The sequence below is a fragment of the Balaenoptera borealis genome (genome assembly GCF_965194805.1).
Source record: "Balaenoptera borealis genome assembly, chromosome: 17".
Lineage (NCBI taxonomy): Eukaryota > Metazoa > Chordata > Mammalia > Artiodactyla > Balaenopteridae > Balaenoptera > Balaenoptera borealis.
This window is the reverse complement of record NC_138876.1, coordinates 80563589-80675289: the sequence shown is the minus strand read 5'-3', so window position 1 is coordinate 80675289 and position 111701 is coordinate 80563589. Positions and strand designations below refer to the sequence as shown.

At 42.5% G+C, this 111701-nt stretch overlaps 1 protein-coding gene and 2 long non-coding RNA genes across 4 annotated transcripts; 2 read left to right on the top strand and 1 right to left on the bottom strand.

Moving 5' to 3' along the window:
• The first annotated feature begins 20680 nt into the window (after positions 1 to 20680).
• LOC309614527 lies at positions 20681 to 30588 on the top strand. Its single transcript, XR_014236240.1, has 2 exons — positions 20681 to 20799; positions 25750 to 30588. It is a non-coding gene; the product is annotated as an uncharacterized lncRNA (long non-coding RNA).
• Positions 30589 to 38579: 7991 nt separating this feature from the next.
• On the bottom strand, positions 38580 to 60599 carry OPRK1 (opioid receptor kappa 1). The gene is made up of 4 exons (XM_082363021.1): positions 60483 to 60599; positions 59861 to 60163; positions 44705 to 45057; positions 38580 to 39985 (listed from the first exon to the last, which is right to left on the bottom strand). Exons 2-4 carry the CDS (start codon positions 60115 to 60117, stop codon positions 39453 to 39455), a joined length of 1143 nt encoding a protein of 380 aa, XP_082219147.1. The 5' UTR covers positions 60118 to 60163; positions 60483 to 60599; the 3' UTR covers positions 38580 to 39452.
• Positions 60600 to 60847: 248 nt separating this feature from the next.
• Positions 60848 to 94869, top strand: LOC309614526. 2 transcript variants are annotated; one of them, XR_014236239.1, is made up of 4 exons: positions 60848 to 60927; positions 61570 to 61794; positions 71896 to 73216; positions 92497 to 94869. It is a non-coding gene; the product is annotated as an uncharacterized lncRNA (long non-coding RNA). The 2 variants fall into 2 exon arrangements; XR_014236238.1 differs by lacking the exon at positions 71896 to 73216.
• The last annotated feature ends 16832 nt before the right edge of the window (positions 94870 to 111701 follow it).

Below are 111701 nucleotides of genomic sequence, written 5' to 3'. Positions count from 1 at the left end.
GTCAGAAAGAGAAAAACAAATACCGTATATTAACACATATATATGGAATCTAGAACGACGGTACAGACTAACGGGTTTGCAAGGCAGAAGTAGAGACACAGACGTAGAGAACAAAAGTATTAACACCAAGGGGGGAAAGTGAGGCGGGGGGATTTTGAGCATCTTTTCATGTGCTTGTTGGCCATTTGTATATCTTCATTGGAGAAACGCCCAATGAACATTAAAATCTTTGCCTATTTTTAATAGGGTTGCTTGTCTTTTTGGTTGTTGAGTTGCAAAAGTTTCTTATATATTCTGGATCCTAGACCCTTATCAGTTATATGCTTTGCAAATATTTTCTCTTGCAAATATTTTGGTAAACTTTCTTCTTTTGTGATCCCCAGAATATAAATTCCCTTGAATATCTCCTCCAAGAGGGCTCCTCTGATTCTCCGCAGTGATCTCTATATGCATTATTTCATATGCACTTCTGTGCCCACCAGATTTATTTGCTGGCTCATTGGGTGAGGGAGTAAAAAACCTAGCTTGTGAACAATTCTGGTTAATTATGTATCAATCCTCATAGCCCCATGTGGTTTCCCATTTCATATTCTCCCTCAGAATAATGAATGGGAGGGCAGAGCTTTATTTACACCTATGAGTCACTATATTTTTTAATGGTCCATAAGGAAGAGATCTATTGTCCTCTCTGAACATCAGGAATGGCAAATGACTATCTAGCTATGCAGCCTAACCAGAGCTGCAATAGAGTTTGGTTGATCTAGTTAGCACTGGTGTCAACTCTAACTGCTAGAATGAAATTTTATATCAGGGCCATGAGAAATGCCCATTTCTTGAGGCACAAATCAGTTATGTGGTGCTGGTTAATTGTTGTTTTAAAGTGTTTTATTTTGTGTGTTTGGTTTATAGTTTTCGCTTAAAGAATGAACAAGGGCACTCTGACGTCCACAAAGTTCCACATGGCTTCGATCCCTTAAAGCTATTTTTCCCAACTGGTAAATCCAGGAAATACAGCTTAAACGGTTTAGAATTTTTCCGTGATGAAGCGAGCATTGGAATGAAAATCGCGAGGTCACTTTGAGTCTGGACTCTGCCACTAACTAGTTTTTTGTGCAAGTTGTTTGCGCCCTGTGTGTCAGCATCAGTGTGAAGAGGGGGCGGGGTACTCACTGATTGCCATAAGCTGCTCTACTCTCCAGACTCTGTGATTCTATGGCATGCACCCGATTATATGGTCTGTTTTAGTACTTACTTTCCGATTTTTTTTGGTAGTGTAGATTTTGAGAGTCTTTGGTGGTAGACTGAAATGTTCTCAAAGCATGGATCCCATCTCTTTCTTGTACTTTATCGTTTAGTAAAGCACAATGCAGTTCTGGGCACAGAGTTGTGGCTCATAAGTATCTGTTGACTAAATGGGTTTGGAGAACTTAAACTATCAAAAAAAGCTAAGTGTCATTAGCACCCGAGAGTTACGTGGTTGTAGAAGTGACTTCCTTTAAGAAATCTATAGAGGGGCCGTCTAACCCCTGTGAGGTGTCCCACTGCCACCGGGAATCCAGATTGAGATTTTCATGAGCTCAGCGATTTCTCTCAAGCCTCAAACTCCCTCCATCTCTCTTCTTATGTACAAGGATATATTCTCTTTCTTACAGTCATGAGAATCTCAATTTAAATGTGCCTTTTTTGGTATACTGATCTTGGCCTAATTAAAATTAGAAGAAAATTGGGCTTCCCTGGTGGCACAGTGGTTAAGAATCCACCTGCCATCGCAGGGTCACGGGTTCGAGCCCTGGGCCGGGAAGATCCCACATGCCGCGGAGCAACTAAGCCCGTGTGCCACAACTACTGAGCCTGCGCTCTAGAGCCCGCGAGCCACAACTACTGAGCCCGCATGCTGCAACTACTGAAGCCCACGTGCCTAGAGCCCGTGCTCCACAACAAGAGAAGCCACTGCAATGAGAAGTCCACGTACTGCAACAAAAAGCAGTCCCCACTCGCTGCAACTAGAGAAAGCCCACGCACAGCAACGAAGACCCAACACAGCCAAAAATAAAATAAATAAATTTTAATAAGAAGAATGATAAAAATAATTTTAAAATAAAATTAGAAGAAAACTAAGTTGGAAAGACAAATTTTATTTATTTTACTTTATTTTTTATTTTTTTGGCTGTGCTGCTGTTGCTGAAATATCAGCTTCCCTGGGCACTGAGGCCGAACAGAAATACGGAGACAGGGATTTTGGAGGAAGAGAGAGATGGCTTTATTCTTCTGCCAGGCAGCAGGGAAGACACAGCCGGCTAGTGCCTCAAGAACTGGGCCCACCCCCTCCTTGGGAATCAGAGAAGATTTTATATGTGGGGCCAGCAGTCCAGGGTATATGATAAAGATCAAAGCAGTGATCCAAAGCCTTGCATTCCTCCTTTCCTTTGTGTTATTTCAAAACAGTCAGAGGTGGCGCCAGGCCGCCCGGTAATTGGGGTCCAGCAGTCTGGTAATTGTGTCCTTTGCCTCTGGTTTATCCTCCCGTGACCTTGTTTCTGAAATGCAAAAACTATAGGGGGTGATTTGTTACGAGGGGCGTATAGAAAGTAAGTGCTGGGGACATAATAAGGCTAAGGAGTGAGAGGCACAGGATGTAACTCACACAGAGTTAGGGGTGATAGGTGCCGAATGTAAATTACATAGTGTCAGGGAGTGAGGTTAGCTTTGTAAAGTACAAATCTAGTTACTACAAATTAGTGACAAAGTAAAACAAGGAGTGATTAACTCTTTCAGGCCAGGTTATGTTTCTTCTCTAGCCTGTTCACTGTTTCCTTTGTTTTCCTTGTTCTCAGGGGAGGGAAAACTTCATTTTTATTTTTGCTGCAACACCGCACAGCTTGCAGGATCTTAGTTCCCCAACCAGGGATTGAACCCGGGCCTCAGCAGTGAAAGCACCGAGTCCTTACCACTGGGCCGCCAGGGAACAGCTGAGAAATTTTTTTAAAGATAAATCTGGTGAATGGCAGAGCAAAAGTAGAGGGTTTTTCTAAATTTGGCTTTGGGGAAGAAGGAGGTAAAATTTGAATTGTGTTCTCCATGCATTAGAGAGGAAGGAGGGACTGAGAGTTTCTGGGGGTTTATGTCCAAGTCCTCTGGCACAAATGGGTCAAAGATGGAGCCGGGGAGGAATGTACTGGGAGGGGGCAGAGGAGAGGTTTATCCCCCTGGGACTCGGTGGTGTTTGTTAAATAAAAAGGACCCAAAGTTCCAGCCTTCTCACTCAAGTTATTGTGCATCCTTGGACTCACAGGGAGATTTGGAAAGTGGAAGTCGACAGCTGAGTCGTGATGCTTTAACGCACTCGATTGACAGTCAAGGACGTTCTTACCGTTCCTGTTGTCTGCCTCCAGGTGACCCTCTGGGGACCAGTGATCCTTCAAATTTCTAATTAACAAGAGAAGGTCAGTGGAAATTAACTACACTGCATCCATCATTATTGTTTTCAAAGGTGCAAAATGCTGTTGATGTCCTTTTTGTCCCGTGTGTTGCATTTATCGCTTTGCCTCATTTCTTACATCCACTTGAGGCTTATTTTTCCCCAAACCACTAATTCTCCTCCTATAGTGGTGATTTTTATGTTAAGTTTTCAGGAGTATAGATCTTACAGTTACCAAGGGAATGCAGTGTCCTTGTGGCTTATAAATGCCTATTATTATTACTATAATGATCATTATTTTCTCTTTGGCCGCTCAGCGCACCATGTGGGGTCTTAGTTCCCTGACCAGGGATGGAAATCTGCAGTGGAAGTGCAGAGCCTTAACCACTGGACCTCCAGGGAAATCCCTTATAAATGCCTATTATTTCTGAAGTAAGTAGCCTAAACTCTGAGTGTCAGTTGCTTTCCTCCTGACGGCTGAAGGTAAGTGGAATACTTCTACAAGCTTTCTTGTCCTTGAAACATAATCTTCTGCCCACACCCAGGAGGAATCTGGGCTAGTTCCTGGTGGGCTCTTGACTTCCCACAGTTCTGGAACTTGTAAGCAGCTCAGTGACTTGTGGAAATCCTCAACTGAATCTGGTCTTCTTTGTTTACTCTAAAACTGGAATGCCAGATACAAAATGCTGATTTCACCGAAGGGAAGAGACTAAGGAACTCAGACTAATGGCGCATGCACACCGTAAATTCCATGGTGCAACTACCACGAGAAGCACATAAATATTTGTACTGATGTGGCCTCCCTCCTCACAACCATCCGATGGGACGTCACCATTTAGAACTGAGGACAGGAGAATTGCTGGCCTGAGATACTTTAAAATGTTCAGGCTCTTGGCGTGTGCAATATCACAGTAGAGATGTTTTATCAGGCAACACTGGATGTGAGTCATAGATAATTAAGTGGACTGAGCCACCTTGGCTTATGGGTGGGCAGATAATTTGAATTGGAAAATTTAGTTCTCCCTGAATTTGCTACTGATTAGCAGGAAAATCAATCTGAATTTCAAGATCAGACACAACTGATACACCTAGAATCTCTTAGTTGTCCATTAAATACACAAATGGATAAACACATATTATACATTGTGGCTGTCATGAAATCATCAAATGTTAATTAAGACAGGAAGTGCCTTAGGGATATTCTGGTTAAGTTCCCTCGTTGCTGGCAGGAGTGTGACTTACCTGAGGTCATCTACTAGGTGATGGAGAAGGAGGATGAGAGCCTGTGTCTTATTACGGCACACCTCTGCCTTTTAAGTGACCAGGAAAAATTAACGGCAGAAACATTATAAAAAGGGGAGAATTTGTTTCATCTTTTTGTTATTTTATCTGTATAATGCAAATAATGGATATCTCAATTTTGTAATATGTTTTTGTTTTTAAGTGGCATTTCTGTTTCGCACTTTTAAAATCATATAATTATGACATGCCAACAATAGGTTCCACTCAGACGGTAGCCTAGCAGGCGATTTAGAGCAGGGGACAATGATGGACGCAAAGGCGACTTCCGGCAGCCACGTGGTACAGCGAGGGTCTGGTTCCAGTTTTGCCTTTCCCACGCCTGGGGGCGAGCAGAGCACGCGTGAGCCTCCGGGCCCACGCTCTGGTCAGTGTCACCACTTGCGGAGGTCTGTTGTACAGATAGGTGGCTCTTTGCTGTACAGAGGCTGAGCGTGGTTTCTAGACCATCCTGGGGTCCCGGCACTCCCACACCAGTGCCTCTGGATCGCAGCCGACAAGCACTCTCCACGCTGCCCGTGGCTGGCGGGGGCTTCGCTGAGCTGCTTCCCCATCTCCTTCTGGACGCTTAGAATAAGGACATGGTCTGAGGGCCACTCATAGGACCCTCCTTCCTGAAAAAACCACTGGACCAAAAGGTGCTAACTTTCTAATCAACTCCCATTTTTGAAATGATCTTTCTAAATGGAAAAGCATTACAGGCAAGTACTCAACCAAAGCTCCAAAACATTGGTTTCCTGAGTTGGGAGAGACATGTGATAATAGGATTAAACTCGAGAACAATCTAATGCACATTTCTGAGCATATTCACACTTGCTGGAAAGAGTGCTTGATAGGGACTTAAAGTAATAGAGGAAATGGTAATTATAAGACTATGGCACTGAGGAGCCATAGACCAGGAAAGAATTTTATGAGCTGAATGCTGCTGTAGAATTGATCCAGACGTTGACTATACTAAGGTACTTATACTTTGCATAAAAACAGTCTTATACATCTATGTTTAATATTGTTTAATCAAGTAGTTGTTAATAAACCGAAAATGCTAAGAGGGTTATAGAGAACAAAGAATACACTTTTTCACCTAGTATTATTCCACGGCAATTAGAAATAAACGTCCCATTTTATAATGAATTTTATTTCATAGCAAATAGGTCCTTTTAGACTTTGACCATTAGCACATTTTTTCATTTCTCAATATTTAGAAAAGTCTTGAAAGGCTTCTGTTTTAATTACATTATTTATCGTCTCTCTATTCCAGAGTAAAATTCACAGATTGTCCCAAGTTAAATCCTTGATTCTAATTGATTGTTAAAGATTGAAAGCCCTATAATACAAACCATATATTTATAACTAACTATTCAATACAATAATAAGTAGGATACTGTTGATGTTAGCAACAAAAACCATTAATTAACTAAAAATGCTCAATAATTTAATGGGGACTTTGTTTTTGTTTTGTTTAATTTTATTTATTTATTTTTTATACAGCAGATTCTTATTAGCTATCTATTTGATACATATTAGTGTATATATGTCAATCCCAATCTCCCAATTCATCCCATTTTTTAAGTTTTAAAAAATTTAATTTTACCCATGAAAAATTAAATGCTATAGAACTTGCCTTCTGTCCACAAACAACTAGAAAACCATTCAAAAAATATCAAATAAGTGCTTCCGGACTTCGGACAAGAGGCTGCACAGAACGGAGAAAAGGGCAGCAAGCAAGGCAAGGCTGAGATGCTCCCGATTCCTGCCTGGGGGCAGCTCTCAGGCCTCCGTGCCTGGGGAGGAAACCCAGGCAGAGCCAGAGGTCTTAGCATTGAGGAGAAAGAGACCAGAGCTGAAAGAGGCTGAGGCAGCTAGACTTTGAGGGGAACAGCCTGGGGTGGGGGGAGGCTCTGAAAGCTGCAGACGGGCCCCCCCGAGTCTTTGGCAAGTATCGCAGGAACCACCCAATACTGACAGTCGGAGAGCACGCGGAGCTCACGCTGGACTGGATGTAGTTCATGTTCACACCAGCTGCAGGGAATAAACTTTGTAAAACATGGGCACTGATCAGAATGCTCGGGTGTTCCCTTAGTCGATGAGTTAGCTCACGCTGCGTAACAAATACCGGAGATCCGGCGGCCTCAACAACAGAAATGAATATTCTCACAACTCCGCAGACTGGGAGTCCGAGATCAAGACTCGACAAGGCCTGGCTTCTGGCGAGAGCTCTCTTCCTGGCTCACAGATGGTCACCTTCTTGCTGTGGCCTCACATGGCCTTTCCATAGCCTGGAACGACTTTCTCCCGTGCAGTGACCAGGGGCTCAGCCGCTCCCCAGACAGGTAGAAGGGGAAAAGCGGGGGGAGCACAGAAAGAAGAATCTTCTGGGCCACCGTTAGAGTTTGCACACATTCCTTGAGGTCACAGTACAATACACAGAACGCAGTCACTGGACCATGTTTAACTGCAGAACTATTTGTGTGGCTTTTGGTGAGCAGCTAATGGTTTCCACTCCAGAGATCCCCCAATATCCATCACGCCTGCCACTGCACATATGTGAAACCCTCACCCTCCTCTGTAAGAGACAACTCAATTCCCATCCGACTACTGCACTCAGCTCAACTCTGGATCTCCGTGCCGTCTTCTTTGTTAGGTCCTGATGTAGTTTCCCATAGCCTGGCACTTATGAACTAAAAGGCAGGTTGTCTGTGCTCCACCTGCCATCCTGCATCCCATAATATATGATGGTAGAGCAAGGACAAGATAAGTGAAGCAAAAACTCTATGCAGTAAAAGGACAAATAGTATCACAGGGCAGTCCCAGGTTCACAGCAGTAACGGGATTCTCCTGGGTGGGTGTCAGGACACTCCTGTGCCCTGGCTGGGGTCTGCTCTCTGGGGTAAATTCTCTGGTCTAATGTGTCCCCTGGGTCCAGCCTCTGGGAAGTTCTTCCTTCTCCATCATCTTCCTTGGTCACGTCTGAAGTGGACATTCACTAAGAACAAGAGTTATGATACTAGAACTTGTTAAATCAAATATCCATGTTAAATGTTAAGGGTATCAATGATAGATACAGAAATATAGTTTATAACTCCCAAATCACAGGGGTAGGAGTAGGACTAGGAAAAATTTGATCAAGCCAATTAAAAGGAGTTAGTGCATGCTAAGTGGAAAACACAAACTAAAATGGTAGAAAAAAATCAGAATACATCTCTAAGTACACTAATGTAAAGAGATAAAACTAACTAAATAAAAGAGATTCTCATATTGGATAAATTGGAGAATCCAGCTATATACTTTTTACAAGAAAATCACACAAAACGTAATTACACAGAAAAGATGAAAGTAAAGGGATGGCAAATACTACATGTTCATTGTGACATCATTTGCAGTTGTTCAAAATTAGAAATAATATACATGCCCATCAAGAGGGAAATGGATAAACAAATATAGTCATTGCATTTGGTGTGAATGTGCTAGATTTACTCTTATCAACATGTATGAATCTTAAAAACATAATATTATGTGAATAAAACTTAGTAATGCAAGGATGCACAGTCTGACACCAATTATTTAGAAAAATGTAAGGTGTATACAATATGAATATATATAAATATAGTACAAAGGTTTAAAAACATACATAAAAAAGATACAAACTAACTTTAGGATAGTGGTAAACTATAGATAGGGAGAGGAAAGAGATATAGGGTTGGGATTTGATTATTTAGATATTATTTATATCTTAAAAATTGAAGTCAAATATGGTAAAATGTTAAGTCTGGGTGTGTATAATTTAATATATTATATTTCTATATATCTGAAAAGTAGACTACTAATAAAATAAATGTTTGGGCTCATGCCCAAACACTAAATCATCCAACATCATTATACCTTTCTCTCCTGCAAAACTTCCTAGTTAATATTTCCTTCATTCCAAGCTTCAATAAGTGCTTATTCCAGTTAGAAGTTAATAGATTCTTCCTTTTAATATGCACACTTAAATCCAAAACCCCCTTTGTGTTTCTGTTCTCTGTCCCAAGGGAGATGAGGAGAGTGGTGGGTCTAGGTAAGAGTGATGAATTTGAAGCACCTGCTCACTAGAATAGAAAAGCCCTGGGAGAATGCTAAAAAATAAGTTTAGGAACTTCCCTGGTGGCACAATGGTTAAGAATCTGCCTGCCAATGCAGGGCACACTGGTTCGAGCCCTGGTCTGGGAAGATCCCACATGCCGCAGAGCAACTAAGCCCATGCACCACAACTACTGAGCCTGAGCTCTAGAGCCTGTAAGCCACAACTACTGAGGCCACGTGCCACAACTACTGAGTCCACGTGCCTAAAGCCTGGGCTCCACAACAAAGAGAAGCCACTGCAATGAGAAGCCCACGCACCGCAAGGAAGAGTAGCCCCCCGCTCGCCACAACTGGATAAACCCCGCGTGCAGCAACGAAGACCCAACGCAGCCAAAAAAATAATTTAAAAAAATAAAAAATAAATTTAAAAACTGACCTGGTTGTTACAGGAATTCCAGTGTCTCCTTTCTCTGTCCTCTCCTTGCAAATAACAACCTACCAAGTTAAAACAAAAAAAGGTAAAATGTAATATTTTTTGATTCTAATCAGAAACACTCAAAAGTTATATATAAAATCAATGTAAAAATGTTATTAGGTTAGGGCTTCCCTGGTGGCACAGTGGTTAAGAATCCACCTGCCAATGCAGGGGACACGGGTTGGAGCCCTGGTCTGGGAAGATCCCACATGACGCGGAGCAACTAAGCCTGTGCGCCACAACTACCGAGCCTGCGCTCTAGAGCCTGCGAGCCACAACTACTGAGCCCACGTGCCACAACTACTGAAGCCCACGTGCCTAGAGCCCGTGCTCCACAACAAGAGAAGCCACTGCAATGAGAAGTCCACGTACTGCAACAAAAAGCAGTCCCCACTCGCTGCAACTAGAGAAAGCCCACGCACAGCAACGAAGACCCAACACAGCCAAAAATAAATAAACTTACAAAAAAAGATAAGTTTAATAGTTGGGGGCATAGAGAAGTAGGTTTAGAAGAGAAAGAATATTTCAGGGAAGAGGTAATTTTGTTATTATTTTTGTTGGTGTTGTTGTTAAGCAAAATTATTTGGGTGAATTGATGACTCATCTTGATGTAATAGATCAGAGCAAAACAAGACCTAAATATCCCCGATTTTCAGTGCTTGAATTTTGACCATTAGACTGTAATTCTTATAAGTATGGAACATTTTAGATATTTCTTAATGACTAAATGTTTAAAAGCAGTGAATTCATTGCTTTGCAGAATGAATTAGAGTTAAGATCATTATCTAAAAATGGTTTTTCCACAAAAGTGGAAATTTACAGCTTACTTTAAGAATTTATTGAAAAAGCTCTTTTTGAACAACGTCAGAGAAAAAATTTATTCTGTGTCCTTCTCCTTTTACTGTATGTAGCATTTAATAAATTAGTATTTGAACATTTCAATGCAAGATATATAATACGTTCACATGCATTATTCAGATCTTCTTTTCAGTTTATCAGTTTGTAAAATTGATATTTATACAGCATTTAAACATATTTTAGTTTGAAAGATCATCTTTCTGGAGTTGGCTCTCATCCCAACCAAGGTTGCTGTGAGGCTTTCTCTCAGATGGGTTAATAAATACAAGGGGAGGAAAAAAACTTTAAGACAGGGTAATTTCCGTGTCAGGACATGCTGGCTGGCATAGCATAAAACATTAAAATAAATATGAAAGCAGTAAAATATATTTAGATGTCAGGATTTTAGCAATAAATATTTTCAGAATAGCATAAGAAAACTACTGTTTTTCAATGCACACAAATCTGCTTGATAAATATACTGAAGGATTCAATTTTAAAATTCAAAGGAAAAATAATAAATTTTTAAAAATAATCAAGCCGAACAATGATCTTACGAACTTGAAACCTAGGGAAAAATTAATTCTTATATGATTAGAATGTGCGGGGGAAGAAAAGCTTTTTCCTTTTACCCTCCTAGGTTCTTCAGCCGGGGCCCTGCAAATCAGACTGACAAAAGACACATTAATCAGAGAGAAGCAAACAGAAGTTTATTAACATGTGCAGCGTGCATACGTACAGGTGAGTGATCAGTAACTCAAAAGGGTGGTTAGAACTTGAGCTTCTATCTATAGCATCTAACCAAAGACCTATAAATTTGTAGAGGAGGGACAAGACAAAGGAAAAGGTTTTAGGCTTCCAAGGGTGGCAAACTGTGGGTAGGTAAACATGGGGGAAATTACAGAGTAAAGTATGTTTGTGCAGGTGCATCTCTGTACCTAATCTGTCCTCAATTTGGCTATAAAAAAAAAAAAAAATCCCTGTAGAGGGGATTTATGGCAGTCCTGATTTCTCAGAGGTTTCTGCTTTTGGTCGAATAAGGGAAGCTCAAAAAAGGTATCTTTCTGCATCTATTGACTCTCAAATGTCTTCAGCTAAAAATAGTCCTTATGCCAAAGTGGTGTATTTTGGGGTGGCATATTTTGATTTCATAAAAATGCATTTAAATTACTTCGGACCCTAACATTGATCATAATACCTACCCTTAGCCTAACATTAATCCTAACTCTATGAAATGACATTTACCTATTATTATGCTTCCTTTCGTGTTTGCTTACTTTCCTATTTCTCCCCAGAGGTGAAGAAATGTGTCTATGTAGGGGGCATCTTAAAATTTTTATGAAAAATACTTATTCAACCAAAAGAGCTTAAGAATAGAAGTACTCTACAATAACGTGTGGCTTACAAAATCTTCTGGCGTTACATCCTCCAAATGCTGCAGCCACGCTTGTGGTCAAGTACACATTCATTGGAAGGAGTTTTGGTACTCTGGTATAAAGGGTAGACATTTGGGGGAATTGAGACTTTTAACAATGCTCCAAAAATGTTTCTTCTCCACGTGTTCCTCCCGCTGCCCCTCAGGCACCGGCATGTACTGCAAAATATGTCAGTGTAGCCCTGCCCTCAGTTTCAGTGGGGTTTCAGCAGGTAGAGAGGGTACTTCCCTGCAAGAGAGGCCCGGCGAGGCAGAGGACTTTTAGGAGGACTGCTCAAATTATGCCACAGTTGTCACCTTCCCACTTTGCCCTTGAATATTGTTTGCAGAATGAACACGTTCTTTTTTGGAACACAAAATTTACCTCTCAAGAGGTGATTTGACAAGTCCCAGACAGAAGTAATAGTTTTCTCTCTTGGTTATTTATCTGAGGATCGACATTTCAAAGCCCTGACCCACAGATTCTAGAATATTTTCAAGTAATGCTTTTACATGCGATCAATAGAAGTGCTTTTTCCTTGGAACTGAAGCTTCAGTGGCGCTTGGTAGTCTTTTATCATGAATTGCCGGTGATGGCTGTTGGTCTCTCACCAGGCACTCTGCCCAACTTGCCCGCCATCTACACAAGTAATTGTACTTTACTTGTGCTGGAAGCTGCCAGCTAAGTGAAGCCAGCTAGTTTCCCAAATAATTGGCCTAAAACATACTGCATTTTCACTCTGCATTGCATTTCATAGAAGTAAATCCCCCTTTCTGTGCACCACAAAAGACTTTTATTTTTGCCTCTATTATAGCATTGCTGTCATTCTATCTTAAATCATATCAAGCTGTTTTCAGACCTACCTCACCATTAGACTATTAATTCCTCAAATGTAGCTATGTTTCTTATTCATTATTATATTTCTGACACCTAGAATATGGTACCTGGTATATATCAAATGTTGTTGAAATATTGTAAATGAAGTAACTTTCACCTTATGGTAGGGTAGGATAATTTGAGGGGCTCGTGTGTGCACGTGGTGTTATAGGGAGATGTATTTAAAATTTCACGTGTTGTAAGAATAAAAGTAAAGGATGCCTCCAGATGAGAGAAAGGATTTGAGTGAGAGGAGCTGCCAGTGGCAAGCAAGGGAAAGACTTGTCTGCTTATTCCTTACTCTGGAAATGAACAAGTGCTGGAAACATTCCAGCAAGAGTATCTTAGTGGTGGCCCAGACAGAGCTGCTTTCAAAGCAGAAAGAAGGTTTTTCTCTGTTAGGTTCAGCTGAGCCTCCTTGAAGAGCTCTAGGTAGCAAGACCTCTGAGATCACTTCTACGCCCCCCTTTTAAGGGCAAGAGTCTACCTTGTAATAGGGACCTTGCTGAGCGCCCTCCGTAATTAGACACCGCTGGCCTTCGCAGCGGCTAAGTCAGCAGCGCAGGGCAGGGGTTAGGGTGAGGCTTCCTGCAGAGAACCGTAGAGACTGCTAGGAGGGAGAGGGGTTGCCAGGGCAACCTCAAAGCCAAGGAAGTTGGGGTTCTCTAGTGAGTTAAGTGCATGCACTTTGTTTGCAGTCAGATCTAGGTTGCATCTCATTCTACCACTCGGCAGATTTTGACCTGAAGCAAGTTAAGTAAGTCTTCCTTTCTTCATCCGGAAAGTGAGGATGATTCAAAGGATGGCACAAAGTCAGCACTACATACTTGATGTTATTATTTTTACGTTACTTTTATTACTGGAGTGGCGAGAGCTAGGCTAAAGAGAACAAAAAGTTTCCAGGACAGAAGAGCAAAACAGCCAGGAGCCCAGAGGGACAGCTAGTTTATCCACAACTAAAGATAAACCGATTCAGGAAGGGTCAAGGATTCCACTTGGTTTTAAGATGTTATTAGCTCAGACTCAAAGTTCGAATCAATTTAAACTGAAAGATAGTAGCTCAGCTCAGCCAGATAGTGTTGAGGAAAAGATAATAAGGGCTGTGTTCTCCACCTGCTCTGCCGTCCCAATTGCCTGTACTGTACAAACACGTCCATGTCTTTGCACTCATGGAATTTTATTCATTTTCCTTTGCTTACATTTTATTCATTTTCCTTGCTTTCCTTGCTTACATTTTATTCATTTCCTTTGCTTACATTTTATTCATTTTCCTTTGCTTACATTTGGAAAATGCTAATCTCATGGGAACAGAGGGTCTAGAGAAGCTTCATAACCCAGGGAGTAGACAGGGCCGAGCAGGAGTGAGCTCACAGGAGGGCAAGGTTGTTTTTCCCTCTCAGGCTCCTCTCCAAACCAGAAAGAAAGAACTGCTGAGGGACACGTGATCTGGGCTGCCTTGTGCACGTCCTGAGTGATAACAGACCCAGTCTTACTGAGTTAATATGAGTTGGCTTTTTAAATATCTTTTACCAACATATACTATTGTAAATAAATACCTGGTTGTGTCAGCTTTTAAACTTTTGTGGATAAGTGAAAATTTACTCTGTTAGAAGATATTTTCTTAGTCCCATACTGTAGATTTCATACACATTTAGCAGATGGAAAGGAGAAAAGTTTCAAAATGTTGGGTTGTATATATATATATATATATATATATATATATATATATTTTTTTTTTTTTTTTTTGGCTGCGTTGGGTCTTCGTTGCTGTGCGCGGGCTTTCTCTAGTTGCGGCGAGTGGGGGCTACTCTTCGTTGCGGTGCACGGGCTTCTCTTGTTGCAGAGCTCAGGCTCTAGTCAGGTGGGCTTCAGTAGTTGTGGCACATGGGCTCAGTAGTTGTGGCTCGCGGGCTCTAGAGCACAGGCTTCAGTAGTTGTGGCACACGGGCTCAGTAGTTGTGGCTCATGGGCTCTAGAGCGCAGGCTCAGTAGTTGTGGTGCACGGGCTTAGTTGCTCCGCGGCACGTGGGATCGAGCCCTGGGCTGGGAAGATGCCAGCCCACATGCCACGGAACAACTAAGCCCGTGTGCCACAGCTACTGAGCCTGCGCTCTAGAGCCTGCACGCCACAACTACTGAGCCCCCGTGCCACAACTACTGAAGCCTGCGTGCCTAGAGTCTGTGCTCCGCAACAACAGAAGCCACTGCAATGAGAAACCCATGCACCACAACGAAGAGTAGCCCTGGCTCGCTGCAACTAGAGAAAGCCTGCACGCAGCAACGAAGACCCAATGCAGCCAAAAAAAAAAAAAAAGGTATCCTTTTCATCTAAGCTATAGAATATATTGACATAAAGTTGTTCATAAGATTCCTTTATTATCTTTTTAGTGTTTACAGGATCTGAAGTCAGGTTTCTTCCTTCTACATATGGTAATTTGATTCTTTTCTCTTTCTTGTTGGCTAGAGGTTTACAATTTTATTGATCACTTCAGATAAACATTTTATCTTATTGATTTTCTTTTTTACTTTTCTATTTCACTTTTTATTTCCCCTCTTTTCTGCTTATTTTAATTTGCTCATTTTTTTCTAGTTTCTTAAGGCAATAGCGTAGGCAGAGGTTGGCAAATTACAGCTCATGCCTACTTTTATACAGCCTCTGAGCTAAGAATGGTTTTTATATTTTAAAGTGTTGTAAAAAACCAAAATACATTCAACAGAGACCGTATATGATCCACATAGCCCAAAATGTTTACTATCTGGTCATTTATTTTTAAAGTTTACCAATTCCTGGCTTAGATCATTGATGTGAGATTTTTTTGGCCTTTTTAAATATGAGCACTTAAAGCTAAAAAATTCCCTTAAATCACTGCTTTAGTAGCGTCCCACAACTTTGTTACATTAAGTTTTCTTCTTCATTCAGACAAAAGTGTTTTCTAATTCAACTTGTGTTTTCTTCTTTGCTCTCTGGATTATTAATTGTTGCTGAATTTCTAAATGTTTATAGATATCCCCTCTCCACTTTTTGATTATTGATTTCTATCTAGTTAAATCCTGCCATGGTCAGAAAACATGTTTTATACAGTTTTAATCCTTTTAAGCTCATTGAGAGGTAAAGATCTAGAATAAAGATTATCCTGGTAAATAGTCCATTTACACTTGAAAATAATTTGTATGCTGTTGTCTTTGGGGGTTTTATATATGTCAATTGTGGAGGTTCTTTTCTCAATACAGATATCTGGGTTTTCAGCACCTTTTGTTAAAAAATACTTGTTGAAGAATATGCTCTTTTTGCCCATTTAATAGACAGAGTGCCTTGGCTAAACTTCAATCGACCGAGTATCTGTGGGTTATATACTGAACTCTCTAATCGGTTCCATTAATCTATTTTTCTATCTTTACGCCAGACGCACATTCTTTACTGTAGCAGCCATTGATATCAGGTAGTGTATGTTCTTCAAGTTTGTACTGCTGAAAAAAATTTGAGTCTTCTAGATTATCTGCATTTTCATATTTATTTTAGAAAAACTTGTCTATTTCTCCAGAATACCTGCTTAGAATTTGTTTGGCATTACATTGAATCTGTAGATCAATTTTGGAGGGAAAAATGTCTTCACATTGAACCTTTCAATCCATGAATGTGATATAATTAGGCTTTCTACAATTTCTCTCAAAAATATTTTACGGTTTTCATTTTAAAAATAGCAGCTAATAGGAATTATGCATTGCTTATAAAAGCATGTATTTTGCCCTTCTGGCTGTATTAAAACGTCTTTTTTCAAACTTTCAAGATCAATTTTTTTCAAACTGTAGAAATGGTAAGAATCTCTTGAGCATTCACCTCTTGCAATATGAGAGTCTTTTAGCAAAGAAAATGTCCTACAATTTCCTTTGAATGTTGTTATCAAATTTGACAGTAGTATCTACTCCAGTGACTTCAGTGGGAATTCTTTAAAACAACTGGAAGTATATCATAATGTCATTATTGTGAATAGAGAGATGAATAAGTTAAGTAGAAATGAAGATGATTCTAAAACTGAACAATTTCTGAAGCTTCAAAGCATAAGAGTTGAGTTGATATAGTTTTGATTTTTCAGTACTCCACTCGTCCTCTTTATTTTCCTATTTGCAGACAATATGATTGCTGTAGAGGCGACATTATAAGAATCTCATCTTGTATACTTTTAATCTGAATGAAATTATGAAAAAGGTTATTGAAGAAGAGCCTAAAGAAAGCCAAACTACTAATAATCTAGAATCATCAGAGATGTAGTCTTGCTTGAGAGTGTGTTTGATGCGAACAGATTAATTTGTGACTATTCAATGTCACAGCACAGTTTCCTTTCTTCCGCATCCAAAGTGAGTGATGGGTTCTTCATTCAAATAGGTTTTTAAGACAAAAAGTAGCATATTTACTTGATCTGATTAATATCAAAATTGGAATTCCAGAAAGATACTTTCCCAAATGACTATATCAACTGAGATGTGAAGTCTAATAGTTAATGTTGTAAGTAAATGACTTTAGCTTTAGAAACCTAATTAAAGCAGGACATGGAGATGACCTTCTAAATTAAGGTCCAGAGAGCCACGGGCTCAGAGCTGCATTGTCCAGGGCCCACGCTTTGGTCCTCTGTGGCATTGGTCTCATGTTTTACAGTGCAGTGAGCAAGGTATTTCCTTTCCAAGTCTACACCACACTTAACCAGAATGTGCAGGTATGTTGGATGCTCTGTTAAGTAGCGTTTGCAGAGTCCTGGTCTCAGACCTGACAGCAGCAAGACAATGCCACCCTACTTAGGAAGTACCTCCTGCTGGTACAAGATACTTTCCTTCTTTGTCACCAACCTTGAACAGAGCAAGAAAAATGTGCTGTTACCTCAACTAGAAAATCCAAATGTAATTAGCAACTATGTTTTTCTCTACATTATTTAAACGTTCATTGGTATCAGTGAGTTTTTCAAATATGAGTTCCAGTACTGTTGGAACATTTCCCATAATAATTAGCAGCTCTAGCAAAAGAGTGACATAGACAGATGTTAGGAGTAATCCTACATCTATTATAACTGTGAGGAATAAAGAATCTAAGGAAATGATGTTACTGGAAGATTTGTAAGCAAATGGCTCAGGAAAGTTTTTATAACTAAACATTCATATCTGAAAATTGAGGCTTTTTTTTTTTAACCAAAAAAGATAACTTCTCATACGCAAAATGATTTGAAGGGAAATCCACTCCACTGAAAACTGGTGACATATTTATAGAAGTAATATATACTTCCTTTATAAATAGGTACAAATGTAAACTAACAAAGAGATCTTTTCCTTGTTTATCTGGCAATTTTGAAGTATTATTATTAACCTTGTAGAGTATCTGCATTTATTAATTATGGCTTAGTAAAGAGGAGATATTGAAATAATTGATGTAAATAGATGGCTTATTTAGAACTAATTTGATCATAAACTTTCAACTTGAACAGCCATCTCACCATGTTCTAAAGAAAACTGTATTTCAGTGGAGATATTTGCAAGTGCCTGTAATTTTTCAGGGTTACAGACTTTGGGACAATTATTTTTATCATCATCATATATAAATATTTAGTGTGCAGCATTCACTTTGTTTGGCCCAGGCAAATTTTAATGAAGCATTACTCCAATATAATATATAACTTTCTACAAATTATTTCAAGATAATGCAAGTTGTTATAAACGTTTTCCCATGAAAAGATTTCTAAGTAACTACAAAAACACTAATTTCTTTTTTGTTTTTTTGGGGGGCAGGGGCACGCCATGCAGCATGCGGGCTAAGTGTGGAGTCTTAGCCACGGGACTTGCAGGCAAGTCCCCTAAACCCTAGATTTTAAAAGACCCTCAAAATAAAAAGGAAGGGAGTTCTTATTGTGCAAAGAGCATTGGATTTGGAAACAGATGATCCAGGCTTAAATCCTGGCTTTTGGGTCAAGGTGCTTAGGAAGTTATTCCGCTCACTCTCTGTCTGCACTCTCGATTCTCTGTCTGCCTCCGAGGTGTAATGCTAAGAGCTGCGTGGTCTGGGCGCACCTCTGAGGGTCCCACAGGATGCTGTTCACGGTGGAAGCATGGCTGTGCCTTCCAGCCTTCCTTCCTGCATCACCCCTCCCACCTGGTGATGGTCTCTCTCCATGGTACCTCTGCTGGAGGGTTTTTTTCTGAACTTCAGCCTCGCCTACTGGCTTACTTTATTCCAGTCTGTTTTGAGGTTCAACCCTCTGAGCTTAATGTTATAGTTTCTATAGCTCTGTTCTCAAATTCAGTGATTTTATTCCTTCTGCAGCGTTGAATATGTTAACCTCGCCCAGTGATTATTTTATTTCAAATATTCCATATTTTATTTCTAGAAGTTTCATTTATACACACGTACACATATCCTCAGTACGTTGGTGTTTCACCATAAATCCTTGAGCACATCTGTAAGATGTATAATTGCAGTTTAGAAGTTCTTGCCGGATACTTCCATCATTTCTGACTAATTTTCTTACTGCTTATGGATCATAATTTGCTGATTCTTTGCATGCCTAGTATTTTTTTGATTGGATGCCAGATGTTGTGTATGTTACACGGTTAAATGTTCAGATTTTGTAATTTTGCTTTAAAAATGTTAGTTTTCTTTGGGGACATCAAGTAAGTTTCCTCTGGATTGTGTTGATACTTTGGGGGATTATTTTAAAGCTTTGTTAGGGCAGTCCTGCCGTATCCTTATCTCTAGAGCTATTTTAGCCCTTTTAATATCTACTGATTTCCCCGAGTTTTCAACAAGTTCTTTATACTCTGCTGGACAGAATTCAAATGACTGTGTGAGCTGTAGGAATTTTTCCGCTCATAGCTCATGGCACTTGCTCTTTGCGTGGATGTGTAGAGTTTCACTTTTCACGTTAGAGGATTAACTTTCTGCCAGAGGCTGAAGGGGCCATCACAGCGAGTTTCTGGACCTTGTCCGGTGGTTTTACCTGATCGTTCCAGGCACATCCATCTCCCGGAGCTCCATCTGTCTCCTCGAATCAGCCCAGTGACTGTGCTTCCTTGGGATTCCCCTCCTCATCCGTGGTCCAGACGTTTGCAGGAATCACCCATTGCAGGGCTCACCCCATTGGTCTCTCTCCTCTCAGGGGTCACAGTCCGGTGCTGCCTGCTTTCCCATGTCCTGAAATCATTGTTTCCCATATTTTGGCCAGGTTTCTAGTTATCTGTAGTGGAGAGAGAAATCTAGTCCCAGTCACTCTAGAAGAAGTTGAAGTTTAGGAATATTTGAAAGCCAGAATCAGCATTATTTCCTGATGGATGTAACGCACGAGAGAAAAAGAAGAGCAAGTATGTCACTTACAGTTGTATGCTGAGAAGCTAGAGGGATGCAGATATCCCCAACTGAGGGGAGTTTGTGGGAGAAGAAGGTTTGGGGGGGGGAAGTCTCATTTTGGATATGTTAATTATGACACATCTATACCTAGTCAAATGGAGATGTTGAGTAGGCAGTTAGATGTATATTCTCTGGGGTTCAGGTGAGAGGTCTGGGCTGAAGATATAATCAGGGGCTCCCGGTATATATGGTAGTAATGTACTCGACAGAACTCTGTGATCCCTGGGGGACCAGAGTAGAGAGAAAAGGGAGGAAGCCCAATGGAAGGGCCCAAGATGCTCCGTCATGGAAAAGGAATGTGGCCCTGGGGGCGCCCTGGCCGGAGGGGCGACCAGGTGTGGAGAAGATAGGTGGCCTGTGGTGGGCGCGTGGCCAGGTGGGGGCTGCAGCCAGGTGGCAGGGCTGCCAGGCCTTCACAGTGAAGGATTTGGGGGCTCCCCTCTCTCCTCCGTGTTGTTGGTGGTTTGGCGGGACGTGATGGCCGACAGTGTCAGTCTCTCTCCAGGACCTGCCAAGGGGACCAGAGGCTCCGTGTGGGGCGTGTGGACCATCTCAGCGCTGGATGCTTGGATCCAGGGACAAGGGGACGAGCAGCACTGAAGAAGGGCAAGCCGTGTCCTGGCGCGGTAGGCAGAGCGGGGTACGCGGAGCAGAGGCCGGCGGAGTACAAGGCTCACGTCGTCCCGGAACGTTCCAGAGCTGCCTGGGAGTGGCAGAGCAATCTGTTCAGCCTCCTCGTGCTTCATCGAGTGTCTGTTCCTGAGCTCCAGGCAGTGACCGCACGCGGTACTGGTGACCCATCGCTACGTGGAGACGTTTGGTCGCAGCTGGGACTCCTCCTTACATCAGTTTTCAGGGCTCATTGGAGGCTCCGCAGCTTAGCAAAGTCATCAGTGCCCTTTGCTTTCAGGACGCAGCCGACCTGGCATTTCAGGAATCCGGGAGGAGCTGCATTCCATCCTTGGTGTCAGCAAAAAATTGCTCACACGCTTTTCATCTGTTTGCTGCGGCCGCTTTGCTTCGCCCAGGGGACGTGGTAAGTGTCCTTCCCCCCACCTCGCTGGCCAGCTGCTGAGGCTTCTGCACGGGTCCCTCCCCACTCACTGCGCTGCTTCGAATGTCGCTGGCTCAATAAAGGAATCGAAGCGCGCCAGCGGTTGCCAGAAGTACAAGGACTGGCCTTGCCGGCTCGGGCTGGATCGCCCTTGGCTTTCCTCACTCGGTGCAGTCCTCATTCACCAGCCCTGTCTCCTCTCCTTTGCGCACACCAGCTGAATGGGCAGCAAAGAGCCGCGCCTCTTCTCCTGGTGGCCTCCTGACGTAGCAGACGCCTCCCCAGGCCGGCTGCCTGCAGACGGTCCTGAGGGTTCAGCCTCCTCAGAGGGGACCCCTTCGCCGCATCCGTCCCTGCGAGCTGAGGGCTGAGGGCAGGGGTGGGACTGGAAAGACCCCGGGGCCGCTCTTAGCCCCCATTCACCTCCCCACCCGGGAGGCGGGACCCACTCCCGCCAAGGGCCCTCTGCATATTCCCTCCTCTCTGAGGAGCTGGGAGTTTTGTCTCTGGTGCAGGTAAGGCAGAATCTTCCCGAAACCAGGATGTGGGGTTTCAACTCCGATGAGACTGCAAGGACCAGAGGTTTCCCTGCAGCTGCTCCCCAGCATTTGCCAGCCCCCCTTCCTGGACGGACTTGATGCTTTGTTTTTCTCCCTGTGCCGTTGACCTTCTCGCCTCCTCCTCCCACTGCCCTCCACCACCCTTGGATGGATGGATTTTGTAGTTCTAGCTGTCCTGTTGTGTAGGTGTGTCAGGTTTGTTGTTCTTCTGTGAAGCACATACACTGGATGTTGGGGGTGAAGGAGTATCTCCGTGGCTTCTGGTGACTCCCGGCACCGCCCCGTCCTGTGCTGACTCGTCTGCAAGGCCTCCACTATCTGGTATCTCGTAACTCAGGTTGGATTATAGTCTCTTTTGCCCCACTGGGCGGGGCGGGCGTGGGGACGAACCAAACAGCTCAAAGAGACGAGACAGGAAGAAAGAAAGACCTCACAGACAGGTTGTTGGCTTTTGAGGAGTGATTTTCTCTCTTCTCCTTGAAGGAGAAAAAGCTTTTCTCACTGGCACATTTAAAGTTCCCCATCTCAGGGGAGGTACCAGTTCTGGAAAAGAGTCACTGCAACACAGGATCCTAAGAAAACCTGAACTTTTCCAACTGGAGATGGGAAATTTATTGTTGGCCACTGCCAGGTCTGTCTGGTATTTCAAAGGAATATTGCGTGCTGCAAATAGGAGCTGGAAGTAAATTATTAAACCCCAAATCTCTGATTGTTAGGCGCTTTTGTCATTTTAAGAGACTAAACATGGGAGCGGAAGATGCAGAGCTCAAAACAATTGTACAATTTAAAATGTCACAGTTAAACGTGGGAGCTACTCTCCCTCCCCTGCCTCCACCAAGAAAGTGAGTCTGCCACTAATTAGTAATGTAACCCCTGGTAATTCACTTTATCTCTGTGTCTCAGATGCTTCATGCGTAAAACAAAGCAGGTGAACTGATAATATCTAAGATCTCTTTTAGCTTTGAAATTCTCTTCTACCTTTTCCACCTATACAGGCCATTGCAATCAGACAGAAAACTTAAATTTTAAGTTCCAAAGTCTTCCAATAACGTTCAATGCAGGGAATTTAAATAAAATAAGATACAGTAAAAACACATGTAAAACTGAATGGCTCTGAGATTTCAAGGTCGACTTCACTAATTGCTGGAAGAAAGTTACAGTGAAAAATAAAGAAGCAAAGATCAAGGCTAAAAAAGAAAAAAGAGTAGGTGGCAGAATATATAATTGTACAGAAGGTTTGAGAATATGCAGACTAAAGAACAAGTTTAATATGAAAATGTCCAAAGAAAGAGTCTGAAAGGGGTAATTGAAGGTCCAGAGTAAGCCAGAGAACCTCCAACTGAAGAAGCCGTAAATATACAGAACAGGAAGAAATGTGGGGCATATAAATCCGTTAAAATGCTTATTTAAACAAATGAAGGCTATAAAACTTGAGATAACTAAAAGAAGGAGTAAGGGAAATAATTAGCATTTACTGAATACCTATTACTTGTCAGGCGTGGGCCAGGCAGTTTATATCCTATGTAATTTATAAGTTCATTGGAGAATTAAAAGAAACGAGGACCACCATGAATAATGACTGTCTATTATGCACAGGCATTGAGCATCCAAAGTCATCTCGGGTGGTGGTCTGAACTCGGTAGGGTTTCAGCACAGCCTAGTCATCTGCATTTTGAACGCTCTCAGGTGACTTCCTTGCACAGCCAATCTGGAAGATCGCTGATCTCAGGCACACCCTTTGCCTTGGGAAGTTTACGTTCAGTTGGTGAAACGATGCATTGCTGTAACTGTGCACAAGACAGGGAAGGCTGTGGAGATGTGGGGAGACCCCTGGAAGAGCTAGAAAACAGAAAGGAGAGGAGAGACAAAAGCAGTCCCGGGGCTGGACCAGACCTGGCCTGCCCAGGAAACCAGGCTAGACAGTGTGGATTTTAATTAGGATAAGACTAGAGAGGAAGATAACGTCATAATAGACTGGTTTAACTACTGGTCAGGGTCATATCAGAATTGGAGCCAGAGGGTTTAAGGGTCTTCGGAGAGTCACCCTACAAGCAAGTTACAATAGGCCAATCGCTGCATCCAGGTGTGGTCCACGCGTCTACCAGGTGTGAGAGCAGGCGGCACGCAGGTATTGCAGCAGCTGGGCAGTGCAGGGCAGTTCTGAGGTGTGTGTCGGCGGGAGGAGAAGATATGCAAGTGACAATCAGGCCAGCCAACAGGTCCCGGTCGAGAGGGCGCGGTCCAGAACTCAGCGGCTCTCACAGTTTTTTGCGCCTACGTGGGCTCAGGGCCTCCTCGGAAGGGAAGGGCAGTGAGGTGGAGGGAAGCCGAGGTCTAGTAGCACACCCAGGGGTCCACACAGGACCCCAGGCCCCAGGCCACTCTTGGGTGACCTATCCTGATGGGAATCAAAATAATAGCATCGCCATAGCAGCACTATTTGCAATAGCCAAGACATGGAAGCAACCTACATGTCCATCGACAGATGAATGGATAAAGAAGATGGGGTCCATATATACAGTGGAATATTACTCAGCCATAAAAAGAAATGAAATAATGCCATCTGCAGCAACATGGATGGACCTAGAGATTATCATACTAAGCAAAGTAAGTCAGACAGAAAAAGACAACTATCATATGATATCACTTACATGTGGAATCTAAAATATGATACAAATGAACTTATTTACAAAAAGGAAACGGACTCACAGACATAGAAAACAAGCTTATGGTCACCAAAAGGGAAAGGGGGGCGGAGAGGGATAAATTAGGAGTTTGGAATTAACAGATACACACTACCATATATGAAATAGATAATCAACAAGGTCCTACTGTATAGCACAGAGAACTATACTCAATAACTCGTAATAAACTATGATGGAAAAGAATTTTTAAAAAATGATAGTGTCTACCTCATAGGGCTTTTTTTAGGACTCACAGGTAAGGTGTTTGTACCTATAATGAAGAAGTGCTCAGAGGGCTTAGAAGAGGCTCCGAAGGACTAACTTTGTTGTTGTTACCCTGAGCTGGAGATGAAGACTAGCCTGGCCGAGGATGGAGAATTATTTTTAAGGGAGGAGGGCAGGAGAGACGCAAGGTGAGACAGGAAACGAGACCTGGAACTGCAGGGAAGAAGGGAGAGAGGACTGCAGGTCACACAGCAGAGCACAGGCAAGTGGGTGCTGGGGACGGGCTGTGGAAGTTGCCCAGAGGGACCAAGGCCTCCAGCCGGGACAGCTGTGGAAACAAGGACACAAGGGGGAGGGGAGGGAGGGGGGAAGAGGAGTCAGAGATGCTGGGATTTGGAGCTAAAATGAGAGACGGGGTCAGCCCCCCAGGTTGAGCTTTGGGATCAAACAAGAAGAGTGGGAGAGAGGATGGGGTCATGGGGGAGCAGCGAGGGGGAAGGTCCGGGTGGGGAGGGGAGGGGAGAGACAGCAAGCGGGGGGCGCCCAGAGGGCTGGGGGGCCAGGGAAGGGACAAAGGGCAGCGCTATCCAGAGGCTAAGAAGGCGGCTGGAAGGGTTCCCACGCGGTAGGCGGGCGCCCAGGAGCTGATGGCGCCCCGCGCCCGGCGTGTGCGAAGGCAAGAGCCCCTGAGCTCTGAACTCTCCTCCTTGGTGAACAGAGGGTTGACAGGTGATGGATTTCTCAGGCCCTCTGCTCCTGTGAAAAGCCGTGCAGAATCAGAGAGGTAGGGCGGAAACCAGGCTGGGGAATTAAAGGCAATTTTAGAAGGAGACAGTGAGCGAAGAACACGGTGTTTTTCAGAATATTTAAGGTGAAAGGAATTTGTGTAACAGCGTCAAGGACTAGCAAAATCACAGAAAGGTGATCCCTAACCACAGGTAGTGGGAAAACAGAGCAGCCTAAGGCAACGGGCATGAGAGAGCAGAATTAGCAGAGGAAGACGATGGATGGACGATGGATGGACGAGGGGTCCTTTCCCTCAGGTGTCTCTGCGGGAAACGTTCTGCTTCTTAGAAACGGAGCTGAATCCACCAAAGCCAGAGAGGTCCGAGAGCCAGGACCCTGGGTGCCATGGAAACCAAGCAAGTCCTTTTTGGAGAGTATAAATATACATTTAAATATCTTGGGGATTTTGGTTAACTGCTTGTGATTTCCCATGGACTGGCCACAAAATTACACTCTCACGTCCATGTATTAACCTTGCACTTTACTCGTTCAGTTTGCTCCCACTCTGAGGGGCCTGGTGTGCAACTGTTCCCATATGCGAAGTGCACTTGAGTCTCCATATTCAGGGAGCTTAGGAAAAATGAAGTTTAACTGAGCAAAAAAAAAAAAAAAAAAAAAGCCTGGAACGGTTGTGGTGTGTTGGCAGTGATCAAAATTCACCGCTTCATTATTTTCAGGATCTACTTCACTGAAAAATTTCTCCAGGCAAAACTGAGCTTCGTCTAAGGGCCCAGCAATTTATGGAAGCACATTTAAAGGACAACGTTTAGAAAAATCTCTCCGCAGATAATCATTCAGATCATTTAGTGGGCTTGGGCCTTTCACAACAAACAGAAAATTTCTCCAAAGAAAGCTTTCTCAGGAAAAGATAATTGCTTTTTCATGGATGATGGTGGTACTAACAAAATGTTTTGTGTTCAAGAATGAAAACCTTGGACTTAACAAAAACCCTTTGGATTCTAGCCCAGAAAGTCTGACTGCATTTTGATGGAACATTTACCGAGCATATCTGACCCACAGAGCTGGCCAGACATAGCTCAATATCATAGAGTTTCTGAATTTGCTTCTTCCCTTAGGTCACACAGACTTCAGTTTAAGCTTAGTTTCCATCCAAAAGGCAATAGCTGGCCCTAGGCAGACTCCTTCTTTCACTATAAAACAAAGACAATAGGGAGTCTGAATTTTGGAACCCAGGAAAGTTTCTTGGCTGCGAACCAAGATCATTATTTCGTATGATAACCATTTTTGTACAGAGCTTGATCACTTACAAATCATTTCAATAGAAGTCATGTCTTCACCCCTTTTAAATCATCCAGAGAGGGAGTTATTACCCTCATTTTCTAGGTGAGAAAAACATGGCTAACATAAGGTTGTTCAATTAGCGAGTGATTCAGAATACAAGTGTACTGCTGCCACAGCGCCACGCGTTTTCCACGCCTCATAATTCATTCACTTGTCCATTCATTTATTCCACAGACGTTTGTGGAGTGCGAAAAAGGGGAATGCTAAAAGGCATGTCTTGACCACAACTATATGAGCTCCTTCCACATAAGGAGTTTGAATTTTCTTGGTCATAGCCCTCCAAAAGTGACCCCTCCCATCGCCAGCAAAATAAATGATAGCCTGTTAACAGTGGCAGGATAATTCCAGGGCTGGTTTACTAAGAAACAGAATGGAAATAAATACAGTCTATGCTATGTAATATTTTCTGGGTTTCTAAGGTGATTTAGGGTAGATGATGGAATCAAAAAGTCGCAGGGACTGAGAAATTTGTAGGGAAGAGAGCATGAAGGGAAAGGCAGGAGACGGGCTGGCAGAGAGAATCTAAAGCTCTGCGGTTTCACTGTGATTTTTTTTTCTGCCTGGATCTATGTCTGGTCAGGAAAAGAGTGAGCACCTTCTCTGAATCTATAAAATTGATAACTAATCTGAAGTTTAAAATGGAGACCATCACGGAAATATTCAGGACACGTGGTTGACATAGACTTGTGGTCGACTCTCCAGAGTTGAATTAAACATTGAACCCCTGGACTTCTTTTTGGACAGACCTTTAGAAGTTCTCCACGGTCTTTAGACTCATGGGAATTAATATAATGAAGACTGTGATTTTAATATGTTTAGAATTAAAACCATGCTAATGGTCTACAAGAACTGTGGGTTCTCAAAATTTTCGTGTGCATTCTCCATACTACAATGATTGTAATAAGAACCACTCCATTTTATTCTGTTCGTTTAATTATTAGACAAGTCTTTTTTAAGCACCTGCTAAGTGTAAGACACTTTGCCAGGTTTTATGGAGAAAATAAAGATGAAAATGACCTCAACTGTGGTTTGTGAACCCTGAAAATATAAATGTGACGTACTTGTGTAACACAGGACTTTTAATTGAAATTACTTGAGCATTTAGATTTCTGTAGCTGATATTTGATGTATTCCTTAGGGCAAAGTAAGGACATTTAATACTCAAGCCACAGTGTTTAACATCTCAGTTCAACAAACAGTTGTGGCCCGAATTCGATGGTTTCCATACTATGCTAGTCCTTGAGGATAGCAGGTAAGTAAATCCTCCCTTTGTCATTAAGCTCATTGAGACCCAGATCCCTGGCTGTTAACACCAACCAAATTCCAGACTTTTCTGTGGTCCTTTAGAAATGCAAGGACCTTCCACTGCGCCCCTCCCTCAGTGCTGATTCTGGACAGGTCTTGGTATCCAATATTTTTTGTGGCCAAACTTCAAAGTTTGTGAAGAGCCATTCTCTATTCCAAGTCCTTGCAGGTCCCTGCATTCAGGGCACAAATGAGCAACGTAGCGTGACTCTGCTTTATTTCCAGAGACTTCCGGTTTCTGGTCTGGCATGTGACGAGCTCAGAAGTGATCACTCCCCACCTCACAACAAGAAAAAGACGGAGGAAAACTGAGAACCAATGGCTTTTTGGGATCCATCAGAGAACTGAGGTCACAGGGCAGACTACCAGCCTGAAAGCTGAAGAGGGGGGAACAGGGAACCAGAGCCTGCTGGAGCCGAAGCTGCAGCTGGCGGGAACAATGGAAGGAGAAGTGACTAATTCCTGTGAGCTGAGTGTGGACCAGCTCGAGAGAAAACCAACACCCCTGTGGGCCCAGTCTTGGCGGGGGCGGGGGCACATTTGTGTGAGTTTTTTCCCCCAGGAACCCCACCAGGCTCTCAAGATGAAGATCAGGGAATAATCCATGCTTGCTTCAAGCCGGAGGAGGGGAAAGTAACCATTCTGAAATATACCCAGAACATCTGCTCTCATTAACAGAGGCCTGCCATCAGAGGAAACTATTTCACCAGAGCCTAACCAGCTTGGGTTTTACCAGAGTCTAGTCAACAACAGGGAAAGGAAACACCCAACTTCAGCGCCTCTAGTCTTCTTATCCCACCAAAGAGGGTGAAAAACAGCTGAAAGGCACCTGTGAAGGTCAGAGCCCAAGGACATGGGCTGATACTTCATGTAGGAATGTGGAATGGCTCTCCCTCCCCCAGTTTACCACTCTAGCAAAGACTCCTTTGTGATAACAGAGGATTACAGCTGAAAAGAACTGCACGGCTCAGACTCTATTTTAGGCTCTCCAAGAAAACCCTGAAGACAGCAGGGGAGACAAAACTAGGATAGGTCGGTCACAGGAGGAAATGTTGGTCTCTGATGCCTACAGCTGAGCAGGTAGTAAACACAGCCTAACTCCCAGCCAGATCAACATCAAGCCTCACCCTGAAAGCACATTCACCTTAGCTCTTCTCACCCAGTACATCATGTGTGGCTTTCAACAACAACAGCAAAATCCAAGGCTAAAAAGCAAAAAACACAGACCAGATAGGAAACCAAGTACCCGAACCAGACTCAGATAGGCCAGAGGTTTTGGAATTGTCCGACCAGGAATTTAAAATAACTATGAATGATATGCTAAGCGGACAGAAAAACAGAAGAGTGGACAAAAAGCAAGAATAGATGGGTAGTGTAAGCAGAGAGATGGAGACTCTAAGAAAAAAATCAAAAGGAAATGCTAGAAACAGAAGCACTATAATGGAAATGAAGAATGTCCTTAGTGGGTGGACACAGCGAAGGGGTAAACAATCAGTGAACTTTAAGGCACACCAAAAGACACTTCCCAAACCACGAAGAAAAGAGAAAAAACAATGGGGGAAAAACCATAACTGAATATGCAAGAACAGTGAAGGGATTCTTATTTTTTTAAATAGACTTTATTTTTTAGGACACATTTAGATTTACAGTAAAATTGAGAAGATAGTACACACCATACCTCCTGTCATCAAGTTTGCAATCTAGCACTAAAAGATCACACATATACATTGTGTATATATGAAAGTTTTTGGTAACTACCAGAAGGGTATGTGTGCACAATGTTATTGAGAGAAAGAAGTCACTTCTGGACAGAGGCCACCTGGATGTCTCATTCTTAATAGGCAACAGTTTAAAGATACCTCATTATATAGAGAGTAGTAGATCTTAATTGTTCTCACCACAAAAAAAAGTGATAATTATGGAATATGATGGAGGTGTTAGCTAACACCACAGTGGCAATAATATCGCAATATATGTGTATCAAGTCAACACTTGCACACCTTAAAGTTATACGTTGTTATATGTCATTACATCTCAATAAAATTGCAAAAAAATGAAGACCCTATGTTGAAAAGAAACCTAATGAAATTTGTAATTTTCCAGAAGTCCCTCAGTTTGATTGTCTAGTCTTGTTCCTAATTAAATTCTAATTAAAGGGTGCTGTCTACAAGTTAAATGTTTTGAGATCTATTATGTAGAATTAGTTTGCTAGGGCAGCCATAACAAAGTACCACGGATTGAGTGGCTTAAACAACAGAAATTTATTTTCTCACAATTTTGCAGGCTAGAAGTCCGAGATCAGGTGTCACCAGAGTTGGCTGTCTCCTTGGCTTGCAGATCGCCACCTTCTCCCTGTGTCCTCACTTGGTCTTTCCTCTGTGTGTGTCTGTGTCCTAATCTCTTTTTATAAGGATACCAGTTCCATTGGATTAAGACCCACCCTAATGACTTCATTTTAACTCGAGTACCTCTTTAAAGGCCTTATCTCCAAATACAGTCATATCCTGAAGTTCTGGGGGCTAGGACTTCACCATATGAACTTTTGGGGGGGACACAGTTTAGCTCATAATATGTGCGTTAATATCTTACTCTCAATTTTCAAATTAACATTTATCACGGGGCTTCCCTGGTGGCGCAGTGGTTGAGAATCTGCCTGCCAATGCAGGGGACATGGGTTCGAGCCCTGGTCTGGGAAGATCCCACATGCCGCGGAGCGACTAGGCCCGTGCTCCACAACTACTGAGCCTGTGCGTCTGGAGCCTGTGCTCCGCAACGGGAGAGGCCGCAACAGTGAGAGGCCCGCGCACCGCGATGAAGAGTGGCCCCCGCTTGCCACAACTAGAGAAAGCCCTCGCGCAGAAACGAAGACCCAACACAGCCAAAAATAAATAAATAAATAATTTAAAAAATGAATATCTGCCTATTAAAAAAAAAAAGAATCACTCATCTATAGTTTCTTAAAAAAAAAAAAAATTTATCACAAATTCAGTATAGGCCATACACAGGAATGAAGGAGAAAAGCTTTATAAAAAAAAAGTAACTCTCAGGAGATAATTTTTCTTTTTAAGAAAGCACTCAGAAGGGCCCAGCAGGACAACCACCATTTCTCCCAATCAAGGCCATAACACCATTTCCTGCTGCACCATTTTCAGCTAAGCTTTGGAGTGACAAACATACCTGTTATCATGAGGACTAATGCCTCAAGGAGAAACCCTTTCATGACGACCCTTCTTTCTCCCCACTGCCCTTCAAAACCCCCCTACCCCCAACCAACTTGGTCACAGTAAATCCGACAGGAATGAAGTTAGAGGCAAGGATTAGGCTTACTCGAAGAATAAAATATTTGTGACTTTTGTTCACACCTTCTTGTTTACAATGGAAATTAAGAGCTTTGGAAGGTAAGACAAGGATACACAGCTAGTTAACATCAGAGCCCAGGGTTCCAAGTTCCTAATTTAAGATCACTGCATACTGTTCAGGATTCTGTAGCTTATATGTAGAAAATGGAAACATTTACACATCTGTTCCAGATACTTAGTTGATCTTACCATATACAAAGCACTGTGCTAGCCTCTGAGGACATACAAATTACCTGTAAGATTCTGCAGCTGGATTCAGAGAGCTTGTAGCTGTTTGGAGGTGGCTGATGGGAAGGGGATTGGGACATGTTCCCAAATGTTTCTAAAAGAGGACAGTTTAAGATCAGCATCATATGAATGGATAAAGAAGATGTGGCACATGTATACAATGGATTATTACTCAGCCATAAAAAGGAAACGAAATTGAGTTATTTGTAGTGAGGGGGATGGACCTAGAGTCTGTCATACAGAGTGAAGTAAGTCAGAAAGAGAAAAACAAAGGACCTTGAGAGGGTCATCTTATCACAGTTTGTTCATGTAAGCAGAACTCAAAAATGAAAACAGGCTACGGAAAAAAAAATATTTTAGTTTACAAAAAAAGAAGTCAGCACTAAAAAAAAAAATCAATTCAGTATTTATTGGTGCATGATTCCTCAAATTATCTCAGAATACAAATACTCTTAATTTTCAGTCAAATGGAAACATGCTCCGGCTGGCATGTGTCACAGTTTTGTGTGCAGTTACAGGAAGAATGGCAGAGCCCTCTTCTCTGGATACTGATGGAAAACACATCATTTTATGAATTTTTCCCCCCACTGTCCCTGTATCATAATCTCTTCTCCATAGCAATGTAATACCTGGCTCCATCCTCCTTGAAATGATGTCTCATTTAGACCTGATAATTGCAGGATAAACGTAAGTATAAATAGCCACCATATGACAAAGTGTCATCTTTATGGAAGATATAAAAAGTTGTAAGACACAGAAGGTATGGCAGGTGCAAGAAAGCATTAATTTAGTCGGCAGTGATAAGCAACTGTACACCATGTTCTGTATTAGCAGTGCCATTTTTAGTGTTATTCCAACATCTGCAAATATTAATTTTTTTCCTAACAAATGTCACTTTGTATTATTTATAAAATAATGTCAGTGTTAGAACTCTTCAAAAGTATTAATTGTTCTGTGGCTTATGTGCTAAATTTTACTTACTAATTTTAAGAATACCCTATTCTATTTTATTAATCCAAAATTTGTAAACTTGAATACTAATTGCTATTAACACTCAGGAATATAAATATTTTTAGTGTGGGTTTTCTTCTTGGTTAACCATAAATCCGGAACCCAGCTCTCAGAACAGAAGGAGAGAAGTGAGGTAGTTTGTCGGAGTGCCATGTCCCTGGATCCTGTGGTATATACTATACCCCTGGACTATACTGCTGCTCTCCACCTGCAGATACCTTTTACAGGTACATTCCTTTCAAAGCTGCTTTCTCCATTTTTCTCTTCCCACCAGTTTCTTCCCCTTTCTTCCTGTAGAGCCCTTAAGGAAAGGGCGAAAGTTTGACCAGATGGATACACTGGTGGATAGCTGTTGTATTTCTCTTCCCAGGGTCCATTTCCTGTCTCTGGTAATAGATTCCTCCTTCTAATGGAAATCCACTCTCTGAGGTTCAAGGCAAACTACCCTTCCCCAGCTCCTCCCTGCTAGTACACACATGGGGCTGGATGGGGGGCACGTAAACGAGGTCTGGCCAGCTGGAGTATTGCATCCCCCGGTAACAGTGATTGATGCAGGGATGGGGCAGTTGGAATCCCTTCCTCGGATGTGTGGGTGCTGGAAAAGAGAGGGTCCCTCTGTTCCTTGGGTATCATGAGCGATAAGGACCATGTGAGCCTGGAGATGCCAGTACCACAGAGAGAGATTTCCCGAAAATGAAGGCAACACGGAAGAACAAAGATATGAGGAGCAAAACAAAGCCCTGACGTCATCATTTGAGCGTTGAATCCATTCATGTCTATCATCTGAGACACTCAGCATCCCTGAGCTACATGGCAAACAAAGCCCCCTGTGCCTTATGCACCAGCTGCGGTGGTCCCTTCAGGTTAGAAAGTAACAAGGTCAGTCCTTTCCTGTTCCCAGTACAAGCCCTCACTTACAGGAGGGATCAACCAATGAGGATAAGGCAGTTCATTTCTCAGGAATGAATACCTTCTAAGTTTGGAGAAGGAAACAAAGCCCTTGGACTGGGCCTCTCGTGATGCTGGAAGACAAAGCCCTGTTTTCATCATGCTGGAATACTCAGACCCCTTCCCAGGACATAGTTGTGTCCACGTTTTATTTTGCAACGACTGATGGGAAGGAGGTGACAGTAGATGTGAGTCGTGTCCTCACTACCTGCTAGATACCATGTGTCCAGATTTGTCACGTGGTGATGTGATGCAGCCCACGGGGATCTCAGAGTTGTACGACTTTAGAATTGGAAGAAACCATAGAAATAATGGAATACGATGTGTTTGCAGTGAAGCTAACGGAGAATAATAATTATTATATTAACTAACACTTGTTGAGTATTGACTGTAGTATTGTATGAGCCCAATAATTCCAGGTGGTAGATATTCTTTTTGTCAATGTCTTACAGAGGATGCTGCAGTGCAGAAAAGATAATATCTTGCCCAAGACCACACAAATCTCACCTGGAGCTGGGATTTAAAGCCAGGCAATCCAATTCCCAAGTCTGTACTAGTTTTTATCCTCCCACTTGCGTCTGTTGCAACTTACCAACCTCCTGTGAACTCTGACCCTAAAAGAGCCCATCGTTTTGCATGTAATAATCACATTTTTTCCCACCTCTGCCACTTACTAACATGTGACATTGGTAAATTTTCGTGACATCTCTGTTTCACACAACTAACTCATAGGCTTGTTGAGAGTATTAACTCAGGACCTGTAAAGCACTTAGTATAGCAAAAAATGTAAGGTTTTATAATGATTAATACTATATATTGCCATAGAAGCATTGTTCTTTTTAAATCAAAAATTAACTGATATTTTCCTTTAGTAACTCTCAGGCTTTTTTTTTTTTGACACGAAGCTTGTAGGATCTTAGCTCCCTGACCAGGGATGAAACCCCGGCAGTGAAAGCGCCACTGACCACTGGACCGCCAGGGAATTCCCCATCTCTCAGGCTTAAACTGCATATTTTTAGCCTGAATTTCAGGTTGAGGTGCGTTATGACATAGAAATATCAAGTTTTATTGGTAATTTCAAGAATACAGGAAATCTACAACTCTGATAGAGAGAGAGCTGAGACTTCAGTGTGCTTCCCTGGTCCTTCTTTTTACATCAGACGTGGACTCTCTTCCCCTAAATAATATTATTATTTAGATCACCTCAAACAGCATGGAAAGTGTATAAATTATGAAACATATCCATTTTATACCCCACCCCAAACCATAAACCTATAGATTATAGGTTTATTCCAAGTAATCCTCTAGCCAGGGACATCCTGCTAAGGGCATTCTGTAGATAAGGTCTCTTCCACGGAGGAAAAATCATTAGTTAGCAGAGGTCCAGAGGTCCCACTGAGAAGAAGGACATTAGGCAGTCACCTGGCTTCATTCTCCCCACCCCCTCCGCATGGGCAGTGAATTGATTGCAGACCAGCTATTTCAACTCTGTACTCTCCAGTTCCACTAAAGATATTAAAAGCAACTACGTTAGACCCTGTAGTTTGGTCTGTGTTTTATATACATCTTTATAGCATACCTCATAATTATCAACGTCTCATCCTCTGGTATAATCCCAAGACTATATTGTTCCTAAATTATTTGATTTCCAACATATTGGCTTCCTTGACTACTTGAAACTCAAGTCACATATTATTTAGTAGTTGCCATGTTAGTTATCTCCAATTATTGGAATATTGTTATTTTAAATTTTCTAATAGTTTTAAGTGTAGCATAAAGACATGGATAGAGCAATTTTAAAAATACATCTAGGTTGACAGATAGATAGACTTTTCAGAATAGGCTACATTCCACTAATTTGTGCCTCCAGTGCAATACATCATGATTAATTCTTTAGCTGCTTGTTTTTCTTACACTGTAAGCCTCAAAAGTGTATCTGTTTTGTTTACCTGTCTATCCAGAATCTAATATGACTCCTGGCATAAATCTGAATGAACATCCTTTCAAGCACCAGTTATTGAAAAAAATTATATAATTATAATGTTCATTTGTTATTGTTATCACTAGTTTCCACAAACGTGGACACTGCCTGCTAAAATGTGTTTTGCTGTAAATTAATTACTGAGAGGAAAAGATGTCATAATGCCTACAACTTGCTGCATATTGAGTTTTCCCTACAGTCAAGTATATTAGCAATTTCCTTTAAAAATAAATTTCTAATCACGTTCAGCACATTCCAACATTTTTACAACCACATATATAGCATCCAGCCCAAGGAAAGGACCTTGTTTCAAATGAAAAACTATTTGCTTCCTTAGACTTTTTCCAATTCAATTTGGAAGGATCCACCAAAAATGGAACCTTAAAACATACTTGAGCTCCAATCACTAATGAAAAATTGAGTTAGCAATTAAAGATAAATAGTAGTAAGAAATTTGCAGTTTTAAATGAGAATAGGACTTGCTAGTGTGTTCTCCCCAATTAGTAAAAGGAGTTCCCCTTTTCACTTCCCTTTCCTAAATTTTTGTTTTTATTTACAAAAAATCTTTCTTTTGTCAAGATACTGATTTTTAAATTGTTCTATGTGTGTTCAAATACCCTGAGGTTTAGAAACAATTCATGTCAGTGATGTGGTTGTATTTTATTGGGAGCAGGGCGGAAGGCTGCTTGTGTTTCCAGAAGAGTTTGATTTTTTCATGTTTTTATTGGTGGGACAGTTTGATTTTGAATTTTGCATATTTTTAATAGTGAAAAAGTGGCTTTTCATAGGGAAGGCAGTATGTACCATTGATTCTGGGATCTTGGTAGCATTACTCTGGAAACAAGTGCATTTTCCTAAGTGATTGATAGGTTTGGGAATTTAAATCATACACGGTCTAGATTCCTACATGTTCCGTTCCTTTCCATTAATCATCTACAACATTGTCGTGGATGGAAAATTAAAGCAACAGTTTATATTTTTGAGAAACAGTGAGCATCATTCTTGCCGAAGCACGGCATCACCGAAGCCATTAAAGAATAAATGACTGATTGAGCACAGTAATGGACTGATGTGATTTTAGGTACAGTTTTTATTTTGTTGCAAGGCACACAATCATATATACAATGCATAATTATCACCTTCTAAGTACAAGATACAAAGAATATACATTAAAGTAAAGACTATATGGATATGCTTCTGTTTCAGAGAAGAAAACTGCCTTAGGGCAAGCAGGTTCATGCCCTTTTGGGAAGAGATTTTCATATTTATGCTGAATCTTCCAGGCAGCTCTTGCTTAGAAAATAAATCTCACTGAGTGGACATATAATCTTGTCACAGTTTTCTCCTTAAAAAGCTCTAATTTAAAGCCAGCCAATGTATTCCTTTTATTCCAGTTATTCTTCTTATGTCCCAGTACTAGATGAAACACCTATAAATTGCCTGATAACAGGTATACAGATTTAAGAACTTTATTTCTCAGTAATGCATCATAGAATGAAACCATTTTCTTAAGACTTGTGTGAATTTTTCTTGATTTTTTTCAAAACTATCTTTCCAAACTATGCTTCCTTTTTAGTATTAAGCCTGGAGTTTCGACTTAAACTCTGCATAGGGGATGCATCCACATTCATAAGGGTAATACAAGACGCTAACGGTGGTTCTACTCTTCTTCCAGTCGGAATTATGGTGTTTCATCCTCATTGCCGCCTCCTGCACAGTTTTATTTCTCTGCATTTTTCTGACCCCTCACTAGGTCCTGTCTTCCAGTTCTTGCCAGGGAGGGGAGAAGGGGCTCATGGAGGAAGCTGAATTCAAGGTTAGATACGTGCAGTTCTGGTCCCAAAGAGACACAGTGGACAGTACACTCCTTGCCGTGATTGGAGAACAGGAACATGACGAGATGGGACACAGACACACACTCTCACACACTGTGCATGCACACAGTATCCACACGCACGCACACACACAATGCACACGCACACATACACTCAACTCTCACACGCACGCATACACACTTTTGACAAAGAAATATATTCGTGTAAGAGATATTTTTCCTAACATACATGATTCACTTTAACATCCTTTAAAGTACTGCCCTAAAATGACCCTAAAATGCCATAGCCATCCTCTCCTCTTCTGGTCTGGGGACTCTGGTGCTTCCAACAATGGAGAAGCTTGGAGCACCATGGCCTCACGGGCACTGAGAGCTGCTTCTCTCTCTCCTGGGGCTGCAAACTTAGACACGAAGAGATGCAGGACGCTCAGGCTAACCTTTAGACTGCAGTAATGGCAAGATGCTATGAGGGCATGTGGAGTGTGAATTTAAAGAGATTGTCATATTTCCCACATCAGCAGGGTTTGTTCCTGGAACCCTCCATTTAAATACCCCTCCCGTATGATGGCCAAAATTTTTAACCATGGGGTGAACGTCAACCAGTATTTAAGCCATTCCTATGTACTTTTAGTTATAAGAATACAAGGACACCTAAGAAAATCAATGAAATGTAAGAAATGCTCAAAAGAGCACTTCATTTTCATCAGGGAAAGCCTTGCCCCACTGCCTTCACTCAGCTGTGCTAGGTGCCATGAAAATCTGCAAAGTAGACAGACATTGTCACAGTAAAATTCTGAAACCACGTACAAACTCTTCCATGCAAGGTATGTTTCCAAAAGGAGAGAGTACACACACAAGAGAGAATCAGTGAACAGAACTTACCGATGTAGTGATGTCGGTAGCTATATAGTCTATACATTTGATTTTCCTATAAATTCCACAGGATGCTGCCCTAATAACATACAGGCTTAAAGAAGAGATGGGTGTTATTTCTAAATTAGCCCTTTCTTCTGCCCAGGCAAATTGCAGAAAAAGCCATTACCTTGAAACCATACGTTTCAGGGGAAAGAAAGAGGAATTTATATGTCATCTGGAAGTTTTAGCAAAATTACCCTAAATGTGCTGCCCGTTGGCATTATCCTCAGCAGGTGTGCTCCTCATGCAACATGGTGCCAGGTATGCCCAAGCACCGCGAGCGACATGATGTCCTCATTCAGCCCACAATTAGGATCCATTTTACTTGTCGCTGAAAGCCACAAAATAGTACCTCAAGATTTACATGAGCAAGACGTCCTCCTTCCATGAATACAGAGAATCTGGTAACAGCGATATATTCATAAAGAGATGCTGCTTATAAGCTAGATTCTGCCAAGGCTACAACCTGGGAGCGAGTTAAATATTTCCTGATTCATTAACACATGAGTTCTGGGCTCAGAACACCCATTACAGGGCTAACGGGCGCTCAGGGAGTCATGGCGCCGTGACTGATTCCCAGACAGAAGCTTCTGCAGCAGCAAAATATCTCGGCATCAACCCTGAACGACTTGGGATCTCATCAGCGTGCCCTCGGGAAACCACTTGGCGGGGAGGCAAGCCCATTCCTTATTTGTACGTACACTATTATTTACAGATGAAACTATATGTATAGTTGGTGGTATTTAAACCACTTTGTGTCTCTTGACATCAGGACATGCTTTATCATGAGGTTATTTATCTGAATAGCATGCTACAAACAAACAAACCATAGTTTTCAAGAGGTCAGACGACAACCACCTTTTGCAGGTTTAAATGACTTTGTAAACATCAGGACAATTTTCTACTACACGTGAACAGCAGGCACCCCGGGTGTGGGTGTCTTAAGCCGAACTCCTCACCACGCAGCCGCAGGAGATACGTGTCCACACGGCGTTAAGCGAGCTGGGCACGGGCCCTGGACACGGTTTTCCTTCTTAATGAGGTTGCTGCAGTCAGTGTTGTGTCTGGATTGGGTGCCCGCCAAGCTCTGAAACCACTTTATTTTTCTTTTCTTTTTTCCTAAACAGAACTTTTGACACCACGTTGCATAGGAAGGTCACAGCAGATGGGTCCTGAACTAAATCTAGGCAACCAGAAGGAAAAGGCTCGTTTCTCTGTCCCTCAAAGGAACTGGGAGTCAGCCTCGCTTCCCCTCCCTGGACAGGGGCTGCATCTGCTCGCTCAGACCTCCTGCGCTCTGTCCCCACAGCCTTGACGTCTCCACTGACCTGGGTCGCTAATGCAGCCTGCATCTCACCACCTCGGACCATGAGATTTCTAAAAGTTTGTTACAACTGCTGCCCTTCCATCTCAGACTGCAGTAGAAATCTGAGTTAAACCTAGATCGTTGAACTCCTCTCTACCTGGAGAACTACAGGAAGACATCTCCACGACTAGTCATACTGGTTTATTTACCCCGTCAGCATCCCTCAGGTGAGCGGGATCCTGAACGGTATTTCTGACTCTGTCAGTGTTCTGGCGCTCCATCCTCATCTTAATTGGAAAGCAGAAGTCCCTGAAACAGCGCTTGAAGTTTTCATCGAGAAAGGCATAGAGAATGGGGTTCAGGCTGCTGTTGGTGTAGCCTAAGGCGATACAGAAGTAATAGCTGGAGAGCGCCGCCGTGCTGTAGGAGCTGCTCCCCAGAGCCTCCACAAGGATGAAAATGTGGATGGGGGTCCAGCAGATGACGAAGACCGCCACCACCACCAGGACAAGCCTGGTGATGCGACGGAGGTTGCGGTCTTTCTCTCGGGAGCCGGAAAGAAGCCGGACGCTTTTTAAGCGCAGGATCATGAGGGTGTAGCAGACGATGATGATGAGGACGGGGATCACAAAGGCAAAGACGAAGACACAGATCTTCATGAAGAGGTCCCACCAGGAGTAGTCGTCGTCTGGGAACTGCAAGGAGCACTCGACGACATCCATGTCTGGAGGAGGTGACAAAGCAAAACCACAAAAGCAACAACAATCGTTAGCGCCGTGGCTGCCAAGGGTTTTAAATATGTGAGTTTTAATGCCTTCGGTTGCAAAGGTCCAATTATGGTGATACGCTATTACCTGAAGCAGATCACCAGTTAGGAATGAATGCCATGCATATTAACCATGCTATCTTTGCACATAGAACAAATAAGCCAGAGGGTCACCATTCACTGCTAACAAACACCATGCTACAGAATAAATACGATTAGCCAGCGATACGAATTATCTCGTTGTGGAATGGTTTGACGCAGATGATTTTGACACGGATGATTTTCAGAAGAGCTAACTGTTCATTTATAGCATGAGTACTTATTTGCATTTCCATACATTAACAATTCTCCCAGATCAAAGGCTCTGACAATAAAAGCTAGTATCTATTTGTAATAGATGATTAAATATTTCAAATCTAGCCATTCAATTTAACAAAAGCCAACTTGTCCAAAAAACATTAAGTGGTTTACAAGAAATCACTATGTGGGTCGATAAAAATTTAAACAAAATTTGTCTAAATATGACCCAGCTGTTGTGATTTAATGGAACCGATGGTGGTCATTGTGACTGAGAGCATTGTTGAAACATGAGTAAACTTTTGAAGAAGAAAGAGAAGGAGGAGGACGAAAAGGAGGAGAAGAGAATAGAAGAGGGGGGGAGGGAAAGGAGGAAGAGAATCACCGTCATCGTCATCATCAAGGAAATTCATAAATCAGACACATTTTTTACTTTTGCCAACATTGACTATGTAACAGGTAAAACGACTATGTTTATAGGATTACTTAGAAAATGGCTTTATTTGCTCTGCTTCTCTTTGCTGGACAGTATTCTCTTTGGAGTGACCATAATATTAGAAAGAGCAGAGACCCAGGATGAGAACATTTTATAATACAGAACTTCCACTGGGGACCCGCTCACCACTCCCAGGCTCCCTTTTCCCCAAGCATCAGCCACTGAGCACAGAGCAGGCTAAATTCTCTTTGTCCTGATTCTTCTTTACAGGTAAAGGAATCAGGAACAATACTAAGTTATAATTTTTAGAATGAAAATATTTTCTTCTGACACTGGAAAATCCGCTTCAAAAATAGTATAAGAATATTTTTCAAATAGTGAAACAGCTCTATTAGTAGTGTTTTCTAAAACATCTTCATGTGCCCTTAATCATATACCCCTTAGTAAAACAAAATCTTAGAATTTCGATTAGACATACTTTAAAACACAAAGAGTATAATCATTTTGGCCAATTAATAGAGATGACTATCTTAGAGTCATTTCCTATCAACTAAATACCATATCAAACCTTTCAATAGTAAATGAAAGCTCCCAGAATAACTTGTAATTTTTGATTCCCTAAAAAAGCCATTGTCCAAAGTACCATTACTAGGAAGATTCCAAGAAACAAACAAGCATCTCTCTTATTTTTTGCTTTAGTGTTTATGGAAATAAGACCACTAGACAGAAACCAGACAGAAGCTCTTCTGTAATAATGTGTTGCCTTTCCTAACGTTTTTCTCTCCATCCAGAATGTAAACTACCTTAGGGTAGGTACCCAATCCACCTTGAATAATATTCAGTCCCTGCCACATAGGGAGGCAGGAATATATGGTGTTTGAGGAGAATAATTTGCTAAATAAACAAATTAATACCACAAGGAAACCCTTGAAAATGCGGACTCAGTACAGTAGTTATTATGGAAGAGTAACCTGTTAAGATAAGCAAGGCAATGTAAGGGCTGATGTTTATAATTTGGAGACATCTTTTAACTCTGAGGATCAACTTCCTCTTGCATGTAGTAGGAGCTCAAAAAACGTTAAATGAATGGGTGAAATAATCAACTACAAGACTTTTACAAGACTTTAGAAAACATCCAGTGATAGAGTTGTAAATATCCTCGGGAATGTCCATGAAGCTGAACGCTTCCCTACAAGGGGAAAGGAGAGTACTGAGGCAACCACCAAGGAAATCCAAGTCCAAGCACCCATTTTTATTAAATGTTTGATTTCAGGAAAAAGAGCGCATCTTTATCTTTAAAGACATATATAGGCTGAAAGTGAAGGGACAGAAAAAGATATTCAGTGAAAATGGAAACCAAAAGAGAGCATGAGTAGCTAGCTATACTTACATCAGACAAAACAGACTTTGAGTTAAAAGCTGTCACAAGAGGCGATTTTATATAATGATAAAAGGGTCAACTCATCAAGAGGATAAACAATTGTAAATATATATGCACCCAACATTTGAGCACCTAAATATATAAAGTATATATAAACAGAACTGAAGGGAAGCATAGACAGCAATACAATAATAGTAGGGGACTACAATATCCCACTTTCAACAACGGGTAGATTATCCACACAGAAAATCAGTAAAGAAATGGCAGACTTGAAAACATTAAAAATAAAATGAACTCAACAGATATACACAAAACATTTCACTCGAGAGCAGCAGAACAGGGGCTTCCCTGGTGGCGCAGTGGTTAAGAATTCACCTGCCAGTGCAGGGGACACGGGTTCAAGCCCTGGTCCAGGAAGATCCCACATGCCACGGAGCAACTAAGCCCGTGCGCCACAACTGCTGAGCCCGTGAGCCACAACTACTGAGCCAGTGCGCCTAGAGCCCGTGCTCCACAACAAGAGAAGCCACCACGATGAGAAGCCCACTCACCGCAATGCTGCAACTGGAGAAAGCCTGCGCGCAGCAATGAAGACCCAAGACAGCCAAAAAAAAAAAAATGCCAATGCCAATCAGCTCTGATACAGTGTGTGGAGATCACCTAAAGTTCTCTTCTTGGTCACCCAGGGGTCTTGACATGCAGTGTGAAGCACGCTCCAAATTGAGCACGCTAGCCGGTCTGGAGACAATCTTTCATCACATAAACAAAGCATGCTCCACAAAATAAAAGACACACAGAAAGGATGGAGCCCTCCTACAAGACTACTCTTCTCTCATTTCTTCCTCTATTAGTTTTGCCACACACACTAATCTTCTGCTGACACTGGGGAATCTTTTCTTCCATTGCATCTGCACTCGTCCATCTCCAGCACCTCCTTCCTGGAAAACCCACATCTATCTTCATTTCCTTTCAAAAACCTAACTGAAATCCATTTCTTCTAGAATGTCATTTTCTGACAATGATTACAGGAGTAGTGGTTACGTCGACAAGTATAACATAACTGTTCACAAGTATAACTGTAAAAATCAATTCTTTGTTTGCCCTGGGAAAAAATCATCCATCTTCTTTTGTTATTTAGCCCATTGTTCTCACCCTCACAGTACATACGCGGCATCTCCTCTTGAACCTAAGTTATTACGCACCAACCCCTAGGGCTCAGAAGAGTTTCCTGCAATTTTATTTCATGTGTGGTGTGTATGAAGAAACAAAATCCTGTGTGTAATTAATCATATTTTAAAGTGCTTCTCTGGTAAAGTTTGGCTTTTCTTAAAATGTACCAAGTATTATAGCTTAACACTTGCAGTGCTTATGCTGTAAACTCATTTTGTAGTTTAAGAGGAAAAAGATTATGCTTCATTTAAAAATGTGTACCATGCAGGATAAGCTATGATTTTAGCACCTGCCTTTTCACTGCGACCTGGAAAGTCCCTACTTATCTGTACTCACAGGTGTCCTGAACCTCCAAAATAAACTGGAGCATTTAGACAACGGCTAAAGCAATAAATAGCATTTATAAAGTCTGAAGTGATTGTTCTGCTCCCCTACCCCCAATGAATTTCTACTAAGACCAAAGATATTTTCACAGCTTTATCTTCTACAAGTAAGCTAAGCTCCTAGAGCAGTAGTTCTCACCTTGGCTACAGGTCAGAGTCACCTGGGGAGATCTTAAAAATCTTGACACCCCAACTGTGCCTCAGGTCAATTAAACCGGACCCTCTAGAGTGGGACCAGGCGGCAGTATTTTCTAACGTACCCAGGTGATTCCAACACACGTCCCAGGGTCAGAACCACTGTCCTAGAAATACAGGGAAAACATCAAATGTCCTGTTTGCATGGGGTAAAAGGTAACGAGTCCAAAATCTGATGGTTTTGCTTCTCTGTACTACCATCCATCTGTGAACCTAATTTTGAATGGGCTACACCCAAATGAAGCTGCCAGGATAGTGGCCTGGAGATTAACCCCTAAGGAAAAAGAGTAAATAGCCAGCATGACTCTAATGACTTAGGGTGCTTTTTAGGGAGAAAGGAGAGGAGCGAGGAGGTGTATCTTAGAATTGCCAGGACGCAACAAATTGTATTTTAAAATTCCACACGACTGTGGTTCCGTATTTCATCCCCACCCCTCCAGATTCCAGTAAGCACTTTCTGAATAGGGGATAGGTTGGGTGTCTGTGTTCCAGTCATGCCATTATCCCACCCTCTGTTTAGATGTGGAAAGGAACACAAAACTGTTTTATTTCTCATCTTCCGTGGATTTAGCATTATATTTCAATTGGCATTTGTCTTTTCTTCTAGATATGTGTCCTACTCACTCCCAAATTAAGAGTTTGTGTAATTAGAAGTTACATTCTAAAAAGTGAAATGATTTAACCGAATCACTTTGCTGAACACCTGAAACTGACACAACATTGTAAATCAACTCTACTTCAATAAAAAATTATTTCTCTTATGAACAATGATAAAATAAACATTTTTTTAATGAAATTTAAAAAGCTGCCCTTACCTTCCCTGACTTTGGTTCCTCCAAGGACTATGGCAGAGATGCCAACAGATGAAGACAGGATCCAAATACAGATGTTGATGATCTTTGCCTTCAGGGGCGTGCGGAAGTCGAGAGCCTTGACCGGGTGGCACACAGCGATGTATCGGTCCACGCTCATCATGGTCAAGGTGAAGATGCTGGTGAACATGTTGTAGTAGTCGATGGAGATGACGATCTTGCACAGCACATCCCCAAAGGGCCAGGAGTTCATCAGATAGACCGTGCTCTGGAAGGGCATGGTCGTGGTAACCAAAGCATCTGCCAAAGCCAGGTTAAATATATAGATGTTGGTTGCTGTCTTCATCTTTGTGTATCTAAAAGGCAAGAAACAAGATTATTTCTCTCCATCGTCACGTCATACCCATGATGTAAATGTGCTGCTGGGTTATTGAATTTGTTTTTCATTCACTTATTCTTTACGTATTTATCATCTAATATGTAAAAGGACTGTTCTAGACATTAGGGGTAGTAGAAAAATGGGCAAACATTTCTGACTTTATTTAGCTTTTATTCTAGTGCTTTGTTCCAAAATCTATTTAATTTTAAAAGGGTAAAGAAACGAGTATAGACAGACAGATGAACATACATATAGATCTTTTCAACAGACTTGCGTGTGATACAGGTCTTTATTTTGTGACTGACAATTCATTTTAATCCTACCCAGGACTGCTTGGCTTTGTTCATTTTTTAATGCTTTATTTTTTTTTCATTGTGTAAAACAAAGATAAAACCTACCCAACTTTTCCTCGAGGAAGGTTTACCCAACTTTACTTTGAGAAATCACTCTTTGTAATTATGTCTTTTAAAATGGTTTTTAGTTTTAAATACATTCAATTTCAATGACTACAACACAACTAAGTGTTGATTTTTGTCTACCAGTGTCCCACTAGATTTTCATTTTAAATGCATTATGTAAAGAAAGCAGGCTGAGTTCTTCCCTTATACACAGTATAGCATAAAACATAATCTGGTATGGTAGGTGAGAAAGAAATCTGTTTTCCTTTTTTTCATCTTGAGAGATTTATAAAGCACACAATATGTTTCATTTTCCAACTGAGGGAACAGAAAATTTCAAAATAGATCAGAAATATTGCCTTTAAGCCCAAATTATTTCTTTCAGTTTTAACATGAAGCTTAGAACAATTCCATTTTCTACTAAAACTGAATTAAGAAGATAAAGAAGATTGTTTTACTAAGAGAACGCTTCCTTAGAGATCTACAGGGCATGAAATGTACCAAACTACATCAGCGGGTTTTCTGAGGCCAAATGCTAAAATATGTTGGGAAAATCCATATATTAATTACTTTCTACACACCTCACATTTGTGAACCTAATCACAATTAATTCAGCCATGTCCCATGTACCTACAAGGAGCCAGACTTCAATGTTAGGGCCTTGACTTTAATTAAAGGTTCTTTGTAAGGAGCCAGTTATGGAAAACTACTTCTACTTTGGCTATAAAGTCAGTATCAGTGGTATTTATTGATCACTGTGTGCTGTTCAATACATAAACTTCCACATGACACTTCTGTGACAGGTGGTGACAGAACAGCCTTGTCTCCCCTTTTGCAGGCACTGCGGTCTGCAGTCAGACAGTCCTGAGTCTGAACTCAGTGTACGACTTTTCTGAGTTTCAGGTCCCATGAAACAAGGACAATAAAACCGAACTGACAGGACACGAGATAAAGGCAGGAGACAACCTGACTCAAAATACCCGACACACAGGATCACACTGCACTCAGGGTCCCACCCCGGCACCAGTCTCCTTGCCTGTTTCCTCTTCCTGCCTGTGCTTGGATGAAGTCATTGTGAACACTTGTACCCAAGTCAGTTATCTCTTGGTCTCCGTTTTGATGCTCTGTTAACTAAACAGTGCTTTAATCTGGAGAGCGAGGAGTTTATTCTAAAATATGTTTTGCTTTTACATTTTTTACTCAAATATTATTAAATGGCCCATAAGTTTTAGAAAGTGATTGAATGTATATGCCCAAGACTCTGAGCACAGGCTTTTAAAGGCACAGATAACTAAGCAAGTGCATTTCCTGAGACAGAGCCAAATGTTTCTGTTTTTTTTAAACCATGTTTTAAATTGAAGTATAGTTAATTTACAATATTGTCTTAGTTTCAGGTGTACAGCAAAGTGATTCAGTTACACCTATATATCAATACACATATATATATGTATTCTTTTTCAGATTCTTTGCCATTATAGGTTATTACAAAATATTGAGTATAGTTCTCTGTGCTATACAGTAGGTCCTTGTTGATTACCTATTTTATATACAGTAGTGTGTATCTGTTAATTCCAAACTCCTAATTTATCCCTCCTCCCACTTCCCCTTTGGTAACCATACATTTGTTTTCTATGTCTGTGACTCTATTTCTGTTTTGTAAATAAGTTTGTTTATATCATTTTTTTTAGATTCCACATATAAGTGATATCATATGATATATGTCTTTCTCTTTCTGACTTACTCTGCTTAGTATGATAATCTCTAGGTCCATCCGTGTTGCTGTAAATGGCGTTATTTCATTTTTTTTAACATCTTTATTGGAGTATAGTTGCTTTACAATGGTGCGTTAGTTTCTGCTGTATCGCAAAGTAAATCAGCTATACGTATACATATATCCCCATATCCCCTCCCTCTTGCGTCTCCCTCCCACCCTCCCTATCCCACCCCTCTAAGTGGTCACAAAGCACAGAGCTGATCTCCCCGTGCTATGCGGCTGCTTCCCACTAGCTATCTATTTTACATTTGGTAGTGTATGTAAGTCCATGCCACTCTCTCACTTTGGCATTATTTCATTTTTTTTATGGCTGGGTAAATTCCATTGTATATATACACCACATCTTCTTTATCCATTCATCTGTCAATGGACACTTAGGTTGCTTCCATGTCCTGGTTACTGTAAATAGCGTTGCTATGAACATTACGGTGAATGTATCTTTTCAAATTAGAGTTTCCTCTGGATATACGTCCAGGAGTGGGATTGCTGGGTCATATGGTAGTTCTATTTTTAGTTTTTTAAGGAAACTCCATACTGTTCTCCATAGTGGCTGCACCAATTTACATTCCCACCAATGGTGTAGGAGGGTAGAGTCAAATGTTTCTAATGAATAAATGCTAACTGTTCAAATATCGTCTTCTTAAAAATATGGTTTTATGTTTGAAAAATGCACCTAACAAGCCAGGCTCCTACTCTATCAGTCCCTGAAACTAGCAAAGACTTGAGTTGGCAACAGCTTTGACTTCTGCTCTCGTGTTTTGTGACCTGATATTCTCCTCTTTCTTTACGAAGTTAGGCTGATGATGTTCTCTGCCTCATACATTTAGGTGGACCTGGGTTCTAATCCTTAGTTTTCCCTCCAACTGACAGACTTTGGAGAGATCACTAAAAACCCTGAGCTTCCGTTTCCCAACTATAGAATAGGAAACATAACACTTACCTCATGGAGTTCCTGAGACAACTAAGGGAAAGCACCTGATTTGGAGACTAGGTGTAATTTACTTCATGTTTCCAACTCCTGTCCCCTGCTCTTGTGTGGGTGGAAGCCACCAGTTACCACAGGAAGCAGAGGGGAACATAGTTTCTAGTTAACACCCCTGGTTGTATTTACCCATTTCAGCTTGAATATCAAAGATAATAGTAAAAATGAAGCTTGGGACCTTAACTGCTAGAAGACCATGAATGGAATATACATGAGTTACAATAAAACAGAATATGCATCTTTTAAGTAGCAATAAAACGCTGAATAATAACTTGCTCTGAGCTTTTCAAAAATATTTTTAATAATTAGATGTGTGAAACTGCTTCAGGCCTGAACTTATAAAGAGTTCAAATCTTGTCATCAGATCTCAGAAAAAGAGAGATGACTAGCTACAACAGAGATGTCTACGAATTACACAGATTATAATTATACCAATTGTAGCAAAAGTCCATGCTCCCCGAGAAACAAGCTCTGCCCAGATTCTTCATGCTGGAGCTACCGCTGTTACCACCCCAAGGGCTACAGGCATCTGCCAGAGACGTAGAGAGATGCCTGCACCGTCCTCCTGTACCCCTTGCATCCACCAACATCCAACGTCACAGCACTGAGGTGGATCGCGTTAATGACAATAATGGTAATAACCATTTACTTCAAAACACTCCCTGTGTCAGACTCTGCTGTACATTCCACGTGCTTTATCCCACGTAGTCCTCACGGTGACTCTGTGTGGTGGGTACCAGCATTTCTACTCTAGAAATGAGGCCACTGAGAATCGCTGGAGTTCTGTACTTTTCTCAAAGTAATACGGTTATAAAAGGGACTGCAGGAATTCAAACCCAGGGGTTTCATTTCATCCCTGCATTTTTACATCTCCCCAGCACTTGCTAATTTACAAAGCCCCGAATTTTGACTTCCACGTATCCTATTTGATTCTCACAACAACTGCCCTTCGAGTTGCCCAGGAGATTTAGGCCTTTTCTCTAATATCGCTGAAGAAAGTAGACTCAGGTGAGTAAAGCGATTTTTCCAGTGTCAGCAGAGGCAGGGACTCAGTGGGAGGATGTGGAGGAGGCAGCAAGGCACGGCCCTCCTCCAGGGTTCTGGAAGACACATGCTTCCAAGCCTACAACACTGAAAGGGAGAACTAAACAGGTATAATTAAAAGTAGCAGACAATGGGCTCCCCGCATAGCTATTGACAGTCTTTTATGCGCTACACTGGACTGCATCCAGTGGCCACGGGATTAAAAGACCCCACCCCCAAAGACAGTCTGGTTGAGCCCCCCTGGGTATTGTTTGCATTGAACCAAAGCAAAATAGCAGTGAGTTCTTTCAGTCACTGTGTGTCTGCTGGTGAAAACAAACAAGTAAGCTTTCTCACTGCGATCAGATAGGAAATTATTCCCCGTTCCATCCACACTGCTTTCTAAGAAGTTGCAAGTATTTCAAGTAAAATGGCCCCATGTGAGTGGGAATTCTTGGCTTGTGTGCAGCGGCTGGAGGTGGGCTGGCGGCGTGTGGCCGCACTTTTCAGCGACCAGGCCCCAGGAGCACGTGGCATTAAAAGAGCAAAGTCTGCGCGCTGTCCCCGCTGAACTTGTCAATGTTGCAAGCCTGCAAACGACGGTGGGAGGTGGAGAGCCGGCCAGGAAGAGGGCTCAGCAGGGAGCTCAGGGCGCCAGCCGTGAGGACGTCATCGTGGGGCAACGTCACGGATGGTGTCCCCGCGAGCGGACAGCGCTCCCCATCGCACGCTGACTCAAGACCTTCCTAGCGTGGTTCTCTTCACAGGGACTTGGGGGTGGCGTGGCTTCTGAATTGGCAGCCGTACACGCTCATGTGACAGCGAGGGGAACAAAGTTACCTGCAGGGCTCTTGGGAACCAGCGTCACCAGGTGGAGATTCTGGGACAGCGTGGCACTTGCACGAGAGAAGTGAGGCGACAGCAGGAGGAGCATTGACCCTGTGACCCTGCAGCCGAACCTGCTGGGCGCAGACAATGCAGGTGGAGACGTCACTCTTGGATCATTACCGTCCATTGCTACTGAGGTGCACTGCCCCAGTGTTTCTCTTTTAATTTAAATGAAGCTTCTTTAATCAGGAGCTGCTTTTTAGCTTCGGGGCAGCATAATAAAGCCATAATCTTGACGGCTAATCACCATACATCTTTAAACACAGAGGCGGTTCGGTTCTGCGGATTCCGGTTAGTTGCGGCTCTTACCCACCCTGGTCCGCCAGGCTGACATCCTCTCCCCCTCTTCAGTCACGCTCCTGCGCCTTCCCCAGACTCATCTTGTCATCATCTCCGCACGTCTCAATGCCTGCCCCATACACAGCAATACACTGGGCACTGAGCCCACTGAACAAGAAGTTTATACAGACCCTGCTCCCAGGGTCTTTCAAACTAATCGAGCCAAAGTCATGATGTGAACTAGAGAAGTAGACAGAGGGGAAGTTCGCTGTGTAGTGAAGAGATCAGGACATATTTCAAGGAAGGCAGAAGCTGGATAGGCTCGTGCACTTTGAGAAGGATTTGGACACGGAGGTTTGCTGGCTGGAGTCTCATTCAGGGCCACGGGTCCTGCTGGGGGTGATGGGAGGCTGTTTGGGATGGGAAAAGGGGGGGGTCAGGCCACAGAGAACCTTGAACACCAGGAAGAAAAACCATTTTAAGTATTGCCTGAGGACTCACGTGACAGACACTGTTTTAGGAACTTTATGTCATCTGGCAATAATGTCACGATGATTACCTTACCCGGTGCCTCAAATTACTCAGCACAGGACCTGGTACCTGATAACCACGTAGTGGGCGCCAGCCCTCCTGGCCATCATCCTGCTGCCGCCCCTCTTATTATGTTGTTGGTGTTACCGTTAATCACCTACCGCAGTCCTAGTAACTGTACTGCAATCCTGCAAGATACAGCAGCCCCACTCTTTCTGAAGAGGAAGCAGCCTTAGAGATGATTCTCAGTGCTTCTCGGAATCCATTCCTAATACGTAAAGGAATTCAGGACCATAGTCCAAAGATTCTTAAGGAGTCAGAAATTTTATCAGAGGACTAATGGGATTCTGTGAATTCTGCTACTTCTAGCAGCTAAAGGTTGAAAAACATGCTGATAAGTGTGGTTTAGTGTGAATCATGAGGGCAGAAAACATGTGACATGATGAAACGGGGCCTGGTCCAGGGAATGCAAATATAAAATATTAGCATTTTACTCCTCGACGGACAAATGCCGTCAGCACGTCATGGTGTTTCAGGTTTTCCATAAGCAATACCCATTTTTTTTCAGGTGAGGAAACTCAGTGAAGAGGATGTAAGTGATTTCCTCAAATTTGAGAGACAGTGGGAAGTAAAATCTGAGCCTTCTGAGTAGTCATCAAACTACTGCTCCAACATAACGAAAAAACAAACACTCTACTGGCCATTTTTCTGAAGAGACTCCTTTAATACAGCAAATAGCGAACGGCCAATAGAAAGCTCCTGAACAAACACTGGTCTGGTGAAAAAAACGAGTGTGATCGAAGGCTCCCGCCCCACGGGAACCTGGCCACTACCCCACAAGCCTGGAGCTGCACCAGGAGTCTGAAGGCCCCAAACACCAAACTCAGGAGGAGGACGGTTCTACAGCACCTGGGAAGATGCAACCCTTTTTAACCAGCGGTGGGAGAACAGCACAGTGAGGGATGGGTTTCGGCACTCTTTTCCCTGCACGATTTATTCATACTCCTGGGCACGCTTTCCAGACACACAGCATTCTAGATTTTACGTTTAAAATAACCAGACATGATGGCTGTACTGATGTGAATTCTCAGGAGAGCTTATTTGAAAACATAGTAAGTTTGCTTCATTAAATTCTCCAGATATTTCCAGTTCATCTCAATGAAATGAATTTGCTATACATCCTTTTAGATTTTTTACTACTGAAATTATGGTTCTTTACTCAAGGGCAGTAGCTTATTAATTTTTTTTTTTTTAAAGAAGGGAAATTCAGCCATTGTTTCTCCAGTGATCTGACTTTGAAATTGCCTCAATCTATAGTATTTTAAAGGAGTCATGTTCACGTAGGTATCAGGTCCCTGATACTCTCCTACATGCAAAGAGCAAAAGCTTTCATGAGAACAGAGGAGTGGGGCGTGTCTCCCAGTCCTGACCCTTCTGACTGCAGGTACCAGGCTGGTAGTGATGGACAGCCAGAAGGGCGGACAGGCATCTCACCGGGTCCTGGCAGGTGGTCCTTGTAGGGTAGCAGGAGAAGGGGCGGGAGGCGCATGCAGAAGTAATGCTTCCGCTGCAATAGCCAGGGCCCCAGAAGCTACTCATTCTCCCTGCACTCACGGCCCTGAGACCCAGAAGAAATGTTCTAGTGCGTTCGGTGGTGCACGCTGGGTGAGTGTTTACCACGCCCAACCACACCTGGTAGAAAACTACAAATCTCAAATGACTGACATGTTGCTTCTTAGTGTGCAACTATCTGCATACCTAGAAGTACACAGAATTCTTAAGTTATTTTTCCGTTTTTATACAGAAAACTGACCTAGCTAAGGTGGACCACAGGGTGCCACAGAGAGGTGACACGGTTACCCTCCTGCCCTCTCTTTCACGGGAAGGAAGTGCCCCTACAGTAGGTGGAAAGCAACACAGTGAAGCAGAGACAGTTTAGAGTTGCGTTGTGAAGTTAAAAGACTTAATACTCAACAGAACCTTGGAAAATCGCTCCTATTGCTACAGCCGATCGTTAAAGCCTCATAACTCCAGCCATTCTTAGTCTGAAGGCTGCCCTGCTCAACTCCAGACCAGTTCCTTTGGGATATCTCAGTTCATCACGTTTTATGTTTTTCTCATTTTTCATTTAATTTCTGACTTGCTTGGCCAGTGAAGTGGGTTAAAAAAAAAAAACCAAGACATAAGCCTTTTATAATATTAGCCTCACTCCTAAAACCTATTCTTCTTACGTTAGTCTTCCTTATCTAAGACAAAAGCCAACATCCCCTCCAAAGAAAGAAAGAAAGAAACAAAAAACCATTGGCTGATTTTCTGTTAAGGAATAAATGAATGTTATTCTGAAACTATCTTTTGTTAACATGGTATCTTGTTAAGCCTGTAAAACTTGCACCACTGAAACCATGTTAAGCCAAATCTTAGAAAGGAAACCATCCTGCGGACGTAGAATTTTAGGGTTTCAGCTGAGCACAGAGCACCCCGTCACCCTCCCACCCTCAACCCCCCAACCCCTGGCAGCGACAACTGAGGGTGTCCACAGGTTAATCTGGAGTAAAGGAGGCGTCTACTGCCCAGTTCTCCCGAAGACACTGCTGGCTGCCCCGGAGACACAGCTGGAGACACGGTAAATGGAGAGGTGCTACCTTCTCCCAGCGAGAAGTCAGTCCCTCCTGAAACTAACTCTAAGACAGGCACTGGGAAAAACTGTAAAGGCAACACAATCCAAAAGGGATGTTGAAGACTACAATTTTGCCCAAGTCTTTTAAAGCTTAAGAGCTCTATACCTGATCACCACCTTGGTTTTTTTTTTTCTCTTTCTTTCCTTTTCTTTTTTCCTGTTTTGTTTTCTTTTCTTTCTTTCTTTCTTTCTTTCTTTCTTTCTTTCTTTCTTTCTTTCTTTTTTTTAAGCAGCCGTTTAGTCTCTGCTCTGAAACAGCTCCGTGAGGATTTGGACTTCTGTGATCAGATGTCCCACAGCAAAGAAAATAATTCCATTTAGCTAATCCATATAAACAGTTGCAGTGAAGCCAATTCTCTCTTTTTTTTTTTTTTAATTTTATTGCATTTTTATTTATTTATTTTTATATTTATTCTTGGCTGTGTTGGGTCTTCGTCTCTGTGCGAGGGCTTTCTCTAGTTGCGGCAAGCGGGGGCCACTCTTCATCGCAGTGCGCGGGCCTCTCGCTATCGCGGCCTCTCTTGTTGCGGAGCACAGGCTCCAGACGCGCAGGCTCAGTAGTTGTGGCTCACGGGCCCAGTTGCTCCGCGGCATGTGGGATCCTCCCAGACCAGGGCTCGAACCCATGTCCCCTGCATTGGCAGGCAGACTCTCAACCACTGTGCCACCGGGGAAGCCCCAATTCTCTCTTTTAAGAGCTTGTCAAACAGTAAAATTACTTCCAGAAATTCATGACAGGCTCTTCTGAAAATAATTTCTGAAGTTATTTTACTATGCTTGCTTTAATGGAAATGTTGGGTGTTGATTCAAAGAGAGGATTCAGGATAAATTACAACATATTTTTTTTAACCCAAAGCCTAAGGTAAGACTGCTGTTGGCCAGCCGCACACCTCGCCTTCCCTCCCACACCTCCCGAGGTGACACTTGGTGACACTGTCTAAGGTCGGCTCCCGTGACATTTGAGAGAACCTGGGACACGTTGCACACACACCTGCAGTGATTACAGCAACACTTGCAGCAGGAGGACTGGGTCACCTGGCATGGAGAAGAGGCAGGCAGCGTAGCAGACACTGTGACTGGCTCACCCCATCCCCCCTCCCATCCTTCCCCGAATTGGTTATGCCACACAGTTTTGGCGGGACAGGCATAAGCTCACGCATGGGGTCCCCACTGACTCAGAGGTGGCCTGAGTGAGTCAGATGGTCTCAGCAGAGTGGAGCGTGGGACTTCCGCCATGCCTGGGGAGGAAACACCCTGCCCCCTAATTTGTGAGCCAGAGAACAGGTACCTTCGTGAGGAACAACTTCCAGGCCCAGCAAGCTTGGGTGGGTTAGCTGCCTTTGGAGAAGAAATCTGAGTTCAGGAAATGGAACAATTTCCAGAGTATTTCTGTGGTTCTGTTTTTTTCTAAGCCCCTTACAAAGTGACCTCTTTTGGCAAATTCCAACACCGCCCAAGCTGAATTATAGGGAAGCCAAAGTCTTCTACTCCAAGGGCAAAGTCAGCAGAACGCTGATCCCTAGAGGTCTTTATTATGGTAGCAAAGTATTAATGAAAACTAATGAGAAAAGGAAAAGGCAAACCTTAAGACCAAGGACCAAATAATTTTCCGATTTCTGTTATTTTTTTCCTAATAATTTTTCCTTGTTTATCCCTACACTCAATTTAAAAAGAAACATACCTTTATAAGAGTAAAGCTTTTCTTTAAATTAAACAAAAGAAAAAATATATATACGTAACTTCATAAAGACTGAAGCTAGAAGAGTGTTTTCTTAAAGAGAACAGAAAATGGATAAGCGGTGTTTAGAGCTGAATTGTGTCCCTCCAATTCATATGTTCAAGTTCTACCCGCCCAGTACTTCAGAATGTGACTGTATTTGGAAGTAGGGTCTTTAAAGAAGTGAAATGAGGTAAACTTAAGGTAAAATGGGGTCATTAGAGTGGGCTCTAATCCAACATGACTGGTGTCCTTATAAGAAGAGGACATTAGGACACACAGAGTAGGGATGTCGTCCACACAGACGACCACGTGAGGACACAGGGAGAAGGCAGCCGTCTGCAAGCCAAGGAGAGAGGCCTCAGGAGAAACCAAACCTGCCAACACCTTGATCTTGAACTTCCAGCTTCTAGAACTGTGAGAAAACACATTTTTGTTGTTTAAGCCACCCGGTCTGTGATTACTTTGTTACGGCAGCCCTAGCAAACTAATACAGGCAGATGTCTAGAAATCTGAGCTACCTGCGAGATAATCACATAGAGCCATCCAGAAGGAAGGAGGCCAGCTGAGTCTGCAGCTGGGGATGAGCAAGTGGGAGAGAGATACACAGACCTAGGACCGGTCAGAATTTCCCTGACAGTTACGGCCACAAGAATGGACGACACCACTGAGAGTGATGGTCAGTTTGACAAGCCAACTTGGCCAGGCTACAGTCTCTGAATACTCAGTCACTTACCAAGGTGCTGCTGTGAAGGTGTTTGTAGATGTGGTTAAAGTCCATAATCAGTTGACCTTAAGCAAAGAAGATGACCCTAGATGATCTGGTGGGCCTGGTCCAATCAGTTGAAAGGCCTTAAGTACAGGGCTGCGGCTTCCCTGAGAAAGAAGAGATTCTGCCTGGGGAGGGTAGCCTGCCTCTCCTGACGCCTGCGCTCGGGGCTGCAGACCTGCCTAGCCAGCCCCACGATCACGTACGCCAATTCCTTGGAATAAACCCTCAACACACACATCCCCTACTGGTTCTGCTCCTCTGGTTGAATCCTGACTAATACGGAGGGTGTGCAAAGTGAGGACAAAGAGAGCTGAGAAGGTTCTGGAAAAGAGGAGCATTTAGGGAACATCAGGAAGAGGGGGCTGTGATGGAGGCTGAAACCCAGCAGATGTGGAAGGAAGTCAAGGAGAAGGTGAGACTGGTCCAGCATGCCGAATGCCCATGGGAGTCAAGGGACATCCAGGCCGAAACGAGCATCCGGACTGTGGGAGCTTCAGCTCCGGGAGAGGAGTGTCACACCATGGGCACCCCCAAGGTGCTGGTAGGACTAAGGACATGGATCAAGGTCTGAGGTAAGAACTTCCTACACCAGGACCACAAACCCCAAAGCCCTGCGTGTCATATCACGGGCACCCCCAAGGTGTTGGTAGGACCCAAGCACATGGATCAAGGGCTGAGGTAAGAACATTCTACGCCAGGACCACAAACCCCAAAGCCTGGAGAGGGAGGCTGGAGTGCTTAAATTTTAAGGTTTTCAAAGTGAAAGGTTAAAGTACCCTAACATTAGGCAATTATAGCAGTTGCTACACATTAAATGATGAAAATCCTTGAAATACTAGATTATCTTCAGAAGATGCTGGACAGCATTCCAGGTGTTCAGGGTGGGAAAAGCTATGTGTAAGGCAGGTCTAAAAACAGTCAAAGCTTTTTCCACAACCCTCACTTTCTCCCCAGGTCTGAGCTGGCCATCCCAGACCTGCACCTGCCCTGCCATCCAAGCGTCCAAATTCCATCTCCAGAGTGACTTCCTAGAGAACTCAACCAGGACTCTTTTGCATGTACAATATTTTAAAATAACGTCCTTCTTGACACGGGGAGGGGGAAGGGTAAGCTGAGACAAAGTGAGAGAGTGGCACTGACCTATATACACTACCAAATGTAAAACAGATAGCTAGTGGGAAGCAGCCGCATAGCACGGGGAGATCAGCTCGGTGCTTTGTGACCACCTAGAGGGGTGGGATAGGGAGGGTGGGAGGGAGACGTAAGGGGGAGGGGATATGGGGATGTAGGTATACGTATAGCTGATTCACTTTGTTATACAGCAGAAGCTAACACAACATTGTAAAGCAATTATACTCCAATAAAGACGTTAAGAAAAATAATGTCCCTCTCAAAAGTGCTCCCCCATCTTTTCAAGTGATGCTGGTCAGCCCTCGACGTCAATCACAGAAGCTGCACTTGAATTCCACACTCTGGTTCTGTTCTGAGTTCTGATGAGCAAACCACCGCCTGCTGCAAACCATCTTCAGCCCTTTTTTCTCCTGAGCAAAATAAACCCAAGTCCATCAAGTTTCCTTCTGAGGTTTCATTTTTCAATTCTTTGACCCTGTATCAGCTTGAACAAAATGCTCCGTAATGCTCTCAGCCATAGATTTAAGCCAACTATTGTTTCAGTAGGTTGGCTTTCCAGGATGAGATTAGAACTCTTCCGTCTTCATTTACTATCAAGTGGGGTGGGAGGATGGATGATGTTATGTGAACTCTCTAACTCCTATTGTATTTTTAGCTGAATTTATCCCCTTCACACAAATTTTAATCTTGGATATCTTTGGAATAGATATATTCAATTTATAATTATACTTTTTTATATTTATCATTAAAAATCCTAGTCAATCTACAATGATTCTTTCTGACATGTCTAATGCTCCCCGTGGAGTTCTCTTTGCATATATTTTAAGATTCTTTATTCTTTTTAATCCTAGACTGCAGGGCTATATAAAAAGTTGTAGAGCCACTAAGAAGTCCTTCTCAAACTCAAAGCTTCAAGTTCTCATGCAAGTGACAATAAGATGTATCTGTTTCACTCAAGCACTTAAATATGAGAGGAGAAGGAACAGAGTGGGTTTGTTCTTAGCACCCTCTTTTTCTGTAACAATGTTTTATTATAAGACAACGGCCGCTGTAGCAAAGATCTTCTAAAAAATTTAATTATAGTCTAGAATACAGCTGTCTTTTCTTTTCCTTTGGTTACTATAATCTTCCCTCTAATGGAGAGCAGCCCTAAAATTACTAATGACTTAGGAAAACAATGTGCTTTTAAAATATTCCTCCTTCTGTATCTTGTACTAATCACTGACAGAAGTCCTGTAAAATGCAATAAGCAATTATGAAAAGCAAGGTTACCAAGCTAGAGACGCTAATTGTAGGTAAAAAGAGCTTTATAATATGTATTCAGAAGCTTAAATGATGGTTTTCAGTTCCAGAGCACAGATGAGGATAAAAGACCAGACATTTCCGAGAGAGAGAGAGAGAGAGAGAGAGAGAGAGAGAGAGAGAGAGAGAGAGAGAGAGAGAGGGAGGGAGGGAGGGAGAGGGAGGGAGGGAGGGAGGGAGGGAGGGAGAGAGAGAGAGAGAGAGAGGGAGAGAGGCGGAGAGAAAGGGGTGTTTGAAAGATTCATGCTACTGCAGATATTGTTCTTAAAGTTCATAATAAAGAGAAATTAGTTCTTCACCCTTTCAATGTCCCTAAACAGCGTGACTTGCAGCCTTCCTTTATTTCACAGGAACTTCTCAAAGGAATCTCAGCTTCATAGTCACTCTCAAAGGTGCAACTGCAGAGCATTAAGTCTGCCAGAAAGGGAAACTTCTCAAAGAGCATCCAGACAATGTTAGGATTTTTTTTTTTTCTCTTGTTTCCTTTGTTGCAAGAGGCCAAAAGAGAAATCACTTCACTTACCAGAAAATTAGCATATACGCAGATATTTGGATATTTATTACTGGAAGTTGACGTCAATGTATCCACAAAAGAACAATAAAATCAAACCTTCAGTTCTCACCGTGGGAGATAAAAAGCAAAACAATTTTTGGAAACCTCCAGCAGCTGTACTTCAACAGATAAATATTAGGTGGCTTATGTACAAAAGTCACTGGTATTCGAAACAAATAAGATGGCATATCAGTACTAAAAAGGCTCGTGTATGGTACCAGCAACCCTGAATAGTATGCTGGCTTTGCTTCATAAACCATACCACCAGTCTGACGAGCCACAGGAAATTCTGAATTATCTCCAGTGCATTAGGTGGGCATGAATTTTATCTAAAGAAACATTTGCAAAGGGGAAAACGAAGTGCTCCAAACGGGCGCAGGCAACCAGGCAAAAGGCCAGGCAGATGGACCAGTTTCGTTCCCACGAGACACTGGCTTTGCCCCTTGCAGCGACACCCCCTGCACTCTCCCTGTCCGTAGGGTTTTCAGTAGGGGTTTTGGGGGGCAGGGAGGGTCACTCCTAAATCCTCAGGACACCTCCGGCTGCTCGGATTCGCCCTCCGCGAACCTCGAAGTCCCGCACCAAAAACTCTCCCAGGCAATCTCACTTCTAGGAGGCCACGCTCTGAGACTTCGCGGAGCCCGACGGAACGGGGTCCCCGTTACCCGGCGGGCGTCCCTCCGCGCGTCCTGGTGGCCGGCCCGACCTTCCCTCCCTGCTGCGGCCACTGCGGCGCCCGGACCCCGCGCTCACCGGACGATGACGAACATGACCAGCGAGTTGCCCACCAGGCCCACGACGAACACCACGGAATAGACCGCCGTGATGATGACCGGGATGACCGGCGAGATGTGCTCGGGCTCCGGCGGCGCGTCCTCGGCGCCCGCGCTGCTGTTGCGGTCCGGCTCGGCCCAGCCCGGGACCCCGCCGCTGCCGTTGGGGGGCAGGCAGGTGCTCGGGGCGCAGGTGGAGCCCGGCTCGCCGCGGAAGATCTGGACCGGGGGCTCCATGTCGGGCGGCTGCAGCTGCGGGGCGAGGACAGGCGACACCTGCGGGCTGCGGGGGCGAGAGAACCGGCTGGGCCCCGCAGGCAAACTTTGGCCGCGCCCGAGCCAGCGCGCGAGGCCGGCGGCGCCGAGGGCCCAGGGCCCGCTGATGCCCGCCCCGGGGGACGGGCCTCTGGCTGCCGCCCGCGCCGGCAGACGCGCCGCGGGTGCCGGGAGGGGCGGAGAGCACGCCCGCCTTTCCCCCGGTTCCCGAAATCCGCCCCCCTTGGAACCGTCCCCGGACTGCGGCCCGGAGCCTCCAGGGACACGAGATCCCAGGAGCACCGTCCTCGCTCCCAAGCACGGCGCCTCGAACGCCCGGAGCTCACCTCTGGGCCCGGAGACGCGCGGGGCGATGCAGTGATGCCGGCCCGCGCGGGTCCTCGCGTCCCCGGGTCCGCTCGGCCCTCGGGTCGCCGCGCTCACGCAGCCCCGCGCTCCGGCCGCGGACGCCTCCCCCCGAGCGCGTCCCCGCCGCTCCGCGCGCGGCTCCCACGAGCGGAGGCAGCTGAGCCCCCGGGACGCCGCGAGGACGCGCGGGCGCCAGGGACCCCGCCCCGGCCGGCCGGCCCGCCCACCTGGGCCCGCGGCGCCCCGGGCCCGCGCGCAGCCTCGCTCCGACGGCCCCCGCCGCCCCGCCGCCTGACCGCCGCCTGACCTGAGCCGCTGGGCGTCGGGAAGGGCGCGCCGGTCCAGCACGAGTCCGCCGCTGGGGAACTCGCCGTGTGTCTAGGGCTGCTGCCGGCCCAGCTCTCAGGACACGTCCGCCTTCAGGTGAGGGGGAAATCGTAATTCTATTCGAGTGGCCCGTCCAAATACAGTAGCGAAATTATCCAGTTGGAATAAGACCAAATCACAACATTTAAATGACTGAATATACAGAAATAGAATATTCCGTCCCTTTCAGTCTCCTCTGTCGGAGACCACGCACAGAATGCACCTTAAGGCAGCACCTGTGTTTCGTGGTGCTACCTGCGGAAAAGCAAGACCCCCGCCTTACCCAGGCCTCGGTGTAGGTGCAGGTAGGTGACCGTGTCTCTTTCTCCCGCGTTAATTAATCTCTGCAGCCCTCACGGTCCCTCACTACGGCACCTTTTCTCTAAAATCTCCGAGGGCCTGAGCCCCGCAAGGAAATTCGATCAGCCTTCTTCCTTCGGCTAACTCTGCCAGTGCCAGGAGCAGGTTCTGCTGGTGAAAGAAGCCCTCAGCACAGCGACCAAAAGGTAGAAAAGCCGAGGTCAGCTGGAGGAAGGGAGCAGGACCCAGCCACTGAGATGAGGTCCTCAAGGAGCCTGGGGAGGTTCCCCTTTCCCAGTTGGGTATTGGAGGCAAGATGCCTGAGTTTCCTGAGTGGTCTCCTGTCTAAGACTGACTGACTTTTTGAGACAAACACGGGCCCTCCCTTGCTTCCCACAGATCATATCGGTGCCCACACCTGGGCACCATCATGGCCCATACAGTCATTCCATCCGCTGGCTGATAGCAGAAGGGAACCCCTACCTCTTCCAAGACACTGTGACCCCCAAAGAGGGACGTGCCCACCAGCGTCTTACCCCAGCCTGGAAATGTGCGGCTCTTCTGAGAAGCGTGATATGAGTCCAGCAGCATCCCTTCAACCCTGGTGCCCTAGGAGTCTTGAAAGTAAGTTTTGATAAATCTTATATTTCTTTTAAGTCTGACTGCAGATTTTCATTAGAAGATGACATCTGCTTTCACAAAACATCGGAATGCTGTGACCTCCATGGGTCTGAGGGTCCCTGTCTGTCAGGAAGATGGCAGACAAATGTCGAATCTTCTGCAGATGTCTGGGGGCTCACTTCTTGATGGTGGGATCCCAGGCTGCCACCAGAGAAGCCCAGCAAGACGTTTGTTTGAAGTTCACAAAAACTGAGCAGTATCCAAGTCAGAAAGAAAGTCGAAATAATACATTAAAGGAAAATAACTGAGAAGGGCATGATTATCTATCTATCAACCTACTACCTATCTGTCTATTTATCTGTGAATTCAGCACTGAGATACAGCTGCCTCTGTGCTGCACACTTTTGAAAGGATGTTGACAATTTCTATCCTCCTCTTGCACTTATTTATCACATAGGGGTTTTGTTTGTTTGTTTGTTTTGTTTTTGTTTTTTGTGCACACAGGTGGCTTGCACAGCTGGTAATGTTAGAGCTGGGTTCAAACACAGGTGTTTCTGTCTCTTACCACATGTTGATTGAACAGAATGATTTCATGTAAAGGAACAAAAGCAGAGCATCTCTTCCCCAAAAGACAAAACAATATAGGCGGGGATATTTAGCAAGAGCAAAAAAGAAGAAAGGGAAGGGCATTACTTGAAAAGATTTAAGGAAAGTTTTAAAGTGAAAAACTTGAAAGAAGTGTCCAAAAGTTGGTACAATTCCAATAATTCAAATTCTTGATCGCCCTTTCCCATATATATATATATATATATATATATATACACACTATATATATAGTGTGTGTGTTAGGAGGGATTTTGCTGGAAAAATACCTCTCTAATGGAAACAGAATGCAGGACTCAGACCCTTCTGTCTTTGATGAAGGAAGCCTATGAGCTCTTGCAGGTGTACACGCTGCACGTATCTTTTAGACTGCAAAATGATGTTCTAATTCTGATCGTCGGTAAGAAACCTCTACTAGTTGGGACAGTCTTTGAAGGCAAAAAATTACTAATTATGATAAAAGTAGTTTTGTTTCATCTGAGTACTCCTATTTTTTACCAAATTAATGGCCAAAATAAAGTGAAGCCAAAATGGGCAGAGCATTAAGAAGCCTTTAGGCAGCTCTGGTTGCCCTGAGAATCTGGCCTGTGTCTCTGGACACAGAGAGGAAAGCTACCTACGTGGAGTCAGGTTGTCATGAAATGTTATCATGCTATTGGAGTAAAGCTTATAAAATAGGAAGGAAAAATAAGCTGTTGACATTCTGTACACTGTTATACACTGATGTAAAACAGGTTATTAAACTTACTAGCACTTTATCCCCACCTGCCATTCTGCTCAATGCAAACACTACGCTTATAACTACAAGTAAAGCTCTTGTAAAGCTGAGCATGTGTTCAGTGATTTTTATTGATTAGTGCTACGAGCATCTTGGGTGATGGGTGCTTTGGCATTTCTGTCACATAGACTAGAGAACCCACCGGCAAACTGTGTCAGTTTGCTTTCTCATGTCTCCAGCGGTAGACAGAAACCTGCAGTGGGTGTAGAGCTGAAGGGAGCAGTTTCATTTGCGTAGACCCTGGGTGCGGCCAGTGCAGCCTCGAGAAAGCCAGAACGCAGCACCCCCAGATCACTTCACTCCTCAGATGTTGCTCAATGTCCCCAAGTGGAAGATGAAGAGGCAGGATTTTGAGGGTCCAAAAATAAACAAGGCAAAGGCAGTCCCTTCCCAAAGAGAATGTGCAATCTGGTGTGAGAGACAGATCTAATTTTTTTACCTTTACAAGTAATTAATTAATAAACACAGCTAACCCTGGTAAGTGTTATAGAGGAAAAGTGTTTAATAAAACAGACAAGCCAACAGCCAAGGCAGCAAGTTTGTGCGAGATGGAAAATGGTGCCCCTTCTTCCAGACACTTTACTAATTAATGTCTGTCAGCAAATTGCCATGTTAAAGATTCAAGTCCCCTTCTGTCTTTGGCGTGAAGGAAGCCTGTGAGCTATTGCAGGTGTACACACTGCACTTGTCTGTAGGGGCCCTGAAGACCAGGCGTCAGGGACCCCGACTCAGTACGAAGTGGCATTGAAGCTGACATTTGAAGACTGTGTGGGAGTTCTCCAGGTGAAGAGGAAGAAAGGGACCGTCCTCAGCAGGAACCACACGTGACGGCCGTGATGGGCAGGAGAGGACACATACGTGGGCCTGGGGGAGGTCGGGGAACCTGAGTCTGGGGACCGGGGAGGTGTGACACCAGATAAAGGGGCAGCCGAGGCCCAGATCACGCTGGGCTCTCACAAACGCTTGGATTTCAGCCTAAGAGCAACAGACACTGGAGGATATCAGGCAGGGGGTGGTGGCATACTCAGATCTGGGAGTTTTGAGACATCACTCATCTTTAGTGAGTAGAATGCATTGGAGAGACAAGAGCAGACGTGGGAGCTTCACACTGAATCAGCATCACACACTGTTATAAACAAAGGGCATCTTAATGCGCCCCATACCTGCGTCTTATGCAAGTGAGGACTTTCCCGTGGTCACAGGGCAGGGACTTAAACCTGAAACTTCCTGCACTGAAATTCTTTTTTTTTTTTTTTTTTTCACACACACACACTGTATTTTATTTTTACAAGAGATAAATCGACTGACACCAAGCATTGTACATGGATGACCACAACAAAAGCAACAATGATTGCAATTACGAAACATGAAACACACTCATACTATGTCATAATATTGACATTCAGTCCAGTAATCCTCCACTGTAACAGCTCCTTTACTTCTGCACTGAAATTCTTGATCAAACTGAATACGTGGATTTGTAAATTCAGTGCCACTCCCATGTCAGGCCCTAGGTTATGGAGTGAGAGAAAGTACGGCAACACAAAGCAACACATGGCATAAAAGACTGATTAGTCCAAAGGACTAATTGGACAGAATTAGTGCAAAGGAGTCAGGATTATCTCCGGTCGTAGAGGAAAAGTGGGCGTCCAGGTAGGGACCGGCGTTTGAACAAGATTTACCGGGAAGAAAAGGCACGGAAGCACTTGTGCAGAGGTGTGAAAGCTGAGCCGAGGTGCTCGTGTGTCTGCAGTGTTACCAGGGCGATGGTGCTGAGGTGAGAACTGGGGGAGGTTGGAGGGAGACGGACGCAAAGAGGCCGCTGGTGCCCGGACGGCGGGGCGGGGCTGGGGCTTGAGTGGCCTGCAGGATGGAGATGGGTGGGACCGGGGGGGGGGGGGGGCATGTTGGGGGAGAGAGCAGTGCTAGAGTTGTCGTCATGGTCTAGGTGAGGGATGATCCAACCCGAAAGCAAGGCGATTGCTGAGAGAGCAGCGAGGAGATGATCGTTTTGAGGACCATTTAGGAGATTAGATTGGCAAGACTTGTGGTTTGAATAAACATGGAAGCTAAGGAGGAGGATGAGCCTAGAAGTACTTTAGGCTTGTGCTTGGGTGACCAGGTGCAGGGCGGTTCCATTAACTGAAATAGGAACTACAGGAGCGATCACAGCAACGTGGGGAGAACGTAATGAGCTCAGGTTCTGCGAGGCTGTGTTTGAGGCGCCGGTGAGGCGTGTGTGTGTGTGTGTGTGTGTGTATGTGTGTGGTGTAGGACCCTCTGCTGCTGGGAGTGCCCGTGTTGGAGAGATAAGGGGCAGGTAGAGCCAGGGGCGGGAATAAGGGCACCAAGATGAGCATGGGAGAACACCAAGCTAATGAGAAGACGCTGCAGAAACCACACCATTTAATAGGGGCTCAGCAAAGGGGACTGATGACAGGCATAGAGGAAGGAGGAGAAGGAGAATCAGACTCAGAGAAATCAAGAGAACAGAGAATCTAGGAAGGAGAGGTAATCAACAGTTTCCACATGGCACAGAATGTGAAATAGGACATTTGACAAGGAGAACGTCACTGGGGTCCGGGCGTTATATAGGATTAAGATCGTGATTTATAGTTGAACATCAGAACTGAAATAAACAGGTAATACAGCATCACGAAAGTTGATACTGAGTTCTCTGTTGAAGGACATCTTACCCGGGAGACAGGGCTGTGTCAGGTGGCTGGTGGCAAGGCTATGTCTCACATTTTATTTTACTTTATTTTATTTCACTTCATTTCATTTCATTTTTTGGCTGTGCCAGGTGGCATGCGGGATCTTAGTTCCCCCACCAGGGATCCAACTCGTGCCCCCTGCATTGGAAGTCCAAAGTCTTAACCACTGCACCCCAGGGAAGTCCCTTTGTATAGCACTGCAGGGAACAGAGAGGCCCACCCGTCTGGGCCGGCTGCTGGGTGGGAGACGTGCACGCTCTGAAGGTGAGGGTCCATCTGTACTAGCCAAGGTCCCAGGCTTTCAGCTCCTGTGATGTTTGAAGGTAAAGGACTCAGCCCAGGGGCACAAGGACACCAGCTTTCCGGTCTTCCTACCCCACGTGGATGCTCTCTGTTTCCCCATGCACGTCACTCTCCACCCGCTCTGAGTAGGGAGAGTTCGGCTGGGTCCAGGTCTGGAAGGCACCTGGGAGAGATCGGAGGGCAGGTGGAGAGTGAGGTCCCGATGTTACCCAGCGCTCTCCAGCCTGGGCACCGCGGTCGGCCTGCAACCCCCGCCAAAGGGGCAGCTCCCGCCCAGGCCCTCTCTGTGCGGCCGTCCTCCCAGAATGACAGAGCTCCCTCCTCCCTCTTCCCTTCAGGTCAAGGGGTGACAGAACCCCTCTCTCCTGCGTCCCTCACTGCGGTACTGAACTCATCCTTTGCTGGTTCACTCAGCTCTCCCCACACCTTATCGACAGACTTTTACTAAATCTCTCAGTTCCGGAGTTCAAGGTGCTGGTCTGTCTCGTCTCAGGACCCCCATGCCTGATCCACGCGGGGTCTCTGCTAGGTGAGCTCAGCCGGCTGCAAGGCGGCTCTGGGCAGGACCTGCTCTTCTGTCCCCCGGGTCGCGTTTAACCCGCATCCACACAGAAGGAAGGCGGTTGTTACTTCCTTTAAGCTCATTTTGGAAGATGACGCGTTTGGGTTTGATCCCTTGTCTTCCCAGCGCCTGGATTGAACCTGAAAAGTTGCTGTCTTGCCTGGCCTTGGTGTCCAAGGGAAGAGCTTGCCTGTGGGATGTCCTGGTGAAACATTAGTGCCTAGAACAATATCCACACGCAGGCACCCCAAGCAGAGGGCCTGCTCCCTTTCGATCATCACCCTTAGGAGGTTTCCAGTGAGGTTAAAACAAACAACTCCACACACCGGAGGTCATGACTAGACCGGATAGTGTCCAAGGCGTGTCCTCACTGGCTGTGGGGAGAAACGGCCGGCGGACCCAATCCTGCCGGTCCGGGGGGTCACACACACCACACGCATTGTGTCTCAGCCCATGAGAGAGGAGAGTCAAAACCTTCCACGCGGTTCCTAGTGGTATCGTAGCTCGCGTAATTGCATTTGTCGAAAGTCTTTTGCAGAGACATATGAAAATGTCAAGGGATTCTTTTATTTATTTTTTTCTTTCTTTCTGTCTGGTTTGTTTTCTGTCCAACCAGTGGGGTCTCAGACGTTCAATGCCTTACATCTTCATCGCTACTAAGATGGAGTCTCTGGGAACTTTCGTCTCTCCCCCAGTGTTTGTATCCTCCTCGCGTGGCTTAGCAAAGGCACAGTAAGAAGGGGATCCCCCTGGGGATCCGTTTCATAGACATTTTCTAAACCCATCCCTCCGTCTCTGAGACGCTGCAGCCCGAGTGGGTCTGGGGGAGAGGAACGTGCCTCTCTCCACGCCTGTCTTTGCTCCTTGAAGACACTGGCTTGGAGCGAAGCGGAAGGACGGCAGATCCCCAGCCTCTGAGAACTGCATCGGAAAAGCCATTTTAAAAACATGAGGACGTGTGAAGTATTGCTTAGAGTTCACAGGATTTCACTTTATGTATAAAAGCATGAGTTTCAACGGAGAACGAAAAAGCCAGGAGCTTTTAATCCTCAGGAATAACCATGACCACTGATGCACAACTTAGCGCGCAAGGACATTTAGGGCAGGTTTACAAAGGCACTGTCCATTGAGGAATTGATGGACTCCTGGTTTGGGGGATAACTGGTTTCCCAGGGACTGAGGGACTCCTGGTCCCTGAATGGCTTTCTGCCTTGTCCTCAAATGGCCCAGAAGAGGCCGTGCAGGACCCCAGAGTGTGGCCAGGGCCTCTCACGGACACAAACCCCTGTCACCCCCTCACTCACTCACTCGACCTCACCAAAGGCACCCTCCTGTGTGCAAAGAGTGAAAAGCATTTTGACTTAATAAATACAATGACATTACTGCTGATATTCCCCATATAGTATCCAGCATCTACAACACATATATTGGCTGAATGAATTAAGAATACGGCACATTTCACAGTAAAGAAGCAGATGCGAACGGGCGGGCTTGGGACCAGAAAAGATGCTGATAGAATGTTAGCATGTGTTTGAAAGGTAGCATTGACTTGAAACAGTAGTTATATTTGATATATCGACTTTAAAAGCATTTTCTTTCCCTTTAATCTCACATACTTCTTAAAGCAAAATTATGAGCAAAGTGACAGCACTCAAGGTATAATAAATCTAGAGCTGGCGGATTCCTTTGAATACTACGTAGCACCGTGCACTTTTAAGATCAATATAGTCACTGAGTTTAACAAAACTTAGCAGTTCATGGTTCCAAAGAGTTCAGACTCAGAACAAGCTTTGGATTTGGAGGCAGTGCTTGCCAAAAATGTTTCTTGTTTTGCAATAAATTTCATGATTATTCAGTTAGCACTCAGAGTCTAGAAACAAACATCCCCTGAGTGGAGAAGCCACAATACATCCTGAATCTAGTACCACCATCTCTGACTGACTCCTTTGTTTTATAAGACTTCCTTCAATTTCTGGCGTTTTTAAAGCATGTGCCATTAAAATGAAAAGCTTTTAGACTGCACCCAAAGAGTGAGGTTTTAAAAGAACATCAAAGCCTAGTTCTATAAACTACCCCAAAAAATACAGAATGATTGAATAATCTACCCTTAGAAATAGATAATTTCAATACAAGAATATTTCAGGAGGCACAGAGGTGAATCCTCTTTGATTTTATTCCTGACCCCTACCCCTCACCCCCCAGTTTAACAGAATATGAAAACCAGGACAGTTGAACAGCAGAGGGAGTAGGTAAAGAGATAAAAGTAAATAAAATTAGAACCGACACACAAATATTTTCAATAAAACAGCAAAGTTTGAAACCAGCTTCATTTCGAAGGTACAGTTTTTCTTCTGATTTCAAAATCTATGCAGCATGTTAAAAGATCGCTTTGTGCTGATGGCAATAATGTAAAAATGTGCACGAGCCTTTGATTTTGTCAAAGTACTTCCTACGATAACATCTCATTTGGTCACGTTAACTTCCTTGTGCTTTATGCAGAATAACCCTATCTCTACTTTATAATTAAAAACAGGCTTTGAGGGGTTAAGTTGCATAACCATGATCATTTAATAAGTGGAGGAGCTAGGAATAGAATTGTTCCTTTGAATCCTACCCAGTGATCTTCTCACCTTCCCAGTTTGCACAAAAACTGTAGCTTGAATGAAAGCAGAGGTGAGTCACACAAGTAAAGTTAAAATGTGAGAAGAATGTCAAGTGTTCTCTTTGACGCTGAAGCGTGAGCCGTGGCTTCATTGTCTACTGTGCAAGAGGTGGTTAATCTATTTTATGAAACAGAGACAAATGCAGTGGCAATTATTTTGAAAAATTACGTCAATGTTAGTATGTTAAACTCCCCTATAAAGGTGGTATGTTCAGACAACTAAAGCAAGAAGGGAAGACAGATCAATTCTACAGTCAAGTCAAAGAAAGATATTAAATAAGTGAATACTGAAAATATGTTAATTCTGGGAAAAATAATTGATATGAACAAGATTATATAGCACATGTGAAAGTAATATAGTACAATTTATCAAGTTTAGTTGGTAAACATTAAGAAAATATCATTTATAGTTCAAAATGGACAATGATTTCTTTTCATTGGTTTAAAAAGATTGTTACTTGCTCATACATTCACATGGGCCAAAAATCAGAACTATTTACAAAGGTATTGTAAGTAGCCTTATCTCTGTTTTCCACATCCAACCCCCATCTCATATAAGAAAACTATTTTTTTAGTTTCCTTTGTATTTGGGGTGTTTTTTTTTTTTTTAATTTTATTTATTTATTTATTTATTTTTGGCTGTGTTGGGTGTTCGTTGCTGTGCACAGGCCTTCTCTAGTTGCAGCGAGCGGGAGCTACTCTTCATTGTGGTGCGCGGGCTTCTCTTTGCGGTAGCTTCTCTTGTTGCGGAGCACGGGCTCTAGGTGCACGGGCTTCAGTACTTGTGGCATGTGGGCTTCAGTAGTTGCGGCATGAGGGCTCAGTAGTTGTGGCTCGTGGGCTGTAGGGCACAGGCTCAGTAGTTGTGGCTCATGGGCTTAGTTGCTCCGCGGCATGTGGGATCTTCCTGGACCAGGGCTCGAACCCTTGTCCCCTGCATTGGCAGGTGGATTCTTAACCACTGCGCCACCAGGGAAGTCCCTGGGGGGTGTTTCTTTATGCAAATACAATTAAATTGCTTTATCTACATTTTTACACAAAAATATTCATTGTTCTGCATTATGTGTTTTTCATGTAACAATGACTACTGGAGATAGTTCTATATCAATACATAGTTTTCTCATTCTCTTTAAAATAATTAAACTTCTTCAGAGCATTTCATTTTGTGGAAATATCAGAGTTTATGTAACCAGTCCTTCTCAAATAGAAATGTGGATTGTTTTAATCTCCTGCTATCACAAACAATGCTGCAATTGTGTTTACATGTCCTCGGGCATGTGTGCAGGTACATCTGTAGGATAAGTTACCAGAGGTGGGACAATTTGATCAGAGAGTAGGTAGAATGGTGTACTGAGATCAGCTGTTAGAATCTGGGGAATCTTTTGACCAGCTGTTAAAAACAGATACTACTAAAAGTTAAATTACATAAACTTACAATTAAATAATTATATTATAAATAAAGGTAATAAATACTTAAAAATGAATCCCTGCCACTTACTGTACTATGTTTTACTATAACCTCTGCTTTGGAGGTTGTGACTGTTGCATCGGTGTGGAGGAATCACGTAACGGGTTAGTAGCTGAAATCAGTACTGATGGGGTATCTACACCTCTGCAACTGGCAAATGCCTCAAACCAGGCTTTTGTTCTGTTTTTTCCAGAGAGCCAGTTGTGGAACATTTACTGGCATACCACTCATTGATGACTTTAAGCTATTTATAATCCATAACAGTGCTGTAGACTTTATTTTGATGAACTGAAATTAAATATTTTTAACTGATACGGGATTCTCACTTCCCAAGAATTCACTTCTTTTATTGAGTCTCTTAACCTTTCATGGCAATACAGTTATTTGCATAAGTTCAATAAGAATTTGGCCTTATTTTTACCAGGATATAATTGGAAAAATTAGTGTCTTCTCACGTGTCAGTTTTGGTAAACTGTACTTTCCTATAATTTCTCATTTTGCTCCTTACGATTTCTTATCTTTTATATTTGAAATTTCTCCCCTCTTCAAAAATAGGTTAGCAAGTGTTTTACCTACTTTAATATTTATCGTTATTGTTTTGCAATATGAACTTGAATTCACTCTATTGTTTTTTCTTTTTTAATTCCATAATTTTGGCTTTTAACTTTACTAATTCCTTTTGTTTTGTTTCAGTTAACCCGTTTTTCTTCTTACTTTTCCGTTTGGTGGATAATTTATTTCTTCCCTTTTTTAAATAAGTAAGAGTATTTAGGGCTATAAATTTTCCTCTGAGCGCCCTTTTCTCTTTATTCCAAATGATCTTAAATAAAATGTTTTCGTTATTGTGCTTTCAGGAGATTCTCTAATTTTGATTCATATTTTCTCTTTGATAGAAGAGTTGTTTAAATGAGATTGATTTTTCTTAAATGTTCATATGAAGAAATCTTTTTTGTTTTCTGATTTTTAAAATTAATTTCTATTCCTGTGACATTGAGATCAAAATCTTGCCTGCAGGAGTGACCAAAATGATAACAAAGAAGGCTAATGAACTTCTCTCCTATGGATGCACCAATTCTATCAATACAACTACACACAGAGAAATTCCCTTTGAAAGAAATCGAGAAACTAAGTGACTCCACACATCAGGTGAAAGAGAAAATGCCCATGTTGAAACAGACAGGAAACGCTGAGACACACTCACCGTGCCCCCCACTCCCAGCACAGCTCCTTACAATTGGAAGGAGACTCCTAATTCCAGCTTCTCCCTGAGGACTGAAGCATTTAGAAGACACAGCTAGCACCCCAACCACCAAGACTCCCTCCTGAGGGACGGGCCCCCAAAACACCTAGCCCTAAAAGCCAACAGGCTTGCGTCCATGAGACCCACAAGACCGCAGCAAACAAAGAAGCATTTCTTAACGGACACACGAGCACTCACTGAGAATGTCCCCCCAGGGCTCAGTGTGGAAGGAACAGGCAAAAATGCCCATCTGCCCATCTTTCGCGCAAAGGGGTCTAACTGCTCCTACAAGATGCTGCCTGATCATCCAGCCTCTAACGTTAGCATGCATCTCAGGGCTGCCTGCAACCGTCCCTGGAGACCGGGGAAGCCTGCAGACACCTTCCCCATCTTCCCCTCTGGTCTGCTCCAACAGTAAAGCCAAGGCACCAGTATCTCCTGGAACAAGCTCCTACGTACATCTGACGGCCCAGCTTTTGCGGCTGCTGACGAAGGATAAACACCTAAATCACCTGGCTCTAATAGCCAGTGGGGTTTGCGTTCATGAATCCCACAGGTCTATAGCAAATAAAGAAGCAGTTTTTAAACGGACGCAGAAGCACTCTGCCATGGCGGTACATCTGGGCTCAGCACACAGGGAGCAAAAACGTTCATCTCCCAGGTTCTCCCCGGAAGGGGTTCAACTAAATACTTTCCCAGCTGCTGCCTGAGGGTCCAGCTTCTAATCAGCCTACAACTAGGTGCTGACTGCGATCCACCCCTTTGGAACACTGATAGATCTTGGCACCATCTCGGACACTGGGAGCCACTAAGCACAAAGAAGATGGGTTGGATTGTCACAGAGGTTTGAGAGCAGCTCGGAGCTGGGCTGGGCAGGTTTATCTGCTAAATGAGACAACTCTGTAAAGAGTGGGAGAGGCAGTTGTTTTATTTAACGTGCAGAAACCAACACAGAAAGTCAAGGAAAATGAAGAAACAGAGTAATATATTCTAAAACAAAAGAACAAGAGAAATCTCCAGAGACATCTTAATGACCAATCCTTTACAAACTCTTCCAAAAATACAAGAAGAAAGAAAACCAAACCATTCTATGAGGTCAGTATTAACTAATATCAAAGTAGTTAAAGATATCACAGGAAAATAAAACTACAAACCAATATCTCTTATGAATGTAGATATAATTTGTAACATAAAACCGCCTCTTACCGTAAGCCCAAATTTTATAATTATAGGCCCACAACCCCACATATCAAGCCCTTGGGCTCTCACGTACTTTAGAATTGAACATTTTTCACATTTTCAAAAAATTATCTGGGGACTTCCCTGGTGGTCCAGTGGGTAAGACTCCGTGCTCCCGATGCAGGGGCCCCGGTTCGAACCCTGGTTGGGGAACTAGATCCTGCATGCCGCAACTAAGTGTCCGTATGCCACAACTGAGAAGTCCGCATGGCACAACTAAAGGATCCCATGTGCCGCAGCTAAGACCCAGCACAGCCTAAATAAATAAATTAAATAAATAAATATTTTTTAAAAATTATCTGGTATATACACCATGTTTTACATAACTTCTTCAGTAGGTCTGAGGCAGCCCTCTTGTAATCAAACATTAATGTCTCTGAAGTGAAACAGAGTGGGATAAAGACCACAAGACGTCTCACTTCACTTCAGACCATATTTTGCCTCCCTACGCATTTGCTGCTAATTTCTGGGGGAAAAAATTGATTTTCAGAGCTTTTTGCATTTTAGAATCACAATTAAGTGATCCTACACTTGTAATCTATATGACGAGGGCACTTCCAGAGAATAATTTGTCATGTGACAAATGTAACCAAAGAAATGAAAAAAAGATGCAGTCCTTCAAGTCTAATAAGAAATCATACTTAATTCCCTTATCTTCTCACCATCCTCATCTACCCTCACAGAAACCAGAATCAAGCAGGGTTTCATACTTTAGAGATGCCATTTAGCTACACAGTATCATGACTCTAATATATTTAAAATACAATGAATGTTAGGATTAAGTCCACTTTTCTCTCTCTTCTTTCTCTCTCTGAGCACTTTATCACTAGTGTTGACTGTGACCAGCCTTATGTGAGGTCCAGAAGTAAGAGAGGATGACCAGAAAAGGGATTCGGAGACACACACAACTCCAGTTGTATTGTGAACTGATATACAAATAAATATATTGTAAGCGTTAAATTTCATTGATATATATGCTAGAAAACAGATTTTCTAAAGCTCTCCCCTAGGACAGAGTTTGGAGAAAATTATTTCAAATCAGAATTCAGGGATTTCTTCCATGAAAGTAGCACCATTTAGCTCTGAAGCAAAAGATTACATTTTAGTTTGTTTACACCATACGGTGGGTGCACAGGTAATAAACCAAGTCAACAGTTGGTTGGTTTTACATTTTTATAGAAATTATAAACAATACTATATCAAATTTTGATCTGATGATTAGTTTCTCTGGGGAAGAAAAGTATTACATTGCTCGTTCCAGCATTTGATGTCAGGAACGGTATGGCATGTAAGTGAGTGCTTCTCTCACAAGTGATTCAGTGAGACTGTCACTCTCTGGCCTTTGAGAAGCCTGTTGTACAAAAGTTCCAAAGGAGTCTCGTCGGAGACAAGGCACCAGTCCTGCTATGAAACACATTCAGCTCCTATTCTGAGAGTCAAATGACTGACGCTCATTTTAGGCACATTTGCTTATGATCTTGGCTTTTTTTTTTTTTTTCCTGGCACTAATATAAATTTAGTTATAGAATAACTTTAGTTTCTCTTTTAAATATGCAAAATTTCTCGAGTTATGCTTGTTTGATGAGAAGATAGAATGTGCTGTACAGAATTAATTCCATATATACAGCTCTTAGAATGAAGCAAAAGTATGAAATTGATTCCCAATATGCAATATAAAAGTGTGATAGATATATAGTTTATAGGGTGATACTGAAATTTCCTACCTCTCTTCATTTCTCTGTCTAGAATTGCTGACAAGTCAACTTTTTAAATTATCATACGCATACAGGTATCTAATCACAGACCGTACTATTTTGGCTCTGTGAGGCAAAAGTGAGTTGCTATAACCTTAAAGTCATTGATCTAAGAAAGAAAAAAAGGAAGTAAGGAGGAAAGAAAGAGGGAAGGAGGAAGGAAGAAAGAATACATAGATACGGAGAAGGATTATGCTTATACCAACAAAATAGCTATTTCTCAAAAAATATTAGAATATTGTTCCTTTTATAATTTCATTCAGAAACTTTGTACATGTAAACATCATGGATTTTTAAGAATTTAAATGTTCTTTTGGTATTTGGAAATAAATCACTTTTAGGCTTGTACAGGCATACCTTGAAGATATTGCAGGTTTTGTTCCAGACCACCACAATAAAGCGAATATCACAGTACAGCAAGTCACACAAATTTTTTCATTTCCTAGTGCATATAAAGTTATGTAGTCTATTAAGTGTGCAATAGCATTATATCCAAGAAACAATGTGTGTATATATATATATATTAATTAAAAGATACTTTATTGCTAAGAAATGCTAACCATCATCAGAACCTTCAGTGAGTTGTAATCTTTTTGCTGGTGGAGGGTCTGAAATATTGTGATGATTACCAAAATGTGACACAGAGACAGGAAGAGAGAAATGCTCTCGGGAAAATGGTCCTGATAGACTTGCTTGATGCAAGGTTGCCACAAACTTTCAGTTTGTAAAAAAAACAAACAAACACAATATCTGCAAAGTGCGATAAAATGAGGTATGCCTGTGTAGTGAATCAAGTTAATCAGACTGTTGTTTTGGATGGTTCTTGAAATGTGTTATGAGATGACATTTATAAAAGATGAGTCAAAAAATGCTTTTAGCAATGGCAACACTTGGCAATACATGTTTGGATCAGTCAGAGTCCGGTCAAAAAACAGACACCACTCTAGGTATTTCAAACAGGAACATTTAATCCAGGAAACTTATTACATTGAGGATAGAAGAGCTGAAGAGAGAAACAGGATACAGACAGAAAGGGGGCCAGAGAACAGAGGGATCTGTACCAGCTCCAGGGCTGGAAGACTCTGGGGAAACGGTCTGGGAACATACATATATATGGCAAGAGATGAAACCACAGGAAGAGCTGCCCTGAAGCAGTTCAGACCCCAGAGGGAAGGGCTGCTCAAAGGAGCTGGGGCGACAGGGAGGTGTAGGTACTGCCAGAGATGCCACTCAAAACAGGGAGCCGGGGGGAGGGATGTCTTGTCCTCTTCACCCCTCTCGAACCCAGACGTGTCCAGGACGCCCTGTTGGTTGAACTGCCTGGGAACTAGAAAGTGGTGAAGCATGGAAAGGCCTTCCTTGCAACTTGGAGGAGGAGAGAGTGTAGAATGCGGCTGAGAACAGAGCAGCACAGGTTTGCCACCCCTTTGGGTAGAACTTTGAAAACAAGACTTATTTCGATGCTTCTGCATGTCTGTTCATTTGTTCCCCAGAGAACTGAGCACAAACACGTGACAGCCTCATTCTTTCAAGGAACAGGAAGGAGGAAGTAGCTGGAGTGATTGCAGTGAATGAAGGAGATGAAGGATGAGTGGTGAGGCTGGAGAGAAAGCAGGGGCCTGAGGACCCAGGGACTCAGAGGTCTTGTTAAGGAATCTTATCTGAAGTAGAATGAGAAACCCCAACACAGTGTAAACCGAGGAGTGGCATGATCTGACTTTTATTCCAAAGATATTACTCTTACTGCTGTATTTGCAAAATACTAAGGGGGTGGGGGACAAGAGGGAATGCAGGAAAGCCAGTTGAGAATACATTTATGTCGTCAAGGCAGAGATGATAGTGTTAATAGAAATACATGAATTTTAACATGATTTAGAAGTTAACAAAAAATGCTGGTGGAATGAATGTGGGGAATGAAGGAAAGGAAGAAATCAAGGGTAGCCTCCAGATCTTTGTTTCGAGTAACTGGGAAGATGGGGGTCCCATTTACTAAGATGAGGAGGGTGGGATCTTTTAAAGCTTCAGAGCTGAAACATCATGATGCTTTGGCCATGTTAACTTGTAGGTTATTCTTCAGCTTCCAAATGAAAGTATTTTATTCGGTTGGAAATAGAGTCCTGTTAACAGAGGAGGGAGCTAGAACCAGAGAGATAAGTCTGGGAGTCATTGATGTTTAAATAGTCATGTAAAGCCGTAGACTAGACAAAAGAGAAAATGTAGAGACTGTGTCACTCTGACAGGAGCATGACTGGCTTACAAGGAAAATTCAGCATAAAAACTTTTTGGTTGAGGGATTCATGGAGCACCTCTTGGGACAGATACTCCCATATCTGAGGTCCTCTCCGTGGGCACATTGCAGAGCACCAATTGAAGGGCACGTTGAGCTTTTGTCACATGAAAAACTACACTCAAAACTTGCTGCTTAGACACTCCTTCTGTCCTATTTTCAGATCTTTCTGTCTTTCTCGAGATTTTCATTAGATTTGGAAATGTTTCATCCATTATTTCTTCAAATTCACTTCGCCTCCATTTCCCCTCCCTCTCCTTCTAGAACTCCAATGACACGTAGGTTACATCTTTTGACCATATCCCACTATATCTCTTGCACACTCTGTCCTGTTTTTTGTTTTTTTGGGTTTTTCCCTTTGGATATATTCAATACGTCTGTCCTTGTTTACCAACACTATCCTCTGCTCTGTTCAGTATGATGTTATGAAACCATTCACTATGTTCTTATTTAAGATATTTTCTAAGTGCTATAATGCTCATTTGATTCTTTTAATAGATTCTAATTCTTTGTTGAAATATTCCTTTTTAATCCATTTTTGTCCAGCCTTTTCTCTACTTTCTTTAACATGGAAATGACAGTTATATTAGAGCCTCATCTATTATTTCAAAGATCTGAATCATCTTTGGTGTTCTACTAACCAAATTGTCTTTTGATTATTGATCACATTTTCCTGTTTATTTAAATATCTGGTCATCAAATGCTGGGTGGTGTGGGTGTTACCTTCTGAAGCTGTGGATTATGTGATCCTCTCCTAAAGAGTGTTGGCCTGTGTTCCGACAGGCAGACAAATTGCTGGCAGATCACCTCTATCCTGTCAGGCTAAGACAGTTCAAGTGTGCTTTTGTGTTCCTTCCTAAGGCACAGCCCTTACTCCGACTGTGTGATCCTTTCTCCTAAGGTGTGGTCTTTCTAGGGTTTCAACTGAAGGTATGGGATATCTCCCCATCAAATCTCTTCACTCTAAGCTTGAATTTGAACGTCTCCCTGGAAATGTATGCTCTCCAGAATCTCCACTTAGCGCTCAGCCTCCTAGCAGCTGCTTTCTGCTCTATGCTCACACGGCTACGAGCCACCCAAGGACCCGAGACGAGTTTCCACTCACATTTTGAGGTCCCTTCTCTGTGGCTCACCCTCTCTGTCAATCTGGCCCCCAAATCTCAGTCCCCTTAGTACCTTGGACTCTCTTCTGTCTCTTCTACCCAGCAAGACCTCTGCACTCACATTCCCTGAGCAATGGCCTGGACGCACATCCCCAGGGTGAAGCCTGGGTGAATTTGGGGCTCACCTTGTGTGCTCCTATGTTTCCAGCATTGCAAGTCTGTACTGGTTGCTTTCCAGTGCCCACAAACCATTGTTTTTTTAAATATATTTTTCCAGATTTTATAGTTGTTTGTGACAGGATGGTAAGTCTGATTTCATCTTCTTTCTTATGGCTAACAACCTAATTATGGTTTTATAATTTATTTCCAACTTAATCTACTTTGATTTCATAATTCAGTCTCTCTGATATCAAACCTTTGAAATTTTCTGAAAGTTTTTTTAAGATTTAGTACGTAGTCAGTTTTTATAGGTAGCCATGTGTGCTAGAAAATACGTGTTCTTAAGTGAATATAGGATTCTACATGTACCAATGATATGAAGCTCCCTAATTGTGCTGTTCTTATCTTCAGTATCATTGCAAAGTTTTTGTTTGCTTAATCTATCAATTACTGAGTCACGTTAAATTTGTCATTTTCTCTTTGAGCTTCTGTTCATCTTCACTTTATGTCTTTTGAGGTAATACTGTACATTTATACAAGTTTATTTTTTTTAAATATTAATTAATTAATTAATTAATTTGGCTGTGCCAGGTGTTAGTTGTGGCACGCAGGATCTTTTGTTGTGGCATGCGGGCTCTTAGTTGCAGCATGCATGTGGGATCTAGTTCCCCAACCAGGGATCGAACCCAGGCCCCTGCATTGGGAGCGCGGAGTCTTACCCACTGGACCACCAGGGAAGTCACTATACAAGTTTAGAATTGTTTTCTTACCCCATGTATTTGATCCCTTAATTATTCTTACTTAGTGACTCTTTGTATCCCCAATAATACTTTCTGACTGAAAGCCCACTCTGTCTTTTAATAATTTAGCAATGCCATCTTTCTTTTTTTAATCCTTTTACTTTAAACATTTTTGTGAGCTTTCATTTTAGGTGCATGCCTTGTACGGACATATTAAGAGGCGGATTTTGTTTTTCGATCCAAATGACATTCTGTGTCTTCTCACTGTTTACCATTTATATTTTGTGGTTATTGATATGTTTGAATTTATTTCTACCATTTTCTTTTTCTTTCTATATTTCCAGCGTTGTTTGTACTTCTCCTTCCTTTCTTCTTTTAGATTAACTTGGAGTTTAAAATTTCATTCCTCAGCCTCTACCCTTTCACAAATTATACACTCTTTTCTTATTTACTGAGTAGGTGTCCTCAGTGTTAACATGCTGTATAAGTCAGGGTGCTCTCAGGAAATTAACTGCTCAAGTGAGAACATTTTAATAAGGGATTTTTCCTGAGGTATAGTCAGGGTTTAGCAGAGGAACAGTGAGTGGTCATTAGCACATGGAGGCTTTAAAGGGCAAGGTAGGGAGAGTGGTTTCCAAGCCCAGAAAGAACACAGGTGGCTCTAGGAGCTTTGAAAGAGGGCTGTCCAATCAATGCTGTCTTTGGAAAAGGGAAGCAGCCCACCTGTGGCGACCCAGCTTGGGGGGGGAGCCAGGGAATAGGTACCTCTATTCACTCTTCTTCCCCTTCTGTGCCTCTCACAAGCAAGCCAACGGAAATCTAAAGGGCAAGGAGGGCGTGGAGCAGCGCCCAGGGGTCACGCCCAGAGTCGGGTGATGGGGAGAGAGCTCAGCGGAAGATGTCTAGCACACAAACACGTTTGCATTCCAAAGTAAACCCACATCTTTACTCTCTCAGATGAGACAGGGACCCTGGAGCACATTCAATACAACCACTGTAACTTATGCAGTAGGTCTGCATTCTAGGTGTATTTTAGTCCCTCCAAATAAACATTGTTTCTTTCTTACTCTGCTGTTGGTTTTAAAGGTATATTTTTGCACCCAGACCTTCTCTTGTGAACCACTGTCTTTTTTCCTCAAGTTCCTTCCAAAGTTCTTTCACTGAGAGCCTGGTGGTTAAGAGTAGCCTCAGTTTTTGTTTGTCTGACAACGTCTTCATTTTGTAATTATTTGTAATGAGAGACTGACTACATCATTTTCGAGTGACCTTTCTTTTCCCTGAGCCCCTGTGGATGTTATCACGCTTGTTTCTGGGTTCCATCATCTTTGAATCACATCAGCTATTGGTCCAAGTATCATTGCTTTGTAGGAATCTGTCTTTGCTCTTCATCTGCTTTTAAGATCTTGGTCTTTTCCTCTTTCAGCTCTTTAACTACAATTATCTAAGGCTTTTTTTTTTTTTTTTTTTTGGAAAAAAAAGTATCCTGCTGAGAATATCGTGTTCCTCTTGACTATGAGTTTGTATGTCTTCCAACAGTTTTTTAACTTCTCAGCCATTCTTTCCTTAAATATTCCATCTTCACTTTCTGTATTCTTTCCTTCTCAAACGCTGAGTGTCTATTAGACCATCATTCTCTAGGTCTCTTAACTTCTCTGACATATTTTCCATTTCCTCATCTCTTAGTGCTGTATTGTAGGTACTTTCAAGCCATTTTTCTGGTTTACTAATTTCCTCTAACATGTGTCTAATCTGCTGTTTGAATGATCCACTGAGTATTTAATTTCAAAGATTATGTTTTTCGTTTTTCAAGCTTCTATTCTATCATATTTCAAATCTGCCTTTTCTTATTTGATAATATCTTGTTTCTTGCTAATATTTTAATTTCCTCCTTCATTTCATTAAAGATTTTAAGTACTGCTTTTTTTTTAAGTTCTCTATCTGGCTATTCCAATGTCTGTGTTCCTCAGAGTCTCACTCAGCCATTGTCTCCACTGCAGGTGTTTAGTAATTTTGACTGTGAGGCCACGCCCAGCAGAACCTTACTGAGGGTAATTCTGAAGGAGGCTGAATTGAGAGTATTTCACTGTGTCATTTATTTTTCCACAAGAACCCAGGACACTCTTATTGTGAGGGTATTTTCATTTAATCCTTAGCTTGTAATTGGACTACAAAGGTAACATAATTTAAATTCTAAACCTATATAAGGGCTTGTTCAGGGTTACAAATTCTCTAGAGAAAGAAGTATCTTTCCATCTAGAGCCGTGGGCTGGACGGGCAAGTTGTTCCGTCCGTTCCTTTGCCAGACGGCAGGTTTCTTCGGACCCAAGGGCCGCCCTCTGCCTCCACCCTGAGGACTGATATCCCTCCTGGAAGACAGCGGTTCTGCTGGGAAGCGGGGCTGAGTGAGTGCACAGGGGCTGAGCGATCCGGCTGCTCTGGCTTTGTGTCCCAACCCGTCACCCCGTCAGGGTCCCTTGGCCCTTCTCCTCTCTGTTCTGTGACCCGGGCTCTCTCCCGGTGACACCCCCGCCCCCCGGCTACACTCTCCTCTCCTACCCAGTCCCACCCACATCAGTGTTCCAGAGATGAAAGTCTCTTTCTGTCTTTCCCGTGAAAAACGCCTCTTTTTGAGCAAAGCTTGTATCTACTTTCTGCAAAACAAGAATTGTTTCTATAGTTTTGTTTAGAGAGGGAAGACCAGCTGACGCTCAGTTTACCTTCTTGCAGCTAAAAGAATATTGAACATAACTGATAAATTATGTTTAGTGTACTCTGCTTTAAAAATCTAGGAAATCATGTATGCATTTAGTCATGATTAGGAGGAAAATATGGGGGGAAATGTAGTATGGAAGGAAATAAAAGTCTTGGGTGGAAAAAATACTGAACTGCAGTCATGAAACCTGAGTTCTACTCTTTGTCCAGTCACTGATCAACAGTGTGCCATTGTCAAGGTGATTTAGTCTGCGTTGGCGTCAGTTCACCCAACTGAAAAGGAGAATCTCATTAGATGTTCTCGAGTACGACATTCCTTTCTAAAATTCTGTAAAGTTTTGTTACTTGGAAAACTTACGTATGTACACTAGATACTTCCCTGAGGATGCCGAATAAATGAGAAAGCACGCACTCCCAAACTCTTCATTATAGAGACCAATATAAGAGCTTGAATACCTCTTACTAAATCTCTTTTGATCTAAAGGAGATAAAGGGTAAAGTTCTTAGACTCTGTTCAACATTGTTTCAAAGGTTTTCGTCATGCTTGCCCAAATACGACAGATGATTCTTGGTGGCAATATATGTGGGAAAACACAACGGGGCATAAAGCCAATAAATATTGAATTCCCAGTTATGAGTTTGCCAATCAAGCAAGAAAGAATGAAGGTCTTATGTCAGGTAGTTATTAAGAATGGAAAAGGCAAAGCTACTATGATTTACTTCTTATCTGATACCATCCCGGCCCACGGCTTTGCTCTGGCCCCTGCTCTGGCAAGAGGTGTAGCCTGAGAGCACATTAACCGCGTGGCTCTTGCTTTCTGCTCTAATGCTTTAGCTGCTGTTACATGGGGTCCTGCAGGAGTCGCTCAGCTATTCCAGCACAAGCACAGATCTACAAGTGCGAGGGAGTGAACATCCCTGGAGCAACCCTTGTCCGCCGGGGAATGAAGCCAATCCATAAGGGCTCCATTTTCCATGTCAGAGATGCACGCTTTTGTGCATTCTGCAAAGTTCTCTAGGGGGTTCTCAACAAGAGCCCCGGTTGCCCAGAGCAGCGGCCAGCTCGTTGTGAACTAATGCTTCAGTTGGCTCCCTCCTCCTCTCCATCTGATTCTTCCCAGTCCTCCCAACCCCACCTTTGTCCTTGTGATCACTTTCGTGCAAGCTGCAATGGATGTCGGGGCTCTCTGCCCAGCCCACCCGAGAGAAAGAAGGCCCTCAGGTTCCAGGGCTGCAGTTACTGTCTGTTGCTGACTCTGATAATTGCTTGTGACTGAGGCGCCACATTACTCGAGGGTATACTACTTTCTTGGGGCCAGTTATTACTCAATGACTGGCCAGTCCTGGAGTATGAAGGCAGTTTGGAACCACTTTGCAAGGCCATCTCAGACTCAGAGCTCACTGAGGGACTGATGTTTCCTCTGCTGCAAATGCATTACAGCTCAACTCCTACGTTTGTCCGAAGCCATTTCTTCCCTCCCTTACACAGTGATACGGAGACCAACCTACTGTTAAACCTGCTCACCTCAAATCTACATCCAAACTCTGAATCCAAGTTTCCAAAGACGCAGCTCTTGGCCCACCCTTTGTTTGGGGAGGTAACCAAGCTAAGACAATTGCCTTGAGCTCTCATTCTCTTTCTCTCTCTCTCTCCCACTCCATGGGGGTGTGTGTGTGGGTCTGTGTGTGTGTGTGTGTGTTGGTGGGGAGTTGATGATCACTTACTTTCGGCAGTATTTTCTTAAGGTTTTAATTATAGTCCCTTTGCCATAAGAATCAATCGTAACAAAAGAGAGAATATTTTTTAAGAGGGAAATCAGGACTAATAACTAAAGCATCCCAATTTGTTATTGGGTAGATGAAGGGCAGTGGCAAGGACACATGTCTCAGTAGGTGGGGTTTTTTCTTTCTTATTAGTAAATTATAGTTATCATTATTTGGTGACATTACAATGAACAAAGTAAATTTATATTTTTTTCTTCAATTTTTCTAAGCAGTGGAGATCTATAATTAATTTGCACCTTTTTATGCTGTATAAACTTTTTTCTCTCTGGACATGCCTAGAAATTCTTGGCACTTCTGCATTTTAGCTGCTCTCAACTCTGTTGTTCCACTGCCAATCGACTATCCTTTGTAATTGCAGTTTTAATATTAGCAGGTAATATACCGCTTTTTCAAGATAACCAGTAAATCGATAGGGATGTTAAATTCAAGTCTAGAGCTGATTCCTGCAGGGCCATTCATCTTCGGCACTTAATACCACCTGTATATGCAGGAAATTAAGTACTGTCCTTTCCTTGACTATGAACGTTTTCTTTTAGTGGTGGTATAAATCAAGTAATTGCAGAGAAAAAGTAAATTACAAAGAAAAGAAAAATGGGATTAAATGTGTAGCTCTTTGTGACTACACTGCTTTTTTCAACCAGGCATGATGAAATGAAGGATTAAGCAATAATGTAATGATTTTTATTCAAACGGGCAATCAATCTGCAGCTCTCAGTTTCTGAGACATTGCTTTTTTCTTTAATGGAAATAAACTTAAACTGTAGAATTTATTACTTCCAATAGTCATTTCATTTTGCTTTCATTAATCTGGTTGGTGTCAAAGAAAAATAAGAAAATGCTTTGGCTTTTATTTTCCTTAGACCTTTTACATTTCATGTGAATCATCAACATCACATTTCATAGTGATGAATATCAAGTCATTTAAACGATGCTTCTGGATTGAAGCAGCAGTGTTAACTACTTGGGTTTTTGGAGAACACAAACATGCATGGAGCTTGTTGACAAGCAAACACCTTGTTTGTCACTGTACTGCTCTAATGTGCAGAGATGATCACTTTTGTTAAGTGAGAATACAAGGGAACAAGGTCAGATTTAGTTACAATTCCAATACGAATTGTGAATTCCTTTTCCTATATGTTCCTCTCCCCATGATCATAGCTGCACAGACACATACCTAGGGCAGGTGGCCCAGGGCATCCTAAAGCTCTCTATACTCTAATTATTCTACCCCTTCCCTTACTCTCGTCCTCAATTCATCGATATTGCTTTCCAAGCACTCAGCCAAGACTCATCTCAAAAGTTAGATGGATATGCAAGTCTATAGGACATAATTTGATGGGCACCTGCTTTCAAACTCTGACTTGTCATAATAAAGAGCATCTTATGGTTAGGACTCCATTCTTGTTAGCTGCATAGGGGTTTCAGGCTTGAAGGATCCCCTAGTAAAATCCATAGACCTCTGAGATGGTAACAACAGCTAACATCATTACCAGCACTTTAAGCGTGATCCTAGCTGAGCAAGGCTATCAATGGAAGAACTGGAGAGATACCTGGGCTAGGAAGAGACGGGCACTGCGGCCAGTCCCTGGGATACCTCAAACCCCCAACGTGTGCAGGAGTGCATGGCACGTGGCAGGAACTCTGGACAGCAAGTGGAATTGTAGCCTGACAACGTGAAGGGGCAGGTGCCTAAGTTAGGCTTGATCAACTTCACAGTGTGCTGTGAGGCTTTGTTCTTGAGGTGTTGTTCGATGACCAACAAGTCAGTCTCATAACAAATGTCACTTAACGTATGATATTAATAAAAAATTTTCAGAAATACTCCTCTAAAGCACACCACACTCACAGACACACACACTCACACACACACACACGCACACACACAAAGGCTCACACGTTCCATGGCTTCATGCACATGCATCTATTATAGCCTTTCTCACACGGCGTCTTTACTGACTTGGGCTGCCTTTTTTCTCCTTCAACTTGACTGCATGTCTCAGACTCAAGTGCTGACAAGGTCCCACAAGCAGCATGAATGTCTAGACCAGGTGGAAGTAGCTGAGAGTCTGCAGCTTCTAAAGGAGCGGCATTGCCCAGCCGACAGTTGTCATATGTAATATGGGCTCAGTGTTGCTGTATATCTGTTTTTTTAATGCTGGATAGTATACATTAGCTTAATGTAATGGAGTGAAATGGAATAGCAGCATTTGCTGCCATTTAGAATTTGGGAGACCAACTCTGTATGGGCTAAACATATTGTTCATCTTAAGGCCAAATTGGACCACAGGCTGCTAACTTTATTGCCTCTGAACTAGAACACGATGTTCTGGAAAGAGTATCTGGGTCTTTTTCCTCGCTCTTTAGAGCTTAGTTTATGTGGGGCTGAGTTTGAACATATGGCTCAATGTTCCCAGGTGAGTCTAATGTTGAGAACAATCGTAATAAATCTGTGAACCGCTGCTGTGGCCCTGGGAAATGATTATCTAGAGATTGTCTTTTCTCCTCTAAGAAGAAAATTTCTATTTTTACAGGCTCTTTTTTTACCACAAGATATTAAAAATATAAAAGAAGACATAAAAGTCATTCAAGGCAATATTATCAAAGATCTCAAAGTAAAAAGCTTTATTAAAATAACAGATCTTTGATATTTTATTATGTCAGGTTGGACTATGAAAACAAAATTCAATAAAATATGCCTGGAATGTTCCAAGTCCTCTGGATCTTGTTCTTCTGGCCACAAATGGTGATTTCCATGCATGGATTCTCACCCACATTCATGTTTGTGGTGCCCTATGTGTTCGTAAAGTTGCTGCCCAGGAAATTGTCAGAAAGAAAAATTTGGGCCAGAGAAAGTGTCCTGAAGAGAGTGAAGAATCACTTGATTTTATGAGCTAATCCTTTGCCAAGAGAATTAAAATGAACCTCTATCTACACCACCAAAGTGCGGTAGGGAGTTGAAGAAATTATACTCAGCTCAGACTGAAAGAAGAGTTTAGCCCAAGTGATCAAAAAACAATAATCTATTTAGTTCAAGTTCATCACCTGCTCTGGTTTTTTGCTTGTTAAGACAGCCTAAGTTTAATCTCCTTACTTCAGGCTAATGTTGGCTCCATCTGTAAAAAGGAGCTCTGTGTTTTTGGTCAGGCATCATAGTGTTTGAACCCAGGTGCATACATGAGCTTCAGGGGCTCCATGAAATCCTTCCCCTTAAATTGTGTGCAAAGTATTTTCTGTATGTATTTTCCTTCTGAGAAGAGAGTGCAGAGCTTCCATTAAATTGTCAAAGGAACTAAGAAAATATTCATCATCACTGACCTAGACGACCCTCCACTTCCCTTCTAACACTGACATTTCTGTGATTATTTCAGGAAGTCGTGCAAAGTGGATATGACTGTGGGAATAACTAAAATTTGTGTAAATATTTTATTGGAATAATAAATTAGTCAACGTAAAAATAAGTGGAAAATGTCTGGGCTTCTTAATGTTTGGATTCTGTATCTTTGAGATTGTTCCCTATCATTACAAAATGCAAAGCCAATCTCCATACACAGAGCTCTAACAAATTCACAGATGTGAATGAACTACTCAATACAAAAAAAAAAGAGTAAATAACATTTCCACTCCTAGCACCAACCCTGATGTGTTATATAGAAATATAACAGGAATATATTTATTCTAATGAGCTGTATCCAGTTATCTGTCACTATATAAGAAACCACCCCAAAACTAAGTGGCTTAATACAATAATAGTTTATTATAATGGATCGTGCATCTGTGGGTCGGCTAGAGGCTGGTGGAAATTACCTGCAGTTACGTGTCTGCAGGGACTGTAGATTATTCTTTGCTGGGATTGGCTGGGGCAGCTTAGCCTCTGCTCCATTTTCCTGCTGGGACCAGTGGGCAAACACCAGTGGGTCCTGCTCACGGCGATGGCAAACGGGCAAAGCCAAGCAGGAGCTTTGAGGACTCCTAGGATCTAGGTTGGAAGAACCCCACCGTCACCTCTGCCTCATTCTAGTGCCCAAAGCAAGCCATGCGGGCAAAGGATGGAGAGAGACAGTCCAAATCTACAATGGAAAGAATGGAAAGTCACAGGGAAAAGAGCAAGAAGGGCGGTGGGGAAGGGAATTGAGGCCATTGATTCGATCTATCGCGTGGGTCAAACTTTTGAAGAGTCCAGACAGGAAGCAGTTTTATTTTTCTCCCAATATTGCCTTAAAATATGTTCTGTGGAATCTCCGTCCTCCTGTCCCTTCCCGTATCTCTACTTTTAGTTCTACCTACGTCTCATTTGGGTAATGAAGTCTCACTTTCAGGCAAGACTCTGTTCTGAACAACCACAGGCAAACTTCGGTCTCATACCCGGTTCAGAGGTACCCCGTTGTCAGGGTTCTCGGTCCCGAGACCTGCAGGGAAGCCGGGATGGGGGGACGCGCTGCCCAGCTGCGGGGTGTGGGCAGCAGGGGGCCGCCCGGGGCCTCGCCCTTCCGGAGGCCACTGGTCAACCCAGGGCGTGGAGGCCCAGCGGCCCCAAACCCGGCCGGCGCCAGCGGGATCTCCCCTCAGGTGGGCAGAGCCTTCCCTGGGCCGGTCTCGAGCTCTGCCTGGAGCTGCTTCTCCTCTTTTCAGAGCGGACGATCCCCCCAAAAAGCCTGCCTCCCATGCTCCATCTCAGCGTCTGCTTCCAGAAAACCCAGCCTGTGACACGTTTGTCCTTTAACTCTTCCCTTTTTCCCTCTGCTTCTGCTTTCTGCAGGGGATGCTTTGGGGAATGGGAGATTAAAGGCAGTGGGAAAGTATTTTTTTTTAACTTTTCATTTTATGTTGGAATAGAGCCGATTACCAACGTTGTGATAGTTTCAGGTGCACAGCAAAGAGACCCGGCCATACTTATACCTGTATCCATTCTCCCAAGGCGGTGGGAGGGTATCAGTCATTGGTGTTGTCGCAATTGGTGTGGAAGGCATCTATCTAGCTGTACCTATCTATGCATATCTATAAATACATCTCTGTATCTATCTATACGTATCTTTATCGATATCTATCCATCTTTACGTAACCACACATCAATTCATAGCTCTACCTGTATATACGTGTCCATGTTCATCTACCTATACACACCTCTGTCTCTTCATCCATCTGCCTGTCTCCCAGGTGCCTGCCTGCTCATTACGCCTCAGTGTACCCTCCTCCCTCCTTGGCATCCCTTTGACGTTTGGGGAAACAGAGGAAGATTATCTCATGTCCACTGAGTCTCTCCCTGTGGTAGCTTCTCTGCCCTCTTCTTCCCGCTGCCTTGAGCCTCTGGTCCTGTAGAGAGCAGCCTGGACAGTGGGAGTAATCCTTCCCCCTTCCCCATCTGGCTGCCCCATCCCGGGTCTTACAGAGGCTCCAGCAGGGAGGCCACACCTTCCTTTATGTACCTGTGCTCAAAGCTCTGTGACCCCCTGCCTGTGTAAGAGAACAGATTTTACTGGAGTTTCAGAGACATCTATGGAGAATTGCAATGTAAAATAAAACTTTTAAACCAGATGCCTAATACGACCGAGTGCTGAGTTCAAGGGAAAGACAAAGAAAACTTACATCCTTCTCGCGGGATCTGCATTAAGGGTGAACTTGACTGTTAGCTTTATTCTCCTGAACTGGGGTATTTCCTCCTCTCCACCCCTCCTAAATCCACCCTCCACCCCTCAGATCTCCATACAACCTCTTAAATCTCCTTTTGCCCTGGGATTTGTCACTTCACCCACCAGGAAAATCTCTGGAACGCACCTGTCCCTGATGTCTAAATTATGCACAAAAGCAGCACCTTTGAGGACAGTTTGCCAGTGCAGACTGGATTTGAAAACTCTTTTTTCTCTTTGAGGTATCTTTGCCATTGTGAAATGAAAATGCACTCGGCTTTTGCTCTGGCCTCTTGTGCAGGATACAGAATACCTTCATCACCCTTAACCGTCACCTTACAACCCACCCCCAAGGATATATCTACACAAGTTAGGTCTCACTCAACCAAAGAAGGCATGGCATTCCAAAAACTCCTACTGGCTGTCCCTTCTGTTTCGAAGCACTGGACAAAGTTACACACTGATTTTTCACAACTATGGTGATGACATCCTTTTGTAGTACTGCCCGGTCCTCAGTGCCCATGGTTTCCGCATACGTGAATCCGCAGATCTGGGGATGCAGAACCGGAGGGTACAGAGGGCCAGACTACACTACACCCTTTTACATAAGGGACATGAGCGTCTGTGGATTTTGGTATCCGCTGGAATTCCTGGAACAAATCTCCCGTGGATACCAAGGGATGACTGTATACCAAATTCCAGGTGACAAAGGCAAAGTAACATAGGAAGTTAGCCAAAGATGTTCAGAAAGTCCAGAACATGGAGCATGCTTTATCGAGAAGCCAGTATTTTTATAGGACCTGGAGATAATAACTGAATTTTTTATGAAGTTGACCTTCATTCCAGTTGCTAGGCTCTGATAATAGATAGAACCTCTGCATGTGTGATCCCAAGGCAAGGCTCACCCATTATAACCTGTGGCTTAGTCCACCTGGCTGGACAGCCTATAGGCATACAAAATGCCACAAAGAACTTCTCTAAGCTCAGTATTTCTTCCCCTAGAGACAAAAATGTCTCTGGAAATAATGGCAGTATTTATAGGAGGAAACATTGAAATTACTGACCATAACTAATTAAAAAATGAAAAATAATAATGTTGACTTTATCCAAGTTCTTTGCTAAGTGAAAAGTATCATAATAAGGGAATTTTTAAAGTTACAATACCATAAACTCCACCAAAGGAAACAAAGATGATTTAAAGGAAATGAAATTTCAAAATTGTATAGGATTCTCTAATAAATATTTAAAGGCATTTCATTTTAACACGTCTCTAGGGAGAACGCCACCACAGAAAAAGCACAAGATGAGAAGATGAATTACTTGGAAATGAAAACAAACTTGACAAGTTGACATTTTACCCCAAACAAACCACAGCGCCAGTAGTTTATCCAGTTCTGCATTAACATGTGCCTGAGTATATACACACACACACACAAAATCATTCTTTATATGATGTATTGAACACTGGGATTTTTTTTCTAAGCTTTTTTCTCCCATTTGACTTCTTCCATTTTTATTTCAGTTTTGAGTAACCTGACACTTTAACAAATTAACATTCCCCAGTCTGGTTTCCAGTGTGTTCTCTTTTTCAGTTTTATTGTCTCCTATTTTTGCCCAAATTAAATAAAATTCCTAAGTCCTTTTCTTCTGTAGAACTGATCATTTACATAAGTAGTAAGCAATAAAGTTGGTATAAAATCAAAAGGGGCTTCCATTTTTTATTATTACTTTCAGAGAGTCTCAATTCTGTGCACTTTTTCCTACATCTGTATACATTCTACAGGTGCCATCTACATATTGTTTGTGATTTTTTTTTTTACCTCGGTGGTTCAACTGCTCATCAAATTGACTTTTGTAGTTCTTAAAAAGAACATTTTGTTTAACTTGAAACAGTGTCAATGTAATGAAGACCGATGGACCTTGTAAAGCTGAGGCATCTAAAGCCATAGAAGACATAAATCCCTTAGAATGGGCGGAACAGCACCACCCTACTTGAGTGCAAAGGCAGCGCTCTGTGATTTGCTTCTTCTGCTTTTAGAAATGAAGTTAATGATGGAAATAAGTCAATGGAAAAATTTAACGATGTGTGACATTAACGATACATAAACAACAGTTCTAAGTAAAAATTGCTTATTTTAACAACTAAAATGGATGTCCACCTAGTACAAAACCACCAGGATCAGGGGCAGCGAGTGCGATTTTAATTAAATAGTTTCTAGTAGGAACGCTGTGGAAAGAGAAGCCTAGTGAGAACCTTGGACTGAGAGCGCAGGAAAGGGTACCCAGGACGGTGCCGACCCCGCCCACCTCACCCCACCCCTCGGGTTCGCTTGTATTTTTGGTCAAGTCCCTGTTTGCTATAATTTAAGGATGAATATAAAATGAGCTACAAGTTTACCCTAATTTTTGCAAGAATGTGGCACCAGAATAAAATATAACCCTGAAAGTTTGAGTGTGTGAACTTCTCTAAAATGTTTTAAAACAATCTACCTTAAAATAAACCCTAAAAATTTTACTCAAATCCCATGCTGTTCTATCAAAGTGCAGTGTGTGTGTGTGTGTGTGTGTGTACGTGTGTGTGCGTGTGCGCGTGCAGATGTGTGCTGTGTACAGGTGGAGAAGTGAAGGCCTAGGACAGGGAAAAGATGAGTCTTCTTAAAGCACCGTGAGTTTAATTCTTTAAATTCCAAATTAACTGCAAAGAGATGAAAAACCAGCTTTGGCTACAGGGGGATGAATAGGGAAGAATGGAGTGTAACATAGAAAGGAAGCATTTTGTGATTTGCTTTGATTTTTAAATCTTCATTTTACAGAACACCATAAACCAATGGCCATATTTGAAGACAGATTCTATATTTAAGGAAGTAATCACTCTCATTGAATCAGTTCCCAGTGTGATATTTTCAGACCTGAACTGTCTGATCTGACTGCTTAATACTGTGAAGACCGACTTCACTCTCTTTTAATTACAGGCTAAAACTCCACTATGGACCCCAAACTGCCCTCTTGACTCCACATGTTGGTCAAGTTGAATGATAGCCATCCTTCTTCCTCCTGACCTTTCAGGTAATTAACAATACGAAGGTCACACAGTTTGTGTGTTGGAGAAGCCAAATAAATGCTATTTGAAATGCAACTACCATAACTCAGGTAGTGTCCCTTCATTTCTAGACTCTAACTACAGAAAGTGTGTTTCCAGTTCCCATTTACACCCAAGTGTACCATCCAAGAATCAGAGTGTGATCGCAAGTCCGTGTGCCCGATGCACGGCGAGGCCAAACAAACCGGAACGTCAGAGTTTGGAGCAGAGAAAGGTTTATTGCAAGCCCATGCAGGGAGATGGGTGGCTCATGCCCTAAAAAGCCCTGAGCTCCCCGAAGCGTTTCGGCAAAGCACTTTTAAAAGCCAGGTGAGGGAGGGAGTGTCGCAGGGTACGAGATCAGCTTGTGCACAGTTCTCTGATTGGCTGATGGTGAGGTCACAGGGTGATGTCACAGGCTTTAACGTTATCAGTCCTTAGGCTCCAGGAGGCCTGGGGCTATGTGCTCATGGTCGTCAAGTAATTAACGTCTTCCATTTGCTGGGGGGTTTTGATACTTGTAAAACAACTCAGGAAATGTGCATGAGATACTGTTATCCAGGTACTTCAGAGAGGTGTTACAGCAGAAGGGGTCTGTCCCTGGAAGGCCCCATAGGGTCCTGCTTGGTTAGAAGAGGGAGTAATTTGTAGTGTTTGGGGGGAAAAAAAAGACACAATATATTAAGAATATATTAACCCGCAGAATAAATCTGCAGGTTCTGTCTAGACATTTTTCTCAAAACATGATTTATTATAGAGAATATAACATCTTTTGAGTGAAATAGATAGAAGTAGGTGATTTGGATAACAAATAGAGCAGGAAAAATCTCAGTGTTCTCAAGACAAGCCTTCATTCTTTCAGGTCATTTGTGCTATCTTGACTCAAACCATCCAGGTCAAAGTTGGCATGGTCTCCTCCTGGTTGTCAAAGCAAACCGGAAGTCAAAGGTATAGAAAAGTCCAGCTAGTGAGGAACCCCTGAGCAGGTCGTACTTGCCAGGCACTGGAATAAAGGCTGAAAATGTCAACTAGGAGCACGTCATCATCTCTACTCTTGACTCAGTGCTCAGAGTAGAGAGAGACCCCAAGGTGGGAACTGATAAGAGGCTTAAACAGTGTGAACAGAGGGCTATGAACACACAACAGAGAGAGATCAAGTTCACCAGGTGGTCCAGGAAGCCTTCCTGGACTAAGTCACATTTGAGGTGGACCTTGAAAGAAGTCTGCAGGGCCAAAAAGAGGAGCTCAAACCACGTTCAAAGCCAAGGTTATGAACACGGGGTGCGTCCGGGAAGAGCAAACGCTGGTCAGTGTAGCGGCGGTCCTCCTGTTCTTCTGCAGCACCTCTAGGAGCGCCGAAGCTGGGCCAGGGTGCTCGGGCCACATTATCCTAGAGCTGCTCCCACTGGAGTCTGATGGGCTTAGCGTTTGGTTACAATCCCACGCTGGATGGCAGCTGAGCTCTTCTCAGAGAGGGAGCAATGAAAACGCTTTGCAGTCGAACAGTCTTTTTTAACTTTTAAAAACTGCTTTTAAATCCATGTTCTCTTTCTAGCATGTGTCTAGAGTGGCTGAGTTGAGCTCTTGATTTGCGTTCATGAAAACAAATGAAGGAGAGAAAAGGCAAATTGTCTGTATCGCTCAGGTAAAAGAATCTTTATGCTATTTTCTGCAAAGTGTAGGCAAGAGATTATTTGGTTGTTTAAACTGCTCTATTACCACCTCCAAAAAATTCATCTCTGTCTTCCATGTACCTCTGCTCAGTAGATCTGTCCTACTTCCAACCTCCCCCAACTTGGATCCCTGCCCTCCACCTACTCACAAGTTCTCATACATGTACATGCTCCCTAGTGAATGGACACAACTTTTAAATAAACCTTTGTGCATTTCAGCATGTATGAGAAGTAAGTATTTTATCCAAGTCTCTGTGAAGTGTGTGTTTTAAATGCCTTAAGAACTCCTATAATAAATACAACTGCAAAGCTTTGACACTTGAAAGCAACCAGACCGGGACTTCCCTGGTGGCGCAGTGGTTTAGAATCCACCTGCTAATGCAGGGGACATGGGTTCGAGCCCTGGTCCGGATGATCCCACATGCCGCAGAGCAACTAAGCCCGTGCGCCACAACTACTAAGCCTGTGCTCTAGAGCCCGCGAGCCACAACTACTGAGCCTGTGTGCTGCAGCTACTGAAGCCCAGGTGCCTAGAGCCTGTGCTCCACAACAAGAGAAGCCACCGCAGTGAGAAGCCCACACACCGCAACCAAGAGTAGCCCCCGCTCACCACAACTAGAGAAAGCCCGTGCACAGCAATGAAGACCCAACACAGCCAAAAATAAATAAATAAATAAATAAATAAATAAATGAAAGAAAGCAACCAGACCTCCCCTGGTTGAATTAACGATAACCAAGACTTTACCCTTCCTTTGAGACAGTGAAGTCTGATTATTTAGCACACCTTAAAAACAGTTTTTCCTCACTACTGTAGCATGTTTCTCATGAAAGAGACAGTGTCTTTCTTCATCTTATGGACCTGCTCGTGATTTCTATGAATCTCCCAATTAAACAAAACAGACACATTAAAAAGCCATCCCCCTGCTACCTTCTAAGACGGGGAAAGCATCTTTCCAACAGTGTTGCCATTTCTTACTTTACAGATGTCCCCATAACATTCACGTGCCAGCTAATTCCAACAGTTTACACATATACATCCATAGTTCATATTGTAACATAAAATATTTTAAGGCACAAGATATTTTGTACATGCTTCCACGTACACGTAAGACATCTAACAGAGGACCGTGAGTCTGTCTCCATTTTCCCATCCACTTACCCACCCACCACGTGCTGCCCACCCAGCGTCCCACCGGTTAACAGTCCCAGGCCACTGAGCTGAACCTCGCTGTGTGCGTAGGGGAATGTAGCTGGAGGGACATGAGCCTTGAACTTTACTAGGAAGCCAGTATATTCTCTCATGTATCACATGGAAATCCTAGCTCTGTCTAGATTCCTCTCAATTCCCTCGGTTGTGCTCTTTGGTTTTTCAAGCTTATTTTGTGTCCAATACATTTATCAATCGCTACCACATACAAGCACTACAAGCTCCTGAAATCTCTCTTAATCCTTGAGTGTTTCTGACCCCAGTCTTGCCTCGCTGGCATCTTTTCCCTGGTGAGTAGATCTCCATTTTTTATTGTAATGCAAGAGAATAAACAAGGATTGGTCTTTGGCAAGAATGATGCCAAGATGCTAAAATGACAACTTAAACTGAAAATCAAATTTGTTTTACTGTAATGACACCACTTACTTTCCAAAAGCAACAGAACAGAAGGCATTTCCATCAGCCTCTTGGCAACCAGGTCGGAGACACTATTCCATCACTCATTAGCAGGAAAGAAGAAAAGCGATTTAAGGATTAAAAAAAAGCATATTTCTCTCTCTCATTCCGTGTGCGCACATAGAGACGTACAAGAATACTGATTTATTCACAACATTTTAGTTAGAAACATTCAATACACACTGCTATAGCTCACACAACTTCCTGGCCTCAGAGAACCCAGGCTTTAGATAAAGAGCAGTGCTCCAAGCTGCCCCCTTTAACAAGAGTGTATTGGGCTGTCCACGGTGATGCTGCCACAGAAGCAACACTGCGGCGATGAGCTTGGGGGGCAGGGGGCACAGGTGTCACGCAGGCAGCTCGCTGCAGGAAAGACATGGGCATGAAAGCCACGGTGCACCCAGGAGAGGAGGGAGGGCTCTGGGATGCAAACAGTCTGCTAGGCAACTAGAGGAAGTGGCAGGCAGACGCTGTCGCCTTTGTGCAAATCAGAGGCGTAGAGAGGCATCTCTGATTCGTGGAAAATCATAAATAGATCATCATAGCCCATCCACTGCAGTAGGATAAACGTGTCTTGGAAAATAGGGCATGTGGCATAAGAGAAATGTCTTTAAATCATCCCTGTTTGCATTGCTGAAGTTCCTCTCTTCCTGAGATTTAGGGCCCAGCGGGTATCTGAAAAACACTCCATCCTGCTCCTGAAAAATCATGGCTCAAGGCAGAGTCTTCCAATGCTTACCAGCGTTATTGATTCACATTATTCAGTATTTATTCGCAAGATTGTTCATCCCAGGCATTCACCTACTATGTGCCAGATGCTATGCTGCTTCGTGGCAAAAAATCAACATGTAGTGGGGAAATAAACACGTTACCTAATGAAGACCATGCATCAAAATGCAGGAACGCAAGAGGGTCCCCAGGACCTAAGGGGAGAAGTTCGTACTGCTGTGTCGGGAGGGGGTTAGGAGGAGGGAAGGGCGGAGACCTCAGAGAGGAGTTGATACTCAGGCCGCGTCTGAAAGGGCGAGGGGAGCTTTACCAGTGGAAATTCAGGGGACAGAGTTGCAGGGAGACCAAGCAATATGGCGGGTTCGGGGAGCAGGAGTTTACTGTAGAAGGAAGGCAGAGGGGCAGGTGGTAATCGGGGGGCAGGGGTGGCTATGAGCATCCCCCGCTGAGTGGGACCTGAGTCCTGACACCACCACTGACTGCCAGCGCAACCTCTACCCGCAGTTTGCTCCTCTTAAAATGAGGTCATCAGAGCCCTTGTGGGCAACAGGACTGCGGCCCCGCTTGAGCTACGCGGCTCAATAAATGTTAGTTCTGCCCGGAGGTTCAGTGCTCCCCAGGGTATGTCTTCTGTACATTATTTCTCAATAGGCTGTTTGCTTTGGGTTTCGTTTTAGGTGATGTCGAGCCCATCCAAACAAAAGGGGAGGCCAGAAAAAAGGAGCTTATTAGGAAATGGCCAGAAGGTCAAGCTGAGCCACCGAGGGGTGAGGTCTGGGGAGAGACTTACGTTCACATCTTGGTCAGAAACCAAGGCCACCCTGTCTGCTCCCTTTGGAGCCAGAGTAAAACCGAATCCGGCCTCTGTTCCCCCAACCCTGAATTAATTCTTGGAGACAGAGTTTTGGGTGAAGTAGAAAAGAATAGCTTTATTGCTTTGCCAGGTAAAGAGGGCTCAGTAAGCTAATGCCCTCAAAACTGTGTGTCCTGCCTGGAGCGGGTAGTGAGGAGTTTTATAGTCACGGTTCAAAGGGGGCGTGGTCAGCTCGTGGGCGTTCTTCTGATTGGTTGGTGGTGAGGTAAGTGGGCGTCGGCATCACCAACCTGGCTCCCGCTGGTCTGGGTCTCCGTGCTTGCGGGCAGCACACGGCTAACTTCTCCCACCCGGTGGAGGTTTCAGGATCTGCAGAACAGCTCAAAGGTACTGGGATGTGTATCCCTCGAGGGGGGGCCGGGCCCCTGCCCCCCGGCTGCGCTCTTGTTTCCTGACGGCCCCTCCCTTGTCTCTGCACCCCCTCCCTTCCCTGATTAGCAACTGTTTGAACCTGCCCATGGGAACTCAGGGAAGGTCGTGGAGGCTGAATGAAGCCTATTTCCTGTAATCAGGAAACGGGGGACACAGAAAGGCTTTTGTGCCCAGAAGGCCTACAGGGTCCTGTTTGGTATCAAGAGGACCAACCATCTGCCATTTTCCCTGGGTTTTCTCCTGTATATTCTCCCTGTGAACCTGACTATCTGGCCCCTCAAATCCATCCTCCACAAAACCAAAGTGTCTTCTCCAAAATGAGAATCTGAACATGACAAGCCACTTCTTCACATCCTTCAGTCACCCCTCACTGCCTACAAGATTGGGTCCAAAAGATATTTTCCCATCAGATCCCTTGCACACAACTTCTGTATCTTCCATGTACCATTTTCATTGGATGTGGAGTGTTTTGTTTATGGATCCATTTCCCCCACTATTCTAAAGACTGTTTCAAGGCAAGAATTGGACATAATCACCTTTGTATTCTTAGTGATCAGCTCAGTGAATGGCACAGGTAGCTTTTAAGTAACGGTTGCTTATCTGAACCACCCTAGACATTTGGGGCTGCCGTAAGCTTAGGGAGAAGCATGATCATATTTCTATTTGGGGGTGAGAATGGAATATTTCCTGCCATAGCAGTAAACAAAGGACTTCACAGTTATCAGGGATTATGGTGAACTGGTGAGCCCTGAGGGAACTCAGGAAGGAAACAAAGAATACCTGCCATCTAGCAGCCATCAGACAGCAGCCACTCCCCGCAGTGAGCCCTGAGGAAACTCAGGATGTGAAAACCCTAAGGAAACTTAGGATGTGAAAACACGGGAGGGATACTGGCCCCAGATAGCTGAGGTGCATATCAAAGGAATGATTTCAGTGAGCCCAAAATCTTGCATCTTCCCATGTATAGTAAGGCGTTAAATTCCTTAACTTGGGATATCTGGTTTCCTTTAGTTAACAATACTCTTTTGATGTTCAGACTACCTGCCCTTTGTTGCAAAACTCCTATATAACCAGGCTCCCCCCTCGCCTCCTGGGAGCAGTTTTCTCAGGGTTACTCGAGATGCTGCCTCCTGGGCTTGAGGCCCTGAAAATTCCCGCTGAATAAAACATAACTCTCAACTTCTATGCTGTGAATATATTTTTTATAGTCCACAGGGGACAATAATTTTGACCACAAGGAAGAGAATAGATTAAAACAAGAAAGTAATCACAAGAAGGTCAGTTAGAAGACTTTCAACTTGTCCCAAATCACACAGCTAACATAAGGTAAAGAATTTAGAAGATAGTCATAGGTTTAAAAACTCAATAAACCCTGGAGTTAAATGAGAGAAAAAAGTCAAGGTGTCTAATTTGTATGGTTGGATGATAAGATTTTTTAAATTCCAGGTATATAGGAAGAGGGGCAGATTGGGGAGGAAAATTCTGGGCATTAAGGTAACATTCTTGCACAGTAGCTGGCATGGAGTTTAGGTTTCTAATCAAACCATTCAGATATAAATACTTGTTTGAAATACACAAATAGTAGCTGCAAAGGTGGCTTATGAAAATGAAACGTTCATGAAGTGTTTTCAAGTCTCTGCTTCATCCTATGTCTAACATATAGAAGGTCTGACTGTTTCTTTGCTGTAATAAATGCCCTGCCTTTTCTACGACAACAGACACAATTCCACCAAGTATAGGAGCCAAGTGTTTAGTTTACTAGTACAACTGTGATTCTATTCAGAATCTATTCTCAAAAATAAAATTCTGAAAAAGATAACACCTGCATGCAATAAAGGAAATTTTCAAAAGCTTTATGTTTATTAGCTAAATATCAAAAAGTAATATAAGGAAAATAGCTATTCCTGTGTTATGTTCAGGTGTGTCCATCAGTTTCTTGGTATCATCTGCCTGTAACACTGTGTCTCTGGTATTTTTTCAGCATGCTCCTAATATTTTTACCTTTTTCATAAAATTAACTGCAATTTTTAAGGTTATATTTCAGTTAATGAATTTCTCATCATTGATACCATCTCTCCTCTGTTTGTAAACCAGAACTTTTTTAAAAAAATTTATTTATTTTATTTTTTAAATTTATTTTGGCTGTGTTGGGTCTTCATTGCTGTGCATGGGCTTTCTCTAGTTGTGGTGATCGGCGGCTACTCTTGGTTGAGGTGCGCGGGCTTCTCATTGCGGTGGCTTCTCTTGCTGTGGAGCACGGGCTCTAGGCGCGCGGGCTTCAGTAGTTGTGGCACGTGGGCTCAGTAGTTGTGGCTCACCAGCTCTAAAGCGCAAGCTCAGTAGTTATGGCGCACGGACTTAGTTGCTCCGTGGCATGTGGGATCTTCCCGGACCAGGGCTCGAACCCGTGTCCCCTGCATTGGCAGGTGGATTCTTAACCACTGCGCTACCAGGGAAGCCCCAGAACATTTTTAAATGAGAAAATACTCTTTACCAAGGAGTAGAGGTACATGCGAGGCTCAGAGCAAAGTCTGTTAAAAAAAGAAAGTTTCAGGCTTCCCAGGTGGCACAGTGGTTAAGACTCCGCCTGCCAATGCAGGGGACACGGGTTCGAGACCTGGTCCGGGAAGATCCCACATGCCACGGAGCAACTAAGCCCGTGCGCCACAACTACTGAGCCCGATTGCCACAACTACAGAAGCCCGCACACCTAGAGCCTCTGCTCCTCAACAAGAGAAGCCACCACAATGAAAAGCCCGCGCACCGCAACAAAGAGTAGCCCCCGCTCGCTACAACTAGAGAAAGCCCGTGTGCAGCAACGAAGACCCAACACAGCCAAAGATAAATAAATAAAATAAATAAATAAAAAATTTAAAAACTTTCTAATTTTATTTCTTTCCTGTTGAAAAGTAAAAATATTTCGGCCCAGTAATTTTCATAGATGCTGCCTTTTTACTTCCATTCAGAGTGACTTACTTTGACAAAAAAAGTTTTGTAAGACTAAACATTTCAAATAGTTTTCTCTACTTATGATCCTTTTCAATATTCTGACGATTTTAGATGCTGTGAAAGTGTAAGACTTCTTAATTTCATTTCACTCTGGCAGAGCTTATAAGCTTATCCAATTAGAAATAAAAGTTAAATCAAAATTTTTTTCTTGCCACAAGCTAAAATATTAAGCACAAATTATAGGACTCCAAGTTAATTTTGTATACATTTGAGGACTCATTGTTTAATTTTTAAAATTCTTCCCTTGCTTTTGTACAGAAAATACATAATCTCTTCCTGTTTGCAGGTTTTGTTTTCAATAATTGCAAATTGCTAAAAGCCTCAAAGGCTTAGTTTTTGGTGCTCCATGAGTTGAACACGTTGATTAAAATTTTTGTGACGTTTTGAAAAATATTATAACCATAATTTATAGGACTCACTCACAATAAATTCACTTTTCCAGTAAGACATATTGCAGGACATCCTTGTAAATGTACAAAGTAGTATTCCAGTGACTCACTTTCCTAAACTATGACTGATCAAGGGCAGCGAAGCGGGAAAACCCATAGCGCCAACCTGAAGTGTTACCTGTGTTCAACATTAGCTGGGTCATCACAGTGTTGTGGCTGGATTGCTTGCTGCTCATACAAAATAGTTATAATCTTAGACAACTACAATATCTTTTGTAGTAGGTAGACTATCTCATATTTTATGAATGTAATTATACATTATATGTTCACCGCTGTCAATTCTAAGTATAATTTCCGTTCCACAGGTCTTAATCCAGTAAGGATATTGCTTTACCATGAAGTTGTGCTTCACCAAAATTTGTCTTTATGTTATCATGACAAGAACTAGTTGTGTTGAAATTCTAAACTGAATTTATAACAGCTCTCTCTCACAAAAAAAGTCACATTTTTAACCTTCACTAGAGTGAACTTCCAAGTGCTCTACTCTGATTTCATTAATAGGATGAAACAAATCCAACCTTACTAGATTTAACTGACTTTCTTTGCAAGGCTTCTTACAACACTGATACAAAACTAGCTTCATTTGACTCTTGCAAAGTTCTTCTCCAGCTAACGGAGCCAACACGTTAACAGTTTGTGTTGCACTTTTGTACATTCATTAAAAAATGCTTGAAATAGACAATAAATGAAATTGACTTAGAACACATGCATCTAAATGAATCTTGCTTTTACGGCGTGCTATGTCAGCTTGCCTTCTGCAGCTGCACATGTTACCTCCTTCCTAAGTGGCGCACTGAGCTTTGGGACAGCGCCTCCTCTGTGATGTGTACCTTCTGGTTTCCATGTGGTCTGTGACACCACCCCACCATAGGGGAAGGTAAAGCAGTTATGCAGTTTGAATGTCTCACATGCTCACTACCTTCCATATTCATTGTTTCATTTTTCCTTCAACATGGATTTTTATTAGTATTTTTTAGCCCATTACTACCAAGAGAGCTTACTTAAACATTTAAAAGCATGGCTGAACAATTAAATAAATTGTAGATTTACATACCATGGTGAGAGTGTCAAGCATTATTCAGACTGTTGAGGGCTGTTTAGTCTCTACGTTCCTGCCATATTTCATGTACAATTACCCTATAATGTCCTACAGTTTCCACTGACCCCACTAATTGGTGGCCTGGTGACATTGGTACCTCTCAGGCAGGTATACCAAGTAGCCAGCAAAGAAGCAACATCAAATATTTCCCTGTGGCTCAAAGTGTGCTCTGTGGAACCAGCAGCAAAGGCATCACCCAGGGATAGCTGGAAATGAAGAATCTCAGCTCCCACCTCAGACATACTGAACTGGTGGAGATCAGCTAAGCTCAACCCTACTTCCACCTGTGTGTGTGTTTGTGTGACATGTGTGCCTGTGTGTGTGTGTCCGTGTGTCCATTAAACATCAGTACAAGTCAGATTCATGAAGAAAAGACCCCTAGAAATGGAAGGTGAGTTAATTCGGGGAACACACAAGCTGAAATACTCAAGCAGTGATATCATTAAGAGGAAATTACTGTGCCTTTTCATTGGCTTGAAATACAGAGCAGCTCTTGAATGAATACATAAAGATTTTAAGCAATCTTCCCTAACGAACATGTACTATTAACAGAAATTGCAAAGTTCCGTTAACATTTAAAACAGATTTTTAACTTGCCTCTCCCATTTTCCTCCTTTACAAGGATATGTGTTAGATCAAGCAAGAAACAGAGCCGGATTAAAGAATGCCACAATCAAAAATCGTAAGTGAGGGAGGTTGCCTAGGGCTCCTAAGGGGGCAGGGGGATTATTTTCCTTTGGAGGAATTTGTTGCTACTTCTGAAGACTTTTTGATGACTTATAAGTAGCTTAAATCTAATATGTTGTTTTCTAAACTCATTATTTTAAAATCAAGGGTCTCTAATATTTTAAATGAATATTATTAAATTTTATGAATATTTGAATTCTTCCTCTAAGAAAAGCAGTTTAAAGTACTGCAATCACTTTCTCGGGTCTTTCTGAATTCTTGATGTAGATTGCTTCAGTGACACTAATTATCAATACTATCATTATCAGAACTATATATGTATGTATGTATATATACATAAATTATATATTTCAGGTCTAGTCGGTTTATAGTGTCATTTAAATCATATAAAGATATAATATTATGTTATAACTACATAAATAGTGAGAGGAAGATATATGTTATCATAAACAGAGAGTGAGATGCATGCTTGCCAGATAAGTTGGTATCACCTCCAATAGGTTGTTCCAAATTTAGAATGTTAAATGTAATCCCAATGATAACCACAAATAAAATACCTTTAAAAGAGTTACAAAAGAAAATGGGAAAGGAATAAAAATGGTCCACTGCAAAAAAGTTAACTAAACATAAAAGAGACAGTAATGGAAAAAAATGAGAGATACAAATATATAAGACATATAGAAAGCAAATAGTTAAATGGTAGAAGTAAATCCTTCTAAGTAATTATCTTCAAATTTAAATTACTTAAACACTTTAATCAAAAGACAGAGATTGGCAGAATGGATTTTTTAAGAAGGAATCAATTATGTGCTTTTTACGAGAGACTCACTTTAGATCCAAAGACACAAATAGATTAAAATTGAAAGGATGGGAAAAGACAGTCTATACAAGGAGTAGCAAAAGGAGAGCTGGGGTGGCTATACTAATATCAGACAAATTGTAAATCAAAAGACACTAAAAGAGACAAAGAAGGACATTATATATTAATAAAGAGATCAGTTCATCAAGAAGATATAACATCTGTAAATGTATATACACCAAACAACAGAATCACAAAATATACGAAGCAAGTATTGAAAGAATTAGGAGAAATAGACAATTCTACAATAGTCGGAGTTTGCAATACACCACTTTCAATAATGGGTAGAATATATAGGCAGAAGATCAGGAAGGGAATTGAGGACTTGAATAAATTACATATATTTTCAGGCTGTGTGTCCAAATCATATATTTATATTCATTTGCATATTTGTGTTTTAAATCTTATTGGAAATAAAAAGTGGCATAAAAAACCAAAAATACAACGTTTGATTTTACATTTGCCCATGTATTTACCTTTAACAGAGACTTTTATTTTTTTTTCCACTTTGTTACAGTTCACTGTCCTTTTATTTAAACCTGAAGGACTTCCCTCAGCATTTCTCACAGGGCAGCTCTAGTGGTAACAAACTCCCCCTGCTTTTGCTTACCACGGAATGTCTTAATTTACCCCTCATTTTTGAAGGACAGTTTTGCTATGTCATCCCACCATCTTCTGGCCTACAAGGTCTCTGATAAGAAATTTTCTGTTAATCTTACTGAGGATCCATTGTATTCACTCTTGCTGCTTTCAAGTTTCTCTCTTTGTCTTTGGTTTTTAACAGCTTGATTATAATATGTCTCTATGTTGTTCTCTCTGAGTTTAACCTGCTCAAAGTTTGTTGAGCCTTTGGAATTGTAGGTTCATGTCTTTAATCAAATTAGGGAAGATTTTGGCCATTATTTCTTCAAATATTCCAACTGCATCTTTCTCTCTCTCTTCTCCTTCTGAGGCTCTCACAATGCTTATGTTGGTCTACTTTAATGGTGTCTCGCAGGTCACTTAGGCCTGTTTACTTTCTTCATTCTTCTTTCTTTCCATTCTTCAGATTCAATAATTTTAATTTTCCTGTCTTCAAGTTGACTGATTGATTCTTTCTTTTGCCTGCTCAAATCTGATATTGAACCCTCTAGAGTAAATTTTTTATTCCTGTTATTGTAATTTTCAGCTCCAGAATTTCTGTTGGAAATTTCCTTTGTATAATTTCTGTCTCTTCAGTGATATTCTCATTTTGTTCATACATTGTTTTCCTGATTTCCTTCATTTGTTATTTGTCTGTTTTTCCATTAGCTCTTAGAGCATATTTAAGAGAGTAGTTTTAAAGTCTTTGTCTGGTAAGTCCAATGTCTGGCCTCCCTCAGGGATAGTGTCTGTCATCTTATCTTGTTCCTTTGACTGAGCCATTCTTTCCGGTTTTTTGTTTTTTTGTGCTTTGTTTTTGTTTTTTATTTTTTTATCTTTTTTAAACTGGACATTTGACCACTTGACTATTATAATGTGGTGAATCTGGAAATCAGATTCTCCCCTTCCCCAGAGTTTGCCTTTTTGTTGTTGCTGTTGAAAGCTGTGGTAGTCCAATTGTTTAGTAACTTTCCCAAACTATTATTGAAAATACTGTATCCCATATTGATGTGGTCGATGAAGTATCTATTCTTTCAATTTTGTTCAGCTTATGTTTTGACAGGAGCTCTCCCAGTCTTTGCAAATTGTCTCTGTGCCTGGGCCCTCCTTCAATTCAGCCAGGATTGCTCTGTGCCTTGGCCTTCCTTCAATTCAGCCAGGATTGCACTGTGCCTAGGGATCATACATGGACTGAGAATTCCAAAATTTATGTCTTTAAACCAGACCACTCTCTAAAACTCCAGTCTCATCTGTCCAAGTAGACCTGCCCTCGGGTGTTTAACAGCAATCTCAAACTTATGATTTCAAGATGAACACTGATCTGTCTCCCAAGCCCTACTCCAGCCCATTCCAGTCAATGACAACTCTATTCTGCCAGTTGCAGCTGAAACTCGGGCATCATCCTAGATCCCACACTTTCTTTCACACTCCACATCTGCTACTTCAGCAAATCCCTCGGCTCTACCTCTGAAGGACATCCAGATCTGATTCCGCCCACCCATCCATGGTGATCACCCCTCTGATTCAAGCCACCGCCACCTCTAGGCTGAATAACTGAAATCAACCCCTAACCTCACTTCCCTACACAGCACCCAGAGTAATCCCTTTGCAGGATGTCCTATCACATTACCGCTCTGTTCAGGATCCCCCAGTTTCCTTTAGAACACAAGAGAGAGTTCTCACTATTGTCTACAAAACCCGACAGTGTCAGGTCTGCCATCACCTCTCTGACTTCATCTACTCCTGCCCTCTGGATCATTGCAGTTCAACCACATTGCCTCCTTGCTGTTCCTGGAATAAGTCGGATAATCCCACCTTAGGGCATCTTCACTGGCTCTTTCTTCTGTCTGAATATCCTTTCTCCAGATATTTGAAGGTCCAACTCCCTTGCGTCCTTCAAGTCTTTGTATTTAACCTGCTCAATGAGGCCTACTGTGACCACTCTTTTTTTTTTCTTTTGCCCTGCTGCACAGCTTGTGGGATCTTCGTTCCCTGACCAGGGATCAAACCCAGGCCCCCTACAGTGGAAGCATGGAGTCCTAACCACTGGACCGCCAGGGAATTCCCAACCGCTCTTTTTAAAATTGCAACCTGGCTTCCTCCTTCCCATAGCATCCACAATTTCCATACACCTTTGGTATTTTTTTGGTTTGTTCCATGATTTTGATCATTTTCTAAGTGACACATATAATTTATTTGTTGTATTATATTGCCTGTTTATTGCCTTTCTCTCTGCCACGAGAATATTAGTGTCATGAGGAAAATTTTTATTTTCATGAGATTTTTATTTGTTCACTGATATTTCCCAAGCCCATAGAACAGTACTTGGGTGCATGTTAGCTACTCAATAAATATTTGATATAGAAGTAATAAATTATTCTATAACTTTGATGGAACATTTTGGCAAAAAATTCTGTTTATGTTTTCAACTCCACAAGCTGTAAATTGGAAGAAATAGAATCAACCACATTTTCTGAAAAACTTCACTCATATGACCCTAGAGATTTAGTACTTACTAGTAAAGCTGTAGGGTTGCTTGAAGTAGTTTTGAATTAGAATATACAATATGTTCACCTGTAACACAACTCACATGTATCTACATAAATGACTTCCAACTATTTATGAAGAAGTGGTACTTGAATTAATATAACAACAAAATAGCCTGAAAATAGTCTTAACAGTTATGCAAGAGAGTGTAATTAGTGGACAGAGCTGTAAAATCTATGGCTACAAAGAAATGTAAGATTCCAAAATAAGATAGGTTCTTAGTAGTTACTTCAACATATTTTCCTAGCATGTTACCTTCAGATTAAACCCTTTGAAGAAAGCAATCAATTGAAATAAAATTTATAAAATTAATTACAGTATGTAAATTACACAGCCATTGAATTACATAGGCTCTTCAGGATTAGCACTTCAGTGGCATCAGAATATGCAAGGCTTTGGAAACTCAGGATGAAACAAATTTGTAGTGTCGGTCAGAGGCTAGAACTGGATATAAAGTTAAAATGAGTTATCCTAGAGGTGCAAACATGGGAATGTGAGTACAATTCTCTATTTCATGCCTGCAATCAGAAGATCAATTAATGAGGTAAAGATACCTGATTCTAGGACACAAGACACTTGGTCAAACAAAGAGAGGTCAGGGGCTAGGTGAAGACCCAAGCAGCACACAATAAAGCAGCAGAGATTAAAGAGTAATGCAATGCAAGACTTAGAAATCTATCATAAAATAACATGCACGTAAGGGCTTTAAGTCAATTGGAAGGTTGGCAAGAAGGAAGGAAGCAATCTTGAAACATAGGAGCAGGGAGCTGGAACTCCTTTTACTGGGCACTTGGAGTCCAGAAAAGGAATTCTGTCAAAGGACCAGAGAACAATAGAAAAAAAAATACACTGGAAGATGGTTACCAGGATCAGATATTCTTGATGGTGAACCAGCAATAATCTTTCTTTGTGTTTTCTGTAGAGTCCCCTGGACCAGGGGAAACATTGTTTTTCCTATGAGAGGCAGAATTGAATCACATAAGTGGTAACTGAGAGACCCCCAACTGAGAGATTAAAACTCTACAAAACACAAATAATATGAAAAAGCATATGACTCAGATGGTTTCGGGGAATATCAACCAAATCTGCAAGGATCAGCTAATCCCATTGCTTCTTTTGTACTGGGTAGTTCCAGGAAATAGTTCAGCACTCAGAACAACGGCCGGCAGCCTAGGACTGCCTGGTACCTTAAAGTTCCTAAAAACGACAATTTTTCCACTGGGAATTCAATGTTTTTTGAACAGCTGTTATCTGGTCATGCAACTACTGCAAAAGAAGCTTCAATACTGTGAAACTCATGGGGTGAAACTGAGTAACAGCACTGCCTTCAAGTAATGGGAGATACTTAATCTTTGCCATCCTAAGCTAATGGTACTCCAAATGCTTCAATTGTTTCTCATATGACATGGTTTAAGGACTCCTAATTATTTGTAAATGTTTTCATTAAGATATGATTCACATACCATCAAACTCATCCTTTTAAAAAAGTCACTCCCTATTTCCTCTCTAATACTCCTGTCCCCTGCAACCACTAATCTACTGTCTCTGTGAATTATTTCCCTGCTCTGGACATTTCATGTAAATGGAATCATACAATATGTGGTCTTGTGACTAACTTTTTTTGCTTAGTTCTCAAGGTCTAGCCATGTATCCATGTTTATTGCTGAATAATATTATTCAACATTATAGTAATAGCAATATTCCATTGCTTGGATATTCCACATTTTGCTTATTTATTCATCAGTTCACAAGCACTGGATTGTTTCCACCTTTTGGCTATTATGAATAATGCTACTATAAGCATTTCTGTACCAGTTTTTGTGTGGATGTACGTTTTCAATTCCCTTGGGTATATACTTAGGAGTGGACGTTCTGGGTCATATGGTAATGCTATATTTAACTTTTGAGGAATTGTCAAATTCTTTTCCACAATAGCTGTACCATTTTACATTTCCACCAGCAATATGTAAGGATTCCAATTTCTCTACATCTTCACCAACAAGTGTTGATTATAGCCATCTTAGTGGCTGATTCTAGCCATCCTAGTGAGTGTGGATTAATATCCTATGGTTTTGATTTGCACTTTCTTAACGACTACTGATGTTGAGCATCTTTTCATGTGCTTATTGGCAATTTGTATATCTTCTTTGGAAAAATACCTATTCAAATTTCTTTCCATTTTTTAATTGGGCTGTTTGATTTTTTATTGTTAAACACTTTTTAAAATTCTACTTCTTTAAGTCCACTTTAATTTGTCTAAATCTTACTGCTTACTATGCATCTGATTATGGAAAACAGAAATTCTTTGCACCTTTGTTTCTCCACCCATCAAAATGAGATAAAGTTACCACCAAAACGAGTTAATATTACCAACAAAATGAGACAACATCACAGAGCTTGTGTGAGGGTTAAGCACATACAAAGCATTTATCACAGCAACTGAACCATTATAGGTGTTCAGGAAATGAGACTCAAATCTGAAAGGACTCGTTGATGGTAGAAAGTAACCATGGTGCAATTAGGACTCTGTCTTTGGGGATTTGGGAGAGCATTTACAGAAATGAAAGATAACAATAATTGTGCTTTAAGTCTTGTCAAAACAAGTTATGAAATTTAAAAAATCAGGATAGTATTAAATATCCCCAGAAGACACATCAAGTTGTGGGATAATTACATAAATACAATAACAAGTATAACCCCGTCATTAGGTAGAAAGATTTACAAAAGAATTACAAGACATGTTTAAATAGTACAAAGAATAATCATTTGACATACACCATGATCGAGTGGGGTTTATCCCAGAAATGCAAGGATTCTTCAATATACGCAAATCAATCAGTGTGATACACCATATTAACAAATTGAAGGAGAAAAACCATATGATCATCTCAATAGATGCAGAGAAACCTTTCGATAAAATTCAACACCACTTATGATAAAAACCCTCCAGAAAGTAGGCATAGAGGGAACCTACCTCAACATAATAAAGGCCATAAATGACAAACCCACAGCCAACACCATCCTCAATGGTGAAAAACTGAAACCATTTCCACTAAGGTCAGGAGAGCAAGGCAAGGTTGCCCACTCTCACCACTATTATTCAACATAGTTTTGGAAGTTTTAGTCACAGCAATCAGAGAAGAAAAAGAAATAAAAGGAATCCAAATCGGAAAAGAAGAAGTAAAACTGTTACTGTTTGCAGATGACATGATACTATACATAGAGAATCCTAAAGATGCTACCAGAAAACTACTAGAGCTAATCAATGAATTTGGTAAAGTAGCAGGATACAAAATTAATGCACAGAAATCTCTTGCATTCCTATACACTAATGATGAAAAATCTGAAAGTGAAATTAAGAAAACACTCCCATTTACCACTGCAACAAAAAGAATAAAATATCTAGGAATAAACCTACCTAAGGAGACAAAAGACCTGTATGCAGAAAATTATAAGACACTGATGAAAGAAATTAAAGATGATACAAACAGATGGAGAGATATACCATGTTCTTGGATTGGAAGAATCAGCATTGTGAAAATGACTATACTACCCAAAGCAATCTACAGATTCAATGCAATCCCTATCAAACGACCACTGGCATTTTTCACAGAACTATAACAAAAAATTTCACAATTTGTATGGAAACACAAAAGACCCCGATAGCCAAAGCAATCTTAATAAAGAAAAACGGAGCTGGAGGAATCAGGCTCCCTGACTTCAGACTATACTACAAAGGTACAGTAATCAAGACAATATGGTACTGGCACAAAAACAGAAACAGATCAATGGAACAAGATAGAAAGCCCAGAGATAAACCCACACACATATGGTCACCTTATCTTTGATAAAAGAGGCAAGAATATACAGTGGAGAAAAGACAGTCTCTTCAATAAGTGGTGCTGGGAAAACTGGACAGCTACATGTAAAAGAATGAAATTAGAACACTCCCTAACACCATACACAAAAATAAACTCCAAATGGATTAAAGACCTAAATGTAAAGCCAGACACTATCAAACTCTTAGAGGAAAACATAGGCAGAGCACTCTATGACATAAATCACAGCAAGATCCTTTTTGACCCACCTCCTAGAGAAATGGAAATAAAAACACACGTAAACAAATGGGACCTAATGAAACTTAAAAGCTTTTGCACAGCAAAGGAAACCATAAACAAGATGAAAAGATAACCCTCAGAATGGGAGAAAATATTTGCAAATGAAGCAACTGACAAAGGATTAATCTCCAAAATTTACAAGCAGCTCATGCAGCTCAATATCAAAAAAGCAAACAACCCAATCCAAAAATGGGCAGAAGACCTAAACAGACATTTCTCCAAAGAAGATATACAGATTGCCAACAAACACATGAAAGAATGCTCAACATCATTAATCATTAGAGAAATGCAAATCAAAACTACAATGAGATATCATCTCACACTGGTCAGAATGGTCATCATCAAAAAATCTACAAACAATAAATGCTGGAGAGGGTGTGGAGAAAAGGGAACCCTCC

Coding starts and splice junctions, on each gene's coding strand:
- OPRK1 (XM_082363021.1), bottom strand. CDS start 60,117: ATGGAGCCCCCGGTCCAGATCTTCCGCGGCGAGCCGGGCTCCACCTGC. Junction 45,058..59,860: donor GTCATGTTCGTCATCGTCCG/GTGAGCGCGGGG, acceptor CTTGCCTTTTAG/ATACACAAAGATGAAGACAG. Junction 39,986..44,704: donor AGGAACCAAAGTCAGGGAAG/GTAAGGGCAGCT, acceptor CACCTCCTCCAG/ACATGGATGTCGTCGAGTGC.